Consider the following 109,886-nt stretch of genomic DNA (forward strand, 5'->3'; position numbering starts at 1 on the left):
TCGGTCAAGGCTGTGCTTTGAGCTGTGCACTGAGTTGCTTTCAGGCTACTTCTGCTGTTGAACAGCTTTCTTCTCTTTTATTCCCACCTTCCCTAATGGTTTAAGCACTATTTTAATTTAGACTTGTCCTTTCATGTGCACTTGGCTGCTTTTGGAGCGTAGAGGAGGGGGAATCCAAACACTTTGGTCACACTCCAGCAACGTACTGGTGGTAGAGGGTTTTGTAGCTGCTGTAAGTTGTCAGGCTTTTCTCACAGGGAGTGTTGATCACACGGTGCCTGTTGAGATGTGAAGAGCTGAACTGCCTGTGGTAATTGCCTGGGCTGGGAGACCTCCCCTCCTGCAGCAAGCTCTCCTGCCGGCTCCCAGAGCGGGAGGGGATGCCCACCTGTGGAACTGGCCTCTGATGGCTCCTTAACTCCAGAGCTGTGAGATGTTCAGTGCCCCCAGCACCTTCTTTTGGTCACCAAGCCGTCCATGAGCTGGGGCACTGACCTGTCTCTGTTACAAGATGCCATATATTGGGAGGGAGGGGGGGAGGGTTCCTTAAAATTTGCACAAGCTGAGGTGAACGGGTTGATAGCTGCAGTGCCCAGCAGCTGGCTGGCAGCTCAGCACCCTCCTTTTACTGCTGAAGAGCCCTGTGTGTTCCTAACGCAGTGTGAAGGGCATGCTGGGTGTCCTCCTCTCTGGGGAGAAGGGAATTCTGGGGACCCCAGGGCATTGTGTGGTGAGTGCCAGCAGCGAGCAGCCGTGGGTGCTGCCTGGGCTCAGTGTCCTTCCCTGCACCCTGTGCTGCTTTCATGAGTTGCACCCCTGTTCTCTGGCAGACATCTGGCCCTTGCTGGCATGAGGGATGCCACTGCTCCTCTGTGGATGGGTGGGCAGTTTGTTGCCTTTCTGTTTAATTTAAAAACTGGAAACTTGTTTCACTGGCTTTTTTTTTCTCTTTTTTTTTTTTTTTTTTGGAGCTCTGAAAGCCTTTTGGCTTTAACGTCTCAGTTGTATTTATATTGCTGCACTACTGATTTGTGTTGAGCTAGATGAAGATTAAACACTATTGAATGCGAGGGGGTGTTCCCTCACTGAATGTAGTCATGGCTACTGTGGAGTTTATTTTTCAGGGCAATCAGCTTGCTGCCTTGGAGCCTGCTGCTCTCCTGTGCACTGAGGCATCAGCACAGGGCTGCCCCTGGTGTGGCTGCGTCACAGCAGGGGCCACCCTCCTGCTTGTCTGTCTCGCACGCAGCTGGTGCTCTGAGCCAGGCTTCCCCTTCCTGGGCTGCTCCTGCTCCCCCAACAGCTCCTTCCCCACGCCCCTGCTCTAGGACCACACACAGGGGGATGGCTGGCAATGGGGTGCTCCCCATGCTGTGCCTCTGAGGGACACAGCCCAGAGCCATCCCTGCCACGAGCTGTAGGGTGGCCGGATGCTGAACTCCTGAGTGATGCTGCCCACTGATGTGTTTCCCTTCGTTTGGGTGTGAGAGAAACTATGAGAAAAGGAGGTTTTGAAGGTGCAGGGATGTCAGTGTGGGACCGTCCCTGGAGAGGGTTTGTGCTGCAAGGAGAGTTTGTGGGCTCTGGCCGGGCTGTGGGGCTCAATGAATCCTGAGCCTCTTGCTCCTGCCCTCCCCAGGGTTTCCCTCCAGTGGCTGGGCATTCTTTCAAGCAAGCCTGGCTCCTTGTTAGGTAAGAGGGAATTAAAATCTCTGCTGCTGTTACCACCAGCACCTTTGTTGAGCCAAGGTGACTTTCTTGGCCCCTACACTTCACTGTGGGGTAAGAAAAGCTTTGGGTGCTCTGGGTGGCCGCAGCACCACCCATGAAGGCTGGGGGTTATGGTGGGCTCACTGTGATGGCTTCCTCGCTCATTGGGATGGCTTCCTCGCTCGTTAGTCATTTGTCCTCAGTGAGGCAGGTTTGTGACAGCCAGTGTAGAGTCCCATTAGTATTCCAGCCTTTTTCCTCCCCCCAAGTTAACCCTTGGTGCAGCCGAACCCTCGCAGGGCTGCAGGAACCAGGGATGCTCAGCAGCTGCATGCAGCCCCCTGGGAGCATGAGGGTCTGCAGAGCAGAAGAGATTCCCCCCCACACCCCCCTCCCAGGCTCACAGTAGTGACTTTTGGCCCAGCAGAAGAACCCCCTGACCCAGGGGATGGGATGGACCATCTGCTTTGCACACCATTAACACTGTCCCCTCTGAGGTGTGTGCCTGTAGACCCAACACATTGTTTGGAACCCCCTGCTCCCCTCTTCTCCTCCCCCATGGCAGCCCTCATATGGCTGCTGCTTTGTTCCCTGGGCGTCAGGAGCGGGGCTGACCTTGCTGGGAAGGGTTCTGCATTGCTATGCATTATGATTTCACAATTAGAGGCGCTGGCTACAAGTTACCCATGTGTGGAAGTTAAAAGCCGAGACATCTGTTAGAGGAACCATCAGCTTCCCTTGGTTTTGTTTTCCTTCACCTATTCAAAGGCTGGTTGAGATGTTGGAGGCAAATGTTGTGTTCTAGTTTTAAAGAACTTTGCTCTTCAGTCTTTCCTCCTGTGCAGCAGGCGCTGCCCAACCTGCCTGTGCTTTGGTTTAAGGATGCTCACTGGTTGCTGTGGTAATCAATTGCACTACAAGTAATCTCTTATTTGAACAAAACCTTTCTTGCCAATGAAGGGGGCAGGTGTTCTGCTGCTGCTTCTTCCTGCAGTTTCCATGGGGGGGTGGTAAGAGCACCGAGCTCTTCCTGTGGGAGCTGGAGGGCTGCTCCTCTCGCCCTGTGCCCGCAGCCGGTGGTGGGGCTCGGTGCCAGCACAGCTACTGGGGCTGCCACCAGTCCCTCTGGCAGCAGCAGCTGAGTCTGATCTGTGCTTGGTGACCAGTGCAGCAGCCTCTCCATGTCCCTGGCTGTGCTTTGGGGAGGGAGAAGGAGCCAAGCTTTGTGCTATGGAGCCTGTGCTTGGGGTTTGACCCCTGGTTTTTATCCACCCCTGCTTTACCACCCCTGCAATTAGCTTCTGCTGCACTGAGCTGACTTTCAGCCTGAACCCCTGGGGCTCTTGGCCCTGGTCCTGGACCAGCCCCAGGCTTTTCCCCCCACAGCTGAGGCTGGGGCTGAGGCTTGGAAAGCAAAATAGCATCAGGGTGGGGGGCTTTGGCTGCCCCCCCACCCTGGGATAAGTGTACCTCCTCCTAGCATAGAGGAATGCTTGTTAGTTCCCGGAGTCCTTGGAGGAGCTGAAGGTGGCTGTTGCTGAGCCTGGCTGCTGTTGGGGACACACGTTCAAGCACCGTGGCCCCAGGAGGGACCTGACAGCACCCTGGGGCATGGGTATTTTGGAGAGGGGAGGAGAGTCACCTTCAGCCCTGCCCTTCACTCCATGCACATCTCACGTGGTCCCAGGGTTGCGCTGGAGCCCTTGGAGTTCACGCTACTCAATGTCACCTAAGGACAGGAGAAGCTAAATCTGCTGAGCTCCCTGTCCCACAAGCAGGGGCTGCCTTCCCCATACAGCCCCCCCAACCCACTCAAGGCTCCTGCTGCTGTCACATGCCCTTGCCTGGCATCGGGGCTGGTGCAGCCCCTGGCTGGGACCACCCTTGTCTCTCAGAAGCCAAAGCAGTGGCCGCCTCCTGCCCCTCTGCCAGCGGTGCTCAGCTGGGTCCCTGCCCCCTGGCTTCATGCTCTGGGCTTTGTGTCACCCTGCTCAGCTATTTTATTTATTTTCCCTTCCTGCTGGCCCTGTGGGAAGTTCTCCCAAGGGCTGCCCTTTCCTCCCTGCTCCCAGCCGCATCCCTTCCCTGTCTGCTCAGCATCACCTAACACGTGTTGGCTCCTGGCAGAGGAGTGGGAGGAAACTCATCAAACACTCATGGGGACAGACAGAGGTGGTGGCTGCAGCCCAGGGAGCCCCATATCCCCCAGCTGCAGGTTTTCGGGGTTCCCCAGGCAGCATGGGGGGAGAGCCAGGATTTCTTGCTGCTCCTGCCCACAGCTGCATCACCTCTCCCAGCACCTGGGTCTGGTCCAGAGCCTCGGAGCATCCCCAGGCTCCTCATCTGAGGGAAATGCAGAGAAACAGGGTTTGGTGCAGGAGTTTCATGGACAACAGGGATGGGCAGTGGGGTGATGATCACAGCTGGGGACCCTGTGGCTGCCCAGGCATTCCAGTGGCTCAGCAGCCTAGGGAAGCCCCTTGGACAAAGGGGTGTGTGGATGTGGTCCCAAGCTCTGCGATGCTGCAGCCAGCAGAGCCTGAGAGCAGGGTGCCTGTGGGATAGTGCCTGACCCAGGGAGCTCGGGGTGGCTGCAAGAGGACTCCTGAGCTCCAGGCTCTGCTTCTCCCTCCCTAAGCAGTGCTCAGGGCTTGGAGGAGTTAAAAAAGCACAAGGCTCTTGCTGGAAAGCGTTTTTTTTCTCTCCGCAGGCGCTCTCACCCCACTGCTTGTGCTGCCCTTGCTCCCACCATGTGGATTTGGCGCTGCTCCCCAGCGCCTTCCTGTCATTAGGATTCCCTGGATTGCTGCTGCTTTACCTCTTCCAGCCGGGCTCTCCCCGGCCTCTGTGGCCGCGCTGACGGAGCTCCCACACCTCCCCCGGTGACCCGCGGGGGTGCCCCGGTTGCGGTGAGGATGTTCCCGTTAAGAACCCCCCTGATGCCGGGGGTGGGCAGCCCCCGCGAGCAAAGGGCGCTGCCGGGATGCTGGTGGCTCCTGGGGAGCCGGGGACCCCGCGGCATGCTGGCATCGCCCCCGACCGCGGGACCTGCCCCCGGGGCTGCGGCAGAGCCGAGGTAGGAGTTCGGTCACTGCCTCGAGAGAGGCCAAGAGTTGCAGGGAGCTCGGCTGGACCCTGTGCTGGCTGTTCCCCCCATGGGAACGGGTCGCCTGGCTGTGGCTCCCCACCAGCAGCACCCCACACCAGGCACAGGCGCAGCCTTTCTCCCCATTTTAGGTATTTTGGGGAGAGTGGGGCTGGCTTGGGACAGGGGGGGGTTGTGCAGCATCCCCGCTGCAGGTGCCTCCTCCACTCTCCTGCCTCCTGTCCTGCAGAACCAGGGCCCTGAGGAGGGGCACCGGGGTGCGATGTGGGTGCTGCAGAACAAGCCCACGGGTGCCATCACCCTCTGTCCGTCCCTCCATCCGTCTGTCGGTCCGCACGGGGCCCTGTGAGCCGAGTGAGTCTGTCTTTCCATTGTTCAAACAATCTCTTTTCCACACGCGGTGCCAAAGCCTCCCCGCTCGCTCCCGCACGCGCCAGTATATTTAGCTGCCTCCGAGCCTCTACCTTTCCTTATATAGGAGAGGCCAAACGAATTTCGCACTCTCATTATTAATAGCCCGAGAGGAGCTCTTAGGAGGCTGCCAAAAATAGCAGGCAAACAGAGCGCACCCGGGGTGGGGAGGGCGTCGTGGCAGGCAGGGAGCCGCCGGGACCGCCGCGGGAGGGAGGGAGGGAGGGAAGGAGGGACCCCACGCTGCTTTTTCTGGCTTTTCCCTTTGGGAAGCACAATCAGGTGTCTCCCAGCATCCTGCCCCCGCTGCAGCCCCGGGCAGGGGGATCCCCCCCTTGCCCCGCCAGCCCTCCGCAGGCAGAGGTAGGAGCAGTGGGAGTCGGAGCGTGACGGGGTCCCGGGGTGGGCAGAGCATCCCTGTGCACATGGGCTGTGCTGCTCCGGGTGCTGGAAGAGCCATCCAGTCCCATGGGTGTTGGGGACACCCCACCCCCATCCCAGCCCAGGGGAGCTCCCGTGGCTGCAGTGGTGACAGGTTTCACCCTCCCGTGCATCCTATGGTTGCTGCTGGGCCCAGCCATGTGTGCCAGATCTCCTCGTGGCGTTGTCCCAGGACCCACCCCGGGGGACGTGGGGCAGGCGGCAGGAGGCAGAGATGCCCTGGCCACCTCCACACCGGTGTCAGCCCTGGCCGCCTCGTCCGGGAGGGAGAGCCTCTCTCAGCAGCCATCACCCACGCAGCATCCCTGGAGCCGGGCACACCACGTACGAGCCGGGACACGGAGCACCCAGGATGGGACAGGCGAGGATGGGAGCTGCGGGGTGTCCAGAGAGCAGAGGGGCTTCACCTGCACCCGGAGGCGTCCGCATCCCAGGCAGGGTCTGCCTTAAATCCCTCCCTCCCTCCCTTCCTGGCGAGGAACTTCTTCTCCCGCTGAACCGGAGGATGCTGCAAGCTCCTGCGGACGAGCCGGAGGAGTCCTGTGGCAAAGTCACGGCGAGTGGGGATCCTGCCGGGAGTCCCCGCAGCTCCTGCCGCCAGCCGAGCCCGCACCCGGCCGGTGTCACCTCCAGGACCGTGAGTGGCCGTGTGGGGCGGGCGGGGCGGGGGCTGCGGGGGGCAGCGGGGCTTCCCCCGCCGCCGGCGTTTAACCTTCAGCCAGCCCGGCTGGTGCGGAGCCCCGCTCGGGCTGGGGATGCTGCTGCCGCTCGCAGCCATCCCCCCCATACCCGGCTCCTGGCAGCGTGGGCAGGGAGGGAGGGAGGGAGGGGGCAGCCCCGGGGCTGGGGAGGGGGGGGCACAGTGGATCCCCCCTCCCCACCACCGTGAGGGTTAGCCCGGGCAGGGGAAAGGGGTCAGCGGGAAACTCTCCATGGGGTCGAGGGGGGCAGTGGGGCACCCCTGGAATGTCCCGGCTGTAAGGGGGAGGGGGTCGTGGGTCTGTGGGCAGTGCGGCAGGGCAGAGCCCAGCCCACCTGCCTGTGGTGCCCCCTCCCCAGGGAGCCGGGGTGCCCTCGGCCAAGCGAGGCGGGGACTCCCCACACAGGTGGGATGGGGTACGAGGGGAACCCCAACTCCCGGGCACCTTGGTGTCGTGTGTCGACGTGCAAAGGGAAACACCGGCCACCGTGGCCCAGTGCACGGGGCTCCACAGCCACATGCCTGCAGCCCACAATGCCCAGGGGTTAGGGGTGGCAGGACAGGGGCTGGGGGGGGCTGGGGGGCTCCCCCAGGCACCCTCTGCCACCTCCCTCCTCCTCCTCGCTGGGCCTCGTGGTATTTTTTTAAGCCTGAAGTGGCTGCTGCAGTGGGTTTGTCGGGGATGGATGAGCTGGGGGGAGCCGGCTGGGGGGGCAGCGCTGAATCGTGGAACTTGGAAAGGCCCCTGCAAGGCAGCGACTGCAGAGCGTGGCCGGGCATGCGGCGCTGGGGGGAGCGGGGAAAAAAGATGCTTCCTTTTATAGACAGGCTGGGGCTCCTGGGTGCCGTGCAAGTGCGTGGGTGCCACCATGTCTGGACCTAACAGCCCCCCCAGCTCCTCCGTCTCCCCCCTGCACGGCCGTTTGCCCCTGGTGACTGCAAGTCACCCTGCCCGGGGCAGGGACCTGCTCTCAGGGCAGGTGGGGGCTCCGGAGCCTGCCCAGGTCAGGGGGTCCCAGCTGGTGTGGGGGCGTGGAGGAGCCATGGAAGGGGAGGCTGCCCCAGGACAGAGCTCTCTGCTCTGCAGGCAGGGAGAGGCTTCATTTCAGGGCGCTCTGCAGCCGTCAAGGGCAGCACTGAAGCTGGGGAGGGCTGGGGGCTCCCCGCCATGGGACACCCCCAGGGCTGTGTGTGGGGGGGGTCGCACTGATAACCCAGAACCCGGGCACAGAATGGGCTGTGGGGCAGAGATGGGCTGTGGGGCAAGGAAGGGTGTTGGGAAGGAGCAGGGGTGGCCAGGAAGATGGGTGAGATGGGGCACCCTGGATGCGGCAGGCATCCCACAGTGCCGCATGCAGCCCTCCAAGGTCACCAGGAGAGCCTGGCTGGGGGCTGAGGGGACTGTGCTGCAGGACGGGGCTGTGTGGGCCCCCCAGGCTGGGGCACCTCCAGCACCGCAGTGCTGGGAGGCTGCCCAAGGTCAGCTGAGGTGGCTGGAGCCGAACTGGCCTGGGGTACAAGAGCCCGGACCCTGCTCCCAGGCTCCAGGCTTTTGGGGTGGACACAGCCACCGGCTTTTGGCTCCCACTTGAGCCCCAACAACCCTTCTGGCCCCCTGGGATCCCCTGCACCCCTCCAGCAAAACTGAGCGGCAGCGTCCGGCCATGCTGCAGGGCCAGCGGCGCCCAAAGGGTTAAGTGGGTGCATCTCTGCAGCCTCTGGCCTCTGGCCACTCACTAGGTCTGCTTCCTGGGGGAGGCAGGGATACTGGTCTCACCAACCATGCTCTGCCCCCCTGCTGCTGCCACGCTGGGTACTTGGGTCCTGGGTTCTGTGTCTCTGGGGTCCCCAGGGCCAGGTCCCTGCGGAATGGCCGTACAAGAGATCCTGGGATGCTGGTGGAGCATCCTGGGGGGATCACAGCGATGCTGGCAGCAACCCTGAGCTGCTTGGGGATGACTGGTGGCTCCGGGGGGGGTCATGGAGCAGTGTCCCTGTGCCCGTGGGTGCCACAAGCAGGGTCGGTGTGGTGAGCGTGCACTTGGCACCCACCGGCTCCTTGCAGAGAGCTGCAGCGTGTGTGGCCACGGCTCCCGGCGCTGAGTCACGGCCGCGCCAGGCAAGGCCAGCCCCACGTCCCTCTGGCCTGCAGCACAGCCCCCCCCCCAGCCCCACGTCCCTCTGGCCTGCAGCACAGCCCCCCCCCACCCCAGCCCTGCATCCCTCCAGCCTGCAGCATGGCCCCCCGTGCACCCCTCACTCCCCGAGGAAGGGGCTGTGCTGAGAACAACTCCCTGCACCCACCCCTGTACCCCTCCACGTGCAAATTTAGGGATAGGAAGGGTACTGATGTGGAGGCAGAGATGGAGTGTGGTGACAATCCCCCCCACTCCCCCTCCCCCCGCACCATCCTGCCCTCGCTGTGCTGTGCCAGTGCCAGGGAATCCCCCCACACCTCCTTTATGAGCCCCTGAGATCTCAGCTGAGCCCCCTCCCATGGGCAAAGGCATGGGAGGGGGCTGGACCCCGAGGTTCTTTTCCCACCCTTGCAAGGGAGCCAGGCAGGGCGGGTGAGGGTACAGGAGGTGGGCATCCCCTGTGGCTTGGGCAAGCCAGTTACAGCAAGGGAGGGGGACTGGGTGGGGTGTAGGGGGTGCTGCGGGTGCTGCGGGACTGCGAGGTGCTGGGGGGGGTGCAGCTGGTGCATCCTGGGTCAATATGGGGGTGGGGGGTGGTTGTTTCCCACCCGCAGAGGTGGCTCCTAGTGCAGGCACCCACCTCTGCTGCCTGCGCTGGCCCGTGGGGACTCACAGGACACGGCACTTGGCCATGGCCCCATCCACTCCTCCCCCCATGTGCCCCACAGCCCAAACTGCTGCCCCTCAGCCATGTCCCGGGGGGTCCTGCTGCCCACATTGACAGCTGCCAGCCGAGCGATGGGCACATTGCTGGCCTGAGACCCCCGCGGGCGCTGTGGAGGTTCTGAGTCCCTGGCATGTGTGATGCCCGTGGCATGGTCTTGCTCCCCAAACACGTGGGTCCCCTCGGTCTGGGGGGGCTGGGGGCACTTGGGGACCATGCAAGAACACAGCTGAGGATACACCCAGGGCCAGGGGCAAGCAGAGGCCAGATCTGGGGGTGGGCAGGACATGGTCCCCATGGCCCCAGCCCCCAGTCTTTGCTTCATCACCCTCACCAGCTCCTTCCAGGGTAGCACTGCCTGGAGTTGGCAGGTGTCCCTGTGCCCTGCGTGCCCATTCCCATACTGCCCACCTCTCCCTCCCAACCCTACATACTTCTTCATATGCCCATATGGAGTCGGCTGGCGTTATGGAATGTTAAGAAGTATGTATTTTTGGGCTGGGACCCCCACGCCAGGACCCTTCCCCACGCCAGCGCCGGCCCAGGAGGTTCATCTGGAGAGACGGTGTGTCCCTGGGGCTGGTAAAAAGGAACCAGATCAACTTGCAACTGGATTTGGTCCCCTTCAACCAGCTGCAGCGGCACATGCACTACAGCACCTGCTGCGCCCACCCTGGCCCTGAGGAGCTGGCCAGGAGGGGCTGGCTGCATCTTGCCCCAGGAGGGCTCGGGGAGAGGAGGTGGGCAGGGAGCAGGGGAAGGGGCTTTGCACAATGGGGCTTTGGCCATTTTTTGAGGCTGCCTGGTGGAGGGGAAGCTGCTAGAGGGGCTGCACCCCCGCCGACATCCACTACCCAGCCCACCTCATGAGCCCACAGAGCTTCACTGGTCCTGAACCGTTAGGAAATGCCCCATAAAGCGTCAGCTTTATGCTCCTCCCCAACCTGCATCCCCACAAAGGGGTCAGAGGGGTCCCTGCAGGAAGCAGCCCCGGGGTCCAACCCCAGGGATGGGTGAGCCACCGTGCCACTGTGCCCTGCTGCCTCCTGCGCTGGCAGCGCCAGGCACGCCAAGGGTAAACACAGGGATGGGGCATGAATTTGGGGAAAACGAAACTCAGCAGAGAGATTTCTCAGAAATTTGCTGTCATGACGTCAGCCGAGGTCCCTCCTACCAGCAGCAGGCTTGTTGCAGCAACACTGGACAACACAGGTTGGTGGCACGGGGTGCTGGGGCTCTGCGGTGGGTTATTGGGGGCAGCACCCCTTTTCGGGGTGGGAAACACACACACATGATGAAAGTGGGGTGCTGGTCTCTCTCTACTGGGCTGGCAGAGCAGCAGGGGAGCTCTGGGCTGGGAAGAAATGTGGGGTCTGGGGGTGTCTTTGCTTTTGTGGGGTGGCATGGGGCTCTTGGGGGGCAGGAGAGGGGTGGGAGAGGGTGGCTGCGGGTGCCTGGGCAGGACAGCAAGGCCCCCATTCACCCCTCACCCCTTCCTAGGAAGAAAATCTTGTTCTTGCTCCCTGAAGGACGACACTCAGACCAGACCCAGCTCCAGTGGTTGACCCCCAAGGCCAGACCACCATGCGTAAGCTCATGGGGCCAGAGCTCCCGCAGTGGGGCACCGGGGGGGGGAGACGATGGGGGACGACACGGGACACTGGTCCTGGGGTGTGCAGCAAACCTGCCTCTGCTTTGGAGCAAAGGCATGGGGCTGGGGGATCGGGGCACTCATGGGACAGGGCAAGGACTCCCTTCTCCAGCATTTGGAAGGTGTGAGCTGCTGTCCCAGCAGCATGAGGGGCTGGGGTGCTCCCAGGAAGGGGCACGAGCTGCTCCAGCGGGCTGGAGGGGGGGGGGGGGGGGGGGGGGGGCTGGGAGTGCAGGCAGGGGATGAAGGACCCCCCACCCCTTGCAGGCAGCAGCTCGCCTTCACTTTCAGCCCAGCTGACTGCCCACCCCCCGTGTCTCCTTCCTTACAGATTTCATCGGCTCTGCCGTCGGGGTGACCGTAGGGATCGGTAAGGCGCTGGCAGGCACTGGGGGACCACACCATGCACAAGTAAAGCGCTTGCAGGTGGGGCTTCGTGCTGCTGCTCACTCTGCATGCACAGACCCCCTCTCTGGGGGTGCTGCCCCCCCTCCCCAGGGTGCTGCCCCTTGGCCTGTCCCAGCAAACCAATCCGCCACAGCCCATTGATATCCCATGTATGGGAGAGGATGGGGCGGTGGGTTTTGGCCCTGGGACCCTGCACCCCTCTGCTCTGCTCTGAGCTGGAGCTCTGCCTCCACAAACCTCCCATCTCAGGGCCGGGGGAGACGCAGGTGACTGAGGGGAGACCTGGGGCTGAGGGGTTTGCAGCCCTGGGGACACACGTCTGCGCCTGCGGAGGCCTCACCGCGGCTCCTCTCCGGCACAGGACTCTCTGCAGTGGTAGTGCCAGCAGGCCTGACTCTTCTGGGCTTCACCAAAGCAGGAATTGCAGCCGGATCCTTGGCTGCCAAGATGATGTCGGCGGCCGCCGTGTCCAACGGAGGGGCAGTGGCCCCTGGGAGCTTGGTGGCCATCGCGCAGTCGCTTGGTGAGTGCTGCCAGCGCGGTGCTGCGGGGTGCCCATGGTGTCACTGTGGTGCACCCCGTGTTTTGGCCTCCCCAGGTAGCACCGGTAGTGCCTGGGGTGGCCATGGGAGTGGGGACCCCCCGGGATCCCACCCGCTCTGGGGTGCTTGGTGTGGCTGTGTGGGCCTGGCTGAAGGGACACCTGATGGCAGCAGCAGGGTGACAGTCAGGGTGCTCCTCCTTGGGGGAGGGGGGAATATTCCCCCAGGAAATGGGGTGCAGTGGGGGCCTCATGCCGGGGCTGGGACTGGGCTGGGGGCTTGGGGCTGATGTCTCTTCTCCTCCTCAGGGGCAGCAGGAGTCCCCACCGCTGTGAAGGCAACCCTGGCTGCCATCGGGGCCGCCATCGGGGCTGCCGTGATGTGACTCCCCTGGCCCCCTGCGACCCTCACCCATGTTTGCCATCACCCCCACACTGGACCCTCTGCATCTCTCCCATGCTCCATCACCCCCTCCCGCCCCACCCCGCTGTATCTGAAACCCCAAATAAAGAAGACGCCCCAACGCCGACCTTTGCCTCCTCCGCGGGTCGGGATGCGCCGAGCGGGAGCGGCCCCGGGGCGGGAACGGGGCGGGTCGGCGGGGCGGGCGGTACCGTAGGCGGTAAAACGGGCAGGGCGGGCGGTACAGCGGGCAGAGCGGGGGATACAGCGGGCAGGTACAGCGGGCAGAGCGGGGGGTACAGCGGGCAGGGCGGGAGGGCGGGTAGGCGGGGGACACCCCGGCGTACACCCCTTCTTCCCTCTCATCCCGGCCCGGGAGCAGCGGGGGCCGCTCCCCATCCTTGGCCTCTTCCCCGGGGGACGGGGTGGGGTCTGCAGGGGCCGGGGGCAGATGAACTGTGCGGGGGGGTTGAGGTGGCTTCTGGAAGCTGCCTTGCCCGAGAGCAGCTTTCCTTCCTTCCTTCCTGCCCGCCAGTCTTCTTCCTCCCCAGAGATGGATAAAAGTCTCAAAGGAGCAGCCGTCGGAGCTGCCGCTGGAGCAGGTGAGGATCCAGAGGTGAGTAAAGATCTCAAAGGAGCAGCCGTCGGAGATGCCGCTGGAGCAGGTGAGGGTCCAAAGATGAGTAATGGTCTCAAAGGAGCACTCATCGGAGCTGCCGTCGGAGTAGGTGAGGATCCAGCGTTGGGTCAGCAGCACTGGGGTCACTGGGGACCTGACCGGGCTGGGGGGCTGCGAGTACCAGGGAGACTTTGGGTGCAGCTACGAGGGAGGGGGCAGCACTGGCCTGGAAATCCAGCTGCACCCGCTGCTGCAGCCCTGTGCGCTTCCGCTCTGGAAACGGGCTGGGAGCATTGTGCTGGTTCAGCCTGGAGAAGAGAGGGAGGCGGCCTCAGAGCCCCTCCCAGTCGAGGGGCTCCAGGAAAGCTGGAAAAGGGCTGGTGGCTGGGAGAGGTGTGGGTCACAGAGACCATGCTGACGCTGGGGAATCTTGCCCTCAGGAATGGTGCTCACCGCGCCCCTGTGCCTCTCTGCGCTGGGGTTTGGTGCAGCTGGCATCACCGCTGGGTCCATAGCTGCCAAAATGATGTCAGCAGCTGCCATAGCCAACGGTGGAGGAGTGGCTGCCGGCAGCATGGTGGCTGTGCTGCAATCTGCTGGTGAGTGGGGAGGGCAGCGGGCTGAGCTGTGCTGGGTTCACCCCTGGGGGGTTGCGTGGGGTTATATGCTCAGCTTGCTGCAGATCCCAACTGGCCCTGGGGTCCAAACACACCACTGGTCTGATTCACAGCTGTGGGGAAGGGATTAACCCACGATGTGGTAGGAGGATTTTGGGGTAAGGCATCAAGGCTGAGGACGTTGTGCTGGTTGTCGGCTCCTTTGGCAAGAACAATGCCTGCGCTTGGCAGCGCTGGCCAGAGCCAGAAAGGGGCTGGCTGTGCTCCAGGAGCACAACCTGCTCCTAGACCATCTCCCCAGCACGGTCTGAAAAGGTACTGGGCTGTCTTTGCCCAGGAGAAAAGTCCTTGGCTATCTCTGCCTGGTGCTCAGTCCCTCAGCAGGCAGCATTGATGCTCCCAGAGCATCATTCTTCTTTCTATCATCGCAGGAGCTGCAGGTATCTCTGGTACCACTTCTGTTTTGGTGCCATCTGCAACATCTTTGATTGGTAAAGTGATTGGTGATGCAACTGGTAAAAAGAAAGCTGACAACAACAATGGCGATCCCAACAAGCACAACTCCAATGGTGATCCCAACAAGCACAACTCCAATGGTGATCCCAACAAGCACAACTCCAATGGCGATCCCAACAAGCACAACACCAGTGGTGAGCCCAACAAGCACAACTCCAGTGGTGAGCCCAACAAGCACGACTTCAATGGTGATCCCAACAAGCACAACTCCAGTGGTGATCCCAACAAGCACGACTTCAATGGCGATCCCAATGACGATGATGATGGTGATCCCAGTGAAGCCTTGGCAGCATTGGCAGACCCTGGGAATCTCGATCTGACCATCCCCCAGTGACTTGGCCATCCTCTTAAGAGCTGTGGATCTGCTTAAGCAATGAGTGTGCTGAAACCAATAAAAGTGGCTTACAGATTCAGTTGTCATGGTGGTTGGTGTGCGGTCGGGGCCATGGTACCCATTGAGTGCCTCGGGGTTTGCAGTAGCCCAGGAACAGACTCAGGCTGGCAGTTTCCCCCCCAAAAAGCTGAGGCAAGGCTGGAGGGATGTTTGCTGTAGACTGTTTAATTCACATTGTGTGTGGTGATGGATGACAAACCGGACTGACACGCTGCTTGTTTTCCATCTGCATCCAGAGCACGGGTGAGCAAGGCTCTCACTGGCAATCAGCTGGGTTTCAGTTACTCTACCCTCTTTAACTAATTACCTAAAATAACTTCATTAAGCAACAGCATTAGTCAACAGTTGGACACGGTATTTCCTCACCCTCCTGCAGCTCACGTGTCATTATTCTAAATCATGGGTCTGATTTTCTCTGTCTCCTGAACAGCAGCAATCTCAGTGCAAACCCAGCTCGCCTCAAACGGTGGCAGGACAGTGTCAGGACAGTGTCAGCTGTGTAATAATAAAAATAATAATAATAATTTAAGCCTCCATGAAAACAAATCGTGTCCTTTGCACCCCAGACACTCATCTGATGCATCCATGATGCCAGCTGGTGAGTGTGGCTGCACCAAGGCACACATAACAGTGCCTGCTCGTTCTCCAGGCTGCTGGGACCATTTAATCAGCACTTGGGTCATTCTTTTTGCTCCCAATTGCCTGTTATCAGTTTTCTCAGTGGCCTCTTTAAACCCAAAGGTTGCAGAGGCACTTGCCTGGCCACAGGTAGAGAGTTCAAACTAAACATAAACCAGCTGTGCGAGGGGTGAGGCGATGCTCGGTCCCGAGGATGCTCCTGCCCGCTGATGGCATCGGGCACCACTCGAGCAGCCACTGGTTCTCTTGCATTTGGTTCAGGGTGCATGTAGCAACCTTGGCTGATGATTGAGCTAATCACAGCCCATCCCAGAGGCTTCTTGGAGGAGCAGAGCTCAGTGGGAGCTGCTGTACAGCCAGGTAGGAAAGACTGAGTCTTGCTGCGAAGATATCAAGCCACTATTTTAATGCTGGCATAATTGCCACCCCTTCCCCCCTTCCCCCCCAAATCTGTGAGATTCTGCTTTTTAACTTAAGAGTTCAACTTCATACAGGAAATGAGGATGTACTCTTTTATTAAGGTTAAAGTTTTTTAATCACTTTTCCAGAATACAGATACGATTCAAACAAAAACTATTTTTGGGGTCTCAGTAATTCACTTATTAATACCATACATTGAAGTCTATAAATTCTCATATAAGAAAAAGTCTTTTTAATATAGGTTATGATGCACTGGTGACCTATTTAAATCTCTTGAAGTAACACTTTGCAGTTATATAGCACCTTTCATCACAGGGGCTGCAAAGCATCCTAGGGAATTTAGCCTCATAATGCCCAAACGAGGTAGGAAAGGCTGGCCAATTTACAGGTGGGTACAACCGAGGTACAGATTGGCAAAGGGTCGAAACATGAGGCTTCATCCATACAACAGCAGGGACGTGACGTGTACGCTGGATCCCGGGCTATACAACGAGACAGTGGCACCCACACCCTTCTCCTCGAGGAGCAAGCCTGGCTCCCAGCAGGTCAAAAAGGCCTTTTTCAAATCCTTCTGGCTCTTTAGAAATATGTAGATGGGAGAATAACAAGTCCACAGCCCCTAGACCTCAGCCCCTGGGTATGCTCTTTGTTGGTGTATCTAATAGTTGACTACGCACCACAGAGTTAACCAAGCCAGAGCTCCCGTGGCCCTTGCAGCCTGTAGCTGTAGGTCAACGCTGGGAAGCTGGGCTGGGATCATTAATTACAGTTGTGCACTTGGGCCACACTTTGAACTTTGGTGTTTGAGGTTTTACCCTGGCTGTTTAATTGTAATAAACCTTCCTCTTTCTCTCTGAGCAGCTGATAATCTAAGGTATGTCAGGTTTTGTTTATCAAAACAGGCAGCTCCCCTGACAACCCATGAGCTTGGTGAAAGTTTCAGTCCAATGGAAATCTAAGTTCTGTGGCTAGAAGAATCCAAGATGCCTGAGCTCCTTCAAGCCTTTACAACTCTCAAAACCACTCCACAACCTTGCCATGCTCCCCAGGCCAGAGGAAGCACCGGGGTCATCAACTGAGCCCTAACAACCTCTGTGGCAGCAGCATCTGGAGATGACAACAGGAGAGCAAAAAGCTGCTGCAGGCTTCACAGTTTGCGCTTTTAAATTCAGGTTCCATTTTTGCCCCACCTATGAACCCTTCTCACCTTCACTAATCTTTCCTAATAGCATCCAACTGAGATGCTTTGACTATAAAATGATGAAACCTGGACACTTTCACATTCCTATTAGTTTCTTGCTGTCTACGATCGCCCGCCTGCTCAGGCCCAGCACTGCTCTGCCACCCCTCACTCCGTTATTGCTTCCTCTTTCTGGCATGTCCAAAATAGTTTCTTCATAAAGCAGAGCACAAAGGTTACAGATGCTTTTGTGGAACAGGGAAGTGGGAGAGAGACAGAAGATAGAAATGCAAAATCTTACAGCTCAGCCAAGTGCTATGGGATGAAGCTGGGGAATCTGGTCACGCCAGTGGTCAGACCAAGTGAGTCACCTCCCCTCTTATGTCAAGAAATTCCCCTTTAACAAAAGGCCTGGAGTGAACTTCTCAACAGATGCAACATCTTGCAAAACCACTCTGCCCCTCTTTCCAAACAACCACGTCTGCCCGGGGAAGATGTAAAAGCAGCGTCAGTCCTACCTGCCCCACAGATCTGCTGCTGTGCTGGGAAAGGTTTTCCTCTCGAGAAGCTGACCACAGTAAGAGAAGAAAAGAGATCAGGGCAGGGACCAGCCTTGCCATTCCATCTGCTGAGGACAAGGAGACGACAAGCAGTGGGTTACGCCTGCCCTCAGTGAGCAAAGCCTGGGTTTCTGACCGGCAACGAGGAGGCAGAACATGCTCCCATCCAGCTTCGCTGCTTCTCAAGCTCCTCTTAGACTCTCTCCTCAGCAGTGACCCATGGCTTGGACAGATTTTTGGTGTTGTGGGGGGAAACCTGTACTGCTGGTGGGAGCAAAGCTCCAGCCTGGACAGTGAATCTGGTGCTGGTGGGTTGAGAGGATCATGTAAGAATTTTATACACCAGTAGTTGTTCTCTTTTGGTTTTAAGGCAACAGTGAGGCTACTGCTCAAGGGACTGAGAAGTGACTGAGATTGTTATCAAAACCCAAAGGCTTTATTATTGCATGTTCAGTCCCTGCTGTGACCCTGGCACTAGAATGGCACTGGCATTGTGGAGGGACACCCTGGGGAACGCCAACTGAGTGACTTGGCTGCTGTTTCACATCAAGTCTCTGAGGAGCCATCACCTGCCTGGAGGCTACTGCCAGAGGTTTCTTGTTCAGCAGGTAGCAGAAGAATTTGTAAGATAATTTAACTTCTTTCTGCACCCAGTTCTGTGGCACTCAACGTGTCCCCAGGTTCCTTCTTTAGTCACCCGAAGCCGGGCCGAGAGCAGCAGGTTTGCACTGAGCATCTCTGGCCCTGAGAGCAGCCAGGAACCCGCCGGCACCGCGGGGTAAGAGCCACGCTCCAGAAGCATTTCAAACACAGATCTCTGCTAAATCCAAAGCCAGAACCTGAACACACTCAGTGAGGAGGAACACGACACGCTTCAGCCCCCTCAACCCGGTCTGCACCGCTACACCACCATCCCTGCACACTGGGGATGAAGAGGTTAAACCGCGAGTGCACAGCAGTGGGAAGGCACAGAGACAGAACCCCTGCTAACAGGAAGTATCATCTTCTATTTTTCTCTCTCAGACTCATCTCTGCCACTTCTCTGTCTCCACTAAGACTACAGAGTGATTTTTTCTCTCCTTAAAAGACTAATTCAAGCAGTAAACATTGTGGCACAGTGAGCAGATGATTCAGTTATAATCAACCAACATCATCTAACTGTTCAGAACTTGAATCCCGTTTGTGTAAGTGATACATAAATTGTAGTCCTTCAAGGTCCATCAGTGTGAACTCCACCTGGGCTGATAAGAAACATCCTTGAGAGGCAAAGGTAGCCTGGCCACATCTCAGATGAAGCACATCATTGCCAAAGAGCCTCTGGAAATGGAAACTAAAACTACTTGTTCTGTTAATTAGCTCATCCAAACACACCCCACCAACCACTTCTGGAGACATTAGGTAAAAGGAGTGAGCACAATGTTTAACAAGTTTGCTTTCAGCCAGTCAAGCTCAGAGGAATTCAACTCTCCTTGCTGGGAGAATACAAAAGGCAAATAATCTTTCATTCCAAGTACCTGGAAAAAACTAATGTGGGTGAAAGTGTTCACAGACAAGAAAGACCAAAGGTCTTCAGAGAAAGACAAATGAGTGTGTTACTCGTAAGAAGCAAATACACTATTAATTCTATGTAAATATTTCTGTTAATGTTTAGTAAGGGGAAACTCCAATGTGGCATTACTGTTCAGACAATCCCCACCCAGGGAAAGCCTGCCCTCCCAACAGCCTGGCCTCACCTTTGCCCTTCCTATTGCCTAGGAAAGGCAGCCTGCTGCAGCCAGGGGAGCTGCCCTCTTCCCAGGGATGCCCAGGAGATGTGGGGATTCCCCAATCCCTCCCCTTTCCTACTGACATGCAGGTTCTGGGCAGGCCTGTGTGCAAGAGACACGGCTCAGACTTCTTTAATGCCCTACACACCTGCACACTAACCCTTCTCAAATGATTTTCCTTCCCCTGAAAGGTTCTAGGCCACCATCCCAATGCAAAACACCGTGCCTGCTATTTCACTGTTTTAATAGAACTATGGGGAGGGACAGGGTGGTGTTCACAGAACATGGAATTACCCGACAGGAGCATCACTGAGCCCCCAAGAGCCCGGGCAGGGAACGTACTACAGCCAAAACCTCTCCCACAGGAGTGCAAGGCCAGGACACGGAGGAAGCAGTTGTCTTCGATCAGAAATGACAGACACAGATGGGCTTTGATCAGACAGAATCAGGGGCAGGTTTACTTTTCACATAGTTTTCTGTATTAAAAAATACATCAGTGAAATCTGTTACAGGCAGGGACAGGACTACCGAGTACACAACGTCAATAGACTACTTTCTGATTTTATTTTTTGTTAAATTACTTTTGTTACTGCTAAAAAAATAATTAAAAAACAAAAAACCCAAACAAAACCAAACCAAACCAAAACAAAACAAAAAAAGGAAATATAATTCAAGGCTGTTGATTTTTCATCTCTTGAAATTTTAGTGACAAGATCAAATATCAGACCCCTGTTACAGAAGATGGATAACTGACCAGCGCTGGATAGAAACCATACAGTTCTCTTCTTCAAAAATAGTTTGGGTTTCCAATGAATTTGTGACCACTGGTCATCAGAAACACACATCTATAGCTTAAGAAAATGGAGATACAGACAGTATCTGATAATGTCCTGTCCTCTAAACACAATGTGGGAGCTTTTTCTCTTCAAAAAGACACAGTAACAGCCAAGCCTTAAAAAAATCTCCTCCAATTTCCAACACTAGACTAAATCTCTTTGGGTAGGGTGGGAAAAAAACACACATGGTTATTTTCTACCACAGTTCTGTTGTCAGAAGTAATACTGCATCCTTTGCACACCACTGCACGCGCTGCAAAGGTGGAAAGAGAAAGAGTGCACGTTATTCTTTCATTTGAAATGACAGGGCCCTCCAGATTTGCCTTATAAACCAACCAAAAAACCATAGGAGTGGGGAAAGAGGAGAAAGGAAAGCTGCCTTAAGGGAAAACAGATTTCCGCGCACCACAGTATTTGCTAGATTATATGGACAGACTGCAGAGCTACTGGGCTAGGGAAGGGATTCTCTGCACATACCCCAGGACAGTCACTCTCCTGTACATATCCCAGAAAGGTTCATCCTGTAACATGATCGCTCTGAAGTTTGACCTACAGCAGCACCTCTTCCAACGCTGAAGACCGGACAGAACTAGAGCTGGTTTTAGCCTGGCCCGAGAGCTAGATTCTGGCATGGTGTGACTGGTTACCAGCAGCCAGACTGCTGTCCGTTCAGATAGCTTCCCTGGCAGACACGCCAGCGGCTTCCACCTTCCTAATGTTTGATCCCAGTTTCAGAGAGAGAAATTAGAAAAGCATACGTGTAGGTGTATCTAACGGAAGGTGTCTGTCCATCCAAACACCACCACCTCCTCTCCTGTCCTCGTGAAGAGCTCTAGGATCTCCACGTGCTCTTTGGCAGCAAGGACTGCCAGCCCCCTAAGGCTGAGAAGTCACGTGAGCCACAGTCTAGCTCTCCATGCCCAACATTGGTGTGGTAGGTTTTACACAACCGTTCTCCTTAAAAAGATCTCACGCCTTTTTCTTTACAATCCTGACCAGGTCAAGGATTTCTGCACCACTCCAATGGGTTAGTTCATCTTGAGTTTGTTCAGAGGATTTATCGGTGCCACAGGACGTTGTTCCTCACAGCTTGCACAGCTTGCTTCCTTCCAGTTCCAGTTTGTACATCCACTGTGGTTCAAAATACACCTGTAGGTGACGTTATCTTGGCTTGTTTGATACACATTTTCCAAAGGCTGGACGTATTCACAGTTTGGTGCTTCTGGTGTGTACTCAACGGAAAATACCCCACTTCAGTTAGTCTGACAACTCGATATCAGAGTCCTCTGATTTGACTTTGGCAAGTTCTTCATGTACCTCCCTCACCATAAGAATACGTGTTAACATGATGTCCAAGGTTCCCGGGTCTATTGGCAATGTGGAATACCACATGGGGCTATTGGGGACACAGGAGCGCTCGGGTTGAAGGTAAAACACATCACTTCTCTGCTTCACACTTTCAGAACTGTCAAGGTAAAGAAAGGGAGAGCACGTTACCAGGAGGCAGCATTAACAGTCCTACTTGCAAAAACGTTCAGGAGAAACAGCAAATGAAAGTTACCCTGAGATGACATCACAGAGATGTAACACATCACAGTGTAACTCAAACCTTTTTGTTAGTGCCTTGGTTTGCCCCCTTCAACTTAGGGAACAGTTAAGTCCTTTCCAGGTCACTTAGCATTATAGAGAAACAAGTAATATTGTGCCAAAGGAAATCAGAGCCACTTCTTTATAGGTTTGGTTCTTCAACCGCAGTACCATCCAATTAATGGTACTAGCACCATGATATGACTGATGGATCCATTTGACATTCAATCTTTGAATTAAACTGGTTCTAGTACTTGAGAATTGAAGGGAATGTTCAAGGGCTAGCAAAACAAAGTCCTAGCTTGCCTGCTCATGGTGCAGAATGGTAAGCCCCTCTGCTTGAACATCTGTCCCTCTGACTCTGAGCAAGGTTCCCTCCTGCCTGCCTTTGGAATATTCACATTAAAACAGCAAAGACTGCTGCTTGCACCACTGCAGGGGCTCAGCTATGATATATGATGAGGAGCATGACAATATTTTCCCAGCCCAAGGACAACTAAAAGCTTCTAATGATATGCAAGTGAAGACAAGGAAGGGAAGGAGACAGAGTCAGGCCAGCTGCTAGGCACGCCTTTGCCTAAGTAATGGGATTTACTTGTAGTAAGCTCAGTAGGTGCGTTTTTGAGGGTGATTTGTTTGAGTTTTAGCTGACACTAATGAGATGCTGTTTCATTTTGCATGTGTATTTTCTTTGAGAAGAGAAGAACATCATATTCCACCTGCTCAATGATCTAGCCAAAGTTTATACAGAAACAGGAGAGACAAAATGATTTATATCTGTGTCCTTGCTCTGTAAGTCTCCTTTAACTCCTAAACAAAAGTTAACCTCACAATTCAGCAGGCAAAAGCTAGCTGCAGTTTTACCTAATTCACACTTGTGCCACCCTCTTTCCCAAGGAAGGTGGTATCAGGTTGTTAGTTATAAGCTTCTCCAAAGGAGCCTGTATGGGAATGGAAGGCGATGACAACACCCCAGTCACTGTAGTAATGCCCTCTGTTTACATTTACACCCTGTGGATGTGTAAACAGGCATTTAAAGAACACACCTCTCTCCACAACTACTCTTGACTCCACACCAGTAACAAATACTACCTATCTGCATGGTTCCATCCACACTGATGGACAGGGAAGGGTAGGGAGGAGACCACAGCACAAGCACAGAAGTTCTGAGGGGGATCCTTGCCCAAATGCCTGTTCTAGCCTCCATACAGAAACTAAATCAAATTCTGTCACTTACCATTTTGATAAGTAAAACTCATACAGCCGGACTGGACAGCGCAGGGGGTTGTCTGTATTTTCAGCCATTTCCACTGCTGTTGGAATCTCCTCTTCCTCACTGCGTTTCCTTTTGCCTACAGATAATTTCTCTGGACACACAAAGATGGCATTGGAGAAGCTGAGTGAAAACCAGTGCTTTCAAGAACACACCCCAGTCACTGAGCCCAGCACCAGTCTGATGGGACTCTGTCACACAGCAACTCGCTTCTTGAGTCACATGCAATCTACTGGTTTAATCTGCTGGATGGGCAAAAGGTTGGGTACACTACAGGCTGTGTACAGCCCATTCCTCTTCTAGAAAATCAGTAAGAGCTAGTATCTAGCAGAAAAATATGGAGGATAAAAGCAGAATTCATATCAGGCATTCAAACTACTAACTGAAGGAGCCAAGAGAATCATAGACTGGTCTGGGTTGGAAGGGACCCCAAGGATCACAGAGCTCTAACCCCCTGCCACAGGCAGGGACACCAACCTCCAGGCCTGGAGCTATACAAGGTTGCCCAGGGCCCCATCCAACCTGGCCTTGAACACCCCCAGGGATGGGGCACCCACCCCCTCTCTGGGCAGCCTGTTCCAGCCCCTCACCACTCTCTCTGTAAAAAAACTTCCCTCTAATATCTAATTTAAATCTTCCCTCCTTTACCTTTAATCCATCCCCCTTGTCCTGCCATTATCTACCCTTTTAAAAAGCTGATTCCCCTCCTGTTTCTCTGCTCCCTTCAGGGACTGGAAGGCTGCAGTGAGGTCCCTCCACATCCTTCTCTTCTCCAGGCTGAACCAGCCCAGCTCCCTCAGCCGCTCCTCAGAGGATTTGCCCTCCAGCCCCTTCACCAGCCTGGTTGCCTTGAGAAAGCATTCTCTTACCTGATTCTACCTCTTGCTTTTGAAAAGGTGGGAAAAACCGTAAATATGTTGTCTTAGTATTGTACTTCAGAGTCCGGGTGCGTCTCATAACATGGGCAAAGGATAGTTTCAGGTGCTCACTGACATTCTTTAGTTGGAAGTATTTGGTGTTGAAGAACAGAAGTGTGTTCAATAAAACAATAGGGGAATATGCACCCAGCTGTTTACATTCCCACAAGTGTTCCTCTTCAATCCTTGAGAACATATAACCTAGAAACAACAGGCAAAGAAAACAACCACAGGGTTATTTATACAGTTTTAGGGCTGTCACCATAGCTGGTTACAAATGAACAGCTTTTAGGCTGTGTCTAATCTAGCAGATTCTTCAGAATTTTCCCATCAATGAGCAGGGTGGGAAGACAGACAGGAGTCAAATTAAGTAGGTGAATTTTGCCAGAGATGCATATAAGTCCTCTTTCAGCTAACCTTCTGTATTAATGACCTGCATAGCAAAGCAAATTCAAACCTAGCCTAAGCAATTGCAATGCCAATAAAACCAAGAGCACTGTATGCACAGACATAGGGAGCATGGAGAACCAAGCTGTGGAACAGCATCATCTTCCAATACCTGAAGACTGGAGAGAAGGACATAAAGGAAGATTGCAGACACCCTCAGGATCTCACTAAGTTCTAATTTCATTGTATTAAACCACAGTCACCCAACTGCAAAAATGTGTCCTTCCTAGGACATGGAGCCTGAGTTTAAATTGTAGCAACTTTATAAACAAATAGTCCACTGCTGATGATTGTAAATTGGTTGGGAAAAGGAGGTATGGAGGCTTCAAGAGATTTGTTGTGAAAGGAAACTTCACTCTTTGCAGCAGCCTATAACTAATTCAATTATTGCATAGAATCTGAGGCTGGTTTGAGCAGGAAGGGCCCTCAGAGCCCACCAGTGCCACCCCTGCCATGGCAGGGACATCCCCCAACCAGCCCAGGGTGCCCCAAGCCCCATCCAACTCAGCCTTGAACCCTGCCAGGGATCCAGGGGCAGCCCCAGCTTCTCTGGGCACCCTGTGCCAGGGCCTCCCCCCTCCCTGGGAAGGATTTCTGCCTCCCAGCCCCTCCCCAGCTGCCCTCCCGCAGCTGAAGGCCGTTCCCCTGGGCCTGGCCTGTCCTGCCCTCAGCACCAGCCCCTCTCCAGCTCTCCTGGAGCCCTGTGAGGGATGGGAAGGGGTTCAGAGCTCTCCCCAGAAGCAGCCTTCTCTTCTCTGGGCTGAGCCAGCCCAGCTCTCCCAGCCTGGCTCCAGAGCAGAGGGGCTCCAGCCCTCAGATTGTCTCTGTGGCTCTTTGGGACTTACTCCAACAGTTCCATGTCCTCCTTATCCTGGGGACCCCTGAGCTGGACGCAGCACTGCAGGGGGTTCTCCCCAGAGTAGATCAGAGGGGCAGAATCCCCCCTCAGCCCTGCTGGTCTCACTGCTGGGGATGCAGCCCAGGACATGGGTGGCTTTCTGGGCTGTCAGCATTCAGCTCATGGTGAGCTGCTCATCCACTAACACCTCCAAGTCCCTCTCCTCAAGGCTGCCCTCCATCCATTCTCTGCCCAGCCTGGAGCTGTACTTGGGATTGCCCTGACCCTCATGCAGGACCTCACACTTGGCCTTGCTGAACTTGGTGAGGTTTGCACGGGCCCACCTCCTTCTGTATTAAATAAAAAGTTCATTCTCTACATGAAAAACCAGCTGTGGATCCACGCAGAGAAGATTCCAATGATCTGCTAATGTGATCCTCAGATTTATCAGGACAAATAGGGAAACACCAGTGCAGCTGTACATGATATTTGCAGCAACTCATCTGCTACACTGTATGCATTCTGGCTACCTGAATCCCAAAATATTATCTCAAACTCGATAGAAGAACTAGCATGCTGACTACAGGAACAGGAATCCCTTCAAAGGAGTTGAGAGATTGATCAGAGGCAAAGGTTTGAGTGTAATCCATAACTAGTAGAGACAGACATAAAATCCATGGTGCTAGTCTACTGCAAACAATTACACGGTGGAGAAAGAGAAGACTAATGTGAATGCCTCAGCTGACATTCTTCTTCATGGCATTGAGAAAAGACTAATTTATAATAAGGCTTTGTCATGCAGCTACACAAAACAAAATAATTGTCCTACCATTTGGAAGAATTGTAGGTTCCCAGATTTTCAAAAGTTTTGTAAGTTCAATCATAAACCTGGAATAGGGCTCGGTAAAAATGTTATCTATTCTACCATTCTCAAACAGGTACTACAAGAGAAAAAAAAAAGGAAGACATACAGTTTGTGATTATATAACATTGCAGAGAAGATACAGGACATCAGATTCTTTTCCATTTTTATGTCCCAGTGTCTCATGGTTCAAAACACTCTGTTGAACTCTTCAAGTAAGACAGCAAATGGAATTTTCTGTGGGGACTGGGAGCTCCACAGTGTGAAATGAGAGACTTAGGCATTTTCTGAAAAATCCTCCTCCTCTAAGTGTTAAATGTTCTTGAAAAAAGTCTACTTAAAAAAAAAAGATTTACTGAGTACCCTTGTACTGAAGAGAACTTCATGTGCTGACACCTCCTGACAACAGGTATAGGGCCAGCACGAGGCAGCTGAAATACTTCAACTGACAAGATCTCTGTAAAAGCCCCATAAATTCTTGTGAAACAGCAACTAAAAAAAGTTGTCCACAAGTCAGGAATATGTATTGATAAATAAGTCAAAACTGGAACACAGAAAAAATGCTGATACTCCCAGACCTCATCAATGGCACTTCAAATTTTACCTCTTTCTACATTTTTTTTTTCTAAGCACAGCCAGGGAAAAAAAAAAATTAAGATAATGCCATGCCTAGTGCAATAAGTTTTACCTTAGAAGTAGCTTTTGATTCCTTACCTCCAAATGACTGTTTATGGAAAGGAACAAACTGGCTATTCTAAAGAAAAGCCCCTAACAGAGGTATACTGAACACTGAGTTCAAGCAGAAGTTCATATTATGCTAGATTTGTCCTGCAACTGTTTCAAGGCAGGTAGCAAGGATTTATTATGTTACTCTTAGCATTCATTAATTACAATGCCACTGTATTTTTTTCTGTAAATACTATCAATGCCAAAGGTATCTGACTAGCCACTGAGAGAGCTCAGTCTTTGCTGGGTAGCCTCTTCCCTGGAAGCTTGTATATCAGAAGAGAAGTGTGCAATTATTTTAAATCTAAAACATTCCACCCCAAAGTAAATATTTCTGAGGAGACTCAGGTTTCTGCAAATCTTTCCTGTGCATGAAAAGAGTACCAAAGGTACCAAACCCAAAGACATGTGTCTAGGTAGAAACACCAAGCCCTCCACACCACGTTCCTCCCAACAGAAGCAGCTCATTCACTCTAATCATAAAAAGGTCCAGACAAATTAAGTCACATGCAGGATTAAGGCAGAGTAAGAATAAAACACAAGAAAGAGTCATTCTTGCCTCCTCTACAAAACCCAAGCAGCTCCATGGGATATAAAACATAAATAACCTCAGCAATACCCTGATTCTCTGAGTTACCTGCTGAATTCCAAGGCACAAGTATAAGATGCTGTCAGGATCATATTTCTCTCCATTTGGTCTCCGCACCTCTTGAATAAACTGGCACAAGCCAAAACTCAGCTCAGCAAAAGTGCATGAGAGAATGTCCTCCTTGAGCTTCACAGGACGAACTGTGGTGAAGAAAATTATTGGAAGAATTAAGTTAATTCATCAGATGAAATCTTTGCAAGCTCCTAATTATTTCATGTAGGCAGAACTATTAAATCTTTTCTCTCATAGGTGAAGTAGCCTGTGTGACCAAAGTTGTGAACTGTTTCCTATCTGCTGGCTAAGAGTTAAAGGAGGATTTGGCCAGTAAAACATAAACCACAAGCATTGCCACCCAGTACAAACACTATAACTGAGTAACAGGGCTGCCGGTGTGGAAAGCTGAGACATTTAAAGTTTGGGGATTCTACTGAACCCAAAGATGTTGCATGGCAATGGATGCATGTACTCAGGGCTGGTTGATAAATAGGTTTCACCTCCATAGCTGGACCCAGGGGAGTCCTGAGCAAGAGGCAGATCCAGAGTATTTCCTAACAGTTCTGGACATGAGTTGAGAGCAGCATATTTGACCCCTCAAAGGGAGAAGGAATGACAAGTTTCAGGGGCCACGTGTGGGATTCAGAAAGGAAAGATGAGAATCAATCGATTGGAGGATCTGCAACAAAACTACCAGGCTTGGCTGCTCCCCACCCTCCAAACCAAGTGACTCCTTGGGACTAAGGAGGAACTTTTCTGGGAGGGGTAGGGGACAGAGTTTCCTGGAACTGACATAGTGTTTGCTTTCTTAGTCACAAGAAGCAAGCGTAGTAACTCACGTGATTACCCTTCTGGGAGAAAACCCAACAGCTGTTAAAGTAATGTCAACAAAAATGCCAAATAAGAGGAAAAAACCAAAAAAGCAGATTTTGTTTGAAGCAGAATTTTTTCCTTTAGGATCTTTCTTATACAAAGCCTGCCATATTTAGTTTTGTACATTGCAGATGTACTTAATCTTTCCCCACCATCCCCAAGAAGCTGGATTATATCCTTAAATTCTTTGCTTGACTCTGAAAATCTGTGCACAAAGCTCTCAGTGCAAGCATGTAAGACAGTTTGAGATGAGGGAAAGGGGGAGTCAGACACTGCCAAATCCCAGGATTGCTCTGTATTTGTAAAATAAATAAAATCCATTAGAGAAGCAAACAGAAGTGATGTTTATATTGTCATTATTATCTATCACCTAGTGAGACACAGGGAACAATTCATGCCTTTTAGTTTCAGGCAGGGTGCAGCACAGAACAGGGAGACTTTTGGAATGTTTTCCAGCTGTGAAGCCTAGAAATAAGGTGTTATGATTTTAATGTGGCAGCACACCATTTTTTTTACAGCAAACAGTTTGTCAGCAAACAGTTATGCTGAGAAACAAACACTGTGAACACATTAGCTGCAGGCGGAAGAGATGGGGCCAAGTTGGTGTTGTCAACTTAGAATTATGGCCTGATAATAGCTCAGTAAAGGCTCTGCTGTTGCATAAAGCCTCTCTTCTACAAATGAAGAATTACTATAGGCAAATGAACAGAAAATGGAGGTTAAAAACCTAACATTTCTAATGACAAAAAGATATCTGGTATTTAGACCCTGTTTCAACAGGTAACGGATCAATTAAGAATGTGATCACTATAATTTTTAAATACACAAAAAGACCTAAGACAGCATCCCTTAAAATCTCTTCACTCAGAGACATTTTAAAACTCAGTAGTACTGAATGCCAGTTTTCATTTGAACAACATATCACACCAAGTGCTCTTCAACGATTCCTGTTTTCACTGAGAGAGAAAAAAGTTACCTGAAAACTTCAGGTCCCCTTGTTCCTCCTGTGCATTTTTCCATTGGACCCAGTTTTTCCAGGCGTTTACCCCGTACATATACTTTAGGGTCATCCCAGAAACAGAGCACCCAGGGTAGGAGCCCTGCATCAGATTTCGGGGCTCTACAGAAACTACAGACTTCTTCCGTCCCTACAGGCAAACAAACAAATCAAAGCCAAATCACTATCTAAGGAGCGCTTCATCTGGGGATGCTTAGCTCCAGCTCACAATAAAAGGCCATTTTGATGACATAACAACAAAGTCCTGCTCTCATGACAGAATCTGAGCAGATATACATTTTTTTTTCATGTAAAAATTCCCTATATTTTTAATACAGGGACAAACATTAACCACATTTTACAGACAAGGTGTGATAAAATAATTCTAACCGTGATAAACAGGCACAGAAATATATTCCTCTCTGGCTACACAAGAAAAAATTGATTCTTTCCTGTAGATTATGACACCACTTAAGACATCTCTTCTGGAGTTTTTTTTCAAAAAGATGCATTTAAAAACTGTTCTGCACTAAAAAGAACATTTAATCTACCTAGTTGCAGAGTAGGAGGAAAGAAAAGCTTATCTCATAGAGCAGAACAGGAAAAAATATACAGTGTAGTTAAACTGACTTCTCTTTTTCACCCTGGAGCAGTTTTCTTTTACTTCTGAGAATAAGCATGCATATAATGTTATTACTTCAAATGCAGGGAGCTTGTTCCAGAAGCACTTTCTTTCTTACCCGTCTCTTTGGCTGTGGGAAGCCATCTCTATGTCTCCGTCTTGCTCGTGAACGTGAATGCAAACCCAGTCCTTTACTGAGAGGGTCAAATGAGTCTGAAGTCAAATCAACACCATTAAGAGTTTAATTATATGATTTAAGAGCCCAGGTAGAAGTGTCACTTAGATACTATGGCATCTATTACAGTCTTCCTTTGACTAATTAGACAATCTATGTACCTTCTGTACAAATAAATGCTCAGAAGAGCTAAAAAGCCCCCCCAAACAGTGGGTGTACTTGTTCAGGCAATCTTATATTCTCCTGCACAACTCACATGGATTATATTATACTATAATTACATAGTATATTAATTTATATATAATAAATATAATTGACAGAATATAATTATATAATTATTATTATTACACAGAAATGATTAAATTCCAAGGAGTCAAGCAAGACTCTCTGCTACTCCTGCAGAATGCTGTCTTTAAAGAACATGGTAATATTTTTGAAATGTTTCTTTTCAGTAGAGCTGATACATTACTAGAGCTTTAAATATCCAGTTTTACTAAAGGAAAATACATCCCCTTCATAAGCAGACTGTAGGCACAATGCTTATTCAGAAAATTGTGTGCACTTTTTATACAGAGCCCATTTTCCTTCGTGTCATACAGACCTGATGGAAAATCTGCCTCCAGGTCCTGTTCCACATTGCCTTTGGGGAACTGCTTCAGCTCTGGTTCTGGTTCTGGCAGGGCATTTGATCGTAAGGCATAGTGATTTAACTCATCCTCCCAGCTGTGTGGAGTGGACACAGCTTCAGATTCTAGATCTCCACTGTAAGTGCTACCTTGGTCTGTAATGAGAGTGAGGAGATAACACCATGTGCTGTAAGAAAGACAAAAAAGAGGAGCCTGCAAGAAAACCTACAGCAGGATCAAAGTTCATGTGCAAGGAAATCCAACTGACCTTTCTCAAATATCTTGGGATCCAGGAAAAGTTCATGCTCAGATGTTTGAGATCCTTTAGAAAAAAGAAGGAAATCTGTTTCTATAAATGACTGACAACTTGTATACCAAAGTATTTTGAACGTCAACAAACTAAGTATTTGGTCTTAACACTAACACACACGATCCATCACCTCCTTAGCTAGGGTTCTAACAGCTTTCTGCCATGGTTGTGCCATTATGGGAGAAGCAGAAATGCACAATTAACCCTTGCTTGCTTTTCTACATGTTTCCATCCCTCCCTGTTTGTTGAGTCATCTGTAGACAAATATGATACTTCGTTTATTTCCTCTCAGCCCATCCCAGTTTCATTACAGGGGATGATCACCATGCAACAGATTCTAACCAGCAGCACTATCCAAAAATACACCATAAAAAGCCTGATAGGAACATGTCCTTGTGAAGCAGCTGCTCTGTCTTCCTAACACTGCCTTCTCCCAGTGCATGATGTGCTACCTGCAGATTACTACCTCTAGCAATCTTCAGTATCAACAAAAGTCAAATCAACACCTAGGATCAGGGACAGGGTATGTAAACACATTTAAACCACTGCCAGTGCTCAGTATCTAACAGGTTGTGGTGTAACCAGCAGCCAAAACAGAAACTATGGAGGAAGAGCAAATTAATCTTAAATGAAAACACGTTTTCAAAACAAAGAACAGAATGTTGCACAGAGACAAAATCATCTCCAAATATACAATTCAGGTGAATTCCCACAAGGCCTCCTCATTTTAAAAGAATAAGTCATCAAACTTGTTAAAACATGACATAAGCATTATAGCCCTGGCTAGGCTGGCACTTCACCTGCAAGAACAGTTTCACTGTGGAAAATAAATGTTGGTAAGACAAGAGGAGCATTTACCACACCACACATATTTGGGAAGCAGCCAACACAGGCCCCACATCTATTTATCCACCCATTTTCCATGATGTGGGGACCTCCACCTCAGTGCATTTAGTTTCCTTTCTAAAACATCACATACCACCATGAGAGTGTGTTTTTTCTTTCTCCTCATCTTCTGCAATCATTTCTGCCATCTGAAGAAGATCAGCTTCAAATGGATTTGTGGGAATTTTTTCCTTGATATCCTGAATAGTTTCAATGACCTTGTCAGCATTATCCAGGGTGGTTGGGAAGAGCATGGGAACTGGTACCTATGGAACACGTGGAAAGTGTTAAAGCTTGTTTGGGGGTGAAAGGAAAGAGCAAATACACAGGGGAGATTCCTCTCATTTAATCTTACACATCTTTTAAGACTACTATAATTTAATTTTAGAAGTAATTCCAGACTGGACTGCTTGTTTTATTTCTGCAATAACCCTACAAATTGGTGGGTTTGTGGGATGATGTTTAACTAAATGTGATACACTATGGAAAGAAATGGCTTCAAGACTCCAAACAGCACTTGCATGACTAGTTAAAAAAACCCAACCCTATTCAAAAACAAGACTGTAAACCAGTTCTCTTGTGAACTGAAGTAGAACTTACAGGTATTGGCATCCCAAGTGGAACCGGTGTGTACTGAGTGTAGAGGTGAAGGGGTACTGGCACAAACACTGGTACAGGAACAGGTACCACAATGATCTGCGGTTGAACTACTTCTTCTTCTGTTGTATCAAAAGCAGAACAAAACAGAAATTGTTTAACCATATGACCACCCAGTACACTTCAGAGCATCCAGGACAATTGTTTGGACTTCTGCTTGTTACTCAGCGTGCACAGTACCGCGTCCTGGTTCAGAGCCACCTTTCACTTTAGCACTGCTGTAGCAAGTATTAATACTACAGTTCAGAAACAAACAGCACTGTGACCATATACATGATTTCTGGAAGGGAAGAGTGGAAATGAGTATTAAATACTACCCAGGTAAACGGTGTGCTACTGCAATTATCTCACAAGTAACTATAAGACTACTAAGAATGTAGCATTAAAAAACCTCACTGTAACCTTCCCACTCCACCATCCTCACTGAGGGGTTGACATCAACACCAGATATCCTCCCTCTGCAGGAATGATGATGAGAAAACCACTCCTCAATGACAGTGTGGACTACATAACAGCCTTTGAAGGAGTTTTGTTTCCTCCTGCCCACAGAGGGAGCTTAGAGCAAATATGAATCTAATTAAATCATCTTAGAAACAGGGACTTAATTTTCAGAGGTTCTTAGTAACTGTATCTAATAATTAAAGGAAAATGAGAGTTGACACAATCTTTTGAGACACCATGCCTTTATTATCTGCTCTTAGGGCTTGTGCTGTGAGAGAAAGAACTCACAAACTCTGTCCTGAGGAAAACAAGTTCCCTCTGTAGCCTTTTGCAGATCACTTAACCACTGCACTTCACTTTCCACAGCTAAGATGATAGCAGAATGCTAAAGATGAGTTAAAGCAAATCTCAGGATTCATCACACATGAAGCATTAAGGATTTCAAAGAATAGCAAATGTTTTGCTTCTCTAAGGCCAACTGCTACTTGGCAAATATGATATGACAATCTGAAAACTATTTAAGGTTTTAAAATATATTAAACCATATTCTCTGTCACATACATGCAACATTTATCTTTCAACTGCAACATACTTGTATGAAATAAGCAGGAGACCAGATACAGACCTGTCTGGCATTCCTTGTTTTGTGTGTGAGGTTTGCAGGAGGTGGCCTTAGTCTGTGTGATTGGCTTGCACAATAATGCTTTGTTTTTCAGAAGCCTGGGTGGTTGGGATGGTGGTAGCTTTAGGGCATCTGTCTGAGTACTAGCCTGTTTGGAAAAAATACAAATGAGGGCAGAGTCAGTACTGGTTTGGAGGATATCAGGAGTTTAGTATTTGTCCTCTACTATGGGAGGCTGAACAATTTAAAACTCTCCTTGCTGATAGAAATGATTGTTTAAAACTATTGCAAAACCAGGCTGCTAAAGTATTTGGTGCTTTATGGTCTTTGTCTCAATTTATTTTAATTAAACAACTGTCTTCTGTTGTTGTTGTTACCAGTGCAGTGAAAAAATCTGCAAGAAAGTTTGGTTTCTGTAGTCAAATAACCTCTGTAAACTTTTTACCTTGGAATCTTACTGATGGCAAAGATATAAAGAGGACTTATGTTAATATCCTTTGATGACTGCAAGTCTGGCTGATACAGATAGCCAAACAAAAAAACCAAACTGATGTGAAACCACTGAAAAGAAGTAAAAAATGAACAGAAATGCTGGCAGTATCAGTAGCCCTGTAATTTTTAGTCATGCATTCAAATAACAGGATCTATTTCATTAGGGAAAATTCACATGCTCATCCTTGACACTTCAGCTAAAGGCAAGGCTGTCAGTCTTCCACAACCTAAGAGCTAAACAATAAAATCTTCATCTTTTAAGAGAGTTACAAGATATATACCACATACCTCAAAGAGCTCAAGAATAGGAGCTCTAGGAGTTATTCACGGATAAGCAGTGACAATGGCTCCCCACAGCTCTGTTACCACACTACTGGGGAGTGGGGAAGGAAAGCTAAGCTGCAAGATGTTGGTCATGGCAGCCCTGGCAGCCCAGGCTGGTCCCCTTCCTCCCACTCTAGTCCTTCTGACGTCACATCCCACTTCTGTCCCCAAAGGGTAGCCACAAGTACAGAAGCCACCCCTGAACTTCTTGTGGAGTACAGCCATCTCTACAGAGATACAGTCTCACAAGCTTCACCTTAAAACATCTCATCAACCTGTCAATAGACACAGAAAGTCTTTTCTACCATACAAGTCCTATCCATTTAAAACCCCACATCTGCAAGCTGGATGATTTTTAAATCCCAATCCCCATCAGGAAAAGCAGTTACAAAAGGACGGTGCAAAATTCTTGGATACTTTACTTGTTATTGACACAATCTGGGCCAAAGTGAGAAAAAGAGGCTCTCGTAAAACTTACATCTCCTATTATTTTTGCTGTCACAGTAGGGACTGCACCTGTGAAGAGAGAAAAAAAGAAAGATACAAGAATAGTCTGTGTACTTCTCATCAAGGCCCATAACCCATATTCTGCCAAGGTCAAGAAAAAGAATTCCTGTTAAACCTCATTCCCTGGTGTATGAAGATAAATTTAAGTCATTATTTATATCTAGGTAAGGAAAGGACAAAACTGTAACCACCTGCACTGATGTGAAGCATAATGAAGTGGTGGCTGTTGTCCTCAGTGGCAAAGAACCCCGAACAAATAGAACAAATAGAAATGTTCAGGAATAGAGATTTAAAGATACAGGGATCTTATTCAGCACTCTTACCCTGTAAAACATTGTTGGAATTAACTGTAGGCTGGGCAGCAGGGGTGCTTGCGAGGGACACCACATTTGCTATGACAGGGGTCGAGTCCTTTCTCAAAGAAGGAGGGCCTGAAGAAGCAGCTGGTGCCATAGAAAGGTTTGCTGGACAGACAGAACAGAAGAAAACTAAAATAAGTAATAAGGTAATTTATAAAACAGCATTTCTGAAACAACACCCACCCTCCAGATTTATCTCCAAATGAAAGAGAAATGTAGGTGTCCAACAGCAGCCTTTCAGTTTAAACAGCAGCTGGTTCCACAAGCAAACTTCAGCTGTTTTCCAGTCACAGAAACATTTCAGAACTTCCCCCCAGCAAAGAACTTCACCATAGAAAGCAGGTTTCTCTTTGCAATAGTATGTGCACTCCAGCAGCATTCAGGAGATGAGATAACTGGATGACTCTCTGCACTCAGTATCCCACATACATTGTACAGGAGACAGACAAATTCCCAACAAATAAAGGGAAGAGGTGGACTTTACAAGGCTCTCCCAGAGAAATTCTTAGGGTCCTTCCATTTGAAAGCACCGCTCATCACCACATAACCATAAAGTACCTCATGTCACCACCAACTACTGCTCTGAGGCACTCCAGTACCCTGGCAGCCCCAGAGCCCACTTCCACAGAGGCACTGCACGTGCCTCACCTGGGACAGCAGGCACACTTCTGGCTGGCAGGCCCACTGCTGGGTTTGCTATCCTTACTACCAGCCATGTGTACTGACAAGACCAGAATGTCCCACGGTGTAATTATGGCCTCAAGTATGAAGATACTCCTCTATTCCTCATAGTGAGAGAAAACAGCTCCCACCAGTGTAAGCAGGAGACATGCACAATGTTTTAGAGGTGAATATAGCCTGGTGCCTACTGTAAACTTCCAGTTATAATTCTTTATTGCTTGTTGGGTACCTTACTGCTGCAGTCACCATCACTCAGGAGGAGATTATACCCCTCTTTGGGATCAGTGCACTTTCTGCCCTTTGTTTTGCTTTCACTTCCTATATCTCTGGGCCTTTCTTCCCTTCATGTTTCATTCCCTACAGACACTCACAGTCCCTACTCCTGTGGGCTTCATTCCCACCCTTTTTCCCATTCCATCTGTTAAAATAACCAGCAAGGAAACAGCTACTGCACACATTAATCTTGGCATTGATACTTCAGGAATCCAGACTTCATGACACAGAAATGTCTTCATATTCCTCCAGACTACACAGAACTGGCTATTTTAAGTTCATACATGGAAGTCTGTATTTACAACCATTAAGTCTAACAATTCCACCACTTGATTATTTTTCTTGTTAAATGAACACAAACATCCTACTGTACCTGGCTCTTATCAAGTACAAGAGACAAGCTAAGTATTTAACATGTCTTCAGTAGGTATCAGTACATTTTACCCCAATAAAATGGGCCTTTGTTTTACAGAAGTTATTGAACTGGTGTTGTTTCTTTAGCATTACAATCCAGATTTGGTATATGAAGCAGCCACACTTCATACCTGCAGAACTTTGAAACAGTCTGAAGACTGGAACTGAGCCCATTCAGTGGGAATGGGTAAGCCCACAAGGTATCTCTTAAGAAGTTCATTCAATTGACTTTCCAAATCAATGTTCTTATCCCTACCACACACACCAAAAGGCAATCCTATTTCCCACCTGTTTTACCTGTGTTGTTTGGGGGTGGAGGGTCAGAAACGGTTTGCTGATTACAGAACAACAGAATACAAAGCAGATTGCAAAAATGCTTGATCTCCCCTTGCCATTTCATGGACTCACTGAGTTTACCTTGTCTCTTACAACCATCACACTTTGCCATCTGTGAAAACAGAGTGAGGGAGAAATTAAACATACTTGTAAACAGCAACAAAAAGTCTATGTATAAAACCCTCTTTGAACCCTGCTCAGCAATTACAGCGTAAAGAAATCTGTAAGGATGCATCAGTTTTGCAGCAGACTATTCCGTGTCTGTCTCTCTGTAACCTGTATTTGCTTTTTTCTATATAGAAAACCTTCTGAGGGATTTACTCATGTCTCACATATATGTAACATATTTGATGGACACAGAAGTTATCTACAGGCAGTTCACACAGCTTGTAATGTACGGAGGTTCTTTTGGAGATGTGTTTACACTCCAGAAGATGCTATGTGAGAACACTGCTTACCTGGTAATACAAAACTGTGAATTTAGACATGCACTCCTCTGAACAAAACTCCTCCATTTTCCCCCCAAAATGATTCTGGACCAGTTTGGGGGATGCCTGTAAACAGTAACTGCACATTTTACAGTGGTTTCCCCAGCGCTTCGCCAAGTCATGTTTATAGAGCAGTTTGCAACCTAAAAGAAGAGAAAATAGCATGAACACAAAAGCTTCCTTCGGTATCAAAATGGTGTTTGCTTGGCTCTTTAGTTCTTATATTTAGTTATGCTTGTAATAATTTATCAAAACTTACCATTAAAATGTAAAATGTGAACAAAAGTCTGTGTTTCTAAACCTAAACACCTGTTTTCTCGCCGAAAAATATGAGGTGTGCCTTAGTAACACCAGTAATTTTAAGGCAAAATACTTCTGATTTGTCCAAGCCAGTCTTGCCCACTCTTACCTTCGCTACAGAATGTCTTATCTATGCCTGAGAATCGCACTGTCTCCTTGATAATCTTCTCAATTCTGCAATATTCACACATTGCCATTACACTGCTCCTCTTCTTATATTCATCGCAGCAGGTCTTCCCACAAAACTGGAACATTTTACCCTGCAACACAGCCAGGATGGTTTGGTTTCAATGCTTCAATTGTTTCACATCCTAGCTAATACATTTGAATTAATAAAAACTTAGAAGCATATTTACACCCTTGGAAATCAACAACAGATAGCACTAGGAAATAAGTTTCCCCATTTAACTTTAGAACAACAGCACAATTTCCTGCAGAAAGTCCTCACCAATGTGCTTTGTCCTGGAATTAAAAGGATTATCTCTGGGACCAAGAATCAGGAATGTGCTTATCTAGCCAGGCAATCATAGGGTTTGGGTTTTTTGGAGTGGGTGTCTCTCCCCATACCCACCCCTCCATTTTTAAGATCAAAGTGCTAGAATCAGTATTAATTTTGAGAAGGGTTAAACAATACCCAAATCAGTTCAAAATCCCTCCACAGCAGGTAAGCAACAGAGCTGTACTGACAGAGCATTGTATATCAGCTTTAATTTCTTGGGTTTCTGTTGAGAAATATGAACTTGAAAAGCCTTAGTCTGTATTACCTTGTAGTCAAGCAGCTCTGGTTTGGTTGCGAACAATCTGTTACAGTGCTGACACCTGAGTTTGACAATAGGGCGGGCAAAAGTGACTTGCTGGGACTGGGCAGCCAGCCTCTGTAGACCAGCTGCAGCTGAACTGCTCATGGAGCTGGGGGACACAGTCGAGGTGGTGCCACCCGCCGATACGGTCGCCCCCGAAGGAATGCTGACAATGACTTGACCTTGTGACAGAGGTACCACTGAGGAGTTCACTCCTGCAGGCTTGTTGAACAAATTCTGCAGGAAAGCAAATGGAGGAAGAGACATTATTTTACAGTATTACCTATTTTACCTGACATCACAGGGCCACAAAGATGATTAAAGGGCTGGAGCAGCTCCCCTACAGACAGAGGCTGAGGGAGCTGGGCTGGTTCAGCCTGGAGAAGAAAAGGCTGTGGGGGGACCTCACTGCAGCCTTCCAGCCCCTGAAGGGAGCAGAGAAACAGGAGGGGAATCAACTTTTTAGAAGGGTGGATAATGGCAGGACAAGGGGAAACAGATTAAAGCTAAAGGAGGGAAGGTTTAAAATAGCTATTAGGGGGAAGTTTTTTCCAGAGAGAGTGGTGAGGGGCTGGAACAGGCTGCCCAGAGAGGTCGTGGATGCCCCGTCCCTGGAGGCGTTCAAGGCCAGGTTGGATGGGGCCCTGGGCAACCCAGGCTTGGAGGTTGGTGGCCCTACCTGTGGCAGGGGGTTGGAACTCTATAATCCTTGGTGTCCCTTCCAACCCAGACCATTCTATGACTCACACTATTATTTATTCTACTAATTTGGCTAAGAAGAAATCCTAGATGTCACACCTGAAAAGCAACTACACAACTGTAGCTGCAGAAATTGCGTATGCTCCCATCTGACATAGCCAAGTGATACTGAGGGTTTGCAGAAATTTTACAGCTGTTGCACTGAACTTGAACACCTGAGGGTGAAACAGAGAAGAAAAAGTGATTTATGCAACACCAACTTGTACTGCAGATAATTTTGCACCGTGGATAGAAAACCAGAACACCAAGCCAAGGTACACACTGAAGCCCAAGGTGAAGTTTCTACAGATTCAGAAGTAGTTGCAGTGCCTGTTGCTTGCCAGATCCTTTAAGTAATCTCCCAGTATCCCCAGAATGTCAGTAAGCATTTTTCTGTTTTCCAAGAAGTTTGCCAAGCTTAATGCAACATTAGGCAGAGGTAACTAAGCTGATCACCCTGGAGAACAGGGGCAGAGAGGTCACAGTGGTGGTATGGCCTATGTCCACAGAAGTGGATTTGTCTAGCTGGGAAACCCACCAGCTGTCCTTGCAAGAGCAGAAGATAGATTATGATTTATTATCACATTGAAACTCTCTAAAAACAAAGCTGAAATGGCTGTATTGTCACTGTTAGGTTTATCTATGGTAGAAAGCCCTTCCATTCTCATCTCAGCACCTGCCTTAAAAAATAAGGCACCCCTCCTAAGAATATCAGCTTTAAATTATCAAGACAATTTAAGTTTAGATATCAGCATTACTACTCTAAAGATGTAAAAGGATAAAACTTACCTGCAGAAGTGACCATTTTTACTCTATATGCTGACAAGCAGTTAACAGAGCAAAACAGCTCAGTTTTTCCCAAGTTATTTGCGCTCTCGATCATCTCGGCTGAAGATCTCAGAGATTTACACAGTGTGCAAGGTGTGATTTTAGCTGACTTCTGTGAAAATAAGGAAATCTATCATTCTTTTTTATTAACCTGAAAATTAATCACCAGCCTATAAAGCATGTAAAAAGGTGCACTTGAAACAGCACTTCATTTTACAGCTGTATTACTTATGGTCATACCGATCGGGGTTCTCCGCTATGCTTGTGATCTTAACACTCTGAACGCCTGAGGTTGGGCTCAGTCTCAGTCAGGGTAAGCTCTACCTTTGTGGGCTGGTTTAAACAGTACCCAGGTTGTCAGGGTGAAGGCCTCCAAGTGCAAACACTGCTACATGTTCTGCTAGCTGTGGTGGTTTTACCCCGGCTGAGAGCCGAGATCCACGCAGCTGCCTGCTCCTTAAAGGAAAAGAGCAGGGGAAGAGGGAAGGGAGGGGGGTGAGAGGCAAGGGAAGGGAAAGGAACGGGGCAAATAACCCCAAAACCAAGAAACTAAGAGCCCGTGGGTTGGGATAAGGATAGTTTACTAAAATAGCAGAAAAATAAAATACAACAATGCTAACAGGACTTTAGAGCAAAAAATATATGAAGCTGTTGATACCCAATGCAGTTTCTCACCGAACCCACAGCTCAGGCCGTGCCACCCAGAGCCGTCCCGGGACCCGACCGTCCCCCAAAAACTGCGCATCCCGGAGCCGCCCCTGCTCTTCCTCTCATCCCCCCTGTTGTACTGGGCAAGACATAATTGGCATGGAATACTCTCTTTGGCCAGTTTGGGTCACCTGTCCTGGCTTCCTCCCCTCCTTTCTCATGAATAGAGAAATATGAAGAGCTGAGAAAGTCCTTGACTGTCTGACAGCAACTAAACCCATCAGGGTGTTATCAGCACTGCTCCCATTTTAACTCTCCAACACAGCATTCCATCCGCTGCTACAAATGAAGTTAACTCCATCCTGACTGAAACCAGGGCACTACCACATAACAAGCTCCTCATATCAGACTGCAGCATTTTTGCTGAGAAGCCACATTTTGCTTATGATTTTTAATACACTGGCTATGTATGTAAACAAAGTAACTTCATTTTATGAGAAAACAGGGAGGAGCTTCCTCTCTCACCCCAAAACTATCAGAATGTGAAGCTGAATGCTGTTTAAAAATCAATAAAAAATTGAATTAAAAGCGTTGAACGTACTGTATTTTCAGGAAGACTAACACATATGAGGTTCTGATGTGCATCTGCAAAAGCAGCATGAAATCCCTCTCCTTTCCAGCTTATTTAATTTAATTTCCATATTTGTTTCAGAGGACAGTTAATGTTCTAGGCAATTTTCTGGATGAAATACTTCTACCATATTTTTTTTTTAATTCATTAAGCCTTTCTTGGCCTAAGTGGCCTGAATAATGGGGCAGCAAAGTCAAGTCACAAAATGAAGTTACACTATCTTATGAGAGTGCAATTTTTCCTAAAGTAATTGCATTAAAATAAGTCAGTCAAAAATAATTGAGCTATTATATAAGAAATCAAGGTTCTCTCAACCACTCAGCACTTTGACTCCATTATAATCAAATTATAATATTAAAAATTTAAAAATGAAAGTCAAAAAATTACCAACTAATTATTACTTCTACTCTTCACTTAAATGTTACAATTTAATATCGAATACTCAAACAGGGAGCATCTCAAAGGCTGAAAAAAGTCCCAGTGGTCCACTGCTGAGTGGACCCACAGTGTCTTCTCTCACACTGGAATACTCTGGTAGCCAGTTCAGTGGTAAGGGAAACAGGGCAACATGTTTGGGCAAGGATTAAGCATGAAATGCCAAAAGGAATTACCCCTGTCCCTGGAGGTGTTCAAGGCCAGGTTGGATGGGGCCCTGGGCAACCTTGTGTAGCTCCAGGCCTGGAGGTTGGTGGCCCTGCCTGTGGCAGGGGGGTTGGAGCTCTGTGATCCTTGGGGTCCCTTCCAACCCAGAGCAGTCTGGGATTCTATGATCTTAGACCAAGACAGTAACGAAGTAATGAACTGGTAGATCGGGTGTTTCTTACAGCTGCCAAAAATCTAATCAAAGACAAATTTTTAATATTCTGTCAGATTATACCTGCTTGTATGCTGTCACACATGTTGAACTGCAGAACTTTTTGGACTGTCCCTCTATCTGAAGCACGTGGCACTGGCCGGAGCCGCTGTAGCAGTACCCCCCGCAGTTCTCACAGCAGTTCATGGTCAGGTTGTTCGCCGAGCGGAACTTGGAGAAGCAGGCGTCGCTGCAGAGCTTGTGCACCACGTTCTGGTAATTCACTTCATGTCTAATCTGGAAGATAAGAAAGGCTATATACCAAGAATAGAAGGAACGTGTACATTCAGCTCTGAGACAAGTTGTCCCCTTATCGCCACCTACAACTACCTGAAGGGAGGGTGTAGAGAGGTGGGCGATGGTGTCTTCAGCCAGGGGACATGAGATGGGACAAGGTGCAATGGGCTCAAGCTGGGCCAGGGCAGCTTTAGATTGGGTATTAGAAAAAAAATTTCTACTCAAAGAATTGTCAGGGCTGGAACAGGCTGCCCAGGGAGGGGCTGAGTCACCTTCCCTGGATGTGTTCAAAAAAAAGGGTTGATGAGGTACTTAGGGATATGGTTTAGCATAGAATGGGGATGGTTGGACTTGGTGATCTTCAAAGGGCTCTTCCAACCCTGTGACTCTGTGAAAAGAAATTCAAACAACAAAGAAGTCTGCAATTACCACCGCATTCTTCTGGCACATGCTGCACTTGGTTGAAATGCTGTTAGTATGAATAGCAACAATGGGTTTCCTTTTCAGTTCATATGTAGAAAGACAAGACTGGCTGCAGAAATCCTTACTGGAGTTTGTATTGTCAAACTGGGCAGTGATTACATCCTTTGGATTTAGAATGTCTCTATGGAAAAAAAGAAAAACAAAGATTTAATGCTGATTTCATGTTGCCATCCTTTCTTTTTCTGCAAACTAAACAATCCCTAAAAGAGGGTGGATTTGTTTAACTTGAAGTTTTTCTTCTTGCTGCTATAAGTGCCCAACTACAGTTTTCTTTTCCCAATGGGAAAATAGCTAGCAAGTACCATTCTCAATTAGATATTCTGTGGAATATTTTCTACCTGGATTTAAGAGTGGCCTGTAAATATCCTTTCTCTGGGACTGGGAAAGGGTAACTGGTTTGCATGGTTTTTACAAAAAAAAGAAAAAGCAGGACATGTGGAATAATTTCCTTTAGCAATGAAAATACCATTTGTAATGGAGTAGGGGAAAAAGAAGGAAAAACAAAGGGTCAGAATTTCTAATCTCTGTCCTGTTTAGTTCAAAACAGAATGACACATACTGTAACCTTCCACCTCTTATCTGCCATCCACAGTTCTATCTGTTACTGGATTTAACAAGCTGAACTTTCTCCTTATTTCTTCTCTCCTTTGAAGCAGTCATTAACAGAAAAGTTTCAAAGCCTTTAAGTCAAAAGACTGGGAGACAGCATTCCTCTGACTTTCTTGGTTGGAAGGATGCCTCTTCCTGTCAGAGGCAGACCATTTTTCAACAGAATAAATACAAATTACAGCCAACTTTATTACAAGGCCTTTTCACACTGAGATAGGGAGGGAAAGGAATAATTATTTCAAGTCTCAAGTTTAAGTTCAGTTGACCTTGTAAATCTGAAAGTAATAAATCTGCTGTTGAAGAAATGATCAACAAAGCAGCATCCTTTTGCAAAGTAACTTTTAACAACTGAAAATAACACAAAGGAATAATTCTCCTCTCCTCTACAGACTGCAGCACAATCATCCTGCAAAGTTATTTATTTGCCTCAACCTAATGGCATGGTAGGACATCTTAAAAAGCCTTCCACAAAGGTCTCCTTTTGATAACTTGGGCATACAGTAATACAAATGGGCACAAAATTTTAATCATTACAATGGTTTTTAGACCTGAAGATTCAGGCCTGTGTTTCCAACAGGACTGTGGAAAAATGTAGATCTTTTCTAAAGAACTTTTCCACATAGGCTCACAAAAGCAAACGTTGGCTTTCCACTCTCCAGGCTTAGATATGGATGCTGAGACCCCAACTAGCTAAAAAAAAAAACCTCCAATGCTTAATAAATTTAACTTCTCTACATCTTATGAAAGCAGCAGTGACATATTTTGATGAGCTAAGACCTACAGAAATTTAAGCTCACAGAATGGAGCCAGACTGGAAAGTTGGGCTTGTTTAGAATCTAAAGAAATACCCTGCCTGGGACGTACTAATTTACCCATGTTTTCTTTCATTTTGGGGATCTAATACACCCATTTTCATCTAGAAGAAATAACATATAATGTATTTTTTAAAATGTACTCATTAGTGGTACTGAGAGCACACCACCATCTTCACACGGCACAGAAACGCAGTGCCTTTCGAAATACAGGTTTTCACACTTGGCTCATTTAAACCAAAAGAAGACAAAACACTGCAGAAAAGAGGCTTTTAAATCCACATGTATGCAAAATCCAATTAACAGAATGAAAGTGAAAGCGGACAGACCAATTAACAAATAACTATCAGCCACGTTTTTTTGAAGGGGAAGCGTCACAGCAGCCAGCACAACAGAAACATGTGGCACATAAAGAGAACTGAAGCCTTTCATTATCTGCCTGGCTACCAATTATCACTAGAACAAACTAAACCACTGTCCTACTTTGAGCAGCTTGCGCAGGTTTTCTTGGTAGAAGCTGGTGGGCGAGAAGCTGGAACAGTGTATCCAGTGAGGCACAGTGTGGAGCAGAAGAGCTGGGTAGAGCCTTTCCTCTGGTATGCTGTTTGCCCCTTCTGCAGGATTTTTTTACAGCCAGAACAGGAAACCCGAACAGCTGTGGTTGGAACTGAAGGAAGCATTTTACTCATGCCAGAGGATGCCACAGCAGGCTGGAAACCTGATGACAGCTGTGGAGCTAAAAAAAAGAGAGAGAGAGAACAACACAGAGAAAACATAGAGTAACTGTTATGTATGTCCTGCACATAATTCACTCGTGCAAGGGGCAAGCACAAAGCTTATGATTTCATTTGTCAGGGTCTAATGGAGAATTAACTAGCAGATGAACTCTCCATAAATACATGCCCTGTGCTGGTTTTCTAAGTAGCAGATTGGTTCAACTACTCCAAAGACTGAGAATGCACTTTTAACATCTCTTTCACATGCAATTTTCCTTTGCCTCAAAAATACAATTATTTTTCAATTTCTGAATTTGTCTCTAAAACACATTAGTTATTTTTTTTCTACTGGGGTCAGACACAGCAAATGAAATGCAGAGTAAGCTGGAGCACTATTTGCAGAGGTGATATATTTTACAGATCTAAAGAAAGTTAGTCTTGCCCATTCCTTACCAAGAGGACTGCCACTGACTGAAAATACAGCACTGATTTTCAGCTCCCCTTCCTGAGTTTTTGGCTGTTGGCCGTACTCCTAAAACAAAGGAAAAGGAAAAGGAGAACAAATACACACATGTAATAACAGGTTACATGATTTCCATTCTTTCACTATGCTGTATTGAATCTTCAGGTCCTGGAGGACAAGAGTGAGTGTCCCAAGCCTGCTCCAAAGGCCAGGTTTAGAGATGTTGCTGTATGAGCACCATACAGAGAACCTGCTCAGAGGTTCACAGTAAACTACAACCAAGGGTGTCAGGTAGGAATGGAAAAGCACAGCTGCCCAGTGCATTCCCCCTTCCAGCTGTATTCCAAGACACCTCAGAATTCAGCTAGACAAAACTTCAGAGAAATCTCTGCTTTATGCTCACGCCAACTTTCCATCTAGAAGCGCTCTGCAGTCCATGCCCCCACTCTGTGAAACAAGCTTTATCTTCACATTCACAGATGATAATAATGAAGTAGAGACTGGAACCTCAATGGTGAGAAGTGTTCTGTACTCAACCACAAATTAAGTACCTTGGAGGAGCCCCAGGTGAAGCTTTACAGCAAGTCAAAGCTGGCACGACCACAGCCAGGGCACCACAGTCCTGACTTAGCCTGGCTTCAGTGAGCAAGAATAACCTCATATTTTCTACAGGATGAGAAAACCCCTACAGACAGTTGCTTGTGGAATAGCTGACATACTATAAATTACTAGCTTACTCCACAGCAGCTATTCATACTGTGACACCTTGCTTCCTGCTCGTGCTTTCCCTGGAAATCTGAACTGTAAAGCAGCTTGTAACACTCTACATGCAAATCTTAATAGGCTGAAAAGCATAATCTCTTGGACTACAGAGATGGTGAGATTTAACCTACTTACAGTCATTTGGGAGTAGTGAGGGCATGATGTCATGTTATGACTGAGCTGAATTCACAGTTGCTGTCTGGATGCAAGGTAAGCCAATTCAAAACCACTAAGCAAAATTAAGCTCTCCCTTTTCAATGGGCTGCTCCCTCAGCTTAAGCCCTCTCCTAAAATCACACACTAACAATCCACGTATTACACACTAGAACTTAACACTTCTCTTTCTCCCATGGGAAAACAACAAGTCTCTGTACTAGGACAATACTAGGGCAGGCAGACTATTTCTCAACGGGTTCCCCAGGAGAACAGGCAATGGCATGTGTTCATCCTGAGAACCATCAGACAGAAACAGTCTCAAGAGAAGCTTTGAAGCTGCATGTGGGCATGCTGTGATGACAAGTTTTAAAGCACCATGGTTGGGGTTTTTTTTACTATTACAACTTTGTTATTTGCAGAAATTAAGAGGTTTTTTTCAGCATTTTAACTGCAGTTTTATCCACAGTCAATACCAGTAAGAGAAATGGAGGCAAATCCTGACATCAACTGTGCGTGATCAAGCGTAGTTTCAAAGCAGTGTGACAGTGCTGAAAGCCAAGAGCCTTCAGCTCCAACTATCGGTTACAGCAGGAAATGCTCTCCTCTTCAGGATGCATGAAAAAGCAACTAACCCCACGTTCATTCCATTCTGAAGCAAAACAAAATGAACCTTCATCAATTCTCATACTTTTCCATTACCAGGCAGAGTTGATAATTACAGGATTTTACTCCAGGAATTAATCTTTTGAAGGACATGATACTTGACAGATAAATTATTCAAGCGCTCACTTTTACTTATTAAGACAATCTTAGATAACCACAGACATCTTGCATCGCATTCCCCACAAACCCACAGAGCAGATGCCATCTTGGGAGGACCAAAGGACAGATTTAACAACCTACACATGGTCTGACATCATATAGGCTTTAGGAAAAATAAAACCCAAACAATCTCGTGGACACTGAACAAATCAGAAGGGCAGTGAAATCCAAATAGTTTCAATTACTGTGTTTACTTCCTTATTTTATTAAGCCAGAAGTATTATTGGAAATGAAGAAAAAATGATGGGAAGACAGGCCTAGAGAGAAGAGGAGGGACAGCAGAAGCACACCAATGTTGCTAGAAAGGCTTGCACAAAGGCTTGCACAAGAACACCAGCCCTCTAACGTTGATGCACGTGGGATGAATCACCTCTGGAAGTTTTGCACACCTTTAGCTGCATGTAACCCAAATATTAGCAGTGAGGAGGGGGGAATTACAACCCAGATCATTTCCCTGGCATGACACGACAAACCAGTGGCAGAGAGACCAGTTAGAGCTCGGCAATTCTTGCCCCAGCACCACTCAAATCACAGGTCAGACTTTTTCCAGACTGCAAGTATTCAACTGTTACCTGTATGGCCATAAAAAGCACCAGTCTCAAATGAGCAAGTCACTTTGAGAGATGCTTAAATGGACTTCACTGATGTGTACATATTTAAGATTGCTAAGGTAAGACCTCTAAGTGTTAATTTAAAACAAGAACAAACAATGAAGCACTGTTCTTGCAGAGAGAACCTTTCAGAGGGAAGGTGCAGGAATAGCACTGTTTCAACTACACATCTCTACCTGTGACTACTCAGAAAATACTCATTAAAACAGGATTTACACCTTACTTCCTAGTGAGAGCGAGTTGAGGTAGTGTCTGCATCACCACAATTTTCATACTGAGAAGTTTTACAGCACTTTGCTTTGTCTCTAACTGAAAAGCAGAACAGTTTCAGCGACATGGTAACATGACATCAGAAACTTGGGGTTTTGGGTTTCATGGTAGTAGAAGAGGGAAAAATCCTTTTACTAAACTATGTTCTTCAAGTTAAATTTCGGTCAACAAACCAAATAAATTGCTGAATTTATGTCCAGCTTATGGGGTCAGCTGTCAGACCAAAGTGAGAAATGCAATGGGAAACTTACCTCAGAATTATCAGGTTCATCTTTAATTTTGTCTAATAGTCCCTGCTGTGGGGCCATAGCTTTATCATATTCGTCATCCAAAGGCTCCTCCTTAATTCTAATATTTGGTGCAAAGGAATTCCCCAGCTCTTGTCCAATAGATTCCTTACTAGAAAATAGGTAGCTAGACTCCTGAAACAATAATATGAAAAAGAATTCACCCTCCTGCATCTGCAACGAGGAGTTGGGCTGCTGCCAAGGGGAGTTTCTGTTGCAGACCAAAAGAAATGGGTCCTGCCACTGGAAGGTGGGAGAAATGTCAGGCAGCAGCTGCTGCCTCTACCTCCCTGCAGCACCCTCTCTCTTCCCACCCCCAAGCCTTTCCACTCCTTTGGACACAGCAGAAGCCACCCAGCTCTCTAAGTTGGTTGTCAGTAGGGGCATTCGGTTGTTTGGGCAGTGTTGCCTGTTGATACAGCTGTTCCCTGTCTCATCTGGAAAAAAGGCAGCAGGTCAGATGGATGCATCCAGCTCTAGATTCGGCTCACCAGTCAGTCAGACCATGCTGAACATGAAAGTAGCTATCAAAAGAATCCTCAATCCAAAGAGAGGGTCAGTAAAATTTTACAAAATTATATGCACTGTTTAAGTAGCAAAGAGGTCTAAGAGTCAGAAGATCAGGTTTTCTTGATACTCATTTTTACACTCAAATACAAAATACGTATTTTGAATTATTCCAGTATATTGCTGCACTTGCAAAAGTGTTTGAAAGATCTATAGCTTACCCTGAAGTTAGTTTCTGGAGTTTGTGGCGCTAACTGCGTCCGTAATGTTTCTTCTACTTGATTATGAACTGAGGAAAACATATACATTAAATAGAAATGAATACAGGTTCCAAGGCATTTCCTTTAAAACTATCTAGAGCTTCATCCTGATCCCCAACCCCGTATTCTGACAGCACCTCAGAAATATTCAACTACTCCCTTTCTCCTCCCTGCAAGTAAGATGGCAATCCTTAAAAGAGAACTGACAATTTAGTACTCTGCTGGCTCATTATTTTCCCATTCCAGCAAAATGGTTGTAAAATTCTGAGAAGAACTGTTCGTTGAGAATTTCCTACACCCCAGTGGGGTCTGAACTAGCCTGTGTTTCAACATTTAAATCAGAAAATGTTTTTCAGAGCAACAATGTTCATTCTTTGCTGTTCTGGTCTTCTGCCTTTTCCTCCCTCCTCAGGAAATTGGAGCTGATGTTTTTTTTTAGCATGAATATTAAGTATTTAAATATTCTGGATTTACCTGGAAACTGGATGTTGCCTGTGAGCATCGACTATTGCTGTTCCAATTACTACTCTACTTGAGGCTGCTCAGCTTTCAGCCACAATCTTGTAACTGTAGGTATTTACAATTCTCTGAAATAACATCGTTTACACAGTACTATTCTTTACTTGGAATCTACCTTAAGGTAAAAGATAAGAGACATCTTTAACTCTTCTTTATTTTAAAGACATCTGTATTGCTTCTCTATCATTTATGCAACCTGGAAGCACTGATTTTAAGATGCTGTTACTAAACATACAAAGTTTCAAGATCAGAATTGTAAGCTGTGAATCTGAACAAGCAGCCAGGAGGCTCTTGCTCCTTGGCCTACCCTCTTTCCATACTGTGTTCTGAGTAAAACTAAACTGCACATGCCAGCTTGGTTATTCTTAACTCCTTCATTCGCTGTTCTACTGTGACTTTCCGAGCTTGGAAAGTCAAAAACAAGTGAGTGGGCATCGAGACTACTGGTGACTGTCAGGCCCCTCAAATGAGACATGGATTACAGGCATCTTTGTTTCTCTCCATGGTGGCTGGACGAAGTCCAAGACTCAAGTATCTGAGGAAGGAGGAGAGTAGTCTCCCAGGAAAAGCAGATCTCAAGTTACTCTCTGGTTTAATTTCTGCAGACACGAATACATTTCTAGCAAGCCTTTCTGTGATGCTACTATGAAATGCATACTGCTTTAAATACATATCCTTTCCTGCAGAATTGGTACTTTGCTCAGAAAGAGTCTTTCCTGGCCATCAACTTAACCTAAACTTCATCCAATCTTTTCTTTTAGGGAGTTTTAATGTCTACAAAAAACAGTGAGAAAAAAAGCACAAGGAAGCTTGAATTGTCACCCAGCTTGGCTTTAGTAAAACCACAACAACAAAGGATATGCTGAGGCTTTGAAACAAACTGTGGAGGGTGAGAGTCCCCCTAATGCTGCCAAGCCCTTCTGCAAATCCTAGTCCTAATACAGAGGTCGTCGTATTTCAGGGTCCTTTAGAAAATGCTTCCCTATATCCAGCTCTGCATGTTCTCTCTTCAACACGTTGATGTTCTTAGTAACTAGCCCTACTGCTAATTTCTGTCTAGCTCTTTCTTCCTCTTTCCTGGGTAGCCAGGTCTACGATGTCAACAGTTACCTGCTTTGTCAAGAAAACTGCTTTTCAATCTAGAATCCATATCTTTAGGCATTTTTTCCAACCGTTTCTCACGTTCTTGAAAATGTCCTTCTCTATTCTTGTCCTTGGCTGAAAAAGTCTCTTTGCCATTATCTCTTGTTATGCTAAAATCTTTCCGAATTGATTTAAATACAGGGCCCTGCTCAAATGGTGAAGTCAGATCCTTCTGGATTGCATTCTGAATCTGAATTTCTTTGTCACTGTCCAATTCGTGCTCTCTCTTGTCTTCTTCCAGATGGTCTTCATCATGAATCGCTGAAGAAAGAGTGTCTTTTTGAGTGAAATTTTGATCATCTTCATTGTCACTCCCAACAACAGGTATGCCTGCCAGATCCCCAGAGTTCAGGAAATAATCATCATCATCATCATCCAGCAGTGAGTTTTCAGATCCTGTTCGATTCTGTATTCCATAAGATAAGCTGTCGAGGGTAGGTGTTAAGTTGTGGTCATTGTCCTCAGACATTTCTGCATCCAGAATTTCACCACCTAGGGAGGAAAAAAACCCAAAGAACAGTCAGAAAATTCACCAGCTTTATGTGTAACAAAGGACAAGTGTAAGTGTCCTTTGCTAATCTGCCTGATGCTGCAATTCCTTGTATACGCTAAGCCTTCTTGGGCCACCATTACTGATAAAATATCGCTGACATAAGTAGTTCTGCCCCACTCAGCACAGAGAAAATAAAATCAAACTTTCATTCATGTCACTAGTAACACTTACAGAGAAGGTAATACAGGGAAGGAATGAAAAGCAAAGGCTAGGAGAAGGGCAAGAGTCATTTTCAGCAGCAATGATACTTCTAAGACACGTTTTGTGAAACTATCGCCTTATAAAAATAAATAGAAATACTTACATTTTTCTGTAATATCAAATACTGCATCAGATTTATCTTCAAACTGTAAAAAGGAAAGCACTAGATCATTATCTTGGTCAGCTGCCACATACTTTGCTAAAAAGTATCCCATCAAAACCGAAACCAACAAGGATCACAATTTCTCCTCCTTTCTTTTCTTGCCCCATGCCACGCTGTAGGCTCAGAAGCACACAGTAAAAGCACACCTTGACAATGTAGAATTCAGAGAAGGCAGCAGAGAGGGCCTTCAGAAAGCCCTACCCATTAGCATCCTTCTGTTTATCCCAAAGGATAACAGCAATTCATTTCAGTCATCTCCCCTTGCTCTACATCCCCAGCTCCGTGCTTTCCTTTCCGGTAGGTCCTGCTCACACGTCAATTCTTAAGCCATCTTAAGGGAAGTAATGGGATTTAATAGCAAAGGGATGATCTCTAATTTCATTTAACTCAAGTCATTTAGTTGATACATCGGATATTCCACAGGACTGTGACGGGGAACTATCAGTTTGGTAGCAGCCAGCTCCAGGAAAGGATGCCAACGTATTGTCACAAGACTCATCCGACAGCAAAGTCCATCAGTCTCTTCCCAATATCACTTGTATGTCTACAAAAACAAGTTAGTTCCTTCAGCTTATTTTCACATATGGAATAGCGAAGACCTGTCCAGCATTATGAATATCAAGACGATTTGACACTGCACCAAGACTTTCCAGCTTCTCTGAGCAGATGATTGAGGCTGGAAAAAGTGAAAGATGGAAAAAACCCAGCAAAAAAAGTTACACTATCTCACAAGGCTGATGCAAGTCTACTGACTGTAATTATCAAGAGAAAAACCAGTGAGAAGACACCTCCCAGGAAGGTTTGCAAGGGCTGCATTCTGTTAGTGTTATAGTGATCCTAGGGGTGTCTCCAAAGAAACAAGTTTAATGTTGATCTACAAGTCCACTCGTAGCCAACTAAGTTTACACTAGTGTAAAATTAATCCTTATAAATATTGGATATGCTTAGCACTAATACCAGCTGCTGAGGATAAGGAGAGTGATGGCATATTGTTTTTACAGAAGAGAAAAGAAAGGATTTTGTTGCCATTTGATAATAATATCAGAGTACGAAGCCTTGAGAAGCAAAAAGGACAGCCTAACTCCTTCCCTCTGTGACAGCCTTCCTTGAGCCTCTGCTTGCTTCCTGTCAATAATGCTCTTTTTTTCTACCAAAAAAAAAGTCTCAGACAATTTGTTGGTAAGACAAGAAAAGTTTTCAGCTGAGATGAAGCATTAGATCATCCTTTCTTGAAGCAGGTTTGTATCACAGTAGTTCTTTAACTCTTTTGAGATCCACAGTACCTGCAGGGAAGTATTGTATGTTCTGCCACAATCCCCGTTACCTTAAACATCCAAACCCTCAGTATTCCTCCTCTGTTGAGAGCAAATCTTCTAATAAAACGTAACCAAACCAGAAATGCTGTGATTTGGAAAAAAATACACTTGCAGTCTGGACCTCTCCAACAGTCTCGTTCAAAGAAATGACATCATGCAAGTTAGCACAAGGGGCCACCTGCCAGAGAGCATTAGGGACTACCATAAATATTTTGGACAAGTTGGAAAACATTTACAATCTACCTGGAAAAAATCCAAAATACTTCCCAACTACAAGGTCATCCTTTGGGGAGAAAAAAAAAAAAAAAGCCTATTTTGTTTCTTTCCTCTTTCTTTTGTGAGGCTGTTAAAATAAGGGATCTTGAATATTTTCTTCCTTTAAGAAGTTTTAGGATACAGAGGAAGATCTGTGTCTGTGCTCACAAGCTTCCATTGGAAATATTTACACAAGAGGAACTTCAGCATCTGATAATACTAGCTGTTTTATCTAAGCTACCATCTAGTTTCTGATGGTGAACAGCATCAGAACTCCCACGTGGTGTAAATTCAAAGACAGGAAACCAGGGGAAGTGTGGATACATATGGAGCCATGTACACATAAATATATATGGATATATTTCCCCAATAAATTACTCATTCCATAACAGTCTGTAACTGGACTATGCCCTGAAATGAGGAGATGTAAGCATTTTTCTTACTGTGGGGTATTCTCTCTATTATATGTGCTTTTATGCCCTTCCTGAATCCTACTGCAATCTTGCTTAATTGTGCATATCAATAGTTACATAAAATTATATCATCTTAATTAGCAATATATGTTGGCTTTCACTGGATTATGGTCTTGCATTGTGCAGAAATGTAAGTACTAACACCCAAATTACTATTTCTACATTGAAATGTAATAGATAAATGTAGAAATTCCCTCCCTCAGCAGTCCTCATGCTTCTTCCTTTGATTAATCATCATCCACTCTTAACTCCCTTTATTTCTTCACCTCAAACTTTAAGATTTGGTGAACAGTGGAACAAAAGCACTCTAGAGGCAAACATGAAATAGATTCATCAGATGGCATTTCATTTTTGATGGATCGAAGAAGAGGCACCTCAACATCCCAGATTAAGTTCTTGATAGCTACTCTACTGAAAGTTTCCAGAGCATAAAGTTTTCTGTTAGAATACTCCAGGCTTCAACTCCAAAATGCACTTGCAGTTTTAAAACAAAACTCAAGAGTGTCATAGCTGAACACATGTTAATTTAATCACTTTGGCTAATATTTTGCCAGAGAATAACTTTAGATATTTAGAGCTTTTAAGTAGTGAGCGTTCCCTAAGAGTTTAAGACAGAACAGTTTAATATTAACAAAATTAAATAGTTTAGGATATCTCTTTCTTAGTGATTCTGCCTCATTAGCTACCACTGAACACAAGAAAATGCTCTGCCTAGTCAGGTTGTAGTAAATAAATAAATGAAGCAAGAATATGAAAGTAGTGACAAAGCAATTAGGTATTCCTGAAAGCAAAGTGTTGTGCTCCAAATTAACTACACTTTACATAAAGACTGCTTTATGGAACAGACTGCTTTTATGAAAATTAAAGAAAAAATTAAATACAACAAGGTATATCACTATGTTTTGCAACTGTCTATCAGACTCAAGGAAACCAGCGTTACATCCTCAGCACTAACCTGTCCTTGCTCGGAGCAGGTGACAGAAGGACACTGTTTACACTTGAATACAATGTGCTAATTTGAACTAACTAAAAACCTGTTCAGTTCTTTAACAGCATTCAACGTTGCCATAGCATCCATCAACAAACAATTAGTAGATTATATTTGTGCAATATAAAGAGAGAAGCTGCCTGTGGCCACAACTTGTTTTGTCTGCAAAATTCCGTTCCACAAAACCCCAGCACAACTTCACACACACACACACAGAGGCACATCTCTTCCCAGCAAGCCTCCTGCTGCTTTATCCTGGGTTTTACTGCACCCATAACCCAACTGTGGAAAGGAAGCAGATGTTAAGAAAACTGCAATTCAAAATAGTCAGAGATGATTCTCAATTTCTTGCCTGTACAGTTCCCTTGTCCCCATACACACACAGCGTAACCACCCCCACTCCCCCCCTTTCAGGATTCATTAGACTGATGAGGAAGACACTGCTTTAAACACCCCCCCCAACACAAGAGGATCAACAAAAAGGAATTCAAATTGCAATTGCTATTCTCGAACCAGGTGCGGTGAGCTCAGGAAGCATCCCCTGACCTTTTACACATGACATCCCTGGAAGGGATGCCAGGCAGGCAGCCAACCGCGCTGCACCCTCTGCCAGGGGAAAACTCCACCACGGCAGGAGCAGAATGAAGCAGCGAGTCTCTCCCGGAGCTGCTTTCCACCCAAACACCCGAATCGTACCTTCGGAGCACCTAGGGAGGGAAGAGCAGAGGGTAACAAAGAGCCAGCCTGCTGCAGATACCTGCTACAGGAAAAGAACCGCTGCGGCAGGAAGAGAACCCGGCGGGGTCAAGGCGAGCCATAGAGCTCGGCGCATGATGCCGGGCCTGCAGAGCCCCCTAGCCGCCCCGGCTCCGTGCCGGACAGCCGGCCCACCGGCCAACACACGGCCCGGTGCCCCGGGGAGCCCTGCGCTGTGCCGGAGGGGAGCCGCACGGTGCTTTGCGTGGGTGAGAAGGGGGGGTCAGAGCAGCGAGTGGGGGAGAGAGGCAGCGAGCCAGCCGGGGAGATAATGCGAGGTGTGTCCTTGAGGCTTCCCTGGGCATCCCAGCTGCAGGCAAGGCTCCTACAGATTGTTTTTAATCACTAGTCTAGTCTGAGGGTAATTAAATAGATACCACGGTGGATATTTTTAAAGGAAACCCCCAAACAATCATCTATGTGTGTAAAAAGACAAAGGCAGGCATTTTCCCGTTTCTCCTGGCTCCCAATCCTGTTCAGGACACAGGGTTTTACCCTGCACCTCGCTTACACATCTTGGATTCTGAAGTTTCAGGAAGGTTCAGGGATGTGGTGCTGCCACTCCTGTTGGGCATTTTTGGAATTCTGAGCGATGCCCCAGACATCCTGGGGAGCAGCACAGAACAGGATCGCCCCTGTCTGTCCCCAGCTCTTTCTGACATTCCTGAGTTTTCTGAATATCCACAGGACAAGTCTAAACACAGCCCCTGGCGACCTTATGGTTTCCATATCCACCCAACAGGCAGGCAGGAGCCACGTACCATTGCCAAACCATATGGGGCCAAGGAGCCCAGCCTGTCAAACACAGCAAGCTACAGAGTGCCTTACTTTTTCCCAATGCTGGGTGCTTCTAATCTAAACCTAGAAAAAAAAAATGGAGGGGGATCCGAGTACTTCTCTCACCTCCTCACAAACCCATGGATTTGAGAAGGAAGCAGCTCCAGAAGGGAACACTTCACCTTGCAATGGTTTCTGCAAAGACACCAGAGTTTGATGCGCTGATCTGAAGCTTGCAAGTCGTGTGGGCTTTGCCCACACAGACACAAAACACACATCAAGCCCACAAACCAAGACATCCACAATAAAGACTTTCTTTTAAACTGAAAGAACTTCTCCCCTCAAAACCTCACCCCATCAATGCACTAAACTTTCCTGCTGCTGGTTAAGATACACTACAAAAACCTGTTGATGCTGGGAGTTTGGTTACACTACATTTGTAAGTGAGTTGAGGTACAGATAATTCCTATTTCTCACCACAGAAGTCAGAAAAACTGAAGTTGCATGGATGTAGAAATCACCAAACTCTGAGCAGGGTCTGTATCATAACAACGTACACTGCTGCTGCGATACTCAGTAAGTAGTTACTCCAAACCAAGTATTTCAGTTCAGTTACATATTTTAGCATCCCCCAAGAAAGACAGCAGTTCCCAGATTACAAACATATACATTTGGCCTAGGCTTTCAAAAGTACAGCTATTTAGAAGATTATGTTCTGCAAAGCACGCAATCCCCTTAATTCCATTTAACTGAGAAGCTCATTAAGAGAGAGCCGTTGCCATCTCTTTTAAGGGAAAACCAGTCCCTATAACACAACTAAGAAGCAATGAGGGCAACCATCTAAAGGTGGAGGACCAGCACCTCAGAACTCAATGTCTCCCCCAAGAGGGTAATCAACCATTACTACTAGTGATGTTACCAATTGTGGAACAAAAACTCAACCCTCTGTAGATTCATTAAAGTGAAACGTGTCTAAAACCTAAGTCATCTGCTTTTCTTTATAACCCGCCCTCAAACAAGAAGCCTGAGATGGCTTTGGATGCAAGTTGGGAAGAATTAAAACCGTAGCACCTTCTGCTTGTTGATAAACACAGCAGGGACTATCAGCCCTCCTTCCCAGAATGGTTTATATGTTAATAGTCCCACACTGGTGAATCATCTCATTCACCATTAGGTACCGCAAGTCTTTTGCCTTCTCGTAAGAGTCCGATGCCAGCAACAATTGGTGGTGAGAACTGGAGAGCCTGGATGTATATTCAGCTCTTTCAGTGTTCCTGTTGTTGAAGAGAGCAAAGTGATCATGCTATCTGCTTTGTTCTTCCTAACTTTGGCTCCCTCTTTGCCTGTTCCACTTCTCTGCCACCTTCCTGTATGGTTCTACCATTTACTCCTCTTAAAAAACCCAGCATTTCTGTCTTTCAGGTGGCTACAATACCAGTCCCATTGGTAGCTGTTGCCCTAGTTGGCTTCTAGTTTTTCTTTCCCTGTATGAAGTGGTTCCTACAATAGGCTGCTTAGTTGGATGTTTCACCTTCTTTGCAGATATTATTACAACTATCCAAAGCTCTTCAGAACAAAATGCCTCAACACCTGTAAAAACATGCAGAAAAAACACTAGCACTGCGTGACCCAGAGCTCTCAGCAAAGCTCCTGTGATTGCTTCATGGAGTGCTTGAGAACTGCCCTGCTCCATGAACAGGCAAGAGGATCTGCCCAAAACACCTGCAAGGGCACGAACAGCTAACACAGCAAGGCAGGAAAAGACACAGACCCACATCTGCTTGATTCTTCTGCCTGCAGAGGAGTGGAGGAGAAGCTTGTCTGGCACAGGCACCCCCAGCCCAACAAACTTTCTTCAAACATACTTAAATAATCAATTCAGAAGACATTTTGCCAAAACCCATCAAAAGTGTAACTTTTTTTCATGGAGCACTCTCACAACTCCTACCCCACAATCTTAAACACAGTAATAACCTGTACACAGTCTATGTTCACTGAACAGTATTCAACAAAAGCTTTCTGGAGCAAACAGCACCATTTCATAAAGACCAAATTTTCCCACTTACTTTTTTAGACTGTTTTAACAAATACCAAGATTCAAAAAAATACACAAATGAATTACTAAACAAAATAGCAAAAGAAAACAAATACTCTGAAATTTCCTCTGTAGGAATAACTCTGTACAGTTGTGCTAATTCTGCCCCAGGCTCTTCTCACCTAAATGTAGACAATTAAACATTATTTGATTAGGCTAGTGATTCAGGTTTCCTCTCTTTCCAAAGAGAAAGATCATCTGCCCAGTCCCAGGGCAAGATGATTTCTGAGTTAGCACTTTCAGAGAGTGAGTTAGAAGACAAGACTATGGCACTACAGGCCATCTACTCTAAGCTGCAAGGTTCACAGCAAGCTGCAGCCTGCTTGATGCTTAAATCGGTCTCCCTTTTCCTGGTGTGGTTCAGGAGCAGCTGATAATAGCAGATTTCAGTCTTTTTCAAATTCATCTGTCAGGTGGCTTTTGCTTCAGCCTGGCATGAGCTTCTAGAAATACAGCAACTGCTCCTGGGATCAACAACATGCAAGGATTACTTTATCACAGCCTCACCCCTCCAGCACTCAGGGAACCCTCTACTGGACCTTTCCATTAAGAGAGCTCGTTTTGTCCTCAGGTTATTTTCCCAGATTGACTCTTGCTCACTCTCTTTTTTTATGCTTCCACAGGACAAGCACCTAAAACCCCCCAACCTTGCAGGTGTACTCCACCAAGCTCCCTCTTTTGCCCCTGCAGAAACACATTTTTTTTCTATCAAAGAATGTAAGGCAAAATACACAGGCTATGATGATGGACAATGAGAGCACACACGATTCTGCTAGCATGCCCTGGATGAAACATTCACTGCTGGAGAAGCCTCATTTTAAAGAGTTCATATGATGGCAGAAAATAAGCATTAAGAGCAAAAGCAGGAGTGAGGCACAAGAGCTCTGCTTTTATGTCATCATGATGCTTACAAAGTAGGTGATGGAAAACATCTCAACAGTCATCCAGAGAAAACCTTGAGGAAAATTCACTAGATTAACTTGCTACAGGACTTGTTTAGGGAAAGGCCAACAGGAATTGGAATGTCTGAAGGAATGATGGGATACAGCAGTCATTAAATGAGAGAGAAGTTGAGATAAGAGCTTCAGGAGCGATTTCAGAATTAATTTCCACTATCCTCATCATGCAAGGGGCCTTGAAGTGGGGATAAAGAGCTTACTTAACTTTTCTGTATTTTATACAATGTGGGAAGTCTTATTGTAAAAGGCTGAGATCTGTTATGATGATTTTCAGCAGGTGGGATTCAAAGATCATGACATCAAAACATCCTTCAAGAGGTGCACGAGCCTCTCTGCAGAGAAATGGTTTCCTTCAGCCTTGCACCACACAAGAGCAGCCCACTAACGAGGCTTTCTAAATGAGATGAGCACCTTCAATTTTTAATTCGAGCCATGCAAAATTAAAAGTCCTCCACAAACAGCTGGTTTATTGCTGGAGACACCCAAGGTGCTCACCTATTCACACAAAATGAATTTCCACAAGCCCCAGAGTCAGGTTTCAGTCGTTCACACTGTACACCCCAAACTGTCCTGCCCAGCTCAGTGGGCTGACAGAGAACTGTTGTAAATAAATGATCACTCCATTCAGAGCAGAAATGCTTCAAGGCTGATGTTATACACAAATTAAAGCTGAAGTGCCCCAAATAGTTTCATAAGCTGCATGAAGACGTGGTGGCTAAAAGGGTCAATGGGATCCTGGGGGCCATCAAAAGGAGTGTGGCCAGCAGGTCAAAGGAGGTGATCCTTGCCTTCTACTCTGCCCTGGTCAGGACCCATCTGGAGTGTTATGTCCAGTTCTGGGTTTTCTGGTATAAAAAAAGACAGGGATCTCCTGGAGAGAGTCCAGAGGAGGCTACAAAGATGATGAAGGGCCTGGAGTATCTCCCCTGTGAGGAAAGGCCAAGTAAGCTGGGGCTGTTCAGCCTGGAGAAGAGAAGCCTGAGAGGGGATCTGATCAATGGTTATCAATATCTGAAGGGTGGGACACAGGGGACACGGGCAGCCTCTGCTCAGTGTCTGTGGGGACAGGACAAGGGGTGATGGCCTCAAGTTGGAGCACAGGAAGATCCGCAACACTGTGTGGGAGAACTTCTTCCCAGTGAGGGTGAGGGAGCCCTGGGACAGGCTGCCCAGGGGATGTGGAGTCTCCTTCTCTGAAGAGATTCCAGCCCCATCTGGACACCAACCTGTGTGACCTGTCCTAGGGACCCTGCTTTGGCAGGGAGTTGGATGAGCTCTGGAGGTCCCTTCCAAACCCTATGATTAAAAAAACCAACAAGTAAACACCTTTTCAGTTCATCTGGATACAATTTAGGAAGTATGAAAAGCTGAATACATTGTTATTCACAAAAAGAATATTCAGCTGTTTTGAACCTTTTCTAAAATAACAACTGAGGCACAAAAACTTTACCCACACTTTTTCTATGTCAAATCTTAGGCCAGCAAAAACTTTTCCAGCTTATTGCTCGTTATCATGGAGTGAGCTAAAAGATGACAACTGCTTCTCAATTTTACTTTGCAAAATGCCAGGTTTGCTGTAAACCCTTCTGGGATAATATCTGCAAAAAAATTTAATATTGAAAAGAACAGTTCTGAATGTGCCAGCACTTCCCAAGCTCCTCTCTGAATAAATGATTAAATTTGTCTTTGTTGCTTTCCATACAAAGGGATTTATATATTTTAAAGAAATGCTCCTTATTCCTTAGGCACAGGCTTTGGCAGAGTCCATCACCATAACCTCCTGCAGAATGGGAGCTGGACAGCCATGGGGAAGAGAAGCAGGTCTTCCAAGACCTTACTGATGATGGCTTTAATGGAAGATATGTGAGCGTGTGGTGCTTATGGTATGCCAGTCTCCTTCTTCATAGCTTCCACCAGTCATCTGAGCAGCCAGGAAGGCTTCACCTCTCCCCATATTCCACATCTTGATGCATAACTGGTTTTGTGACTGGGAGAGAAGAGGAGGAAATTCACTTCTCAGACTGATGCAGTGCAGGGCACTGGCACCACCATTTATTCCAAACCTCACAGAAGCCTTTCTGGGACAGTCAAGATTGACCTCACTGTCAGACTTGCAACCAGGAAGATCTTCTTTCCTTGCTTGCCTATGGCAGCTGCCTATTTCCAGGTTCATCCCTGATTTTTTATCAAATTCTCAGTTTCTGCTGGAACAGGGAATGGCATCAATGCCAAGAGCAGGAGAGGCTTTCCAAAATATGCAGGGACATGTGGAGCAATAGTTGGTGGAGACTGGGGGAGTTACCACCAAGGGATGGTTATCCAACCAACACACTTGATACTCTGCCATTCCCCAGCAGATATTTGGCAAGCTTAAGAAGAAAAAAAGGCAATTTTTTTGGTTGTTGTTGGTAATAGCAGGTAACTTGACAGATCAGTTGAGCATACGAAGGCAACAAGCTTGAAGAGGCCACTAGACACCAGCCTAGAGATTGCACAACCTCTGTGAGCAACCTGTTCCAATGACCAACTGTCCTCACAGTAGCAAAGCTTTTCCTTACATCAACTCATATTTCCATTACTGGGAATGAAGTTTAATTTAAGACTTCTTAAGTTATTGTCCTACATGCAGCCATTTCTCCTAAAACTTCTTGCAGGCAGCCAGAATCTTGATTTCCCCCTGAAGACACATCACTTATGCAATATTTGACAGCAATTCCACAACAGCCTTTGAGTCTGTGGGCAAATAAGCACAAGTGTCTGAAAAACACGGGTCTGAGACAATTTGGTGAGGGATGTTCATTTCCATAACCACAGAGCAGCCAAACGAGGTCTGTGCAGCTCCTGAAGCTCAGCTCTTCTGTTTAGCAGCAATTAGCTTCACCGCAATCACAAGTCTCACGTTCCCTGAAACACATTCAGCAAATTAAACTCCTCTCCCGCATGGGGATGGAAAACTTGAGGTGGTGTTCTTGTCATTCTCAAGGCTGGAGAATGGGAAAACTTCTTCATTGTTGGGAAAAAGGGAAATGGGACAGCTCTTGAGTCTTGTAGTGGAATACAGCCCTTCCACGAGGACATGACCCATTGCAAGGCTATGCTGAGCACTGCTCAAAAAGTTATTCTCCCTCTGTTACTTCATGGGCTAGAAGGTGTGGGTGACAAAAGACCTTCCATTTTTTTTTAAAAGACAAAGTATTTCTTCAAGTAGATGAGTATGGCCAGTGTACTTGGAAGCCAAGGCTCAGGATCAGCATGGCCAATGGTACTCACGCAATGGATGCAGCCCAGGCACCTCAGAACAGGGTGAAACTGCCATCCTGACGACTCAGATGGGTCATTGAAAGAGATGTAAGAGGAGGAACGAGAACAATGTGTTTTAAACAAGGTGACAGACGGGTGGTGATGACGGATCCCACTTAGCTGCAAGTTCATAATTTAAGTGATGCCAAGAAGCTTATGAAAACGATGCCTCGACACTCTCCTCATGGAGAACTAAGAGAAAACTGAAGAAACCCTGAGGCAGCGCAGCTCGCGGGCTGGAGGGGACAGCACCGCTCACCTGCCTGGAGCCAGCAGGCAGCCGCGACGCGCCCGCCCAGGGGCCGCCTGTCCCCGGGCCGGCGGGGACAGCGGCTGCTCGGTCCCTGAGGAGGCTGCCGACCCCCCGGCCAGGCCGGCCCGCCGTCAGGGCCCTGGACAGCGGCCGGAGCCACGGCATCCCGCACGCTGCATCCCGGCCGCCCCGGCCCCCTCCCGCCTTGAGCCCGCCCCTTGACCCCTCCCCTCTGACCTCCCCTCGCGCCCCCCACTCACCCTGGCGCGGGGGCCGGGCCCCTCCTCCTTGGCCTCCGCCATGTTGAGCCCCCCCCCCACCCCCGCTGTCCCAGCCCGGGGCGAGGGGCCGGGGGTCACTCCCTCTCAGCCTTCCCCCCTTGTTTCAGGGGGTCGCCGGGGAGAGGGTCCGCGGGGTGCCGGGGCCGGCCCCGCGCCGTGCCGCGGTAGGAGGGGGCTGGCGCGGGGGCCCGGCGGCTCCTCGGGGCGGCGGGGGGGGGTCGGACCCGCCAGGCCGCGAGCCCTCTTAAAGCTGCAACGACAAGCCCAGCGCGGGGCCTTAGCGCGCATGCGCCGCGCGCCTGCGTACGGCCGCGCGTCCCCGCCTCCCGCCCCCCTAGGTTGTGGTGTCCCCCCCTCCGCGCAGGCGCACTGGGGCCTCCTCGGGGCCAGGCTTGGTGGCTCCCCCAGAGCGCCAGGCTCGGGAGTGGGCCGGGGCCGGGGTCGTGGAGCGGCCTAGTACCGGCACCCCGGGCGGGCGCGGGGTGGGAGGTGTGAGGCTCGGCCTGGCGTGTGTCAGGCCCAGGTGGGCTTCGACCAACCCCATGGCGGCCACAGGGCCCGTGGCCTCGTGGCATGGCCGCCAGGCCTGGTCTGAAGTGGTGGCTGGTGGCAGTGAGCAGGGCCTGGCTGCGCCTCACCTCGCCCCACGCCAGGCCAAGCAGCTCTGGCATCTCTGTCCATGGCACGGTGCTCCCACCTCAGCACTGCCAGGCCGCAGCAGCACCCGCCTCACACCGTGACGCCTCTGTGGCACGGCGCTCGTGCTGTTCTCCCAGGCATCCTTCTCATCCCCGGGATGCCCCGCCACCTTCCCAGCACCACCAGCGAGGCTGCCCTGGGAGATGGATGTGTTGGCAGGGGATAGACCAGGATTGTCACCGCTTCCCTTCAGGAACGCTCCAGAAGTTGACGTGTTGGACTCGCCGCCTTCCTGTCGAAGAGGGTATGTATTTGTTTATTCAACTGGATGCTCAGCACAGGACAAACCATCATCTAAATAAGTAATCACATTCCAAACCCAAGTGACCAGAGGGTTGGATGTGCCTTTCAGCCTGTTCACTCTTGGTTTGCACTGCCATGGAGTCGAGCCGAATCTACCGCCCAGGGGTTTCAAAGACCACGTGGAGCATTCACAGGGCATTTGATTTGTTCTTTTTATTAGAATCAGCCTAAGAATAGAGACTGATCTGGTTTTTGTTTGTGGTGCCTCTACTGTATCCCTCATGAATGAACCATTATGTATTTTTTTTTTCTAGTTAATTTAACATTTGTTGGTACAACTGTAAAACCGCCACGTTTTTAATGTTGGGATGGATGGTTTATATTTACCACATTTTTCCTCATCTGGTGTTGATCAAAAGCCCATATAGGGGTTGTTTCTATGGGCTCAGATCTTAAGCCCATGAAGATTTGCATACCAGTTTAACCTGAAATACCTGAAAGGTCATATTTCAGTTGCAAAAAGCGGTGTAACCTTTCAAGGTTAAAACCTAAATATTTAACACTTTGCAATGTCCCCAGTCATTTTCATGCTTTACAATAATTACCATGCTCAAAACCTCACCAAGACATAGGCTTATTAAGAAAAAATGTGAAACTATGCACAAGATACAGATTAATGCCTTTTTTATTGTGAACAATGTCAAACATTACCAGCACCCACAAGCAGTTGATAAGAACAATGTGTTCCCTTCTCCTTGCTACTTAAATAATCTTAACTGCTAATTAAAACTTTGTCTTAAAGAGAAATCTCCACTTCCTAGCTTTATCTGATTTGTAGAATTAAAGGGTGGTATTAAACAGCAGCTGTATTTCAATGGTGAATGAAATGATCCTTAAATAAACACTATCCTTCTGGCCCAAAATACATCATATTGGGATTCATATCAGAAATGCTGTCAGGTCCCTCCTTAGAAATGAGTGCATTCCAATGACAATGAATTAATGGAATAATTTTAGTAAGGTATGAATAATGCTTTTCATTTATACATTAACCCATATCCTCAAGTATAAAATAATTCTAGCCAATGAGTTGTTCTGTGAAATTTCTTTATTTGGGATGTCAAAAGATGTTATATGTAAAGTGAGTTTCATGTGAACTTTAATAGTTACTCAAAAATTACAGATTAAAACAATATTTTAATATTTTTAATGTTGTAATAATGAAATAATTTAATATTACTTGATATTTATATCAGTATTGGGTTTTGGAATAGCTAGAAACTCTAGTGTAGTCTAAATATAGGGCTGCCACATGTCAAGGTTCCCTCGGACACGTCCACTAGTGCCCTGAGCAGATGGCAGGACATGTGGATGTTGTGCATAAAAGGCCACTGTGCACACACAGCTCTCCCCAGAGCGTGTGTGTAACAGCACAGATGTGCTGTACATGTGCAGATCATCTGAGCGCTGAAAATGCACTTAGTTCTGAATGGGGTTTCCTAGGAAGGCAGAAAATGGAGAGAGAGAGAAAGAGAGAGAGAGAAAAAGAGCCAATAGCCCTCTCAGAATATAAATATTTATAAGTTACCTAAACAATTAGTAACAATGTTGAGAAATCCAAGTGTTCAGAACTCAGGAGGAAGACCTTAAAAGATGAGGTTGGTTTATGAATTAAGATCTGAAGGATAACAACCTTGGTTTTTTTTCTTTGTGACCTCTGGTTTCTGAGGCATTATAATGTGCTGCCTTTTCAGGCTGTAGTTTAGAAAGTGTGTGTGTTGGGGAGTTCTTTTCTTTGTTTCCTTTAATTAAAGATATATTTTCATGTAATACCAACTCCAAATGCTGGGGCATTCAAATACCCTGAGATTTCCAGTATCCTCACAAGACTTGACAGAACTGTTACAATTTCTTTGGGCTACACTGTAAATTTCCATAGTATTTTATAACATGAAAATTTTATGTGGTGTTTTCAAGCATGCTGGAATCACAGAACCCCAGAACATTAGGAGTTGGAAGGGACCTTGAAAAATCATCTAGTCCAACCAACCCCCTGCCAGAGCAGGATGGGAACATCTTTATTTCATCTCGTGGTTCTCATAAGTAAATTCAGGAGTTGGTGGAACTATTTGAACTTTCAACATGCAACTGAAAATGCTTTCAGACCACCAAGCAAAACACTTTGTTAGAAATAGATCCTGTCAGTAAAATAGATCATACTACAACCATGTGCTGTTGAAATCTAGGCCTGATGGAAGGTTTGCTTAAGCTGGACAGTGAGCATGGACCATTTAGAATTAGGACCAACCCTGGTGTGTTCTGTAGACCTCTCAGCCTCTTCTCTGAATAGGCTGTCTGAGCTGGAGCAGGATGTTTTACAGCTTAGAATCATACAATGGTTACAGTTGGAAAAGACCTTCAAGATCATCAAGTCCAACCATCTATCCAGCCCTACTAGGTCCAACACTAGCTTGTTCAGACCTGACTTACTTTTGACTCTAAATGGACTGTATATGTACTAACATGGCTAGAAAAGACACCACATAATATGTGGGTATTGTGGTGATGACTAGTGCAGAACAGGCCTAGATAAATTCCTGGATAAGACAGGGAAAAGATAAGATTGTTCCAGAGTATTGTTTTGGAATTGCTTTTTAATTTACCCCTGGAGTGCCCATAATAAGATCTGCCTCACAATTCTGTGTGAGACTATTCGTCTCTCAACCAGTGACATTTACAAAAGGAGCCACGAACCTCCTTTCACATGCAGGCTGCAGCTCAGTGAACTGGATGAATGGTCTTTCCACATACCCAGGGGCACGCAGGGCTGAATATAGATCACCCAGAAAACCTGGCAGCCATACATACATACTGGGATCCAGGCACGCCCTCCTCTCTTCCAGCTCAGGTTCTCTTCAGAGAATTGCAGGTGCTTACAGTGCTGCTGTGTGTTTGGGGCCAAGTAATAGCAACTAAGAATCGGTGAGCAGACAAACAGGACAGGCTTTGTAGGGTGGGCTAGGAAACATGGCTGCTGCATATGTTGTACACACATCTGGGGCCCAAGCACAGACTCAGAGGAACAATGGGGGATGTAGTGTATAGAAAATGGGACTTTAGGTGTAGCAGAGTCTTACCTCTCCTGTCTTCTGCAGGAAAGGTTGGCTCAGCTTAGGTGAGACCAGTGTAGCTGTACTGGCAAGTCACTCCTGTACAAACATGCTTTGTGCTAGGAACCATTTGCAATTGCCAGTGGAGTGCCCTGAGCAATATCTGCAGACTCAGGTCCCTCTGCAAATTTCACCTTTTGCTAGGGTGGCAGTTTGGCCTCCAGTGGACACCATGAGGTGGAGCTGTTGGGGCGAGTCTGGAGGAGATGCTCAGGAAGATGCTCAGAGGGCTGAAGCACCTCTGCTACGGAGGTGGTTGTGGTGTAAGATGGTCTGAGAGCAGGGACAGTGTGAGGAGAAAACTGAGGAACGGAACTTGGACACTTTATCCCCATCATTGTGAGGACTGAGACTGGCTGTGATGAGAGGCCAGTCCTACATGGAGTGTGGGGAGATGCACTGGATGGTGCAAAGGGGAGTGGGAACTCTAGCCTCCCAAAATCCTAATCCTCAGCACAACCAGCCTGGGTGCACAGGGAAGACTGTTGGGGAACGAGGTTGAACCTGGTCTAGGTGAGACTAACTGGAGCCTGGCTGCTTTATTACCTACTGTCCCCACGGGGAGCCTGGAGGCTCCTCCCTAGAAGAGCCATTGCAACAACTCTGGAGATGACCAGCCAGCAGCAGCCTTTTCTGTCCTGGAGCTGGACAGAGCTGCTGAAATCTATTACTTTGAGGTTCCCCCCTACTGCAAACACTTCCAAGGCAGGGCCATAACGATGGAAGCAAAAGCAGTGAATATTTCAATAGAAAAACAATCGCTCGTGGAGTCTCCTCTTGGTGCCGGAGCAGACGGAGGTCACAGGCAGTCCCAGGGGTGACAGCAAGGGGGGGTTATCTCCTGGCTCTGGAGCTGCTCTGGCTTTGTCCCCACAGCACACGGGGCTGGCTCGCCTGGTGGGATTTGCATTTCTCTGGCACTGGTGATGTCAGGAGCCTGCCTCTGCGAGGTCCCCCGGGGCTGTGAGGACAAAAGGGAGCAGGAGGCTTGGAAACAACAAAAATCAAGGAAAGACAGAAGCCAAGTTTTAAAAGCGACGTATTTGGCATGCTTAGTCATAGGTACACAAACGCAGGAGAGCTGGCAGAGGCCTATTTTCATCCTGAAACTCCCCCTCACGTCCCAGACTTGCTGGGCTGTGTTTGCTGTTGATTTAACATCCCCTTCCCCCACCACCCACAGATTTCTGAAGGAGAAGCCGTTGCAAAAGGGAAAAGAAAAAAAAAAAGAAGAAAAAAAAAAGAAGCAGTTGCCTTGCTCTGCCTGCAGGAGAAATGTCAGGAAGTGTCTGATGGTGGGTGGGATGAAAGGAGGAAGCTGAACTCTAAAGAGAATATTCTAGCTCTGCTTGTGAAGACAAATCCCCCTCTGTATTGTGCTTGATAATAACATCCACGAGCAGGTCTTTCTGTGTGTGTAGTCACTTGTGCACCTCTGAGGGCTTTATTTGTACACACTGATACAGGGGGCTTGCTAACAGGATGCTTGCAAAGGGTTAAAGGGAGCTTGCTAACAAGATGCTTGCGAAGGGGGGGGTTGCTAACAGGATGAAGTGCCATAGTGGTTATGTCAGAGGTGACCTTGCATAAACAGTGTCTGCTTTGAACACGTTTCTAGTGTAGTTGGTCTGGAGTGATTTGTGTGCTTAAAAGCAGACCCAAGACTGATAAGGAGGAAGCATCCCAAGGATAATTGTGCCCATCTGGAACAATCACAACTCTGCATGTGCCAGCAGGAGGAGGTGAAAAGTTCAACCTGATGAAGACTCTGACCCTTCATCGCTGAGACCCCCCAACAGCCACCACCAGGAGACAGTTGCACAGGCACAACTGGGAGGAGTTTATGGAAATGATATGCTGGGACTGATTTTAATACGAAGCAGGGACAGGTTATGCATATGTATATAGGTGTCTTCTGTTATACCATGAATATGTACCGTTCTACTGTGTATAACTAAGGTGAATTGCCCTGTTTGGCGTGCAGGTCTGTGGTGGAGCGATGCCCCATGCGCCCAGCGCCGAATAAACATCCCTGATTCATAACTGTGAGGTGAGAAGGCAGCTTCCATGCATCCACACTGCATTGTCCACAGCGCTCCATAAGCTGGAGAGAGAAAAGATGCAGACAGCTCGGAAGAAATACAAGCAGCATCAATAATTGACAGTTTCTTCTTTGTAATGGGAACAATCCAGTATTAATTATGAAGTTAATTTTGGTGTGCACGGGTTTGTGAGTGTATAGGAAATTTGGACCAGGATTTAAGTTCAGTGCAATCATGCTTTTACTCTAATTACAATAATTATAAATCTATTCTGTATCTTCTTTTTAAGTCTAAATAACACAGCCTTTTGTTTCCAAACATGGGTTTTTGCACACCCAACATGGCAGTTCTCACATCCCCACAGCCAGCCTGGTTAGGAAAGGGAATCAGTTCCATTCAGTAACCCTACTGAACCACAAAAATAAGCCCAGAACGTAGGGAATAAGTACACTGGGTGTCTGAAATCACAGGCTCACCTGTGATGAAGGAGGTTAATCGCCTTCATCGTGAGATACTTAACAGACAGTGGCCCAGACGTGCAAACGGATCTGGCCTTTCACCCCAGCCCTGTAGTGCGGGCGGCTGGTGCTGCCATGTGCGTGACGCGACATCTTTTACTCTGCCGCCTTAACAGCTGCCCGCAGCCCGTCCGCCCCTCGCTGCTCCTGCAGAGCCGCGGACGCTCGTCCCCGGTGCCGGGGGCTGTGGCGTGGGAAGGGCTGTGGCCGCCGCACGGGACGGAGCTGTGGCCTCCCGCGGCTGCGCCTGCACAGGCCACGCCCCCCCCCCCCCACCACGCCCCCTCCACAGACCACGCCCCGTCTAGACCACGCCCCGCCCGGGACACGCCTTCTCAAGGCCACGTCCCTTCCCTCCCGCAAGTCATGTGCCCGGCCAAGATGGCGGCGCTCAGGGCGGCGGCGCTCTGCCTGTCCCTCTCCCTGTGCCTGAGCTGTGCGGCCGCCGCCGTCCCCCTGGTTATCTGGCACGGCATGGGTGAGCGGGGACCGGCGGCGGGGCTGGGCACGGGGCCCGGTACCGGCTCTGCGGGCGGAGCGGCGGGGCTTGGCTTGGCAGGCCCGCGCCCCCGGGGCTGCTCTGAGGCGGGGGCCGGTGTCCCTCGGCTCCTCCTTCCTGCGGGCTCAGCGCCGCTCGGGCCGGTCTGTGTGGAGGGGAGGCAGGGTGAGGGCCCGGGCCAGGCCGTGACGGCGCGTCGCGCTGTTCCCTCCCGCAGGAGACAGCTGCTGCAACCCGCAGAGCATGGGCTACGTTAAAAAACTCGTGGAGAGGAAGATCCCGGGGGTGTACGTCCTGTCCCTGAAGATCGGGAGCAACCTGATCCAGGTGAGCGGCTCCGCGGGGCGCGGATGCGGCGGTTGGGTCGTTTAGCGCCGCCTGTGATTAACAGGATTCCACAGGGGTTCGTGCTGGGCTTTCCCAGCTCGTCTCTTCGGGAAGTAAACAGCTTTGGCAGGTAGAAACCAATCAAAGTGGTGAGGGGCTGGAACAGGCTGCCCAGAGAGGTAGTGGATTCCCTGTCCCTGGGGGTGTTCAAGGCCAGGTTGGATGGGGCCCTGGGTAGCCTTGTGTAGCTCCAGGCCTGGAGGTTGGTGGCCCTGCCTGTGGCAGGGGGGTTGGAGCTCTGTGATCCTTGGGGTCCCTTCCAACCCAGAGCATTCTATGATTCTATGAAAGTCCAGCTAACAAACCCCAGATCCCCGGTCTAAATGGGATTAATAGGCAGATCCACTGGTCTGAGCTGGGAACTACTTCCCCCAGGTAGTGTGGGGGCACGTGGTGACTTGCTGAGCTGAAGCAGAGCTTTATCCCAGCCCATCCTTTTCCATTTCCAGCCGTTCAGACACCTTTAGGGCAACGTCCTTCTCCTTAGCAGGATATTCTTCCACACAGTCTGACTCTGGCTGTCGGGAGGTTTAGGGAAGTGCCACCGTTGGGTGTGAGATGGGTTTGCCAGGCAGAGCAGGAACACAGCCCTGGTGCAGGGAAGTCTCAGCACCAGAGTCTCGTTTCTGGCCTGGTGTGGAAGTGCAGGTCCCCTTTCAGCAGCAGAGCTGTTAGCAGTCTGTGTGCAGAGCGTGAAAGAGCGTCACCCGCCCTAAAGGCACCCGTTGTGTGTTCTCATCTGGCTGATCCATCAGGATATGGAGAACAGCTTCTTCATGAACGTGAACGATCAAGTGCGAGAGGTGTGCAGCCAGCTTGCAGAGGACCCTCACCTGAAAGGAGGCTACAACGCAATGGGCTTCTCCCAGGGAGGGCAGTTCCTGTAAGTCTCCACTTCCATTCCCAGCCATTTCTGGTGGGGTTTGGGGTCTGATTTAAATCTCTCTTGAAGTACCAAGCAGATGGTAGCTTGGTACCATCATGTAAAGCTTGGTAAAGCTACCCTCTACCTTCATAAAGGTAGGAGTGCTCCAAAGAAGGTAAGAACATGTTTGCCTGTAGCTCTCCTCTACCAGGAGGGGTTAATTCTCTTGGCAATCCTTTTACCTAACCTGAGAGTGTATGTGAACCAGCACTGGTGGCCCTCAGAGCCACAGCTCAGCCCCTCCATGTCTCTCCACAGGCGGGCAGTGGCCCAGAGGTGTCCCTCTCCTCCCATGCTCAATTTGATCTCCGTTGGGGGACAGCACCAAGGTAGTGTCCTCTTCAGCTACCTCACCTCCTAACCTCCATGAAGGGGGGGGGACACGACACAGACTCTTGTTGGCAGGAGGAGTGATTTCTTCTTTGTTGTCCTCTTCCTAAACTCCATTATGAGTTAAATCATCCCTTTGTTCTGCCTGATCCTGGTGCTCTGCTTTGCCAACACATCCTCATCTCTCCTGGTCTTAACTGGCAATGAGAAGGGACCCCTGCGAGCAGACAGCTTACTGTCCACATAGAGTTCTTCTGTGCTTTGGAAGCTCTGGGGATTAGGTGTTTTGGGAGAAGCAGTTTCTAACTGCAGAGCAAAGCCTCTGTGAAACTCCACCTTCAGGGTCACGAGGCTGTCCTACAGTCAGGATCTGGAAGGTTCAAGCCCTGAGGAAAGGGAAGGGCATTTTGCAGTGGATTAAGAGCCAGCGTGGAGTGGAATCGAAGGGCTGCACAGCTCAGCGTGGCTGGCAATGAATTTCACTCACTCTCTGGAGCTTCCACAGCCTGAGTCTGCTGCTTTGTGGTGTAGTGGGAGGGCTTGTAGCCCCCAGGAATACGCCAGGCGAGCTGGACAGTGTTGTGCACACCCCCATTCTCCTGCAATACCTCAGCTCAAGCACACACCCATTACCTGTGTGTGGAGCGGTGCCCAGGGGCAGGAGGGCTGTCTAATGAGATAGCAGGATTAAAGGCCGCCTGATTCCCTGGGTAATTCTTGCTGCTGCTCCCTAAGAGGGTGGTTCTTTACCAGCCAGAGGGATTAAGGGATTTGAGCCTGGCTCCCTGGGTGGTTACACATGTCTCCATGCCCAGGTGTGTACGGCTTTCCACGCTGTCCCGGCGAGAGCTCCCACATCTGTGACTGGATCCGAAAGACGCTGGATCTGGGTGCCTACACACAGGCTGTCCAGGAGCAGTGAGTATCCTCCTCAGGGCTGCAGCACCACAGGCCAGGCCCACGTGAGCAGCTCTGTGTTTCTGACCCCAGCTTTGGTTTCTCCCTTCTGCAGCTTGGTACAAGCAGAGTACTGGCACAACCCTCTGAAGGAGGAGGACTACAGGAAAAACAGCATCTTTCTGGCTGACATAAATCAGGAGAGGGTAAGGACCTGGTTGATGATTAAATGCTAGCAGGGGGGCAGGAACTTTAGCAGGGAGTTCCTTTGTTAGCTCTCCTTGGCCGTAGTTTTGCTGGAGCTGAAGGGGAGCAGTCTTTTGCCCTGCATCCCAGGAGCATATGAGGTGTTTCCACTGGTAGGTTTACAAATGAGCTGTGTCTGTGGCTGGGCAGTGCCCATGTCCCTATGCTCTTCTGGAGTGCCCTTTAACAAGCTGATTCCCCTCCTGTTCCTCTGCTCCCTTCAGAGACTGGAAGGCTGCAATGAGGTCCCCCCACAGCCTTCTCTTCTCCAGGCTGAACCAGCCCAGCTCCCTCAGCCTCTCTCTGTAGGGGGGCTGCTCCAGCCCTCTGAGCATCTCTGTGGCTCCTCTGACCCCTCTCCACCAGTCCCACATCTTTCTTGTACTGGGGCCCCAGCTCTGGACACAGGACTCCAGCTGGGGCCTCAGGAGGGCAGAGCAGAGAGGGACAATCCCCTCCCTGTCCCTGCTGCCACCCCTCTGCTGATGGAGCCCAGGATCCCATCGCCCTTCCAAGCTGCAAGAGCCACTACTGGCTCATGTTAAGTTTCTCATCCACCAGCACCTGCAGGGCTGCTCTCCAGGAGCTCCTCTCCCAGTCTGTTTATGTGTCTGGGATCCCTCCAGCCCAAGCACAAGGCCTGGCCCTTTGAGTGTTGAACCTCATCACCCAGGGCCCACCTTCCAAGCCTGCCAAGATCCCTCTGGATGGCTTCCTTTCCTTCTCTTGTGCCAGCCACACCACCCAGCTCAGTGTTGTCCACAGTCCAGGGTTTCCTTTGCAGGAGCAGGGTGAGATGGGGCAGACAGTCTCCCCGACCTGTCTCCATGGTCTGTCCTGTGACATGGAGCTGTTCTTGTCACTCTCATCCAGGGTGTCAATGAGACCTACAAGAAAAACCTGATGGCACTGAAAAAGTTTGTGATGGTGAAATTCCTCAACGACACCATGGTCGACCCCCCGATCTCTGAGGTGAGGTGGGCAGGGTGGGTGCTGCTTTTGGGTGGTGGGTGGGTTAGTTCCTGCTTGCTTGTTCCTCCTTTGGTGGGGAAGAGCCACCCCAGCACAAACACACGGGCCTGGTGCTGAGGAGGGTGCAGCCCGTCTCTGGCAGGAGTTGGGAAGGGCCTGCTGATCTCCTGGAGGCCCTTCAGCAACTGCTTCCTCTGCTTTCTTCTGGCAGTGGTTTGGGTTCTACAAAAGTGGCCAAGCCAAGGAGACCGTCCCGCTGCAGGAAACCTCACTGTACACAGAGGTACGTCCTGGGGCCTCTGTGGTCCTCACTGTGTAGCATCCCTGGGACCCCCTAAGCCCTGCAGCTCTGTGGTGGTCACAGTCTCTGCTGTTGCTGGGGCACAGCCTTGTTAGGGGAGGGGTTCCACTCTGAGCCAGGTCCAGCGATGGGAATTACAGTGATGGTCTCACGCCTGGCCCAGGATCCCCTTCAGCACGTGTGTAATGAGCTCTGCTCCTTTGCAGAGCCTTGTGAGGTGGGTGCCTAAACATGGGGAAGAGTTACCTCTGTCCCAGGCACATCCCAAGCACCTTTCCCCGCTCCATGGGAAGCTGTGCAGAGCAGAGCTGGAGCCCACTCTACCCTGCCAGCAGCTTCTGCTGCAGCAGTGGGCTCTGGCCATGGGTCAGCACCTTGCTGCACCAGGTCCCCTAGATACACACACCCCCCCCAAAAGCTACAGGCTCGCTTCTCTCTCTGCAGGATCGCCTGGGGCTGCAGGAGATGGACAAAGCAGGAAAACTGGTGTTCCTGGGGGTGGAAGGGGATCACCTGCACTTCTCAGAGGAGTGGTTTGACACCGCTCTCCTCCCCTTCCTGCAGTGAAGCTGAGGGGAGACACTGGGGTGGGGGTGGGAGGGGGGGGTCCTACTACTGTACTTACGGCAGCTGCTACCCTGCAACAAGGGCACTTTCTGCATAGAAAATCCTGCGGGGATGGGGAAGGGGAAGGGGGTTCAGCTGGGCAGCTCCAGTCTGCAGGGGTGGAACTTCCTATGCTGCAGTAGGATGGGGCTGGATGTCACTGGGCTCCCAGTACAAGGGGGACACTGAGCCTTGCACTAACCTCAGTGTCTCCTTCAGTTCTGGGGGGCTGCGTGAGGCAAGGGGGGGCTGCACCAGAGGGGTGTCAGCCCTGGTGCCCAGGTCCTCGCAGGACACAGCAGCAGTATTAACTGAACTCACTAGTGCATCTCAGAGGGAGCACAGGCAGATTGACTAATGGCTGGATGCAGGGGAAAGGCAACAGCCACTCCTTCCTGAGTGGGAAAAGGGGGCGTGCAGGGATGTGGGGAAAAAGGAGGGGGTGCAGGGATGTGGGGAAAAAGGAGGAGGGGGTGCAGGGATGTGGGTATTAACAGCTTGAACAGTTTTTAACTCATGGCTTGGTTTATGCACTTCTGTACAGCAACTGAAATTAATAAAGAACTTTTTATCTAACCACCAAGAGGTGAGACTGGATGACTCCTGATGGGCATATCTGAGGAGGGGAGAGAGAAGGGAGTCTGTACTTCAGTTTGGCAGCACAGAGTACCCTGTGCAGTCCCAAAGAGTGAAAAGGAGCCGCTGTAATGAGCAAGTTGGCATTAACTTTATTCTATCTTTGTATAATCTTAAGTACATAAGAAAGGTATGACGAGTACAAGTCACAGGACAGTCTCAAAATAAAAAAATTGCATATTTTTTTTTTGTAAGTTTTGTCCTAGAGAAAAAGAACATTGACACTTTACAGAGGAAATGCAGTTAAGATATACGTATGCCACCCGAGGCGTTGGAAAAATGAAGGTCAAAGCACGTGCAGCTCCCTTGACGGGTCAGTACAGTACTGCAGCTTGGATCCCTCACTCTGCTCCAGGGCCCTGGACCAGAGGCTATGAGCTTCCACCCAAGTGAAGAGCTGAGTGATGGGATAAGGGGGGGTGAGAGGATTCACTCTACAGGGACCGACTGTGGCTGAGGAAGAGCGTGATGAAGCAGCTCAGGGGTTCAGGTGCTGCTGCCCCTGGAGCAGAGGGGACCCTTCCCTGCAGAAGGGGACAGGTTCACAAGAACCAGCCTGGAAGACTGAACCTGAGTTCAGCTGCTCCGAGGAAGCCCTGGGACAACAATCCCCTTGGGAGGGTGGAATGAGAGGTGCTCAGCTCCAAGCTACCAGCCAGACTGGGTGGAGGGTGTGTGTGTGTGGGGGGGGTTAACTGGTCACCCCACCGCAGTCTTCCTGTGGCACTGGTTAACGGAAAGCCTCTTGTCATGGCACAATTGGAAATACACCGAGCTACTGGGAATGATGGAAGTGAAGTGGGGGTGGAATGCTACAGCCCAGGTCCTCAGCCTTTGGTCCAACAAAGCCATTCTCAAGGTCCTGCAATACCACAGACAGCATTTGAGCTGGAACTGGCAGCTTCCAGGACCTTCTAGAGACACCTGCCATGGCAACAGGGTACTCAGGACCCAAGGGAAACCATTATTCATGAGAAGGGGGCAGCTTTCCTCCCTCACTGAACTGTTTGCTTAGAGGTGATACAAAAAAAAAAATGAAACCCAAACCAACCGAACAAGACTCCAAAAGCCAACTGCCAGCACTGGCTGTGACACTCACCCAGAACCCGACTCCATCAATTGGCGCAGTTAGATCATAGGAGGGGAGGAGAAAATGAGAGAGAAACCTTCCTGCTGGTAGATGTGGACGATAACTGAGCCACCACCTGCACCAAACCCCAGGCAGAGGCGTGGTGGTGGCAGCCGGTAGCTGTGTCTCTCGGGTAAAGAGAAGCAGTTTGAGAGCAGAAAGGTACAAGAAATCTAAGAGAATCATCTGAAAGCAGATTTGTCCCACAGCAGGGCTGGGGGAGGGCGTGAGCCTTGGAGCTTTTCTGCTTAGCCAGCGATTTCTGTCACGGTGGTAACCAACTTCTGGCCGTTCCACACTGTCTTGAACTGTTCTGGGACAGGGAATTCGGTCTGGAGGGGAAAAAAGAGGAACCTGCTGTCAAAAGTGGGGTTATGACAGGCTAGGAACCACTCCTGCTGCCCGAGGCAGTACTTCAGGCACTTTGGTTCTTAGGTGTGCCCCCTCTGTCCCCTCCTCCTGTACAAACATAATCTGTTCTGCCCCCAGAGATCCCCAGGAGAAACTCACAAAACACCAGTTCCTCCCAGTAAAGACAAAGAACTTGGTTTGCAGGTTTCAGCACCTCATCACCATTCCCAGCACCCAAGCCCAGTCTCAAGCTGTCCCCCCAGACCTCACCAACCCCAAAGTTCCCTGCACAGCTCAGAACACAAACCCTGCCCCGCATCACCCCCAACCCCAGGCCAGTTTCAGGACTTACAAAGTCACCCCCCTCTGTGGGAATAAGGACGTTCATCTCCGAGGACTTGGCACTGACGATTTCGCAGTCTAGGGAGCTCTTGCTCAGGTACACGTGGCAACCGTCTGTCTTGTTGATGGAGATCGTTGGCACTTTGCCCATCACCTACCAGGGCGGCAGCAAGAGCAGCGTGAGCTTGAACTGGGCAACCACAACCTCTCTCTCCTGAGCTTGCTTTCAAGGCAAGAGGGTCAGCTCCACCCCCCTGCTGCAGACACGCAGATTCAGCATTGGTGAGGCTGAACCTCGAGTGCTGGGTCCAGTTCTGGGCTTCCCACCATAAGGAGGACATTGAGGTCCTGGAGCCAGTCCAGAGAAGGGCAGCCAGGCTGGGGAAGGGGCTGGAGGGCAAATCCTCTGAGGAACAGCTGAGGGAGCTGGGGTTGTTCAGCCTGGAGAAGAGGAGGCTGAGGGGAGACCTTATCACCACATACAACTACCTGAAGGGAGGTTGTAGAGAGGTGGGCGATGGTCTCCTCAGCCAGGGGACAGGGGATAGGACAAGGGTCAATGGCCTCAAGCTGTGCCAGGGCAGCTTTAGATTGGATATTAGAAAAGCATTTTTTACTGAAAGAGTTGTCAGGGCTGGAACAGGCTGCCCAGGGAGGGGCTGAGTCACCTGCCCTGGATGTGTTCAGAAAAAGGGTTGATGAGGTACTTAGGGATATGGTTTAGCATAGGATGGGGATGGTTGGACTTGATGATCTTCAAAGGTCTCTTCCAACCTTGTGGTTCTGTGATTCAAGTACTCCCATCTTTGGCAAAGACCCCAAGTTATTTCTTGCCCTGATCTCTTAAGAATAAAACTACAGCAAAGCTGGGGGAACGAACCATCTCCCATCAGATACCAACACTGAAATCAGAGCAGATTCTCCTGCCAGCCTCCTGCTTTGGCAGTCACACAGCGTGCTGCCCGCCTCAGAGGCTCATCCTTTACCTCAAAGCCCTGCTGCAGCTCAGGGGGGCAACATTCAGCCCATTTCCCAAGGGCTGGGCAGGGTGAGCTGCAGAGCAGGAGGACACACAGCCTTTGATGAACACTCTACAGACTCACTGCTGTTCTGGAAATAAAGCTACTCAGAGAAGCAGATGCTACAGACATGTCAGTCATACTCCAGGCAGAGAGAACAGGATGCTGATACTCACCTGAACTTTAATGTCCCGGCTGTTGATGATCTCTACTATGCCCACCACGTCATCAAACACCAGACCAAGCTTCTTACAGTTATCTGCAAAGACAAGACAGGACAGGTCATGGGAAGGCTCTGCTGCAGACAGACCAGCCCATGGAAGCGGCTCGCAGGGTTTCTCCGCTTACCGAGGGTGATGGAGTTGATCTTGCCTTTGATTTGGAGTGTGCTGTTTGTACACTTGAAGACATAGGCTACCTGCTTCAACTCTGTGTCACTGATGACAAGGTTAGTGGCATTCTCCTGGTTTTCCTGAAAAGGCAGCAAAACACCCACTTTACTTGGAATATAAACCAAAGAATCCATGTGAAGAGCAGTGCAGTCCCCTTAAGAGTGAACTGTAAGGACTTTCAGGTGCCTCCTAAAGAGAGACCTTCAGGAGACCCCCCCCTTCCCTGCTGCAATGCTCCCATCCCTCCAACCCACTCACACCAACACCAGGCACTCACCACCCTCCACTTCTTGCCCTCTAATTCTAGCAACGCCGGCGCCTTCGGGGAGGTTTTCTGGGAGGGGTTGGCATTGCAGCCTGGCTTGGGAGCAGTGAAAGGTTTGGGTCCACTTCTCACAGGACCCCCTTGGTTCTTCAGCGCTGGATTCTTGTGGGTCTTCATGTCATCTGAAACATGTCTTAAACCTGCGAGAGAAGTCAGGCCTGAGATCCAGCTCTCCTCCAAGAACAGGGTGTGTCACAAACACGGGGTGTCAGCGGTTACAACAATCATCACAACAACATTGTTCAACATGGAAGTGGATGGCTGGGCCTGAGCACAAGTGCCAGAGAGTGAAAGAGGGAGCAGGACACACTGCACTGCCAATGAGAGCACGAGAAGGACCGTAGAACCAGAAGGCACCAGCAATCCCACACTGCAGCTGGAAGCCCCCTCACCTTTGTTCCACCCCTGCCCAGGTACGCTAACCAGGCCCTACAGGAGAGGGACACGTTCCACACAGCTACAGATAGGTCTGAAATTGCACCTTTCCTACTCAAGCTGTGCAGGAGCCAAAGAGCTCCCTCCCTCAGTGCCAGCCAGAGACTAATCTCTTGCTACACGCAACAGACGTGGGTGAGAACTCGCTCAGATGTGTTCCCTCTGTCCCTGCTAACTGCCCCCGGGCTGCTTCTGGCTCCCAGCCCCATCCTCAGGTGTCAGCTCTGTTACTGCAAGCGCCCTGTCTAGGCAGGGGCACGGAAGGGACAGCAGCAACACGAGGATTACAGGGCACAACAGCTCCTGGCTGCTCTCCCTCTGCCAGCTACTTCCACCTACCAGAGGTGATGCCTTCTCCCCGATTGATCTGGGCGAAGAGCGCGGAGCGGGAGGCAGAGTCATCCATGCTGGAGCTGCTGGGCGCTGGAGCAGGAGGGGGAGGAGGGCCTGGTGGGGGAGGCGCAGCCCCCCCTGGGGGACCAGATGGTGATTTACCTCCTTCTGTTGCTACAGGACCCTGGAAGAGGCCAGCAAGAGGAAAAGGCATTGCACAAGCTCGGTATCTGCTGCAATCACCTGCAATACTCCCCTAAGAGGCTCCTTGATGCAGCCAGCACTTACTGTTTTGCTCCAGGTCAGCCCTGTGGTGTGGTACTCTTTGATATAGGCCTGCAGCTCTGTCCAGATGCTCAGGTAAGCTTTCACCCAGTCCACCTGCTTTTTATCTCTGGGGACACAAAGAGATCATGAGGAGTAAGCAGGTGTGTTTGACATTAACACCCAAAGACTACAACCAGCTCTTCACACCTCTCCACCTCCAGCACCGCGTTCCAGCTTCAGCATCAACCTTGTACCTGTGGGCAGGAGGCCACAGGCCCCTTCTGCTCTGTAACCCATTTTAATCCAGGAGCTGGGACCCCCAACAAGACCCGTTCCTGAGACACAACTTCGTGCTTTAGGGAACAGCTCAGCTACTTCCTACCAGGGATCCCAGCTGACATGTGAACACAAGGAATCTCATCCCCAAGGATCTGGGAAGAACAGCTAAGTGAGGAATACCACTGCCCCTACACACCCAGCTAGGTGTGTTTAGTGACACCTTTAAGAGAGAAGGTGAACTTACACATCCTTGTACTCCTTGAGGATTCGGTTGGTATAAAACATGGCAGCATCAGTCATTTCCTTCACGTAAGGACCAGGCTTTGGTGCCTGAAGAAGAAAGAACACATGGGCATGGAACAGCTGACCAGGGAGCCAGGCTTTTCCCACCAGTCCAAGGAAACCAACTTCCCCCTGGAGTTCTTACCATGGCCACCCAGCCCAGGGCTGGGATGCTCTCGCTGACTGCTGATAAGTGATTGAACAGTTTGCTGCCACGATTCTTCTCCCTGAAATTCTGCACTGCCTGGATTTGCTCTGAGATGGGTTTCAGAAGCGATGAGAACGCGTTCTGCGGGACCAGAGGGATGAGGGATGAGTTAAATACATTAGCATGGCTCTGGAGTGGCTGCACACACCTTCACAGGCAGCTCTGCTGGGATCACAGGCAGTTGGAGGAAGGTGCCAACTGGTGTGAGTTACTGCTACAGCTCCTGCCCAGGCCTGGCCTCCCCATGAACTGAGCACAATCCCACAGCCCAGCTCCTCCAGGGCTGAAGTCATCGCTCCCAACCGGATCAGCACTATGGGAGTACGCCAAGAACTGTGACTCATGCTCAATCCAAGAGACACTGACAAAGCTCGTTAGCTGTGAGGACAGAAATAGCATTTGCCTTTCCTGGGTCCTTTTGTTCCAAGACAGTCTGTCAAATTATCCTCTCCTTTATAAACCCTCAGAGGGGAAAAACAAAGATGTCACAGGGTGTTTGCAGCCCGGGACCTCCAGCCTGTGTTACAATCAGAGTCACAAGTTTGCCAGTCCCCCAAGCAAGCTGCACTGCAGGATTCAAGTTACTGCTCAAGCCAGCCAGCATTTGGGTGAGAAAAACCACGTGTGGTGTTCGCTCTGATGGCTGACAAAGTGCTTATTACAAGTCTTCTGAGGTCAGAGCAGACAACTCAACAGGACCAGAGAAGCCCTTGGGGCAACTCTGCTTCCTTCTAAGATCAGAAAGTCTCCCGCTGGTGGCAGCACTGAGGGACAAATTTGGGAAAAACTTGCTTGTCAAAGGCCTTTCCCACGTGCTCTGCCTTCCTGTCTTCAGAGGAGAGCAGAGAGGTTCTGAGCACATTCAGAAGCTCCAGCCCAGCGCCACTGTCAAGTTAACAGGATGGGGAAATTCTTTGCCACAAGCAACAAGAGCTCAGACATTTTGCATTTCAAACTGGCTGCTCTGGAACTGGTGAGACTTGGGCAAGGCAGCCTGCACAGAGGCCTACACTAGATCCAAGGCTGCTCTTTGTTGATATTCCTTTATTTAAATTATGTGTCAGTGGAATTTGTAAGCAGATTCTCAGGCCAGAGGCTATGCAGAATGGTGTCCCAGCAAGCCTGGAAGTTAAACAACCCTCCAATGCTGACTTTGGGGACAAAAGATGCAGATATATTTTGCAGTGAATAGGAAAGTGGCACCAAAATCCAGCTACCATAGTGCAGCAGGAGAAGCTGAGCCACATCATAACTGCAAAGAGAAGCAAGGTGGGATCCTGTTGCTTGGGAACAACAGCTCTTGCAGGGAAAACCCAATGCCTTCAGGATCAGATTCTCAGTCACACATCCTGCTGAGAAGCAGCAGCCTAAGCCAACGCATTAAATTACTTGCTAAGGACAAATCAATCCTAAAAGCTCAGCTATTATTCAGAGACCATTCAAGAGAGACAAGTGCCTGTTAGACCTCAGGAGGAGTTAATGCCTGTAAGCACCACAGAATGAAAAGCACGCTCCACGCAAACCCGGCTGCAGCCCCTGGCTCAGAGGAGCTCCTGGCAGCAGGTTGCATCTGAGGGAACAGGGATTGTGCAGTGCTGGTGCCAGGGGAAACCTGAGACAGGCGCTGTGAGGCGATGCTCACAAGCTGCTCTGACACCTACAGAAAACTGGTAGCTCTAATGACTGGAAAACACCAGTTCTGCAGCTCAAAATCAACCTCCAGAACTCTGCCCAGTATCACAGCAGCAGCGAAACAGTTCACCCTTCCAGCAAGTGGCACCTCATGCATGTGAGTGTCTCCTCTGGTTCCTCTTTCAGAGCAACGGTTAACGGCCCCAGTTCCCCAACAGCACCAGTGAGCTCTCAGGCAGGAGTGTGCAAGGTTTCCAGTGAGCCATCTCCCAGACTTACCTCTGCTGGCTGCTGATGCTGAGACGCTGTCACCAGAAGAGCCCTCTGGCTCATCAAACCTGCCTGAACCATGTCCGCCTAAGGATAGAAAGAGTCACACCAGCACTCCCCAGGTACCCAGAATCACACCACCCATCATTCCAGCTCCCCCTGCTCCCAGTCCCCAGCCTGGGAGGAAGCAGCTATGCTGATCTCAAAGCACATATCCTGGGAAACAACCCCATCCTTAAAGAAAATCTGTAAGACCATATGCATGTCCTGAGATGGGTGTTTTACAGGCTTGTGTCAAAGCCTACAGATCCACAGAATTGTAGGGGTTGGAAGGGACCTCAAGAGATCATGGAGATCACCCAAGCTAACAAAGACTTGAAGGAGGGGTGTGATTCACAGCCTGTGTAGGTGATGAGCTGCTGGGGGTTATCTGGGCAGCTGCATCTGGTCTGAATCCTCCAGGATTATAAGCATGCTGGAGTACAGTGCTAAAGGAATGCAAACACCGACATGCTTGGCCCTAACAGCCCCAAAGAACAAGCAGCATTTGGAGTGGAGGGAGAACACGAGTCCTTACGTGCTTCTGCACATCCCCACCAACTTCTTTGCTGATCCTGATGTAGTCGGCCACGGGGCCGGCCAGAAGGGCGTCGAAAGCCTGCACGTACTGAGCCACTCCTGCAGAGAAGGAACCAGAGCACAGGTATCAGAGACATGCCCAGGGGGCTTCTGGGCTGAGAGGACACCCCCATACCCACCCCGAGCACAAGAGGCTCGGCCTGAGGCACGCAGTGGGACGGGGATGAGGGAAGTGCTGCAGGAAGCCCTTATCTGCACAGGGCAGTAACCACAGGGCGCTCTGCGTCTGCGCGGCACCTGCTGTGAAACTCACTTCCCCTCCACACAGCCAGTTTGTCTAACAGCCCTTCCTGCACCAGCACTGCCTGCTCCACAACAGCTACTCCTGGGGAGCTGTGCCTCACCTTTGGAAGAGCCGTCTCCGCACATGCTGGTCCCTTGGCACACCGTCTCCAGGCGCACCACAGCCTTCTCCAACCGTTCAACCAGTCCTTCCATATCTACTGCTGTCTACAACCTGCTGAGACAAAGCAGTTACTCACCAGAGGGGTTATCAGGTGCCTGGCACAAGCTCTACCAGTTCCAGAGAAGCAACTTCTGCCTCACTCCGCACCCCGATGACAGGCGGCAGGTACCCTCCCATTAGCAGGGACACAGGGGTCACACAACAGCCATGCATGCGGCCACTCTGCATTTCCACAGTTGCTCCCTGAAGGCCACAAAGTCTTATTCCACGGTAAAGACTTCTTACTCACAGAACACTAAACCATACATCTTCTAACCTCGTCCTGACACCCCTCTGTAAGCCAAAGTTCCTCACAGAACCTCACTGCGGTCAGCCCTTGGCTCAAGCAAGTCAAAAGCGATTGCTTCACCGGGAGCTCCTGCACCTCGGGTCAGAACTGGTGGGTTTGATTCTCCAAAGTCATCTGTGGGGACTTCCCAGGGTCTCAAATTCCTCCAAGGCACATCTCTAACCCCAGCATCACAACAGCACAGAGCATCAGCGGGCAAGATGAGCCACCCCGGCACACGCCAAGGTGAGCAGCTGCACGAGCTAAGGAGGCAGAGCTGCTCCTACAACAACACACCCCTGTTCCTCCTCTCTCTCTGCAGGCTTTGGGACCTGAGCAGCGCACAGGAAGGCAGTTTAGGCACAAAAGCCATTTGAAGCATCTCATCTGGAAAAAGTCTGAAGCATCATCTGAACTTCCCAGTAATCGCTGCTGTGCAGAGACTCAGCACTGAGGAGCAGGACCAGTCACGCTCCAGGCACACTAACGCCTGGGGAATGCAGGAGGGAGTCACCAGTGGCAGTTGGATCTTATCACAGCTCACTGGAAGAGTTTGCAATGTGAATCATGATTAGTGCCTGGACATGGGTTCCTTCTCAGGGCAGCAGCCTGTGGGTGCTCAGCACCCAGCCCGCAGGAGAACATCCTCCCAGCATGCTCCCCACAATGCAGGGCTTATCCAGCTGCCCCCTCACAACCCAACACTCCACCTCTCAGAAATGAAACCTGAGGTTCTAACAAGGGTTTCTCTTTTGCTCATGAGCCTTCTCCAAAGCATGTGGTTTCAGCCCCATTTCCAGAGGATGTGGGACAAGTATGGGCTCAGTCACAAGCCACACCGATGCCACGCGACAGACAAGTCCATTTCCAACCCCTCTTCCACCTGCCTGTGCCTAAAGAAGCAGCACTGGTGTGGGGGGCAGGGAGATGCCCTCTCCCCTCCCAAGAGGAAGAGCATGGTTTCCTCCTCTGTGCAAGAGCGAACAGGAGATGCTGCTGCCCATAAAACTGGACAGTAGAAACTGGAAGGCTTCCAGAGACAAAAATATTCAGAGAGGCTGAAGCTCGTGGGCAGTCGCCCATACAATCCCCAGCCATGAATACCTCCTTTTTTTTTGTTCTGGCACTTCTTTTTTAAACTCAGCCCAAGGCAGAATCCTGACCACAGGATAGTCAGCGCTCTGCTGCGGCCGAGGACGACGCATCCCGAATGGGGCTCACGTCTCCAAGCGGGAGCGCAGCCAAGAGCAGGGTTCTGCCTCCCCCGCTCTCAGCACACTCAAAGAAACAGTTATTTCCCCCCCCCCCCCCCCCTCCTAAAAAGCCACCTGTTCAGGAAATTCTCCCATGCTTTGAGCTTGCAGCAAGACAGAGGGGTGTAATGCAGGGGTCCAAGGAAGAACACGGGGTTCGCTGGGCAGACAAAGCGCTGCTCTGCGTCACTGATCCCCACCACGTTCTGTGCGAGGCTCTAATCTTATCAGCCCCAGTACTGAGTTGCAAGCAGCGTTTCAAATCAGGATTACAAACCAGAAAGCCCAGATGGAAAGCTGCTTCCGACGCCCCAGCAATACAACATGCTGTGGCAACGAGCTTATCGCATCAGTCCCAGGTATGCCAACGGGATTCGTCTCCTTAGCAAGAGAGTTCCTCGAGATTCAGGTTCCCAGCAGCCTCCTGGATGCTGGACACATCCATCCTGGGTTTTCCTGACAGAAGCCATAACCTTGCAGTGCCTGAGCTCGTTCCTGTTCCCATTTAATGGGCAGCATTAGCACAACTCAGGAGATAAGTCACTCGGTAAGTGGGCAGTAAAGTCAGAACGAAGTGCAGGCAGCACAAAGTCCTAGAGCCAGCAGCGCTACTCCAGTCACTCCTCACTAAAGCTAGGCTCAACTCACCCTTCCTACGCTCTTTGCCCTGTGGATGAAGCTCTTTCTGCTATCAACAAGCCCACCTGGGGTGGAAGGAGAAGATTTAACTGTCCAGACCAGACCTAACTAACTGCAGGCAGCGTCTGCGATGCAGCGGGGTAAATATCACACAGGAAGTAAAGAGATCACAGAGCAGACCTGCCCAGCCCACAGCAGAACAGGGTTTTGTTTCCCAAGCACTCTGAAGAATTTGTCAACAACAGAACAGCTTCACAGGGTCTAATTGGGTAGGATTTAATTTGCTTTCTTTCAAGAAGCAGCCAAGACACACAGATTGCCCAGGGGTCACGTCTGTTCAGCACATCGCCCTGTGCTCAGGAGGAAGGAGAACAGCTTTCAAGCTGCACCAGGCAGTGGGGGTTAGACTTCTCCAGCTGATGGGAGCAGACTTGAAGCTCTCCCCTTTGGGGACTATAACACATGATTAAATCTAGGTCTTGTTTAAATTCAATTGAACTTTGATTACCAACGGAGCGGAAGCTACGGACTCACAAACACACAGTTCATCCCCGGCCAGAACGCCCAGTTATTTTCACAGCACATTTAGTAAAGCCATTAACCAGCCTTTATTCCCATCCAGGCTCGGGAACACAGCTCAAACACAACGCACAGCCACCAGGCTTTCATAGAATCACAGAATGATAGACTGGTCTGGGTTGGGAGGGACCCCAAGGGTCACAGAGCTCCAACCCCCCTGCCACAGGCAGGGACACCAACCTCCAGGCCTGGAGCTACACAAGGTTGCCCAGGGCCACATCCAACCTGGCCCTGAACACCCCCAGGGATGGGGCACCCACCCCCTCTCTGGGCAGTCTGTTCCAGCCCCTCACCACTCTCTCTGGAAAGAACTTCCCTCTAATATCTCATCTAACCCTTCCCTCCTTCAGCTCTGATCCAGCCCCCTTGTCCTGCCATTGTCTGCCTTTTCATCTGCACCCAGGCTCTTCCAATACACTGATCAGATCAATGAAGGGAAGGGATTGCATTTCTAAAGCCACTAGTGAGCCCAAAGCCAGCCCCATCCAACACCACAGCAAGAGGAGTTTCCTGTTTGGATAACATCAAGGCGTCGGGATGTCCCAGCCAGGGGCCAGTCCTCAGCAGCGAGCAAATTCTCATAAATCCAGCAGAAACCCCATCCCAGTGGTGCCTGTGACAGCACACTGACCAGAGCCCTCGCTCAGACAGGGGAGATGTGTTGCTGTCACAGCCGGAGCCAGTCAAACCCACGCCTGCGCTGGGCTCCGGCTCAGCCCCACACGCCGCCGTCAGCCAGGCGAAATTTGCATCAGCTGCTTCCTGTTCCTGCAGGCAAAGGGAGTGAAGATGGGACGACTAAATTAAGAACATACCACAGTTTATTTCTGAGCTGACACTGGGACATCTCCAGGGATCAGCTACCAGATCATTTCCAACATTTCCAGCTTCCAAAAGCCCAAAGATGTTTTTTACCTCTTTAAACCGGTTCAGCTCCTCAAGTGAGGAACTATTTGAAGCACAGCAGAAGTCAAATGCCTGACTCCAGTCGGTTGTCAGGACCAGCCACGAACACAAGACAGCTATTGCTGGGCCCAGCAGCTGCCAAGACAGAGATCTCTGCTGTTTATAGCACGACAATACTTGCTGACGTTGCTCCAGAAGCCGTGGTGCCTACTCCTGGCATTTCAGATCTGCTTTAGTTAGAAAACCAAAAGCACTCTAGAAAATAATAATAATAATAAAGCACCTGGCCCCTAATTAAGCTCTCTCAAATACCAAATCCTACCCAAATCATTAAAAACGTCACTTGGCATTTTTACTCAGCTATTAAGAGATGGTTCAAGTATCACCTCACGCTGGAGCTAGTGCAAGAGGTCCTTTTCCATCACAACTACATGAAATCACAGAATCCCAGACTGGTCTGGGTTGGAAGGGACCCCAAGGATCACAGAGCTCCAACCCCCTGCCACAGGCAGGGACACCACCTCCAGGCCTGGAGCTACACAAGGTTGCCCAGGGCCCCATCCAACCTGGCCTCGAACACCCCCAGGGATGGGGCACCCACCCCCTCACCATTCTCTCTGTAAAGAGCTTCCCCCTAATATCCAATTTAAACCTTCCTTCCTTTAGCTTCAATCCAGGCTTGCCAGACTCTGTTGCTACGCTCCTCTCATTTCTGTTCCCCATCAGGGCGATGAATCTGCCAGGGAAGTAACCAAGGATCACAGGTCTCAGCTAAACTGGATACAGCATCAGGAATTCCAAGCATGGAACCTCATCAGCATCACTCCTGAGCTCTGCCTGCTCAAGCAGAGGCCGCTCAGCTGAACTTTGGTCCGTGAATAACAGGGTATTTTTGGCTTTCAGAAAGCTCAGCAATATTCCAGGGACACAAGGATCACCTCAGGTAGAGAAAGGGAATGCTGCAGTTTCTTGCTGCCAGGGATTCCCGGTTTGCCAGCGATGGGCACCTATAGTCCTGGCTCAGGGAAACCCAGAGCCCGATGTGCAGAGCCCCACGTGTGAAACAGCTGTGTTATTCTCTTTTCAAGTCGCTGCCACCAAACCCAGAGCATCTGCTCACACCTTCAACCCACCCTGGTCACCACTGAAAGGCAAGAGAGAAGCCAGCAACAGGCTAAAGGCAAAGCTGAGCCCGAGCGACGGGGACGGTACCTGGTGTCAGGAAGCAGAAACCACTGTCAGAGCCCAGCCCGGGGCTGCGGCAAGTGCGTCCGGTCACAGAGAGCTGGAGACACCGCCTGGGCACACGCACAGCTCCCTGCCCGAGTGAGTCAGCCTGGCGCTGCCGGTAACCTACCGCCCCATCGCCCTCCGACCCGCCCGCCGCATCACCGGGGAGAGGCGGAACCGGGCTGAAAGCTGCGGGGATGGCAGGAGCTGCCGGTGGACCGGCCGCCAGCCCCTCCTCCCCCGACTTCCAGGGAACGGAACCGCAGCGGGAGGATTTAAAAGCCTCTCGCCGGTGATGCGGGGCAGGGAGAGGCCCCCCCCCCCGGGTCGTGCCTCAACCGGACGGCGAGTCCCGGTGCGGGTGGGTGGCTCAGACCCCGGAAACTCCCCCCGCCTCCCCTGCACAATTCGGGTGCGGAGACGCCCCCGGGCCGGGCCCCCGCAGCAGGAAGCCCGGAACGGCCCCGCGCCGTAGCTCGGGTGGTGGCCAGCCCCGGTAACAGCCGCCTCGGGGCTTTACCGCCCCGTTTAAAGGATCTACCGCCCCCCCCCAGCACCCGGGCCGAGCTGCTCCCGCCCCCTCCCTCCCCCAGCGCGGCAGGGACGGAAGGAGCCGGTGTCCCCCCCCACCCCAACCGTGCGGGCCCGACCCCTCACCGGTGCCTCTCGGCCACCTCCGGGCCACAGCTCGGCCGCCAGCGGCTCCCCCCCCCCCCCCCGCCCCGGGCAGTCTCCTCCCGCCGATAGCGGCCCCGGGGCAGGGCCCGAGGCCCCAGCCGAGAGCCGCCGCCCCCCAGCCCCCGCCCCGGCGCTCACCTCGCCTCCCCGCCGCGCTCCCGCTGCTCCGCCGCCGACACCCGGCGCCGCCCAGCACACCCCCCCCGCCTCGTACCCGCCGCTTCCGGCCCCCGCCCCGCGCACGGGAAGTGCGCACGGCGCGGCGCGGCGGAGCTTCGGTCAACTGTCGCTCTGCGATTGGTGGATGGGGGTTGTGGGCGTGGCGGGAGAGCAGGAGGAGGCGGGGCGGCGCCTCGCTTCGGGGGTGGAGTCGGGGGTTCTGCGGGGTGGGTGGTTCCCCCGTCTCAGGAGGGGCTGCGGGGCAGGTCTGGGCCCCGGAGCGGGGTTGCGGTGCCGGGAAGAGCTGGGAACTACCCGAGGGGCGGCAGGCTGAGGCCCAGCGATGCGGCCGGGGGCTGCAGCCTGGCTGCCGGGAGCTGCCCTGGAGGAGGGGATTGTCCCGGCCGTGCGGAGACCGGGCTGCGGCCACAGCGGGGGCGGGAGGGAGAAGAGACGCCCAGGGTGAAGTCGGGGCTCTGGGCCCGGGGTGGGGGGTCAGTATCCGGGTGGGGAGCTCAGGGCCCGGCGGGGCTCTGGGCCTGGGGGAGGCTCTGGGCCCGGGGGGGGCTCTGGGCCCTGGGGAGCGGGCTCGGTCCGCACATCCAGCCACCCCTGTGAGGCTCCCGTCCGGCCCTGGGGGCTCTGGAGCCTTGTGCCGCAGACCTGCATTGGTCTGAGGGTCCCAAAGCCTTTGGCGGTAGGTGGATAAATCTTGTAGTCCCAGCTTGGCTGCTGGAGAGCTGAAGAGACCCTTCAGCATGAGGGAGAGGGGAAAAGGTCCCTGGAGAACCGCAGGATTGTTCCCACTCAGAGCTCCGCCACCTGCCTTTACCATCGGGGTAGGGCTTGCCCAAGCAAGGTGTTTGGTGCCACAGCCAGAGGAAGGGCAGCACTTGGCTCTGTCTGCCGCAAGGGACCTGGAGCTTCGCTGCGTTTTTTGGTCCCCAAAGCCCCAGAGAGGGAGGTGAAGCAGCCCTCGGAGCTGGGGGGCTGTGCAGACAGACAGGCAGATGGAGCTTCTGTCCCAGCGAGGGCTGGGACACGTTGATGGGAGGGGAAGAAGGAAGAAGCTTGGTGAGGTCGGCTGACTTTACCACTGCTTCCTGCCCTCTCTGCTCTGCTACCATAGATGGTCATGTCTGCTCTAGTGTGGGGTGGGAGCAAGGCCTGGCCATCGCCGAGCGCTCAAGCAGAGATCCAGGCTCCGTCTGTGGGATCCCAACCCTGACGGGAGCGGGGCCAAGGCTGGAACTGGCGAAGGGCTGGGAGCGTGGCTCTGCTGACATCTAGTGAGGTTGTCTCCTCTGGCTTCTGCTCCCTTGGAGCTTCCCAAACGCTCTGGGGGTTGGATTTCTCTGAGCAGCCAGGCAGGGGTAGGATTTCTGCATCCCCTGGGTGAAGATGCTGCTCACCGCTACCCCGCTCCTCTCTGCGCAGCTCCCCCCCACGGCTGCCCCGGCGAAGCGCACGGAGCCGAGTTGGACCTGGCACCGCCCTCACCTCGTGCTGGAGCCTATGAGCAGCCGCCGATGCCATCTGCCTGGTTTTCTGGGCTTCTTGCCTCATTTCCCACCCTGCCAACAGCTGATCTGCCTCTTGCAGCTGTCTCCATCACGATCAGACACCTTAGGATCAACTGACGTGATGCCAAGTAGAAAATAAGATTAACAACCGCCTCTTTTTCCATGCAGCCAGTGTTTTATAGGGTCCCAAGAGGTCACAGCAGAGAAGCCCAGCCACATCCTGCCAGCTTGGTGCAGGGGCACTGATTGTCCCAGCAGACAGCACACCTAGGAGCAGTGGTCCCCCCAAGGAGGAAGCGTGACAGCGGAGAGGAACTAGAAGTATCTGGAGAGCAGGGAGAGGAAGTATGGGGCTCACTGGGGGATATTGTTACCCAACCCCAGGCCAGTGTGTTTGCTTCTGGGGTGGGTCCATTTGGCTGAACTCAGTTTCTGGAGGAACAAAGTTCCTGGTGAGGCAGGGTCATGGAAACACTGCCTGTTTTCAGGAGGGCTGGAAACCAGGACAGTGCTCTGTGGGGCAGCCCGGAGCCTGTAAACCATGCCAGGCTGATGCTGTCACTGTCCAGGACAAAACGTAGAGCTTCCCTTTGTCCCCCTCTCCTCTGAGCACTGCAGGAATATTTGCTCCCTTTTTTATCCATGAAAGAGCCTAAATGAAATGGCCACGAAATGCCTAAAAAGCCTTTGTGTCCCCTAGCCAGCATCCTTTGGCTCTGTACAGCCAAAGGAGACCGCTTGTCCCTGCTTTGTCATGGTGTGAGGAGGTCACTTGTCCAAGCTCCAGCCCAGGTCCTTGTGCTCAGCAGCTTCCGACTCCTTCAAAGGAGCAGACACCGTCCTGGAAGGGGCTTGGGCAGCCCTGAGCCTTCAGACCCCCACCCCAAGCCCCCCTAGTTACGGCTGAGCCTGAGCACCAGCCTGGCCGCAGCGTTTCATTTCCCAGCAGAGCAATTAAAAAGTCTCATTTCTGGGAAAAGGGAGTTTTTTGGTAGCAGGAACCCACTGTGCTGCCCGCCGGTTTCACTGCGGTGCCTTGGCTGCTTCCATCCTTGGAAACGAGGAGTTCTGCAAAACATTAACTAAATCCCCCAGGTCGGTAGCCTTCAGCCTCTGTTTGCAGACAAAGTGACCTCAGCCAGGTGGCACAGACAGGGTGACCCTGGGGATAGCCAGCTGTGCTAGTAAATGCCTTTAGCCTGTGCCCTCTGGTTGTGCAGCTGGCCCTGGGTTAGCTCTGCTGGGTCTCCTGGGTCCCGGGTCTGTCTGGGGACCAACATGCCTGGCAGGAGGAACCTGCTAACCCTGAGCTGCTGGTCTCCATGCTCAGGACAGCCCTGCTCCTGCTCTTTGGCTTCTCCCCAGAGTTTACCACCTTAGAGCTGATTCCCAGCTGGATTCAGTTTCTGAGATGGTAGCAGCACAGCAGGGTGGCTGCACCATCAGCCATCCCTCTCCCTGGAGCCTGTGCTTGGTTCAGCTCAAAGTGCCCATGAAACCTGCGCTGGGTGATTTCTGACACTAAGCAGGGCACACGGCTCCTTCCAAAGGGGAAAACCACCCCCCAGCAGCAATTTGAGAGGTTCATAAATCTCCCTCGCTGCAAGACAAACCCAAAGCTCTTTGCCCTTTCCCTGGGGATAAGGAGGGGAGTTACTCCTCGCCCTCTCAAGGAGAGACTGTTTACACTTCCACTTATCCCACCTGGGGTAAACAGACCCAGCCGGCTGCTCTCACCTTGGGGACTCTCCCTCCAGCCCCTCCTGCTGCCTTGGTGGGAGGGGACCTGCCCGTAGCACAGCCCACCTTGGTGACAACTGGAGGATGCAAGGCCCATGTTGCAGGTTCCTGTGCTCCCCCTTGGCAGGCACAACTGACATTTGCTTGGCTTCATCCCCACCATCCTCCAGGCTCAGCTACAGGCACCAGCACCCAGCAGGTTTCTCCAGGGCTCAAGGTGAGCCTTGCAGCTGGGCCATGAGAAGAGCACAGGGTGCAACAATGCGCTCTGATGGGCATCAATGGGGAGAGGGGTCCCTGCCGCAGCCTGCCCCCCACGCTGGGCAAACCCTGGACATGAACCAGCACCGCTGCCGGGCTCTTACTGGGAGCCCACCCCACACATGCACCTTCACTGATGGACATCATGAGCCTTGTTCATCTTCATTGATGGACATCGAGAGCCTCATTCATCTTCACCAACAGACATGGAGAGCTGTGCTCCCTTGTGACCAAACAGTACCAGGTCACCTGGCTCCCTGAGCAGAGCCGAGCCCCTCCACTCCCTGCCTGCACAGGCAGCAGTGCCCCCCAAGCTCTGGGGAAGGTTCCCCAGGCCCCTGGCACCAGCTGGAGAGCGGGACCGATGCCCAGCCCCAGTGCCTGTGCCCTCCCAGGCCCAGCTCAGCAGGTGCTGAGGGTGCAGCCAGCCCCCACCATGTTCCATGTTCTGGCTTGGACTTCACAAGGCCAGTGCTGCCCCTGCTCCAATGCATGGCTCACATGTCCACTGCAGAGGATGTGGTCGCTGCATAATGCCAGCCCTGCTGAGAGGCGCTTCCCAGGCACGTGGGTGCATTTGCTCCACCACTGAGGTCCACATGGACCAAGCCATGGCACAGCTGCTGCCAGAGACCAGCTACAGACGCAGGCAGCATCACCCCATGCAGTGTGCCTGGGGAGACATCCTGTGCCAGAGGCTTTCTTCATGCCCTCTGCAATCACAGCTGGTGCAAGACCCGATGTCTGCTTCAAGGCTGGAATTGTGCCCAGGGCTTGGCGTTATCCACTCCCATGGTCATTCCTCCCACACACATCCATCTTCCTAAAAGCCTGAGGCAGAAGAGGTGTGCACAGCTCACAACAACTGGGCCCTGGTTCAAGCTTAGGGCACTTCTAGTCTCTTGGGCTGGCTGCAAAAAAACCCTGTCCAGACCCTCCCCAGGAACCCCATGGAGCTCAGAAAGAGAAAAAAAGAAGGTACAGAATAAAATGTCCCTGCTTTCTGTAGAGACTTTTGCAAAGAAAAGCTCGCAGCAATCTTTCAAATCCTTGGAGACAGCAGCACTGCCCACAACCCTCAGAGGCAGCCAGGTCAATGCAGCAGCCAGGACGACTCCTCGCAACCCCGGCCAGGGGTCAGTATGTTTGCAACAATCTCCAGCTCTGTTCTTGGCTGGAGCGCTGCCTTCCTCCTCCTCCTCCTCTCCTGGGGCCAGCGAGAGGGGGACATGTCACCTGCCTGCCCCACTACAGCAGCTTCAGTGCTGCGTCCCCCCTTGTCCTTCACAGCAGGCTCCATCGCTGGGGGAGCAGGGGGCATGCAGGCCGCGCTGCCTCAGGCCTCTGCCCCGAGCGGCCTCCCCTCAGCAGCCGTTTGCTTCTTTCCGTGTCCCCTCTGGGGCCCAGCTCAGCAGGCCCAGCTCAGGTCTAACCCCACTGGCTATTTTTAAAACCTCACTCTAGCACTTTATACCCAAATTGGAACAGAGGATACGGCATCCTTCCCCCAGCACCCTCCCCCCCTCCTTCTCTCTGTGCAGAGTGACTCAGGCACAGACCCCACAAATTTCCTGGTGTGACAGGAAAGGCCCCAGCCCCGTCTGCGGCACAGCAGCCATGGGCACGGAGTGGCAGAGCCAGCACAGTCCCCTCACTCTGGGGATTCCCAAAGTGGCTGCTAAAGCTCTGATGTGTCATTCCCCCCCTCCCCCTTCCTGCCCCCCAATTCTGCTGCGAAGAGCGGAATGCGAGACGGAGGTATAAATATCCTCTGAGATTAGAGCCTGCGCAGCACCCTGCCCTGGGAGAAAGGGCTGAGTGGCACCCACAGCCCACATTCCCTTTCTGTCCCGCTCCCCAGCTGCCGCTCCCGTTCCCATCCCCGCGCTCACAATCTCTGCAGTCGGCATTTTCATTTCATTCCTCCCACCACCCCCCCCGCCCTGTTCCTTCTCAACTTAAAGGGGAGAAAAATAATAGAGCCTTTGTTGGGTCGCTGCAAGGAGCAAGGAGCCACACTGGGGTAAGGGGCTGCCGGGCACGGGAGCCTGCCTGGATTATGGCATTCCTGTGCCTGCGGCTCAGGGAAGTCAATCCTGCACCCCGTGGCGTGTAAAGGGACCCTGGGCTTGCTGCCATCCACTCAAGAAACAAACAACCAACTATAACAAAAAAACCCTCCACGTCCATGCTGCTGGCTTTCTCCACCTTTATGTAAATATTAATAGGTTCTCAGGTCAGTTCCTTTACAGACATATACAAATACGAAATAGTTTTATATTTACATCATTAAGTTAATCAGACTTTCTATAAAAAAAAACACCCCCAAACCAAACCCAAAGGAGAGAAGAGCTTTCCCAAGTAGTGTTTTATGTACAGAGAGCAGAAGTGAGCTCACGGCCTCGGTGCGGCCACACTGACAGTGTAATGTACACTAACCATTACCCCCTGCCCCACGAGTGATGTTGGGAGCAGAGGGATGCCGCTCGGGGCCGGTCTGCTCTCCGGGACCCAGCAGGGACCACCAGCGCTTGTGTGCCTGAGGCACACAGGTACCAGGTCAATTTGTGTAATGTACACTACCGGCGCTCTGTGGATCCAGTGGAAGGCACAAGACCAGCACAGATCATCTGTTTGAGGCGGTGGATGCTCTGCACGGCTTCTCCCAGGCGCTCCTCAGCAGCATGGGGCTGGTTCAGCCCTCAAGGGCTCTGGGTCCCCCTCAACCGAGTCCTCCAGAGAGTCCCGGGGTGAGCAGATGGAGCCAGCATGGCGTCACACAATGCTGGCCAGTTCTGTGTTGTCTGACTCGGAGCTGCTGTTGCTGTCCTCCCTGGGGGTAAAGGGTTGGGAAGGAGGAACAGAGTGAGCCATGGAGCAAGGCCTGTGGGCAGGCAGAACTCTGCCTTGGAGTACAGGAGCCTCCGAAGGCTTGAGGGGCTGCTTGACAGACATCACCACCTTGCACTGTCCCCCCCCCAAAGGCTGGGGGGACACCTTGACAGACAACACCGCCTTGCGCAGTCCCCTCCGAAAGCCTGAGGGACAGTTTGACAGAGTCCCCGCCCTGCGCAGTCCCCAAACAAGTTTTCTTTAGCAATCTCAAACAATTCACGCCATTTCTTTGGAAGCCAGGATTGGAAAGAGCAGGCAGCCCTCCCCTCACCCCACCACCCACGGGGCCTGGAGGATTCCTGGGTGAGTCACAGTGTGTCCCAACATGCCTGGGCCTGATCCTGCTCCCACGCACCCCGCTGGCACGCCGCTCTTGCCACCTCTGTAGCACGAGTTGACACTCACCTCAAGTCCTGTAGGGCTTTCTTGTTTTTCCTCCGCTTCTCCTCGTCGATGGGGTACAGCTTGAACAGGAACAGGCCCAGCAGGATCAGCCCCACGGGCACGGCCGACACCAGCATCTTCAAGGTGAAGTTCACCTTACTGGGCTGGGAGCAACCGCGGGTCTGGTACCCTGCAAAGCTGTGGGCAGAAAGACACCTTCAGGCAAAGGAAACTGAGTTTGCAGGAGACAAACCCGTCTGTGCAAACAGAGGGCTGGGGTTAGATCCTCCCTCCATCCTCCCCGCCCCCGGGAAGCAGCGATGTCGGGATGCAGAGACCCAAAAAACTCACTCCAAGCTGAGCGTGGAGATGCCCAGGGAGACCCCAGAGGTGAACTTGGTGAAGAAGACATAGAAGGAGAAGAAGATGGCTTCATGGCCGTGGGATTCAGGGTGCTGCAGCTTGAAGTCGTCTATGACATCTGGGAGCATGGACCTGCACAGAGAAGGACAGTGAACACCAGGACGGAGCCAGCAAAGCATCCCCTCTCCCCGTGAGAGGGTTTCCCCTCCAAGAGGGAAAGAACAGGGCAGAACAGCCTCCTGGGGTTTCTAACAGCTCCAGCATTGGAAACGTGGCACCTTTCACTCACCAGGGCAGGAGGAAGGCGGCTGCAACACTGATCCCAGCTGCAACGGCCACAATGTAGGTGATGACGAGATTACTGTCCAGAACAGCCACCAGGATGAGGAAGGGGATGGCAGACTGGATAGGGGACAGAAGCCAGGCTGTCAGCAGTGCCCAACCCAGGCTCTCAGCCCTTCCCCTCCCGTGCAGGCCAGCCCTCCACCGCAGGGATTGCTGGGGAAGCAGCCACGCAGCCTTCCTCCCAGAGCCCCACAGCGGCTGTTCCCATGAGCCTGGGCCACATCCCTGGCAGTGTGGAGGGCAGGATGAGGGACCAGGTCCGCAGCACCAGCTCCTCCCCGGGGTGGTGGGGGGGATGCAGCTCTGCTCACCCCATGCAGGAAACACAGTCCTCACATGCCCCCCAGCATGCGAGGGGACCCACTCACCGAGATGCCCACGTAGACAGCAGTCTTCTTCCCAAAACGGGTGAGGAACCACTGCCAGAAGGGGATGGTCAAGGTAGCTGAGAGCTATGTGGGGGGAAAAGGGGTTGTGATGTCACCCACTGACCAGGTTCTTCTCTGGGGGCAAAAGCTCTTCCCAACACAGAGCCACTCCTGGGCACTGCCTCCCCCATCCCACTGCCAACGCCTGCTTTCCACACTCGGGGATGGCATGCAGCCACACTGCCTGCCCCAGCCCTCGCCCTGCTCCTGGGAAGGCGAGCTTGCCATTGGAGCAGGTGTGTGGGGCCACCTCCTCCCCCGGTGCGGAGCGCCCTGGCACGCAGCACCACTGTCCTCAGGGCACTGACACACCTGCACCAACACAGGGACGCCCGACTGTATCCACAGTGTGGCAATGGACCCGATCCCATCACCTCTGCCTGCACACAGCATGGCCAAGAGCTGGGAGCTCTGGGCACCTCGGACCTCCCAGCACCACTGAGCTGGGGCACGAGAAGGGCTCTCAGGGATGAGGCAAGCTGGAAAGGGCTCTCAAGGAGCTGTTTTGCTCTGTTTGCCTGGCAGGAAACACTGAGATCCTTTTCTGCAGGCAGGGAGGGAGATAAGTAGCAGGATTTGGACAAAAGGCCCCCACGGCTCCTGGTCTCCCCCATCTCTGGCCGTGTTCACGTGGGAACAAAGCCCTCGCTGTTCCTGCCAACTCGCTCGGCCTTTGCAGGACGTTTGGCAGCTCCTTTCCCTCTTCCCAGGGGACCTTCGGTCAGTGTCCCCACGCCAAGCTAGCACAGCCCCACTGCCTCAGCCTACAGAGCACCCACCCCATGCCAGCCCCGGGGGTCCCACAGCACGAGCCCACCCACCATCCCAGCCCTGGGGGCTCTGGCACGGGGCTGTACACACCATGATGGCCAGGAGGATGTTCTGGAACGAGTTGCGGAAGCCCAGGGTGTAGGTGCAGAAGAGGGCAAAGTTGCCCTCCAGCAGCTGCAGAGGAGACAGACAGCAGTTAGGGGGAGGTGTGTACCCTGGAGGGATGCACCCCTCGTCACACCGCTGCACCCAAAGTGCAAGCAGGGAAGAAAGGAGCCATTCACCCCCCCATCCAAGGGCTCGTGGCCACATCCTGCCTCTGCCTGGGGCAGCTTCAGCTCATTCAGCTGCTGCCTCACATGCTCCCAGCCCACCCGGATCCTTCCTGGGTGCGGATCTGGATCCTCTCCCTCCGCTCATCCCCAGCCACCTCCAAGCTGCGCTGCTGCCATTCCCTCTGCCCACCCCTCCAAACCTGGCTGTGCATACCATGAAGGCCAGCGAGGTGAAGAGGAAGCCAGCAATGAGCTTGATATAGGCACCATGGTTCATCACCAGCTTCACCCCCTGGAAGAAGGCAACAGGCTCATCTGACCGGAGCTCAGAAGACTCTGGGGAGGAGAACAGACCAGCCCAGCATTAGACCCCCCCACTCCAGAACAGCACCCTTGGGTGCAAGGGGTGCAGTGCTTCGTGCCTGCTGCTGAGCACCCTGCACAAGCCCCCTCACACTTAGAGCGCCCCACCTCAAGGAGATGCCTGCAAGGACCCCCTCCCCTCACCCAGGGGTCCCTCAGCCCCACAGCGGGCAGCAGAGAGCCTGGCTAATTGACCCAGCGGAAGCAGAGCTGGGTGCAAAGGGGAGGGAGGGAAGAACAGAAACCACTGGACTTTGGCTATCGCCTCCCACCGGGATGCCCCAGTTGGCACTGGGAGCCTTGGCTACACAACATTGTGCAAGATAACATTTATCTCAGGCACCACAGAGCAGAAAGCGAAGTCCTCAGCGCTGAGCTGCAGCATAACCCTGGGGAAGATGCTCTGGACACAGCACTGCGCCTTCCCCGGGCTCCCATACCCCACCTCTCCCCTGGAGCCTGACCCTCCCCTCTGCAAACGCAAGGGGCCAAGAGCTCAGCCACATTTTTGGGGAGCCCCTGACAGGAGCTGCAGCTTTTCCACAAGCTCAGAGTATTCAGGCATGTTCCAAGCCTCACCTCTCTTCTCCCGCACGCCAACCGAGAGGATCACGGCACAGAGGATGTAGAGTCCTGCTATGACCCCTGCAGCAATCATGTAGGCATTTCTCTGTGTGAGAGAGGCAGCAGTGAGGGAGGGGGCTTGTCCCAGGAGCCAGCCCACTCAGAAAGGCAAGGAGAGTACAGCAGGGTGCTGCCAGCATGTACCCCCCTCAGCTTACCGTGTCTGTGAGCGACCCGGTGTCGTGGGTCATGTTTAACTCCTCCATGGCCACTGAGGAGTTGGTCCTGCCAATTAAGATGGGGTTCTCGATGCAGGGGGTAATCACCTGGCCCACGATCTGGCCCTGGATGGCCGTGCCCAGCACAGTGCCCAGCACCTCCACCGTCATACCTGGAGGCAGAAGCCAGCGGGACTGAGCACAGCCCTTGAGCACAAGGACAGGGGTGCAAAGCCTGTCTCCCCAGCCCCAATTCAATGCCCTTCGCCAGGGAAACGAGCCAGCCCAGGCCTGAGTGATAAAGCCCCAGGAGAGTGTCTGCTGGGGAAACTGAGGCAGGGAGGGAGGCCAAGGCTTGGTCATGCTGCTCCCACTGCTGTATGACAGAGTGGAGGGAAAGATCTGGGAGCTCAGATCCCAGTCATCTGCTCCAGGCTCTTGGCTGAGGGCTTCTGGAAGAGGATCACAGCCCGGAGAGAGGAGTAAAGGAGCTGAGCACTGGCTACCCCCAGCCACAGCAAGGAAGGGATGGAAAGGCTCTTACGGTAGGCAGTGGCCGAGTCCCGCTCGCTCTGCTCCCTGCTGATGAACATGGTCAGCGCAGAGTAAGGCACGTGGAAGCACTGCAACAGCACCACAAGGAGAATTAGCTCAGGGATGGGAACCTGCCCCTCTGCGGGGCTCAGCGAGGTGAGGGCAGGACTTCATCCCCCCCCATCCCCCATCCCTGCTGCGTGCAGAGCCCAACTCACCGTCACAAGGGTCTGGAAGGTGCAGTAGAAGATGAGGTACCACATCACTTGGCCGCTGGAGATGTCCGGCACAAACCAGATGAGGATGTAGGAGATGATGGCAAACGGGGTGGAGAAGATGATCCTTTGGGAGAGAGGGGTGTTAGCTCAGGGGAAGCAGCCACCCAGGTAACCCCACCAGCCCAGCTCCTCTCACTGCCACACTGGGGTTCGGGCATCTGATTTAGAGGGGCTTCTGAGCTGCCCTGGGACAGCCCACCCTGCTCCAGCACTTTGACTGCTGCAGGGGCGATGCAAACCAGGCTGAAGGCAGCAGCTCAGGTCTCACAGGGGTGGGAAGGGAGAGAGGCAAATCAGGATGCCAGGGAAGAGCTCTGGTTGCAAAAACAGGCATCCCTGCTTCGACAGAAGGGATTGACCTACTGCTGCCTTCAGGTCCCAGCCCTGGCTCCAGCCTCTCCCCAGGCAGCACGGCCCTGCTCCCCAGCAGCCAAACACTTGGCTGGGTGTCCAGCACCCCCACAACCCTGGTCCCAGGGTCACCCCTGTTCTGCTGGCAGGGATGGGGCAATCCACCAGCCAGCCAGTTCCTTCCAACACCCCTGCCCAGCGTCCCAGAGCTGTGGGCATGGGGACACAGGGCGCAACAGAGGGTGGGAGGGGATTGCTCAAGTGCCGGGCTCCGGCCGCAATCCAAGCAGGGTGATGGCACCGGGAAGCTGCCCAGAGCATCCCTCTGGTCTGTCCAACGGATCTCACACCCCTCATGCAGCTGCAGCCCCGTGTCCAGCAGCCTGAGCGCACCACAAGCACCCAGGTCACCCCATCCCTCGGGAGGGCAGGGGAGGAATTCCTCCTCCTCCTCCTGGCACAGGGTCCTGCAGTTATACCCACGTCTGCTCAGGAGACTGATATTTTTTAAGGGGGGGATGGGGTTGCAAGCACATCGTGCTCCACAAACCACTGGAACAAAGCCCAGCTCGGACACAGGACAGACAGACACAGAGCCACACACAACCAGGGCTGCCCCTCCACCGAGCCACGGGGCTGGGGTACAGCCAGATCTTTCCATCCAGGCTGACGAAGGGCACACAAAGTTTAAATTTAAAGTTGGGGGTGGGAAAGAGTGAGAAACCGAATCTCCATGGATGGAGAGCCGGCAGCAGCGCTGCACAGGACCCAGCACATGCACATTCTTCCGTGCACACGTCATCCAGCGGAATTGGGAGTGGGGGGGGGTGGGGGTAAGGGGGAGGAAGGGAGGGAATGGGCCGAGCTGCCTCCAGCCACTCCGCGCCTTTTATCACCGCTCTCATACGTGGGGCCAAGGGAAACTTTGAATGAGTCACAACTCGCGCACTGGAAACACGTCACGCTTCCCCCAGCGCCTGTACATCCGACGTGCCAACTCCCCATGGGTCCATCCCCCGCCCCCCCACCCCCCCAGCACCCGGATCAGGGTGCTGAGCTCCAGCCAGGCCTCCTGGCAGCGTTGGACAAGTGACTGCGAGTAACCCCTGACCGAGGTGATTAAGGAGCTGGATGAAGGAGGCTGCCCCGTGACGCGCTCCCCGCTCATTGGCCGCGGCACGATGGTGTGTTCCTTTGTGCCAGAGCTCACGCAACCCTCCCCGGCCCCCGCCGTTAACTGTTTGCAAATAGCTGCTGTCCTGGGGAAGGAAGGTCAGAGGCGAAGCTCCACGGCATCAAGGAAGAGTTTGGTCATCAGGAAGTTTGGGATGGTTGAGGGAATGGGGACCTGCCCAGGGCTGGGGATAGAGCAGGGTCACCCATGCTGGGGGAGAGGAATATAAGGAAGAGGAAGAAGAGGGCCCGTGGATGACAAAGTGTGCCTAAAGGTTTCGGGAAGAAAGAGCTGAAAGGGAGAGGCGATGGCCCTTGGGAAGGTCTCCACTTCCCTATGAGGGGCTGGAGCAGCCCCAAGCTTTGAGCTGGGGACACGCTGGGGCTCAGCCGTGCGGGTCAGACCCTTGGAGCAGGGCAGAAGCTTTGGACAATAAACCCTTAACGCAGAGGGGTTATGCAGGGTCGCAGCATGGGTAGTGAGGGTCAGGCAGCAGCCCTTGAGGCTCCCTCCCCCAATCCATGTCCCGCAGCTTCTGGCTTTGCAGACAGGGAAACCAAGGCAGCAGCAAGTGGCTCAGCAGCCACACCAGCCTGGGGCGCATGGCCAACGGATCCCAAGTTCAAGGAGGCTTAAACTCAGCTCAAGTCCATCCCAAGTGGGCTCAGGTGGTTGCCCTTGAGCCACGTACAACAGCAGCAAGCTCCTCACAGCCAGCTGCCCCGGCACTGCGAGGGGCCCAGCACAAGTCGAAAGCTCTGGCTAATTTTAATGAAGCAGGAGCCGTTTGGAGGAATGCAGCAGCTCCATCCCCACCCCCTGCCTCCAGGACGTGAGATTACAGAGCGCGGAGCGGCGGCAGCCATCCCAACACGCATGGCTATCCCAGAGCCCTGCCTGCAGCACGGCACAGGCACCCCGGCTCTAATCTCCAGACCCCAGACCCTGCCGCACGCGGCTGTGGAGAAGCTATTTCAGGCCATGCCCTGAGCCTGGCTTTAGCTACGGCCGGCTGCCACTGCCCAGAGCTATTCCAGGAAAGCCCAGAAGCAGAGGGTGTAATCTGTGGGGGGGAAAAGGGACATGTCTCTCTAATTCCACTCCCCCCCATGCCCACGCCGCTGCTGCATTGTATTTCAGCAATCCTGCCGGCGCCCGGGACAGAGGTTATTTTAGCATGGGACATGTCACTGTGTCCCCACTTGGGCAGGCATTTGGGGCCGTCACAAGTCGGCTGAGTACAGGCACGAGCTTTTTGGAGCTTCGCAAACCCCATCCCATCTGTCCAGCTTCCCTTTGGCACCCTTCTGCTCAGCGCCCTGGTCTCAAGGGCAGCAGAAACACCCACGTGCGGGCACCCAGATCCATGACAGCTGCCAGAGGAGCATCCTCACGGCTGCCAGCTGGCACCCCACCGCTGTGCACACCCCCGTCCCTCCTCCCTATGGCTGTGATGCCATCTGCTCCGCTGGCAACGTGGCCTTGCCGCCAAGCGGGGCTCACCAGCCACGGTCACAAAGTCCGGCATTGGAGCATGGCATTGGAGCAGCTCTGGGAGCTGCCACAAGCACAGTGACACAAAGGACCCGCAGGGACAGCTTGGGACCCGTCACAGTAACCCAACACAGACTTGATACCCCAGCTGTTGGCAGCACCGTGGGGTTTTTGGGGCGCTTGGCACCTCCCCGGGGTGAGACAGGCTGTCAGCACGTCCTGCCCTGAGAACCTCCTGCCAAAGGACACGCGAAGGTGACTGGGCACACTGTGACACACCGGGCAGGGATGTACAGTGCTGCAAGCAACACTTACCAGGGCATCAGGCGGCCCAGGCGGGTCCATGATGTTTTGCTGATAAAGAAGCCCACCATGGGGTCCGTGACGGCGTCCCAGGCTCGGCCCACGAACAGGATGATGGAGGCATAGGAAGGGTCCAGCTGTGAGAAAACCCCTTGTGTCAGGGCATGCAAAGCCCCCGGCTCCCTTCCCGAGCTCCTCAGGACTGTCCCAACCCTACTGTGACCCCACTCTCCTTTTAGGAGCTGGGGGACGGGCTCCTCCAGCCTCTCCCCCTGTCCGGTGGGATTCGAGGCACGCTGACCCAGTTCCCCCCTCCAGAACCACCCCACTGCGCTCCCCCCTTCCCCCCTCCCTAACCTCCCGCCGCCTGGGGCAGAGCTCCCCAAAGCCCACCCCAGAGCCAGCACTGGGCACCCAAGGGCACCGCTCCGTTCCCGCTTCCCCCCAAACCACCACCCTGACCCCCGGACACGCCACCAGCCCGGTCCCCCAGCCGGGGTACGGAGCGGCTGTAGCCCCCCCCCCCCATCCCGCCCCGGCTCGGCCCGGCGGCCACACACGGGACCACAACACCGACCCCCCCCTTCTCCTTCCCCCCGGTGCCGGCCGTACCTGTGCCACGTCCAGGAGGAAGATCTGGAGGAAGAAGCCGAGCGCGCAGCCCGTGATCTGGTACGGAGCCCCCCCGACGGCGTAGCACAGCTTGCTGCACACCGACAGCCGCTCTCGGCTCTCCTGCCACCGGCACGGCCGTTAGTGCCGCTGAGAAGCGCCCCCCGAGACCCCTCTCCCCCTCCATCCCATCCCATCCCACCCCAGTCCACCCATCCCGCCCCGGAGCTCACCCTGCGGCGGGGCTGGCGGCAGGCGGGCGGCAGGAGCCCCCCAGCCCGGACCCGCTCCGCGCCGCCGCCCCCGGCCATGCCGTGATGAATGGAGCTGCGCTGGCGCCCGCGCGGGCCTTGTACCGGCACTTGGCCCGCCCCACTCCCCGCCTCTGCCTCCGCCTCCTCCCCCCGCGCCTTCCTGCAATGCCGAGGGCTCGGCCTGCCCTGCCCCGGCCCTTCCGACTGAGCCGAGCCCCTTCCCGCCGGCCTGTGCCCTGCGGCCCATCCCTGCTCCACGTCTCCATCCCTCCACGTCCCCATCACCCCACGTCCCCATCACCCCACTTCCCCATCCCTCCACGTCCCCATCACCCCACTTCCCCATCACCCCACTTCCCCATCCCTCCACATTCCCATCCCTCCACATTCCCATGTCCCCACATTCCCATGTCCCCATCCCTCCACATCATCATCCCTCCGTGTCCCCATCACCCCACGTCCCCATCACCCCACATCCCCATCCCTCAATCCCCCATCCCTCACCCCTTTACTCCCCTCCATCCCTTCCCTTTCTGCATCCCACCTCCCCTCCCAGGTGCCCCCATTGATGGCAGAGGTGGAGTGAACACCACGTTGCCCTACAAGGGGACAGGGCTGGCAGAAGCTCCCTGTCAGCTTCCCCGTCCCATGGGTCCCCTAGGGCTGGGGAGCAGAGACCCTCAGAGCCAGCCCCTGCGTGGTCCCGCTCTTAACCTCCTGCTGTATGGGCCCATCAAAGGGGCCAAGGAGAAGCAGGACCTTACCCCAGCATCAGCTCCCATGGCCCCGGGCTGCTGCACAACAGCTTCAGCAGGTGACACTGTCTCCCAGCCCCACCTGCGGTGTTCCCCATGCCAGATGGCTACGTGGACATTGATCCCAGCACGGGTGCCGTGTGCCATGCAGGGATGTAACACAGCCACCAACTCCAGCAGGGTTCAGAGACGGACAAGTGCCACACAACAGGGCTGCATAGTGGGGTGAGCAAGCAGGGCCATCGCAGCACCCAGAGCCATCTGCTCCTCCGTGGGGACAGGGACAGGCAGGCAGGGTGGGCAGCTGTCACTGAGCTGTGACATGGGACACACAGAGCCCGAGCAGGGCAGCTGGCCATGGTATGCTGCAGTGGCACAGTAGCTCCGGGCACTCCCTGGTTTTGGGAGTGCTGAACTGGTGTCACCAGTTACTCATGGCTTCCTGCCCCTTGCATAAGTTGGTTCCCCCAGTGCTGCCACGTGTCACAGCTGGATGCACTGTTGGGCACTCAAGGATGTCACCCACCAGAGACAGGAACCCATGTGAGGCTTCAGGCTGTTCAAATTTGTTCAGTGACACGAAACACCTTGAAGCAAGAGGGGAACAAGGTGTGGGCAACACCACTTGCCCAGCCAGTTTGGGAGAGACCTGCCTTGGGCTCCGTGCCCCGCTGTTGCTGTGCTGGACCTGGGCATCTGGCACCAGGAACCCCCAGGACAGACACCCTGGTGTGAGCTGGAAGCCCTCCAGTCCCCCCCAGGAGAAAGTAGCTTCCTATCAGGAATGGGCTTGTGCCTCATCTGCTGGCACACTTGTGTCATGAGTTGCTGGGGCTCTGCTGTCCCTGAGCATCAGAGCTGGAAGGTTGGGAGGACCCTGTGCTGAAGTGAGCAGCATGAAGTGTTCAAGGGGTCTTGGGTTTGGGGTTTAAGGGATCTCAGTTTTGGGATGCCTCCTGTGCTGGGGGGCCATGAGGAGTGCGTGGCCATGCCATGTGGCTGTGGCCAGCTCACCGCTGCCTCTGGGTGCTGGCAGATTCCTGGACACCCTCTTGCTGGGGGTGTCCTGAGCAGCATCAGTGCAGCTGCTGGGGACATCCCCACGGCTCTGTGTCCCTGCCTGAGCCCAGTGCTGCACCCCAAGGCACAGATCTGGTACCCCACAGCACTCTGCTCCCTGCCACACATAACCAGGGACCTGCTGAGGAGGCATCTTTGGGGCAGCACCCTCCAGGCCAGTGCCCTGGCTTCCTTCCCCACGGAACAAGCCTCTTCCCAGGAGCGGAGGGGACCCCCATGGTGGCATGTGGCTGCGCTGAGGGACCAGGGTCCCCACACACAGGGTGATCTCATGCTCAACTCCTTGTTGTGTTTGCCCCCAGCACCAGGACCCTGCTCCCTTTGTCCCAGGGGCTCCTCGGCTCCTGATGCATTTGGCTTCCCTGTTCTTGAGCAAAGCACCAGAAACGGGCTCCTGGGGAAGCGCAGCTTTAGGGGAACAATGAGCCACCCTTTGTGCCGGAGATTGCACAGGAAGAAGACCATAGACAGGGGTAGCCCTGCCTTATGTATGAACAGACATAGAAAGAGCAGGAATTCCTGGGATTTGGAGGAGTTTCTGCCCCAGTCTGGTATTGCACAATTTCCAGTGGGGGATTTTAGACCTTCCTTCCAAGCATAGGACCTGCCAAGGGCTGATCCCAGTGAGAATGTGAATGTAGCCAGGCTTGGTTGGGGCTGGACCTCTCACAGGGTGACCCTTGGCACCAGGATGGGCTTGGTGTGGTGGTCCCACAGGCAAGACCAGAAGTCAGACACTGCCAACAGTGACGCTACGCCACCCCAGGCTCCACAGCCCTGAACAGAGGACTTCAGGGGCTGGGACCCAAACGCTGGCCCTGGGGACATGGTTCAGCCCTGGGGACTGGGATGGGATGGGATGGGATGGGATGGGATGGGATGGGATGGGATGGGATGGGATGGGATGGGATGGGATGGGACAGGATGGGAGCTGCTCCAGCGGATGCTGGCTCTGCCATCCCGCCTGCCACCCACCTCTCCTTGCTGTGACGGATCTGGAACAGTTCAGAGCAGGGGCTGAGCAAGCATGAGCACACCCGAAACCAGACAGCCCTGCCAGGCTGGGCCAGCCAGGAGGGGAGGATGGGCTCGGGGGCAAATGGCAGCAAGCAGGTCCCAGATCTGTTGGGGGCTGAGGGCCAGCCTTGGCATAGCTCCCTGGCTTAGGGACATCCCTGCTTGCACACGGCAGAGCTTCTCCAGGGCTCAGGGCATCTCCTGGCATGGGGCAGGGTGTGCCGGGGCAGAATGAGTCCTGGGGGCTGAAGAGACAGCAGGGATGATGCAGTTTCCTTCCCCTTCTTAGGTCTTCACTGCTGCATTCAGAGTGGGTGGCTGCACTCCCTGGGAGTTTGGACTGGTGTGTCCCTAGGGCTGGGAGTCCTGACCCCCTCCCATACAGCCAGACAGTATTTCGTGGTGTCCCCATGCCCTGCCAGGACTGTCCCTCTGCCTGACAGTTTCACGGGGACAAAGGGGACTCATTGCATGGCAGCGTGGCAGGCGCCAGTGCTGCCCACACCTCTCCCACGTGGCACCCTGGGGACTGTGTCATAGAGCTGAGAGGGATGAGACGGGACCGCGACGTGTTGGCATGGGGGCTGGCAGCCTCTGCTGTCCCAGGGGACCTGGGAACCCCCCCCAGGGACAACCAGGTGGCTCAAATGCTGCTGCTGCAGTGGGATGGGGACAGTTGGAGTCCAGCTCAGGGTGTCCCGGAGACTCCCATCGGACTCAGGGTGACTGTCCACTATGAGGAAGTGCTCTGGGGCTGGAGCTTCAAAGTCCAGCCCTGCTGTCACTGGAGATCCAAAGGGCACAAGGGCCTGGGACCTGCTTTGGGTCACGGACTGGAGCCACGCCAGCTGCCGACTGTGCCAGCACCAGCAGAGCTGTGCCAATGCCAGAGGCATGTTCTTGGCACTGGCTGTGGCATCATGCCAGGGCCCTGCAACCTGAGGGGCACAGCAAGGCCTGGCTGGAGGGTGGCACCAGCCCTGTCACCCACAGAGCCGCAGCCCCCAAGCGCACACCCACCCACTCCTGTCTGACTGTGGGTGCCAGCACCGGCAGTGAGAGGCTCTCAGGTCCTGTTTTCCGAGCTCCTGGAGAGGCTGGGATCAAAGGGCTGCACAGCTCCCCCCCAGCCCTCTCCAGAGGTGCTTTCGCACTTTCAAAGCATCCAGAGCCCCTTGAAGCTGGGACAAGCTCCTGCCTCACCCTGGGAAAAGCAGGAGAGATCCCCAGGCCAGCAGGGAGGAGACTTGGCCGAGAGCTATAGGTTGTGGGAGCCTTTGCTCCCGTGCCCAGGGATGTGTTGGTGTTGGAGTGGTGGTCTGGAGCGGTGCCAGCTGGGTCCCTAGCTGTGATCCCCTGTCCCTGTGGGTGCTGGGGCAGAGCGAGCCCCCCAGAACACCCTGCTGCAGCTCAGCCCCTGCCCTTCGTGTTCATGGGGGCAACCTCTTTCCTGAAGAGATAGAGGGGACTTCACCCACGCTTCCCTGGGAAGGTGAAGGGCTGGGAGCAGCCCTGGAGTGGAAGGAGCTGGGGACACCCCAGAGACAAGCCCAGGGCTCCCAACCTCTCCAGAGTCTCAGATCGATGTGGGGACTGGAGCACAAACATCAGCCCCAGGTCCTGGGGGTCTTGTGGATCCCAGAGCTCCTGCCCCAGGTGGGCATACAGGCAGGAGTGGGATGCTCAGAAGGGCATGTAGGGTGCTGTGGCAATCGTGGGGATCCCCCAGCACCTTTGTGGCTGGGGGATCACAGGACTGGGCCCGGGACCCTCCCACTGTACAAGGCTGTAGAAGCTTAACAGGCTCAGCACCCTGTGGCATCCCACTCACCCAGGACCCTGGGGAGGGTCTCCAGCTCAGCATCCACCGCCAGCCCTGCTCCTCTGCCTCCTTCATGCCCTCTACCAGCTCGACAGTGGGGAAACTGAGGCACAGAGCTGTGCGCAGCGAGCAGCGCCGTGTCCCTTCGACGATGCCCTCCGGGTCCCTGCCCCGGCTCAGCTGAGCGGGGCCGGGTTTGTCGTATGTGTCCCCCCGTCCCCGATGTCCCCCGGACGGTGGTTCCCGAAGGTGTCCCCGGTTCTAACCGAACCCCAGCAGGTGGCGCCCCGCGCCCGCCGGTAGCGACGGCCGGAGCCCGGGGCCGGGGGCCGAGGGCCCGGGGTGTCTGTGCTGGGCAGCGCTGGGATGCGCTGGTTCATGAGGTATCATGCTGGGCAGCGCTGGGAAGAGCTGGATTGCACTGGGATGCACTGGGCTGAGCTGTGCGGAGCTGTACTGGTCTGTACTGGGCCGTGCTGGTGGCTGAACTGGAGTCGGATGCTTCCCACAGGGCTGCACCTGCACCCCAGGGATTCAGCCCCCGGCTTCC

At 51.6% G+C, this 109,886-nt stretch overlaps 6 protein-coding genes across 7 annotated transcripts; 3 read left to right on the forward strand and 3 right to left on the reverse strand.

Annotated features, from left to right (window-relative positions):
- The first annotated feature begins 10,414 nt into the window (after positions 1 to 10,414).
- Positions 10,415 to 12,360, forward strand: LOC311200204 (interferon alpha-inducible protein 27-like protein 2A). 2 transcript variants are annotated; one of them, XM_084274392.1, is made up of 5 exons: positions 10,415 to 10,442; positions 10,731 to 10,818; positions 11,213 to 11,251; positions 11,651 to 11,812; positions 12,140 to 12,360. In XM_084274392.1, the coding sequence occupies exons 2-5, from the start codon at positions 10,815 to 10,817 to the stop codon at positions 12,214 to 12,216; spliced, it is 282 nt and encodes a 93-aa protein (XP_084130518.1). In that variant the 5' UTR covers positions 10,415 to 10,442; positions 10,731 to 10,814; the 3' UTR covers positions 12,217 to 12,360. The 2 variants fall into 2 exon arrangements, with proteins under 2 accessions (XP_084130518.1, XP_084130519.1); XM_084274393.1 differs by lacking the exon at positions 10,415 to 10,442 and adding an exon at positions 10,454 to 10,472.
- Positions 12,361 to 12,496: 136 nt separating this feature from the next.
- LOC311200242 (uncharacterized protein) lies at positions 12,497 to 14,386 on the forward strand. The gene is made up of 4 exons (XM_084274441.1): positions 12,497 to 12,508; positions 12,785 to 12,961; positions 13,293 to 13,451; positions 13,901 to 14,386. Exons 2-4 carry the CDS (start codon positions 12,787 to 12,789, stop codon positions 14,317 to 14,319), a joined length of 753 nt encoding a protein of 250 aa, XP_084130567.1. The 5' UTR covers positions 12,497 to 12,508; positions 12,785 to 12,786; the 3' UTR covers positions 14,320 to 14,386.
- Positions 14,387 to 20,549: 6,163 nt separating this feature from the next.
- ZMYM4 (zinc finger MYM-type containing 4) lies at positions 20,550 to 63,001 on the reverse strand (the record flags this gene model as incomplete). Its single annotated transcript, XM_084274431.1, has 29 exons — positions 20,550 to 21,245; positions 22,605 to 22,734; positions 23,510 to 23,758; positions 25,672 to 25,783; positions 27,068 to 27,219; positions 28,923 to 29,094; positions 29,684 to 29,778; positions 30,342 to 30,521; positions 30,635 to 30,688; positions 31,656 to 31,827; positions 32,162 to 32,280; positions 33,285 to 33,429; positions 34,576 to 34,613; positions 34,928 to 35,068; positions 36,629 to 36,779; positions 37,126 to 37,298; positions 37,565 to 37,715; positions 38,220 to 38,492; positions 39,054 to 39,169; positions 39,783 to 39,933; positions 41,978 to 42,190; positions 42,620 to 42,794; positions 44,578 to 44,830; positions 45,264 to 45,342; positions 48,146 to 48,316; positions 48,910 to 48,977; positions 50,578 to 51,102; positions 51,468 to 51,510; positions 62,960 to 63,001. 29 exons carry the CDS (start codon positions 62,999 to 63,001, stop codon positions 21,038 to 21,040), a joined length of 4,551 nt encoding a protein of 1,516 aa, XP_084130557.1. The 3' UTR covers positions 20,550 to 21,037.
- A 7,017-nt stretch (positions 63,002 to 70,018) lies between these two features.
- PPT1 (palmitoyl-protein thioesterase 1) lies at positions 70,019 to 74,788 on the forward strand (the record flags this gene model as incomplete). The annotated part of the gene is made up of 9 exons (XM_084274069.1): positions 70,019 to 70,130; positions 70,369 to 70,478; positions 71,294 to 71,421; positions 71,722 to 71,792; positions 72,609 to 72,711; positions 72,806 to 72,896; positions 73,810 to 73,908; positions 74,120 to 74,191; positions 74,654 to 74,788. 9 exons carry the CDS (start codon positions 70,019 to 70,021, stop codon positions 74,774 to 74,776), a joined length of 909 nt encoding a protein of 302 aa, XP_084130195.1. The 3' UTR covers positions 74,777 to 74,788.
- Positions 74,789 to 75,520: 732 nt separating this feature from the next.
- CAP1 (cyclase associated actin cytoskeleton regulatory protein 1) lies at positions 75,521 to 89,548 on the reverse strand. Its single transcript, XM_084274401.1, has 13 exons — positions 89,512 to 89,548; positions 83,699 to 83,811; positions 83,293 to 83,393; positions 82,725 to 82,802; positions 80,751 to 80,894; positions 80,568 to 80,653; positions 80,066 to 80,171; positions 79,784 to 79,961; positions 78,962 to 79,149; positions 78,641 to 78,764; positions 78,469 to 78,551; positions 77,284 to 77,427; positions 75,521 to 76,912 (listed from the first exon to the last, which is right to left on the reverse strand). The coding sequence occupies exons 2-13, from the start codon at positions 83,790 to 83,792 to the stop codon at positions 76,829 to 76,831; spliced, it is 1,410 nt and encodes a 469-aa protein (XP_084130527.1). The 5' UTR covers positions 83,793 to 83,811; positions 89,512 to 89,548; the 3' UTR covers positions 75,521 to 76,828.
- Positions 89,549 to 95,248: 5,700 nt separating this feature from the next.
- MFSD2A (MFSD2 lysolipid transporter A, lysophospholipid) lies at positions 95,249 to 104,719 on the reverse strand (the record flags this gene model as incomplete). Its single annotated transcript, XM_084274352.1, has 14 exons — positions 95,249 to 95,889; positions 96,357 to 96,533; positions 96,687 to 96,830; positions 96,988 to 97,100; positions 97,412 to 97,495; positions 98,333 to 98,416; positions 98,732 to 98,853; positions 99,460 to 99,550; positions 99,663 to 99,835; positions 100,207 to 100,285; positions 100,415 to 100,538; positions 103,809 to 103,933; positions 104,409 to 104,531; positions 104,642 to 104,719. The coding sequence occupies 14 exons, from the start codon at positions 104,717 to 104,719 to the stop codon at positions 95,832 to 95,834; spliced, it is 1,575 nt and encodes a 524-aa protein (XP_084130478.1). The 3' UTR covers positions 95,249 to 95,831.
- Between the last annotated feature and the right edge of the window lie 5,167 nt (positions 104,720 to 109,886).

The sequence above is a fragment of the Gallinula chloropus genome, assembly GCF_964237585.1.
Source record: "Gallinula chloropus genome assembly, chromosome: 22".
NCBI classification, from domain to species: Eukaryota; Metazoa; Chordata; class Aves; order Gruiformes; family Rallidae; genus Gallinula; species Gallinula chloropus.

Bases quoted from the DNA above. Each gene is read 5' to 3' on its own strand.
- LOC311200242 (XM_084274441.1), top strand. From the start codon at position 12,787: ATGGATAAAAGTCTCAAAGGAGCAGCCGTCGGAGCTGCCGCTGGAGCA. The intron at 12,962-13,292 runs GTGAGGATCCAG...TCTTGCCCTCAG, and splicing joins CGGAGCTGCCGTCGGAGTAG to GAATGGTGCTCACCGCGCCC. The intron at 13,452-13,900 runs GTGAGTGGGGAG...CTATCATCGCAG, and splicing joins GGCTGTGCTGCAATCTGCTG to GAGCTGCAGGTATCTCTGGT.
- CAP1 (XM_084274401.1), bottom strand. From the start codon at position 83,792: ATGGAAGGACTGGTTGAACGGTTGGAGAAGGCTGTGGTGCGCCTGGAG. The intron at 80,895-82,724 runs GTAAGTCTGGGA...CTGGTCCCGCAG, and splicing joins AGCATCAGCAGCCAGCAGAG to AACGCGTTCTCATCGCTTCT. The intron at 77,428-78,468 runs GTGAGTATCAGC...CCGCCCTGGTAG, and splicing joins GCCGGGACATTAAAGTTCAG to GTGATGGGCAAAGTGCCAAC.
- LOC311200204 (XM_084274392.1), top strand. The intron at 11,252-11,650 runs GTAAGGCGCTGG...TCTCCGGCACAG, and splicing joins CGGGGTGACCGTAGGGATCG to GACTCTCTGCAGTGGTAGTG. The intron at 11,813-12,139 runs GTGAGTGCTGCC...TCTCCTCCTCAG, and splicing joins GGCCATCGCGCAGTCGCTTG to GGGCAGCAGGAGTCCCCACC.